The sequence below is a fragment of the Nerophis lumbriciformis genome, linkage group LG10 (assembly GCF_033978685.3).
Source record: "Nerophis lumbriciformis linkage group LG10, RoL_Nlum_v2.1, whole genome shotgun sequence".
Lineage (NCBI taxonomy): Eukaryota > Metazoa > Chordata > Actinopteri > Syngnathiformes > Syngnathidae > Nerophis > Nerophis lumbriciformis.
In genome coordinates this window covers 46,223,533-46,367,711 of record NC_084557.2, presented here as the reverse complement: position 1 = coordinate 46,367,711, position 144,179 = coordinate 46,223,533, and positions in this window count along the sequence as shown.

Genomic DNA, 144,179 nt, shown 5'->3' with positions numbered 1-144,179 from the left:
CAACAACACCCAGAAACGCCGTCGGCTTCGCTGGGCCTGAGCTCATCTAAGATGGACTGATACAAAGTGGAAAAGTGTTCTGTGGTCTGACGAGTCCACATTTCAAATTGTTTTTGGAAACTGTGGACGTCGTGTCCTCCGGACCAAAGAGGAAAAGAACCATCCGGATTGTTATAGGCGCAAAGTTGAAAAGCCTGCATGTGTGATGGTATGGGGGTGTATTAGTGTCCAAGACATGGGTAACTTACACATCTGTGAAGGCGCCATTAATGCTGAAAGATACATACAGGTTTTGGAGCAACATATGTTGCCATCCAAGCAACGTTACCATGGACGCCCCTGCTTATTTCAGCAAGACAATGCCAAGCCACATGTTACAACAGCGTGGCTTCATAGTGCTAGACTGGCCTGCCTGTAGTCCAGACCTGTCCCCCATTGAAAATGTGTGGCGCATTATGAAGCCTAAAATAGCACAACGGAGACCCCCGGACTGTTGAACAACTTAAGCTGTACATCAAGCAAGAATGGGAAAGAATTCCACCTGAGAAGCTTCAAAAATGTGTCTCCTCAGTTCCCAAACGTTTACTGAGTGTTGTTAAAAGGAAAGGCCATGTAACACAGTGGTGAACATGCCCTTTCCCAACTACTTTGGCACGTGTTGCAGCCATGAAATTCTAAGTTAATTATTATTTGCAAAAAAAAATAAAGTTTATAAGTTTATGAGTTTGAACATCAAATATGTTGTCTTTGTAGTGCATTCAATTGAATATGGGTTGAAAATGATTTGCAAATCATTGTATTCCGTTTATATTTACATCTAACACAATTTCCCAACTCATATGGAAACGGGGTTTGTAATTTATACCAGAATATTTTTTAGTTTTAGCTGGCAGCCAGTGTTACATCAACATAATTTGCCTTCCCTAAGCGCACTCAGTAGCTCACCAGTGCTGTCTGTCGCTCCACTGCCCATTGATGTGTTTGCTTGTAGAACTGTCAACAATTTACAGCGGCGTAACACCCAGCAGACTGAGACTTATTGACCACGACACGCAGCTGCTCACTCTCAGCAGGACGGAGACGGTGGGTCATGGGAAATATAGTTTGTTTTGTGGCTGTAATTTTTTCGTTGGGCATTTAAACTCAATTAAACAGCACCTGGAGACGTTTCCAGCCCGCCTTAATTCTTACTCACAAGTATATTACAGTTTTTTTCCCCCATATATGCAGTCCCCTCCAAGGTTTCTCATTGTCATCCCATTGGGTTGAGTTTTTCCTTGCCCTTATGTGGGATCTGAGCCGAAGATGTCGTTTTGGCTTGTGCAGCCCTTTGAGACACTTGTGATTTAGGGCTATATAAGTCAACTTTGATTGATTGATTGATTGATTGATTGATTGATTGATTGATTGATGTTATGACCGAAGTGTGTCATTTTGCAAATAATCTAGGAATCAAGAACATTGAATGTGGTGTTTGGAAAAGTGTGTAAATCCTTTTGAAAATAAGACACACTGTTAGTAAAATTGGAAAAAACTAGAGATGTCCGATAATATCGGACCGCCGATATTATCGGCCGATAAATGCTTTAAAATGTAATATCGGAAATTATCGGTATCGGTTTCAAAAAGTAAAATGTATGACTTTTTAAAACGCCGCTGTGTACACGGACGTAGGGAGAAGTACAGAGCGCCAATAAACCTTAAAGGCACTGACCAGTCACATAATATCTACGGCTTTTCACACACATGTGAATGCCACACATACTTGGTCAACAGCCATACAGGTCACACTGAGGGTGGCCGTATAAACAACTTTAACACTGTTACAAATATGCGCCACACTGTGAACCCACACCAAACAAGAATGACAAACACTTTTCGGCATACTTACTTGCCAACCCTCCCGAATTTTACGGGAGACTCCCGAAATTCAGCGCCTCTCCCGAAAACCTCCCGGGACAAATATTCTCCCGAAAATTTCCCGATTTTCAACCGGAGCTGGAGGCCACGCCTCCTCCAGCTCCATGCGGACCTGAGTGAGGACTGCCTTTTTTTCACAACGGGAGGACAACAGGGTGACAAGAAATAAATCATCCAGACTAGAGATACATTGTATTATTATGTTTATCTTACCTAAAAATAAATATATTTATTAATTTTTTTTAAAAACTAAATAAATTTTTACTATATTTTGCTAAAAACATCAACATTTATTGTATTTTTATTTTTATTTTTTCTGACTCCTTATTACATCCAGCCATAGAATTATACGTTAAAATAAACATATTTGAAATAATTCATTTTAAATGATCATAATAATTCATTTAAAATGACCATATTTAATTATTAAAATAATTGCTTGTTTATCAACAACTTTAGCATTTTATTCATTATATTTTGAAGCTCTCAGAAGCCAAGTTATGTTATATTCCTTAATATTTATTTATGCAAGTTTGAAGTATCAATTATCTAAACACAGTTTTGTTTGCATATTTTCAGGATATATATATATATATATATATATATATATATATATATATGAAATTCTTGACTTGGTGAATTCTAGTTGTCAATATACTCCTCCCCTCTTAACCACGCCCCCAACCACGCCCTGCCCCACCCCTGACCACGCCCCCACCCCACACCTCCCGAAATCGAAGGTCTCAAGGTTGGCAAGTATGCATTTCGGGAGGACATCCGCACCGTAACACAACATAAACACACGAGCCTCCACTAGGGGGCAGTGTAGCGTACCCAGATGTAAAACATCTTTTGCACAATCAGCCTTTTCATATAAAGCCATAAAGGAATGGAACAACCTCACAACAAACTTGAAAAGTCTAACAGATGACTCTTCATTCACAATTGAAGTTAAAAAGTGGCTTTGGAGCAATCAAAGCTGCTCACACGGTCAATAAGGTGGCCACTATGTTTGACACATCAACTTAATGTGTATTATATTTATCCATGAGGGCATTTTTGTTGTAAATTGTGTGGTGTGTCTGTTAAAATCATGTTTTTTTTTACAAATGATGACAGATGTGAACAAGAGCATGTATTGTCTTTGTGTGATGATGTAAATGAGGTGTGGTTGTATTGTATATTAAGTCCATGAAAGGGTATTTTATGACTTTTTTGTCATAATTTTAGCTATAATCTGCTACAGAACATATCTGTCTTTGATCTTAATGTTTCTGTGCATTGTCCCGTCAAGGCCTACTGAAAGCCACTACTACCGACCACGCAGTCTGATAGTTTATATATCAATGATGAAATCTTAATATTGCAACACATGCCAATACGGCCGGGTTAGCTTACTAAAGTGCAATTTTACATTTGTCGCGAAAAATCCTGCTGAAAACTTAGAGGACATTTTGGGACAGCATGGTGGCCAGCTATTAAGTCGTCTGTTTTCATCGCAAAACTCCACAGTATTCTGGACATCTGTGTTGGTGAATCTTTTGCAATTTGTTCAATGAACAATGGAGACAGCAAAGAAGAAAGCTGTAGGTGGGAAGCGGTGTATTGCGGCAGGTGTTGTGCCGGATAACGCACCCCCGCCGTAGAATGCACCCCCTGACTGTTGTGCCGGATAACACAGCCGGTGTTTCATTGTTTACATTCCCGAGACATGACAGTCAAGCTTTACCATTGGCCTGTGGAGAACTGGGACAACAGAGACTCTTACCAGGAGGACTTTGAGTTGGATACGCAGACGTGGTACCGTGAGTACGCTTCCAAACATTTGATCGCTTGCCCGTACGTGCGTGCCGCTATGTGCATGTCACGTACGTAACTTTGGGGACTTTGGGGAAATATATGTGCTGTATGAACTTTGGGGAGGTGAACGGTACTTTGGGCTGTGGGATTGAGTGTGTTGTGCAGGTGTTTGAGTTGTATTGGCGGGTAATATGGACGGGAGGGGGAAGGTGTTTGTTATGCGGGATTAATTTGTGGCATATTAAATATAAGCCTGGTTGTGTTGTGGCTAATAGAGTATATATATGTCTTGTGTTTATTTACTGTTTTAGTCATTCCCAGCTGAATATCAGGTCCCACCCGCCTCTCAGCATCTGAATCGCTCCCACTGTCCTCTAGTCCTTCACTCTCACTTTCCTCATCCACGAATCTTTCATCCTCGCTCAAATTAACGGGGAAATCGTCGCTTTCTCGGTCCGAATCGCTCTCGCTGCTGGTGGCCATGATTGTAAACAATGTGCGGATGTGAGGAGCTCCACAACCTGTGACGTCACGCTACTCGTCTGCTACTTCCGGTACATGTAAGGCTTTTTTTTTTATCAGCGACCAAAAGTTGCGAACTTTATCGTCGATGTTCTCTACTAAATCCTTTCAGCAAAAATATGGCAATATCGCTAAATGATCAAGTATGACACATAGAATGGACCTGCTATCCCCGTTTAAATAAGAAAATCGCATTTCAGTAGGCCTTTCAAATAAAGACTAAACTAAAAAACTAACTAAACACAACAGAACAAATACCCAGAAGCCCCTTGCAGCACTAACTCTTCCGGGACGTTACAATATACACCCCCGCTACCCCTTACCCCACCCCCCCACCTCAACCTCCTCATGCTCTCTCGGGGAGAGCATGTCCCAAATACCAAGCTGCTGTTTTGAGGCATGTTAAAAAAAATGATGCACTTTGTGACTTCAATAATAAATATGGCATACATTTTTTTCCATAACTTGAGTTGATTTATTTTGTAAAACCGTGTTACATTGTTTAATGCATCCAGCGGGGCATCACAACAAAGTTAGGCATAATAATGTGTTAATTCCACGACTGTATATATCGGTATCGGTTGATATCGGAATCGGTAATTAAGAGTTGGACAATATCGGCAAAGAAGCCATTATCGGACATCTCTAGAAAAAACTGTAATGGCAACTCGTTTAGAGCGATGAGCTCGACGCTGACTGTCACGCCGCGTACTCGCATTACCTGCATTACCGAGAGGGATGTCACCGTTTGTCATATCAACTAATAAAGCAAAACATTCTATCCGACAAGCGGCTAGACGTCAAGCAAATGACAGGTTTGGTGGCCGCCATTAGACACGCACACTTTGCTCTATCACCTACTTCAGATATTGTCGCGGCATAATCATGACAAGGATGTCATTTGGCTAACTAGCGCGGGTGTAGCTGAGGCGACGCTGACGAGGATTTAACAGAGAGAAAGATATTAGCACCACTGATATCTTTTTCATTGTATGTTAACAACAGGGTGAACATTAGGGATGGGCACTTTATTCTCTTGATTGATCATCGGAATAATGCTGCTAAAGGTATGACATACAGCGCACCAGATTATAAGGCACACTGCTAGTGAATGGTCTATTTTTTTATCTTTTTTCATATACAGTCGTGCTCATAAGTTTACATACCCTTGGAGAATGTATGATTTCTTGGCCATTCTTCAGAGAATATGAATGATACCACAAAAACCTTTCTTCCACTCATGCTTAATGGTTGCGTGAAGCTATTTATTGGCAAACAACTGTGTTTACTCTTTTTAAATCAAAATGACAAAAGAAAGTACCCAAATGACCCTGATCAAAAGTCTACCTACCCCAGTGACTTTGATCTGATAACATGCACAAAAGTTGACACAAACAGGTTTGAATGGCTAATCAAGGTTCCAATCCTCACCTGTGACTTGTTTGTTTGTAATTAATGTGTGTGTATAAAAGGTCAGTGAGTTTCTGGGCTTCTGACAGACCATTGCATCTTTTTACATGGATGTTTCTGGATTCTGAGTCATGGGGGAAGGCAAACGAATTGTCAAAGGATCTGCAAGAAAATGGTAATTGAACTGCATAAAACAGGATAGGGGTATAAAAAGATATCCAAGGAATTGAGAATGCCAATCAGCAGTGTTCAAACGCTGATTAAGAAGTGGAAAATGAGGGATTCAGGTAGACCAGCAAAGATTTCAGCCACAACTGCCAGGAAAATTGTTCGAGATGCAAAGAAAAATCCACAAATAACTTCAGCTGAAATACAGGACTCTCTGAAAAATTGTGGTGTGGCTGTTTCAAGATGCACAATAAGGAGGCACTTGAAGAAAAATGGGCTGCATGGTCGAGTGGCCAAAAAGTTAAATTTTGGTCTCATCACTCCAAATGACTTTGTTCCAGAAGTTTTGAGGCTTGTCTCTGTTTTGTTTGGCGTCATGTAAGCTTTGTGACATTTGCGCAGAAATGGCTTTCTTCTGGCGACTCGACCACGCAGCCCATTTTTCTTCAAGTGCCTCCTTTTTGTGCATCTTGAAACAGCCACACCACAATTTTTCGGAGAGTCCTGTATTTCAGCTGAAGTTATTTGTGGATTTTTCTTTGCATCTCGAACAATTTTCCTGGCTGTTGTGGCTGAAAGCTTTGCTGGTCTACCTGAATCCCTCATTTCCCACTTTTTCCATTTTCAATCTCTTTTTAAAAATGCTCCAGAGAGCCACTAGGGCGGACTAAAGAGCCTCATGCGGCTCGAGAGCCGCGGGTTGCTGACGCCCGGTCTAGTCCTACGCGTGACTTTAGGATTTCCGAGTACATTATCGAGGGGGGAAAAAAACACGTCAAGTCTTCAGACGAGTGCGAAATGAATCAGCAGTGTTCAAACGTTGATTAAGAAGTGGAAAATGAGGGATTCAGGTCGACCAGCAAAGATTTCAGCCACAACTGCCAGGAAAATTGTTCGAGATGCAAATAAAAATCCACAAATAACTTCAGCTGAAAAATTGTGGTGAGGCTGTTTCAAGACGCACAATAAGGAGGCACTTGAAGCAAAATGGGCTGCATGGTCGAGTGGCCAAAAAGTTCAATTTTGGTCTCATCACTCCAAATGACTTTGTTCCAGAAGTTTTGAGGCTTGTCTCTGTGCTGTTTGGCGTAATCTAAGCGGGATTCTTTGGGACATTTGCGCAGAAAAGGCTTTCTTCTGGCGACTCGACCATGCAGCCCATTTTTCTTCAAGTGCCTCCTTATTGTGCATCTTGTAACAGCCACACCACAATTTTTCAGAGAAATTAGTAGGACAAAACGGTGCTTGTCAAATACTCTCATCAGTGAAGCATGTATAACATAAACAGTGGGATTTCTAACAATTAGGAAGGTTCGTGTCATGTTTGTTCTCCTACAGAAAATAAATTCAAACAAAAAAAAAAAAAATGTCTTCATCTTTTTCCATTTTCACACATCTCTGAAAGAGGTCCAGGGAGCCACTAGGGCAGCGCTATGCGGCTCTAGAGCCGCGGGTTGCTGACCCCCGTCCTAAGGTATAACTGTTTAAAATGAGAAAATGTAATTGTTGCTGGGCATGTTCTTACCTCTTTTTTTATCTGAGAATAACAAGCACAGTTGTGATGTCATCTAAAGGCAGAGGTGGGTAGTAACGCGCTACATTTACTCCGTTACATCTACTTGAGTAACTTTTGGGATAAATTGTACTTCTAAGAGTAGTTTTAATGCAACATACTTTTACTTTTACTTGAGTATATTTATCGAGAAGAAACGCTACTTTTACTCCGCTCCATTCATCTACATTCAGCTCGCTACTCGCTACTGATTTTTATCCATCTGTTAATGCACGCTTTGTTTGTTTTGGTTTGTCAGACAGACCTTCAAAGTAGGATCTATCGCATGCCTGCGTTTCACCAATCAAATGCAGTCACTGGTGACGTTTGACTCTGTTTCACCAATCAAAACAACAACAAGCTCAAGCTTACATGAACTCAACGTCAAATTTGAGGAAGCACATGGCGGTAAGTAACGTTAGTAGATATTTTGGCTGTCACCGTAGGCTGATGTTAGCTTCCCTGCTATGAATCACTGTCAAATGTACATCGTGTGGGGACATTTATTGACGCACTGCAGCCTCATAGACACGCACAGTCGCACACACACACACACACACACACACACACACACTCACGCATGCATAGAAACACCAATCAGAAGTGCACAGTGTGTTCTCATGTGCAGCCCACACCTATCTGTTTATGGTTTGCGTAAAGGCTAACTTGTTATTTTCCTTTGTAATCTCTGCCTACTGAGCCTATGGTGCTGTTAAGTTATTGCGGCTCAATTTGCCTTAATTTTTTTTATGTTAATGTATTATTATTTAATATATATTATTGTTTTAGTTGCTCAACAAGCGACATTAGTGTGTAAAGGATATCACCACATGGGCTCAGGAACACTTCAGAAACCCACTGTCAGTAACTACAGTTGGTCGCTACATCTGTAAGTGCAAGTTAAAACTCTCCTATGCAAGGCAAAAACCGTTTATCAACAACACCCAGAAACGCCGTCGGCTTCGGTGGGCCTGATTAACTGCACATAAAGTTTCAGCGGCAAACAACAACAACAATGGCAGAGACAACAACGAACGCAAACACCCCTGGCCTCACATAAAATCGATGTTCACGCTTCAGACAAACAAAAAAACAGTTATGTTATGCGTTGTCATATGTGTCTCCCCAAACAAGTGGACATTTCAGCTTACATGAACTCAACGTCAAATTTGAGGAAGCACATGGCGGTAAGTAACGTTAGTAGATATTTTGGCTGTCACCGTAGGCTGATGTTAGCTTCCCTGCTATGAATCACTGTCAAATGTACATCGTGTGGGGACATTTATTAACGCACTGCAGCCTCACAGACAGACATAGACACACACACACACACACACACACACACACACACACACACACACACACACACACACACACACACGCACAGTCGCACACACACCACGCATGCATAGAAACACCAATCAGAAGTGCACAGTGTGTTCCCAGGTGCAGCCCACACCTATCAGAGTTTATAGTTAGCGTAAAGACTAACTTGTTATTTTCCTTTGTAATCTCTGCCTACTGAGCCTATGGTGCTGTTAAGTTATTGTGGCTCAATTTGCCTTAATTTTTTTTTATGTTAATGTCTTATCATTTAATATATATTATTGTTTCAGTTGCTTAAGAGATATTCCTGGATCTGAATTTGCTCATTGCTATTGTTATGTTTTTGTGCATTATTTGTTGCCGTCATCATTAAACGAATAGGTGACTCATCAGTTACTCAGTACTTGAGTAGTTTTTTCACAACATACTTTTTTTTAATTTTTTATTATTAAATCAACATAGAAAAAACACAAGATACACTTAAAACTAGTGCATCAACCCCCCCCCCCCCCCCCCCCCCAAAAAAACCTCCCCCATTCACACTCATTCACACCCACTCACACAAAAGGGGTTGCTTCTTTCTGCAACCAATTTTGTGATTCCCACAACATGGACAACACGTCTGCAATAGACAAAGTCCCTGAAGTACACATAATTGTATGTGCTGCTGGTCCACTAACATTTTAATTAATTACTATTTTTTATGTAATTATTTTTATATTGTTTTACTTTCTTTTTAATCCAAGAAAATGTTTATTTATTTATCTTTTTTTTTTTTTTTTTTTTTTAAGAATAAATAAAAGGACCTCATCTTCACCAGACCAGGTTGTAAATGAAATTAGATTTGTTTAAAGGGTTTTTAAAACCAGGTCCAGTCCAGATAATGTCTAAGTCGGGCTCAGCAACACACACCTTCATTCATGTACCGTATTTTTCTGACTATAAGTCGCAGTTTTTTTCATAGTTTGGCCGGGGGTGCGACTTATACTCAGGAGCGACTTATGTGTGAAATGATTAACACTTTGGCGTAAAATATCAAATAATATTATTTATCTCATTCACGTAAGAGACTAGACGTATAAGATTTCATGGGATTTAGCGATTAGGAGTGACAGATTGTTTGGTAAACGTATAGCATGTTCTATATGTTATAGTTATTTGAATGACTCTTACCATAATATGTTACGTTAACATACCGTATTTTTCGGAGTATAAGTCGCACCGGCCGAAAATGCACAATAAAGAAGGAAAAAAACATATATAAGTCGCACTGGAGTATAAGTCGCATTTTTTGGGGGAAATGTATTTGATAAAAGCCAACACCAAGAATAGACATTTGAAAGGCAATTTAAAATAAATAAAGAATAGTGAACAACAGGCTGAATAAGTGTACGTTATATGAGGCATAAATAACCAACTGGTATGTTAACGTAACATATTATGGTAAGAGTCATTCAAATAACTATAACATATACACTGCAAAAAGTCAGTGTTCAAAAACAAGAAAAAAAAATTACAAAAATGAGGGGTATTTTATTTGAACTAAGCAAAATTATCTGCCAATAGAACAAGAAAATTAGGCTTGTCAAGACTTTCCAAAACAAGTAAAATTAGCTAACCTCAATGAACCCAAAAATACCTTAAAATAAGTATATTCTCACTAATAACAAGTGCACTTTTCTTGGTAGAAAAAAAATATGAGACCTTTTTGTTCAATATGTTGAAAAATATTCTTAAAGGGGAACATTATCACAATTTCAGAATGGTTAAAACCATTAAAAATCAGTTCCCAGTGTTTGTTTGTGTTGGCTTCACTATGTGACGTCACAGGAAAATTGACGGGTGTATATAACGATGGTTAAAATCTGGCACTTTGAAGCTTTTTTTAGGGATGTTGCGTGATGGGTAAAATTTTGAAAAAAACTTTGAAAAATATAATAAGCCACTGGGAACTGATTTTTAAGGGTTTTAACCATTCTGAAATTGTGATAATGTTCCCCTTTAAGGGCGGCTATAGCTGCAGGGATCAGGCTTTTCCTGAGGCGGGTCCTCCGGAATTTGATGGTTCTGTACCTGCGCCCTGATGGTAGTGGGATTATGTATTGGTGTAGTGGGTGAGTGATATCCTGGACTATCGGTTTTGCCACCAGTCGAGTGATGGACCTGTGGTTTAAAGGGGAACATTATCACAATTTCAGAAGGGTTAAAACCATTAAAAATCAGTTCCCAGTGGCTTATTTTATTTTTCAAAGTTTTTTCAAAATTTTACCCATCACGCAATATCCCTAAAAAAAGCTTCAAAGTCCCTGATTTTAACCATCGTTATATACACCCGTCCATTTTCCTGTGACGTCACATAGTGATGCCAACACAAACAAACATGGCGGAAAGAACAGCAAGCTATAGCGACATTAGCTCGGATTCAGACTCGGATTTCAGCGGCTTAAGCGATTCAACAGATTACGCATGTATTGAAACGGATGGTTGTAGTGTGGAGGCAGGTAGCGAAAACGAAATTGAAGAAGAAACTGAAGCTATTGAGCCATATCGGTTTGAACCGTATGCAAGCGAAACCGACGAAAACGACACGACAGCCAGCGACACGGGAGAAAGCGAGGACGAATTTGGCGATCGCCTTCTAACCAACAATTGGTATGTGTTTGTTTGGCATTAAAGGAAACTAACAACTACGAACTAGGTTTACAGCATATGAAATACATTTGGCAACAACATGCACTTTGAGAGTGCAGACAGCCCATTTCAGGCGCGCTAAGAACATATATTTTTCCACGATTTCAGCACTCAGGTTAACCATACCTAAATAGACACAAAATACTGCATTACACAAGACTACCCGAATGCACTCGAATGATTGAAAAAAATAAATGTTTTTAAGCTAAATTATTGGTAAACACAGTTTATGTATAATAATTTACGTAAAACCGCGAGTAATGAATAAAGTTTTCATCAATTAATATATTCTGTAGACATACCCTCATCCGCTCTCTTTTCCTGAAAGCTGATCTGTCCAGTTTTGGAGTTGATGTCAGCATCTGCTTTGAGTGTCGCAGGATATCCACACATTCTTGCCATCTCTGTCAGAGCATAGCTTTCATTGGTAAAATGTGCGTAACAAACGACTGACCATTTCATCGGCTTTCCCCACAGCCTCGTATTTTGAACAAATCACGTTGTGACGTCATCACTCCGAGAGCGAATAATAGAAAGGCGTTTAATTCGCCAAAATTCACCCATTTAGAGTTCGGAAAACGGTTAAAAAAATATATGGTCTTTTTTCTGCAACATCAAGGTATATATTGACGCTTACATAGGTCTGGTGATAATGTTCCCCTTTAAATGAAGTAAATGCTAGTGCCATTATCTTGACATAATGATATGCGCTCGGCATTACATTTCTTGAAACCAGCAAACTTATACTAAAAACTAATTTATTGTTCTTAATGGAAAGGCAACAAGGCAAGCGCTTGTTACTCTCGGGGTCTCCTAGCCGCTCATACTAGTTGGTTATTTATGCCTCATATAACGTACACTTATTCAGCCTGTTGTTCACTATTCTTGATTTATTTTAAATTGCCTTTCAAATGTCTATTCTTGGTGTTGGCTTTTATCAAATACATTTCCCCAAAAAATGTGACTTATACTCCAGTGCGACTTATATATGTTTTTTTCCTTCTTTATTATGCATTTTCGTCAGGTGCGACTTATACTCCGAAAAATACGGTACACTGAAAAAAATAAAATAAAATTCATACTTTTTACTTTTACTCAAGTAAATATTTGGGTGACTACTCCTTACTTTTACTTGAGTAATAAATCTCTAAAGTAATAGTACTCTTACTTGAAGTACAATTTCTGGCTACTCTACCCACCTCTGTCTAAAGGTGACAAAGTGCAATTTTCCCCATCTTTACGCAAATTGGGTGTTTGAGTTGTGCAAAGTCTTCTTTGGAGTATTTATGCATCCAAAGTTCTGTTTTTTCCTCAATCAATCAATCAAATTCCTGGACAAAACGCCTAAACCAGTGGTTCTTAACCTTGTTGGAGGTACCGAACCCCACCAGTTTCATATGCGCATTCACCGAACCCTTCTTTTTTTTCAAATTCAAGACAAAGTTATATGTTTTTGGTAACACTTTTGTATGGGGAACATATTCTAAGTAACAAAGACTTAATTTAGAGTTATTTGGTTAGGGTTAGGGTTAGAGGGTTAGGGCCAGGGTTAGAGGGTTAGGGTTATAATAAGGTCATGCCGGCCGAATAAGGTATTAATAAGTACTTAATAATGACTAGTTAAGAGCCAATATGTTACTAATTTGCATGATAATAAGCAACTAATTAATGGTGAATATGTTCCCCATACTAAAGTGTTACCATGTTTTAATACTGGTGCACAAAATGAACCGTGCATGAACATCACCTTGTTCAAAGAACAAAACCAAAGTTGGGTGTGTTTTGACCTCCATCGAACCCCTAGAGTTCGATCGAACCCAGGTTAAGAACCACTGGCCTAAACTTAAGATGGAAAAACTTTGTTTTCTTTAAATGCACGGCCTTAATTCTTTGTATTCATTGTTCGCACCTTTGCAGAAAAACAAAAGGCTATAGTCGCCGACTGAATGTTGACTGATAGAATCGACCTGTGGTGCTGCTGATGATGATTGGCATGGCTGAGTAAATTGTCATTTTACCCTGCATTTAGGTGGGATCTTAAGAGAAACACATACCGCATCACAGTAGAGGAAAGCTAAAAAGAGGAAGTATCCAGGTACCGTATTTTTCGGACTATAAGTCGCAGTTTTTTTTCATAGTTTGGCCGGGGGTGCGACTTATACTCAGGAGCGACTTATGTGTGAAATGATTAACACATTACCGTAAAATATCAAATAATATTATGTAGCTCATTCACTTAAGAGACTAGACCAGGGGTCGGCAACCTTTACCAGTCAAAGAGCCATTTTGACCAGTTTCACAAATTATAGAAAACAATGGGAGCCACAAAATTATTTATGTACTGCATACACAGCTCTATACTCTCGGCAGGGTCCTTGAGGGTGCATGGGAGTTTGCCCAACCAGACTACATGTGCTTTGTGGACTTGGAGAAGGCATTCGACCGTGTCCCTCGGGAGGTCCCGTGGGGAGTGCTCAGAGAGTATGGGGTATCGGACTGTCTGATTTTGGCGGTCCGCTCCCTGTATGATCAGTGTCAGAGCTTGGTCCGCATTGCCGGCAGTAAGTCGGACCCGTTTCCAGTGAGGGTTGGACTCCGCCAAGGCTGCCCTTTGTCACCGATTCTGTTCATAACTTTTATGGACAGAATTTCTAGGCGCAGTCAAGGCGTTGAGGGGATCCGGATTGGTGGCTGCAGGATTAGGTCTCTGCTTTTTGCGGATAATGTGGTCCTGATGGCTTCATCTGGCCAGGATCTTCAGCTCTCACTGGATCGGTTCGCAGCCGAGTGTGGAGCGACTGGGATGAGAATCAGCACCTCCAAGTCCGAGTCCAAAAGGGTGGAGTGCCATTTCCGGGTTGGGGAGGAGACCCTGCCACAAGTGGAGGAGTTCAAGTACCTCGGAGTCTTGTTCACGAGTGAGGGAAGAGTGGATCGTGAGATCGACAGGCGGATCGGTGCGGCGTCTTCAGTAATACGGACGCTGTATCGATCCGTTGTGGTGAAGAAGGAGCTGAGCCGGAAGGCAAAGCTCTCAATTTACCGGTCGATCTACGTTCCCATCCTCACCTATAGTCATGAGCTTTGGGTTATGACCGAAAGGACAAGATCACGGGTACAAGCGGCCGAAATGAGTTTCCTCCGCCGGGTGGCAGGGCTCTCCCTTAGAGATAGGGTGAGAAGCTCTGTCATCCGGGGGAAGCTCAAGGTAAAACCGCTGCTCCTCCACATCGAGAGGAGCCAGATGAGGTGGTTCGGGCATCTGGTCAGGATGCCACCCGAACGCCTCCCTAGGGAGGTGTTTAGGGCACGTCCAACCGGTAGGAGGCCATGGGGAAGACCCAGGACACGTTGGGAAGACTATGTCTCCCGGCTGGCCTGGGAACGCCTCGGGATCCCCCGGGAAGAGCTGGACGAAGTGGCTGGGGAGAGGAAAGTCTGGGCTTCCCTGCTTAGACTGCTGCCCCCGCGACCCGACCTCGGATAAGCGGAAGAAGATGGATGGATGGATGGACGTAAGAGACTAGACCAGGGGTCTGCAACCTTTACCAGTCAAAGAGCCATTTTGACCAGTTTCACAAATTATAGATAACAATGGGAGCCACTAAAAAATTTTGAAATTTAGAATGAAATAACACTGCGTACAAAGTTTTTTTTTTGCTTTGTGCTATGTATTAACCAGGGGTCTCCAAGACGCTGACCACACCTTAATATGGAATATGAATGTTGGTGCGACAAGCGGGTTGTATTTAAGTGGCGCTTGTCAACGTCATGCGTGCCATGATGGTGCAGTATATAGCACCCAATACAACCAGCGTGCCTGATCAGCCACACGTTGTACGAAGCTTTCACTTGCTCACGTAGGAAACAGCAAGGCATACTTAGTCAACAACCACACAAGTTACACTGACGGTGGCGGTATAAAAAAAAAAAAAACTTTAACACTCTTACTAATTATGCGCCACACTGTGAACCCACACCAAACAAGAATGACAAACACATTTCGGGAGAACATCTGCATCGTAACACAACATAAACACAACAGGACAAATACCCAGAATCCCATGCAGCCCTAACTCTTCCGGGATACATTATACACCCCCGCTACCAAACCCCGCCCACCTCAACCGACATACGGGGGGGGGTTGATGTGTGAGGGAGCAGGGTTGGGGTAGGGGCGGGGTTTGGTGGTAGCAGGGGTGTATAATGTAGCCCGGAAGAGTTAGGGCTGCATGGGATTCTGGGTGTTTGTTCTGTTGTGTTTATGTTGTGTTAAGGTGCAGATGTTCTCCCGAAATGTGTTTGTCATTCTTGTTTGGTTTTGGTTCAAAGTGTGGCGCATTATTAGTAAGAGTGTTAAAGTTGTTTTATATGGTCACCGTCAGTGTAACCTGTGTGGCTGTTGACTAAGTATGCCTTGCTGTCACGTACGTGTGCAAGCAGAAAATGTATATTGTATAACAAGTGTTGGGCTGGCACGCTGTTAACACAGATTGTAGAGGGCGCCAAATGTTGTAACATCATGGCACGCCCTTATTATAGCTGGAAGGGTAAAAATCGGTGAATATTAATCCCGGGAGTTTTCTGCGAGAGGCACTGAAATCCGGAAGTCTCACGGGAAAATTGGGGGGTTCAGCAAGTAAGCTGCTGAGCCGCATCAGAGTGATCAAAGAGCCGCATGCGGCTCCGGAGCCGCGGGTTGCCGACCCCTGGACTAGACGTATAAGATTTCATGGGATTTAGCGACAGATTGTTTGGTAAACGTATAGCATGTTCTATATGTTATAGTTATTTGAATGTCTCTTACCATAATATGTTACGTTAACATACCAGTTGGTTATTTATGCCTCATATAACGTACACTTATTCAGCCTGTTGTTCACTATTCTTGATTTATTTTAAATTGCCTTTCAAATGTCTATCCTTGGTGTTGGCTTTTATCAAATACATGTCCCCAAAAAATGCGACTTATACTCCAGTGCGACTTATAAATGTTTTTTTCCTTCTTTATTATGCATTTTCGGCCGGAGCGACTTATACTCCGAAAAATACGGTAAAAGGCTCCATTTGGTTCTCCAAAAAAGATTGAGCACGCTCTTATCTCCAACAAATGTATAATAACATGGTGCAGAGTGATGTTTTTCCATTGTTTACACATTTTCCTCCCAGCTCTCCCGAGAGCCGGCAGCAGTGACCGCATGCTAAATTACCACAAACAATCTCGCTGGTATTACGCACGTTATTTATTGAGATTGGATTGGAAAAACAAAGAGGCAGAACTAACCTGATCAAGGTTGATTTATTAACTGGCTTCAAGAGAGCTATAACTCCCGCCACGTGTCACGGCACGGATGGAAGAGGCGAGAATACCGAATGCTAAGAGGCGGCCTCTCAGCCCCCCGGCTCTATGAGCTTTGTTAAATTACCTAAAAGACAAATGGGGCGGTTGTACTATTTGTATGAAACCTGACCTTTAAGCCGATTGAGAGCACAAACAGGAGACAGGAAAAGCCAACAAAAGAACAGTTTCATCGTCTTTCAGGGGCGTCACTAGCTTTTAAGAACAGGGGGGGCTTTGCCCCCAGGAGATGCACAGGATGCGAGCGAATGTTACGCACGAGCACAAAAGTTCACAAACGGCTAACAAAGACTTAAAAATTATTCATTGTTATCATTATTATTTTTTTTAAATGCACAGGACGAAATGAAATGCTCCCCGGGACGATGGCTTTTAACCATTTATTTTCTTTTTCTTTATATGTATCTATTCATTTTACATTTTATATTAAATGTCTTGGTTTTTCCTCCCTCTGAAAATCCTATGAAATGTTTAACAAGCTATCCTATAATAATAAAACTGTCATGTCTGTGTAATCATGTTTTGTTTTAAGTCATGTTTTGTTTAGTTATAGGACTCTTTAGTTTCTGTCTTTTCACTCCCTTGTCTTGTTTCCATGATTACCCCATTAGTTTCACCTGTTCCACGTTTGGACTCATTGTGCACTCTTGATTGTCACCATAGCAACCCATTAGTTTTCACCTGTCACGTCACGCACCTGTTTCACGTCTTGAGTCACGCACCTGTTTTCGTTAATCATGTCTGTAGTATTTAAGTTCAGTGTTTTTCAGTTTGTCTTTCTGACGACCTCACCACATTTATGCTCTGTCCATTCTTTCCATGTCCATTCTTCATGCAACTATTTTTGTCCAAGCCAAGTAAGTTTTTGTTCCATGTTTATAGTCTTTTTGGTTTCATAGTTTGTTCTCCGCCATTGTGCGTGTTTTTCGTTTGTACTTTTTTGCTATAGTCTTTTGGTTTCATAGTTTATTCTCCGCCACTGTGCGCGCTTTTCGTTTAAATCATGTACCTTCATTCCCGTCTCGCCCGTGCCAACTTTCCGTTGCATCCCGGAAAAGCAAACACCCAAGATCAAGTCATGACAAAAACAGCTATTAATGTAACAATACAATAAAACAAATATATTTAATGATGTTGTTTTCATTATTTTAACAATAGGCTAATGTATATTACTTTATATAGATTCTACAAGAAACACAAAATTTAAAAAATTAATTAATTACAATTGCACACACAAGGTTTTGTGCAGCTTCACTCATTGTAAAGGAAGATAATGTGCTTCGTACACCTGCAGGACCGCAAGCAAGGTCGCAGAGAAAATGCAGACTGGAATTTGAGTGATGTGGGCATTTTCTATATGAACAAGTGGAATGGATTGGATACCGACGCACTAAAGGGGCTCTCTACCTTACGCTACTAAGTGAGGGGAAACTGAGTGAATAATAACAGGTTATATGATTATTTATTTAAACTCATATTTGGGCCACTTTATAATGAATATGTCGGCATTTATTTGAAAAAAAAAACAAAAAAAACACCAAATTATTTAGGGGGGCTTAAGAATATTTTAGGGGGGCTTGAGCCCCCCCTAAAATAGGCCTAACAACGCCAATGTCGTCTTTCCTTTAAAAAGTGTTGCATTTGTTTGCGTAGGACTTCAGAATCCAAAGATACATCTTCATCATTAAAAATAGTCAATTATGCATAACAAGACATTGATTGCAACCTGCAACAAGGCAACAATGCATGTTCAAATGTTTGTCTCGCATTCTAATTATAGCCAACATGGCGTGTATAACAGGCTAAATTGGGGCTCTAATTTTATTTCCACTGTTAAAGGGGAACATTATCACAATTTCAGAAGGGTTAAAACCATTAAAAATCAGTTCCCAGTGGCTTATTATATTTTTCGAAGTTTTTTTCAAAATTTTACCCATCACGCAATATCCCTAAAAAAAGCTTCAAAGTGCCTGATTTTAACCACCCGTCCATTTTCCTGTGACGTCACATAGTGAAGCCAACACAAACAAACATGGTGGAAAGAACAGCAAGCTATAGCGACATTAGCTCGGATTCAGACTCGGATTTCAGCGGCTTAAGCGATTCAACAGATTACGCATGTATTGAAACGGATGGTTGTAGTGTGGAGGCAGGTAGCGAAAACGAAATTGAAGAAGAAACTGAAGCTATTTTCAGCAAGCTTCTCCATGATGTGATCCATCTTGCAATTCAGTTCAGAAATCCGTGTTGCCTTCATCATAACACTTATATAAGGCTTTTATTTCTTTGCGGCTACAGACAGATTTTTTTTTCTTGTATTTGTTGTCCAATGTGGCTCTTTCAAACATTCTGGGTTGCCGACCCCTGATCCAGGCTGTGATAATTCAACAATAAACAAGGAGTCATATCAATCACAGGATTGAAACAAAACAGGTCCAGTGGTCCATTGTGACAAAAACACACCACTCCACTTTGCACATCAGCTAATGGCACAGTTCCACGCAAATCCATGGCAGTCATCTAATGGATACGTGTTAAGTGGCTTCCACTCTATTATTTCAAAAGACTAATTGATGCGCAAATGAAAGTAAAACAGGGAGCGTTGTGTGAGTTCCACGGCAAGCGTGGACGCTGGCTGTGACACCTCTGGAGGATTCCTGACAGTCCTGGAGGTTTGGACCTGAGAGTATGATGCAATACACTGCAAAAAGGCAGTGTTCAAAAACAAGAAAAAAAAATACAAAAATGAGGGGTATTTTATTTGAACTTAGCAAAATTATCTGCCAATAGAACAAGAAAATTTGGCTTGTCAAGACTTTCCAAAACAAGTAAAATTAGCTAACCTCAATGAACCCAAAAATACCTTAAAATAAGTATATTCTCACTAATAACAAGTGCACTTTTCTTGGGAGAAAAAAAAAAGACCTTTTTGCTCAATATGTTGAAAAATATTCTTAAATGAAGTAAATGCTAGTGCCATTATCTTGACATAATGATATGCGCTCGGCATTACATTTCTTGAAACCAGCAAACTTATACTAAAAACTAATTTATTGTTCTTAATGGAAAGGCAACAAGGCAAGCGCTTGTTACTCTCGGGGTCTCCTAGCCGCTCAGGCAAATCATATTGTCTAAAAATTCATTTTTCCATGGATAACATGACATCATCGCGCCAAGTGCGTGCTCTTTCAGTCAATTAATGTGCATATATACAGCCTGGCCCAAAAAAAATGTATTGTAATTTTGAAGAATTTATCTGAATGTGCATGAACTATTTCTGTTCAATATTGTTAGAAATGTCACATGTTAAATGTTTAAATATTAACTGTACTGTGTCAACTGTACTACTATATGAGTACCTATTTTCTATTGTTTCAATGAAAATAATACAGCAAAGTCCATTTGGCTGTCATCTGTTTTAATTATGAGACACAATTGTGTCAAAGTCATGATTTTTTTTTTCATGCTTGAAATAAGAAATTATTACGTTAAAAAAGTAGTTTTATACTTGTGAATAGGGATGATGTTCGAAATCGGTTCTCCCGGTTGTTCGATAAGAAAAGAACCGATTCCATGGACTCAAATCCCTTTTTGAGAACCGGTTCCCGTTATCGAGGCCACTATAGTAAAGAAAAAGAGTTTGTTTCTTTATTCGAATCCCTGGGAACGAATCCCTTCCCACGTACAGGAAATGCCCTGTGGGACCTGCAATGTTATGCCCATTTGATCGTAGACTCTTACTGACACCTTGTGGCGATATGAAAGTACTACGCGTCATTAGTTTGGGCACTTCTGGATTGAGACAATTGAGAAGTAGACAAGTTGTGTTAGCTCTTACAAGCCTTGGAAAAGATAAGTCTGTAAGTAAACTGTTTAACTTGTTTATGTAACTCAATATTAAGGTGGAAAGTGTTTAAGTTTGATACTAAGATGTTTATTGAAAAACAATTTTTGTGCACTGTTTCAATGGATGTTTTGAGGACTTAAAATGGCTGCCAGTCGTGTATTTCCACCATCGAAAAAGTTTCAAGTATTTGTTTGATGATAGTACTGTATATTTGTGTGAAGCTAATATTTACATATTGTGTATTACATTTCCGTATGTTAATTGAATCACATAGCTTATACATTTGTCATTGTGTGTATTTCAGTTTAAAAAAAAAAAAATAACAGTCCAGTGCAAGACAAAAGTAAAGATAGGAAAAGACAAAGCAAGATCAACAACGATAAAGAGTCTAAATGGATTTATCTGCTTTTGATTGTTTGTTAGCTGTCTGCCAAGCTGTATAACCTCAACATGTATAGTGAGGGCAGAACAGGCAATATGCAATTATTGCCAGGCTTTGCTCTCATGTAAGAATTGTTGATTGATGACTGTGGTGTTCTTAGTGTCATAGTGTGTGTAGTTAGTATGTTCCAATAGCAGCAGAAGTGCACTTTTTGGAGAGCTGTATTATTTTCAGTTTTGTGCCCAAGGGACTGATTATATTTAACACTATATTATTATTTATACACCTATAATGATCACAGAGACAGGTTGTTTTTGTGTTACTGTATATATTTGTTTTTCTGAAAAATCCCACTTAATATACTTTGGGTAACAACAGTCAATATTTTTTTTTTTTTTTTTAGGGAGGTTACAGTCAATATGTATTTATTTATTTATAAAAGTGAGCTTTTGTTAAACCAAATATTGTGTTTTTTTCCATATACAACAACCTATCTGGATTCGATAAAGAGAATCGATAAGGAATCGGTTCGATAAGAGGATTCGATAATGGGCTCGAACTCGATAATTTCTTATCAAACATCATCCCTACTTGTGAGTGTTGATGACACAGCTTTGCAACAGTTGATATTCTAGTTTCAAGCATGTTTTACTCAATATAGGTCATCAAATCTCAGCAACAAGCTGTAATATCTTACTGAGATCATTTAGGACCAAAATGTTACGGCTCAGACTCCTGCCAACGCCGCTCATCAATCTGTGCACTCCAGTGAGTGCACCTCGGGACACGCCCACGGCCGCGCCCAGCCAGGGACGCGCCGCGCGCGTCTCCGCCCAGCAGAAGCCGCCAGCTGCAATCATTTGCCGGCAATCGGCACACCTGCCTGTGATGATCAAGCGGTCTTCTTAAGCCTGGACAACCTGCGGTCGCTCGCCGGAGTATAGTCTTCTTACCCTTGTAAGCATCCCGTGTCTGGCTTCCATCCCGCGAACTCGCGCCTCCCCTGTGACTTCCGTGTTTCCGTTGTGTTCTGATGTTCCTGTTGTCTTCCTGCAGCGCTTCCCGTGTTCTTCCGTGATCCCCTGTTGTTTCCCCTACCTCCCGGACTACCCTTTTGGATTCTCGACCTCCCGCTTGGAAACGGATCTTGCCTCTTCTCTCCTGCCCTGGATCATCTGCCTGCCCAATGGAATTGTCTTCCTGCCTTGTTCCTCCTCTCGCCCAACACAACACTTGGTAACTCACACTACAGCTAATCACACACATAGCCACACATCACATACACTTTTGGATCTAGTTCACACTCCATTTCCTTAGTTTATATTTGTATTGTTTGATTATTATATATATATATATATACATATATGGTTAATATATATAATAAATCCTTGTACATATGACCCTCTGGTGTCTGTCGCCGTCACCTCCCCTTAGTCCAACCATTACACAAAACCCTTAAAACAAGTAAAACACTCTAACATAAAATCTGCTTAGTGAGAAGAATGATCTTATCAGACAGAAAATAAGCAAATATCACCCTTATTTGAGATATTTCATCTTCCTTAGATTTCAGTTTTTGCAGTGTGGGGTTCACCACAAGGGACCGTGGTACACATGTGTTCATGGACTGGTGAAATGACGAGTGTCATTTCCACGGCGTTTCTGGTTGATGTACTGTACGGTTGAATGGTTGAGTGGTCACAAACAGATGATGTAATATTGTGGGGGGGGGTTATGACAACCTTTTCTTATAACACAGCATCCTAAATAGGTTTAGGCAGGCCTAAATTGAAAAAAAACAAACAAAAGTTGCGAGGACTACTTGCATGTCCTATGTTAGCTGCAGGCGGACAGGCTGGATGGCAGGGAGGGGGATGTGCACATGTGGGGGGGCTATGCGGGCGACTTGAAGAAGAGCGAGAGAGCGAGTGGCGGCAAACAGGCCAGCAGTTGCTCTCGGCTCTTCACTGTGCAGCCAGTAAAAAAAATGACAAGGCAGGACTTTCTCAGTTGCTCACATCACTAATTTCCCTCCTTTGAAGAACATCCCTGCATGTTGTCAGCGACGCCTGCCAACTGGGTTACGGCTTGATGAAAGGCTGTGTCTTCATCCAGCTGCGACGTCACATGCTTTGACGCCATCCTTTGATTATACATCGCATAATATAGAATGAGGAACCTATGAAAAAAACATTTCCGACTTTATATTGAAACCTTTTTTCTGGAAGCGCATGGAATGTTACCTCGTAAAGAAATCCAATGCACAAACTGTCTTTTCAATACCCTTTATCAACATAATTCCGTCCAATTAGTTGGGATTGATGAGAGTATTTGGCAAGCGCCGTTTTGTCCTACTAATTTCAGCGATCCTTGAACTCATCGTAGTGTGTTCACATGCACGACTTTATTTATCAACAACACCCAGAAAGACCGCCGGCTTCGCTGGGCCTGATGCAAAGTGGAAAAGTGTTCTGTGGTCTGACGAGTCCACATTTCAAATTGTTCTTGGAAACCGTGGACATCGTGACCTCCGGACCAAAAAAGAAAAGAACCATCTGAACTGTTATAGGGGCAAAATTGTAAAGCCAGCATCTGTGATGGTATGGGGGTGTATTAGTGCCCAAGACATGGGTAACTTACACATCTGTGAAGGCGCCATTAATGCTGAAAGGTACATACAGGTTTTGGAGCAACATATGTTGTCATCCAAGCAACGTCCTTTTCATGGACGCCCCTGCTTATTTCAGCAAGACAATGCCAAGCCACATTCAGCACGTGTTACAACAGCGTGGCTTCGTAAAAAAAAGAGTGCAAGTACTTTCCTGCCCCGCCTGCAGTCCAGACCTGTCTCCCATCGAAAATGTGTGGCGCATTATGAACCCTAAAATACCACAACGGAGACCCCCGGACTGTTGAACAACTTAAGCTGTACATCAAGCAAGAATGGGAAAGAATTCCACCTGAGAAGCTTAAAAAATGTGTCTCCTCAGTTCCCAAACGTTTACTGAGTGTTGTTAAAAGGAAAGGCCATGTAACACAGTGGTGAACATGCCCTTTCCCAACTACTTTGGCACGTGTTGCAGCCATGAAATTCTAAGTTGATTATTATTTGCAAAAAATAAGTTTATGAGTTTGAACATCAAATATGTTGTCTTTGTAGTGCATTCAATTGAATATGGGTTGAAAAGGATTTGCAAATCATTGAATTCCGTTTATATTTACATCTAACACAATTCCCCAACTCATATGGAAACGAGGTTTGTAGAACATGCTATACGTTTACCAAATAATCTGTCACTCCTAATCGCTAAATCCCATGAAATCTTATACGTCTAGTCTCTTACGTGAATGAGTAGCCTCTGATTGACTAATAGTTTCTAATGTTGTAAAAATGTGTGGAATAAATATAAAATGTCAACATTTCTGCCAACGAAGATTTGCTTCAGCCTGCGACACATAAACATTTTGATAGAAGGCTATTATAGATAATATAGACACTTACGTCATGTGTTGCCTTCATTATAAGACTTATATACGGCTTTTAATTTTTTGCTGCTCCAGACAGATTAGTTTTTTGTATTTTTGGTCCAATATGGCTCTTTCAACATTTTGGGTTGCCGACCCCATAATTCATTTTGTACCATTTTGCAATACATCTTAGTGAGTGACAGGTGACAACAAGCGGTGACAACAGATAAAACAATGTCAACTACTCAGTGGCCTAGGGGTTAGAACAGACTTGGGAAAATTAAGGCCCGGGGGCCACATGGGGCTCGTTAAGCTTTTCAATCTGGCCCGCCGGACATTCCCAAATAATTTTTTTAGATCTTTAAGATGTAAAGTGTAGCTGCCATTATGATGTGCAGTCAATCAATCAATCAATAAATGTTTATTTATATAGCCCTAAATCACAAGTGTCTCAAAGTGCTGCACAAGCCACAACGACATCCTCGGTACGGAGCCCACATAAGGGCAAGGAAAAACTCACCCCAGTGGGACGTCGATGTGAATGACTATGAGAAACCTTGGAGAGGACCGCATATGTGGGTAACCCTCCCCCTCTAGGGGAGACCGAATGCAATGGATGTCGAGTGGGTCTGACATAATATTGTGAGAGTCCAGTCCATAGTGGATCTAACATAAAAGTGACAATCCAGTTCATAGTGGATCCAACATAATAGTGAGAGTCCAGTCCATAGTGGATCTAACATAATAGTGTGAGAGTCCAGTCCATAGTGGATCTAACATAATAGTGTGAGAGTCCAGTCCATAGTGGATCTAACATAATAGTGTGAGTCCAGTCCATAGTGGATCTAACATAATAGTGAGAGTCCAGTCCATAGCTGATCTAACATAATAGTGAGAGTCCAGTCCATAGTGGATCTAACATAATAGTGTGAGAGTCCAGTCCATAGTGGATCTAACATAATAGTGAGAGTCCAGTCCATAGTGGATCTAACATAATAGTAAGAGTCCAGTCCATAGTGGATCTAACATAATAGTGAGAGTCCAGTCCATAGTGGATCTAACATAATAGTGAGAGTCTAGTCCATAGTGGATCTAACATAATAGTGAGAGTCTAGTCCATAGTGGATCTAACATAATAGTGTGAGAGTCCAGTCCATAGTGGATCTAACATAATAGTGAGAGTCCAGTCCATAGTGGATCTAACATAATAGTGTGAGAGTCCAGTCCATAGTGGATCTAACATAATAGTAACAGTCATGTTTTCTCAAGACCGTAAGTCTTCCACTATACTAAGTATTTCAATGCTTGGAATCTGCGCTTATGGGTGATATACTAGTTACTATGGTAATCTAATTAGTTACTATGGTCATCTAATTAGTTACTATGGTCATCTAATTAGTTGCTATGGTCATCTAATTAGTTACTATGGTAAGCTACGTCACAGCAGTTTAGACGAGGCACCAAGCAGTGTGGGCGGGAAGCGTTTCCACAGACGCGGAAGGAGTTCTAAAGCTTAGTGATATATCAGATATGTCAGATTGTAGGTTGGTTTATTTTGTACCTTTTGCGTTCATATTTCACTGTTTGTTGCATTTTTGTTGCATTTCACTTGATTGTAAAATATGTCGACCAAAAGGGGGAGTGACATTCATATTTTGTCAATATTCAGTGTTTTATCGTTCATAGAAAAATTTAAAATTCCATTACGTTTTTTAAGGCGGTCTGTCATAACGTTTTTAGCATTCAATCAGACATTATTGTGAGGTTTAAAATAGATATACCGGCCCCCAGACACATTTTTTCTCTAAATGTGGCCCCCGAGTCAAAATAATTGCCCAGGCCTGGGTTAGAGTGTCCGCCCTGAGATCGGTAGGTTGTGAGTTCAAACCCCGGCCGAGTCATACCAAAGACTATAAAAATGGGACCCATTACCTCCCTGCTTGGCACTCAGCATCAAGGGTTGGAATTGGGGGTTAAATCACCAAAAATGATTCTCGGGCGCGCACACCGCTGCTGCTCACTGCTCCCCTCACCTCCCAGGGGGTGAACAAGGGGATGGGTCAAATGCAGAAGACAAATTTCACCACACCTAGTGTGTGTGTGACAATCATTGGTACTTTAACTTTAACTTTGTCATGTCTGTGTAATCATGTTTTGTTTTAGTCATGTTTTGTTTAGTTATTGGACTCTTTAGTTTCTGGCTTTTCACTCCCTTGTCTTGTTTCCATGGTTACCCATTAGTTTCACCTGTTCCACGTTTGGACTCATTGTGCACTCTTGTTTGTCACCATAGCAACCCATTAGTTTTCACCTGCCCTCACGACTCACGCACCTGTCTTTAATCATGTCACTATTATTTAAACCCATTGTTGCCAGGAAGTCTCCCTGGCGACATCATACCCCTGTCACACTCTGTTTACCTCTGCGCACTTCATGCCCTGTCCAAGTAAGTTTTTTCGATTCATGCCACAGTTAGCGACTTTTGTTCATGTCCTTAGTTTTTTGCCCACGTGCAAGTATTGGTTTCATTTGTCAAGTTTGTACTTCCGCCTTGTGCGCGCATTTAGTTTGTTCTTTTTGTTATAGTAAAATTAAATATGTCTTCACCTGTCTGTTCCAAATGTTCATTTGCACCACGGGAGAACAAACCACGCCATAGTCCAAGTCTTGACAAACTTAACTTAACAAACATGTCCACCGGCGCCACTGGATACTCCAGATAATGATATGATGCTGATCAGAATCAGAATCAGAATAGTTTTTAATTTATTGAGAACCGGTTCACAAACTTAGGAATTTTTCTTGATGCAATCAGCAACATAAAACACACATATAACACAGAATAGGTACTAAAATGAGCTTTGACTGAGCTACCAGATCTTGTTGTCTTGTTATATAATCACACATGTTCACATACGCAGCCAATCAATGTCATCAACAAGCCTTTGATGCACAGTATGTACCTGCTGACCCGTTTCTTAGACTGACAAGCTAAAGGCACGGAGGTTAAATTCAACCCCTTATTATGGCAAAACGAACCGGCAGTGGTGCATCAATAGTACCGTATTTTTCAGACTATAAGTCGCATAAGGAGCGACTTATGTGTGAAATGACTAACACATTAGCGTAAAATATCAAATAATATTATTGATCTCATTCACGTAAGAGACTAGACGTATAAGATTTCATGGGATTTAGCGATTAGGAGTGACAGATTGTTTGGTAAACGTATAGCATGTTCTATATGTTATAGTTATTTGAATGACTCTTACCAGAATACAAACCCCGTTTCCATATGAGTTGGGAAATTGTGTTAGATGTAAATATAAACGGAATACAATGATTTGCAAATCATTTTCAACCCATATTCAATTGAATATGCTACAAAGACAACATATTTGATGTTCAAACTGATTAACTTTTTTTTTTTGCAAATAATCATTAACTTTAGAATTTGATGCCAGCAACACGTGACAAAGAAGTTGGGAAAGGTGGCAATAAATACTGATAAAGTTGAGGAATGCTCATCAAACACTTATTTGGAACATCCCACAGGTGAACAGGCTAATTGGGAACAGGTGGGCGCCATGATTGGGTATAAAAGTAGATTCCATGAAATGCTCAGTCATTCACAAACAAGGATGGGGTGAAGGTCACCACTTTGTCAACAAATGCGTGAGCAAATTGTTGAACAGTTTAAGAAAAACCTTTCTCAACCAGCTATTGCAAGGAATTTAGGGATTTCACCATCTACGGTCCGTAATATCATCAAAGGGTTCAGAGAATCTGGAGAAATCACTGCACGAAAGCAGCTAAGCCCTTGACCTTCGATCCCTCAGGCTGTACTGCATCAACAAGCGACATCAGTGTGTAAAGGATATCACCACATGGAACACTTCAAAAACCCACTGTCAGTAACTACAGTTGGTCGCTACATCTGTAAGTGCAAGTTAAAACTCTCCTATGCAAGGCGAAAACCGTTTATCAACAACACCCAGAAACGCCGTCGGCTTCGCTGGGCCTGAGCTCATCTAAGATGGACTGATACAAAGTGGAAAAGTGTTCTGTGGTCTGACGAGTCCACATTTCAAATTGTTTTTGGAAACCGTGGACGTCGTGTCCTCCGGACCAAACAGGAAAAGAACCATCCGGATTGTTATAGGCGCAAAGTGGAAAAGCCAGCATGTGTGATGGTATGGGGGTGTATTAGTGCCCAAGACATGGGTAACTTACACATCTGTGAAGGCGCCATTAATGCTGAAAGGTACATACAGGTTTTGGAGCAACATATGTTGCCATCCAAGCAACGTTACCATGGACGCCCCTGCTTATTTCAGCAAGACAATGCCAAGCCACATGTTACATCAATGTGGCTTCATAGTAAAAGGGTGCGGGTACTAGACTGGCCTGCCTGTAGTCTCCTATTGAAATGTGTGGCGCATTATGAAGCCTAAAATACCACAACTGAGACCCCCGGACTGTTGAACAACTTAAGCTGTACATCAAGCAAGAATGGGAAAGAATTCCACCTGAGAAGCTTCAAAAATGTGTCTCCTCAGTTCCCAAACGTTCACTGAGTGTTGTTAAAAGGAAAGGCCATGTAACACAGTGGTGAACATGCCAATTCCCAACTACTTTGGCACGTGTTGCAGCCATGAAATTCTAAGTTAATTATTATTTGCAAAAAAAAAAAAAAAAAGTTTATGTGTTTGAACATCAAATATGTTGTCTTTGTAGTGCATTCAACTGAATATGGGTTGAAAAGGATTTGCAAATCATTGTATTCCGTTTATATTTACATCTAACACAATTTCCCAACTCATACGGAAACGGGGTTTGTATGTTACGTTAACATACCAGTTGGTTATTTATGCCTCATATAACGTACACTTATTCAGCCTGTTGTTCACTATTCTTTATTTATTTTAAATCGCCTTTCAAATGTCTATTCTTGCTGTTAGCTTTTATCAAATACATTTCCCCCAAAAAATGCGACTTATACTCCAGTGCGACTTATATATGTTTTTTTTCCTTCTTTATTATGCATTTTCGGCCGGTGCGCCTTATACTCCGGCGCGACTTATACTCAGAAAAATGCGGTAGGTAGATGGTACACGGCACTTAAAGCTGTGGCATGGACATGAAGTCACAACGACACATGTCAAAACAGGAAGTGGAATAAGAAAAATAGGAGTGCTGGACTGGAAGAAACACAATTCCAAAACTGTCATGAGGGATCATGACACACTCATAACACCCTGAGTCAAGTCGGCACCTTCAGGTGTCTTTTGGACCAAGGGGCTTATTAGAAGTTGATGTTTGTCTTGGTTCCTTACAGACGCAAATCTTGCATTATTTTGTTTTTAAAACATCCTGTCCTTCTTTGTTCGTCTTTCAATGAAGAAATGTTGTTAAGTTGAATAATGTAGCATGCTCCTCTCCTCAAGGTTTCATTCACATTGTCAACAGCTTGAAGTCACTCTGTTTGCTTAATGTTGTTCCAATGCGACCAAGCCAACGTTATGAATTGTTCTGCCCTCACTGTATGCAGTGTTGGGTTAGTTCAGGGGTCGGCAACCCAAAATGTTGAAAGAGCCATATTGGACCAAAAATACAAAAACAAAACTGTCTGGAGCCGCAAAAAATTTAAAGACATACTACATACAGATAGTGTGTCATGGAATTAATATGACTTAAAGGAAACTAAATGAGCTCAAATATAGCTACAAATGAGGCATAATGATGCCATATGTACATATAGCTAGCCTAAATAGCCTGTTAGCATCGATTAGCTTGCAGTCATGCAGTGACTAAATATGTCTGATTAGCACTCCACACAAGTCAATAACATCAACAAAACTCACCTTTCATGCACAACGTTGAAAGTTTGGTGGACAAAATGAGACAGAAAAAGAAGTGGCATAAAACACGTCCTAGAAAGTCGGAGAAAGTTATACATGTAAACAAACTACGGTGAGTTCAAGGACCGCCAAAATTAGTAGGACAAAACGGCGCTCGCCAAATACTCGAATCAGTGAAGCATGTTTAATATAAACAGTGTGCTTTTTAACAATTAGGGAGGTTTGTGTCATGTTTGTCCTCCTACAGAAACCATATCAAAACAAAAATAGATTTTTTTCCCCCTCATCTTTTTCCATTTTTCATACATTTTTTGAAAAAGCTCCAGAGAGCCACTAGGGCGGCGCTAAAGAGCCGCATGCGGCTCGAGAGCCGCGGGTTGCCGACCCCTGGGTTAGTTACTGAAAACCAGTAACTAGTTACAGTTACTAGTTACTTTATTTCAAAAATAACTCAGTTACTTACACCAAAAAGTAATGCGTTACTGTGAAAAGTAACTACCGTATTTTCCGCACTATTAGCCGCACCTAAAAACAACAAATTTACTCAAAAGCTGACAGTGCGGCTTATAACCCGGTGCGCTTTATATATGGATTAATATTAAGATTCGTTTTCATAAAGTTTAGGTCTCGCAACTACGGTAAACAGCCGCCATCTTTTTTCTTCTTCTACGGCAAGCAACCGCCAAGGTAAGCACCCGCCCCCATAGAAGAGGAAGCGCTTCTTCTTCTACTGTAAGCAACCACCCGCCCCCGTAGAAGAAGAAGAAGCGCGCGGATATTACGTTTCATTTCCTTTGTGTGTTTACATCTGTAAAGACCACAAAATGGCTCCTACTAAGCGACAGGTTTCCGGTTCATGAAAAGACGCAATCTCTCCATCCGCACACGGACTACTATTTCACAGCAACTGCCTAAAGACTTTCAAGAAAAGCTGGCTACTTTCCGTGCATATTGTAAAAACAAGATAGCTGAAAAAAAGATCCGGCCAGAGAACATTATCAACATGGACGAGGTTCCACTGACTTTTGATATTCCTGTGAACCGCACTGTGGATACAACGGGAGCACGTACGGTGAATATTCGCACCACAGGGAATGAGAAGTCATCCTTCACTGTGGTTCTAGCTTGCCATGCTAATGGCCAGAAAATTCCACCCATGGTGATATTCAAAAGGAAGACCTTGCCAAAAGAGACCTTTCCAGCCGGCGTCATCATAAAAGCTAACTCGAAGGGATGGATGGATGAAGAAAAGATGAGCGAGTGGTTAAGGGAAGTTTACGCGAAGAGGCCGGGTGGCTTTTTTCACGCAGCTCCGTCCATGTTGATATACGACTCCATGCGCGCCCACATCACGCTGGTTTTTAATATATTATTAAAGTTTGACTGACCTATCTGACTGTTTTTTTGACATTCCCTTTAGCGCAGTTAGATGCGGCTTATAACACGGGGCGGCTTATAGGTGGACAAAGTTTTGAAATATGCCGTTCATTGAAGGCACGGCTTATAACCCAGGGCGGCTTATGGTGCGGAAAATACGGTATTTAGTTACTTTTTTTTTCTTCTTTTTTTTTTTTAAAGCTCCCATTAAAGGGGAACATTATCACCAGACCTATGTAAGCGTCAATATATACCTTGATGTTGCAGAAAAAAGACCATATATTTTTTTAACCGATTTCCGAACTCTAAATGGGTGAATTTTGGCGAATTAAACGCCTTTCTAATATTCGCTCTCGGAGTGATCGGGAAGCAATCCGCCATTTTCTCAAACAACGAGTCAAATCAGCTCTGTTATTTTCCGTTTTTTCGACTGTTTTCCGTACCTTGGAGACGTCATGCCTCGTCGGTGTGTTGTCGGAGGGTGTAACAACACAAACAGGGACGGATTCAAGTTGCACCAGTGGCCCAAAGATGCGAAAGTGGCAAGAAATTGGACGTTTGTTCCGCACACTTTACCGACGAAAGCTATGCTACGACAGAGATGGCAAGAATGTGTGGATATCCTGCGACACTCAAAGCAGATGCATTTCCAACGATAAAGTCAAAGAAATCTGCCGCCAGACCCCCATTGAATCTGCCGGAGTGTGTGAGCAATTCAGGGACAAAGGCCCTCGGTAGCACGGCAAGCAATGGCGGCAGTTTGTTCCCGCAGACGAGCGAGCTAAACCCCCTGGATGTCTTGGCTCACACCGTCCCTTATGCCACCGAAGATGATCAAGAGAAGAATATCGACCCTAGCTTCCCTGGCCTGCTGATGAGCGGATGAGGGTATGTCTACAGAATATACTAATTGATGAAAATTGGGCTGTCTGCACTCTCAAAGTGGCTCACACCGCCCCTTATGCCAGTGTTTTTCAACCTTTTTTGAGCCAAGGCACATTTTTTGCGTTGAAAAAATGCGGAGGCACACCACCAGCAGACATCATTAAAAAACGAAACTCGGTTGACAGTAAAAAGTCGTCGTCGCAATTGTTGGATATGACTTTAAAGCATAACAAAGCATGCATCAATATAGCTCTTGTCTCAAAGTAGATGTACCGTCACCACCTGTCACGTCACACCCTGACTTATTTGGACTTTTTTGCTGTTTTCCTGTGTGTAGTGTTTTACTTCTTGTTTTGCGCTCCCATTTTAATGGCTTTTTCTCTTTTTTGGTATTTTCCTATAGCAATTGTTTTAGCAATCAAGAATATTTCAGTTGTTTTTATCCTTCTTTGTGGGGACATTGTTGATTGTCATGTCATGTTCGTGGACGCCGTCTTTGCTCCACAGTAAGTCGTTGCTGTCGTCCAGCATTATGTTTAGTTTACTTTGTAGCCAGTTCAGTTTTAGTTTGGTTCTGCATAGCCTTCCCTAAGCTTCAATGCCTTTTCTTAGGGGCACTCACCTTTTGTTTATTTTTGGTTTAAGCATTAGACACCTTTTTACCTGCACCCTTCCTTCCGCTGGTTCCGACATCTACTAAGCAATTAGCTCCCTGCTGCCACCTACTGATATGGAAGAGTATTACACGGTTACTCTGCCGAGCTCTAGACAGCACCGACACTCAACAACAACACATCATTTGCAGACTATAATTACTGGTTTGCAAAAAATATTTTTAACCCAAATAGGTGAAATTAGATCATCTCCCACGGCACACCAGACTGTATTTCACGGCACACTAGTGTGCCGCGGCACAGTGGTTGAAAAACACTGCCTAATGCCACCGAAAATGATCAAGAGAAGAATATCGACCCTAGCTTCCCTGGCCTGCTGTTTCAAAGGGCCAGTTTGTTTCTGGCCAGAACAAATTGACAAAACTATTTAAATAGCTGCAACATAACATACATAAGTAACAAACAGCATAATAACAACATAGCTGTAAACCTGGCTTCACCTAAGGAAGGCACACGTGACATACACAAAGCCTAACCAGATTTGAATTGTTGTTTTGGGCAGGAGACGGGATCTTTGATCCAAGACACAACTTACATTGAACTAAAATGTTCTTTTCTTTGTGCTCGACAAAAGAAAAGAAGTGATAATATCTCATACTTGCCAACCCTCCCGAATTTCAGTGTCTCTCCCCGGGACAACCATTCTCCCGAATTTCTCCCGATTTCCAGCCGGACTTAAGGCACGCCCCTTCCAGGTCCGTACGGACCTGAGTGAGGACAGCCTGTCGTCACGTCCGCTTGGCCAACCAAAAAGTAACCACAGAACACTATACCGTATAGTAGAGATGCGCGGATAGGCAATTATTTCATCCGCAACCTCATCACAAAAGTCGTCAACCATCCGCATCCACCCGAACTAACATTTAATCAAAACCACACCCGCCCGCACCCGCCCGTTGTTATATATCTAATATAGACGATGCAAGGCATTAGTGAGGTTATAAAGCTTTTGCCTGTTAAAGAAAGGAGACTGATCCAATGGAGCAGAGACATTCAATGCGTGCCACGCTGTCACGGCCCAGACGCACACCAGTGCGCAATCATCTGGGAGCCGCGCTGAGCGCACCTCCAAGCGCGCTCGCGCCACTCAAACTGCTGCAGGCAGCTGCGTTCTATCTTGTTTTAACATCCTGTGGCACTCTTCTGGGATCACGGCGGACGAAACTGCTCATGCTCAGGGTGTTTGTGGAGGTTCGGGGTTTTGCACAAATGTGATGCACCATGTTAGATGTCCCGGTTTTGTGACTGTCGTAGACATAAACAGCGTCGCAGCTCTTGCAAATCACGTAGCCAGCATTACTATCATCCTGATTTACAACCTCATAAAAACGAGTCCACGCTGAACTTTTCTGGGCTTTTTTCCCCTGGTCTTTAGTATTCCCTTTTTTAGTTTGTCGCGTACCACATTTGCTGCCGACGTTGCCATCTCTTTTTTTTCTTCTTCTTCTGTTGTGGCATATGCTGCAGGTGCCTGCTCGTTTTTCGTATGTGGGTAACAACATTTAACTATGTATATATATTTCCGAATTGATTTAACTGCCACCCGCCTGAATCTATTTAAAATCTAATTTTTTTTAATTTCAACCGCCCGACCCGACCCGCGGACAAAATCTTTTTTCTTTTTATTTCAACCGCCCGACCCGCGGATAATCCGCGGACTCCGCGGTTGTGTCCGCAAACCGTGCATCTCTACCGTATAGTGTTCTGTGGTTACTTTTTGGTTGGCCAACGGTTTACGTTGTATTACGCACCCCTCCCCCCCCCATTTCCCCTCCCTCCTCACACCCACACCCACACCCAGACACACACAGAGCGCGCCTCCGGCTTGTGACACAAGAACATTCAGAAGGACGACACCGCAGCACTCCAATAAAACATACTCAGATCTTCAGTTTCTAGCCGATACTACATAAAAAATAACGTAAAATAACGCAGGAACGCATCATGTAGTAACGGTAACTGAGTTACTGAATATAAAAAAATAACGCGTTAGATTACGAGTTACCGCCGAAACTAACGGCACGCGTTAGTCCCAACACTGACTATATGTGTTGAGGTTATACAGCTTGGCAGACAGCTAACAAACTATCCAATACGTTCTAATAAAGTTCCAAAGCAGATGAATCCATTCTGGCTCTTTATTGTTGTTGATCTTGCTTTGTCTTTTTCCTATCTTTACTTTTGTCTTGCACTGGACTTTTGTTTTTGTAAAACTGAAATACACACAATGACAAATGTATAAGCTATGTGATTCATTTAACATACTGAAATGTAATACACAATATGTAAATATTAGCTTCACACAAATATACAGTACTATCATCAAACAAATACTTCTGAGTGTTGAAAATATTTCGATGGTGGAAATACACGACCGGCAGCCATTTTAAGTCCTCAAAACAGTGCACAAAAATAGTTTTTCAATAAACATCTTAGTATCAAATTGAACCACTTTCCACCTTAATATTGAGTTACATAAACAAGTTAAACAGTTTACTTACAGACTTATCTTTTCCAAGGCTTGTAAGAGCTAACACAACTTGTCTACTTCTCATTGTCTCATGAACTGAACTGACATTGTCAACCCGGAAGTGCCCAAACTAATCAAGCGTAGTATTTTCATATCGCCACAAGGTGTCAGTAAGAGTCTACAATCAAATGGGCATAACATGAATTATTAGGTATTGTTTGAATTCAGGTCTTATGATCTCCATTATTTAGTCACTATCCGACTGCCGAATGGTTAAAAAAAAAAAAAGAACCATAGTTGGGAATCAGCAGGCGTTGTTGGCTGGAGCAGTAAAAGCCCACGCATGTGGTTTGTGCTGCACTGTATATAAAGTGTGCATGATGACATCCTATTCAATTGCGTGACAGCAGGAAAGCAGATCGGGTGGCGAATCACACCTGGCATGAGAACGTGTCTAAATAACTACATGGCTTCATGCCTGGCTTGCATGAGATAAAGTGTGCAAGGAAACAGCAGCTGCTGCTTGTATGCGTGTCATGTTGACATTCCGCAAAAAAACTCCCCTAATGAATACCCTCAACTAGTTTTCGTTTGTATATATATATATATATATATATATATATATATATATATATATACAAACCCTGTTTCCATATGAGTTGGGAAATTGTGTTAGATGTAAATATAAACGGAATACAATAATTTGCAAATCATTTTCAACCCATATTCAGTTGAATATGCTACAAAGACAACATATTTGATGTTCAAACTGATAAACATTTTTTTTTTTTTTTGCAAATAATCATTAACTTTAGAATTTGATGCCAGCAACACGTGACAAAGAAGTTGGGAAAGGTGGCAATAAATACTGATAAAGTTGAGGAATGCTCATCAAACACTTATTTGGAACATCCCACAGGTGAACAGGTAAATTGAGAACAGGTGGGTGCCATGATTGGGTATAAAAGTAGATTCCATGAAATGCTCAGTCATTCACAAACAAGGATGGGGCGAGGGTCACCACTTTGTCAACAAATGCGTGAGCAAATTGTTGAACAGTTTAAGAAAAACCTTTCTCAACCAGCTATTGCAAGGAATTTAGGGATTTCACCATCTACGGTCCATAATATCATCAAAGGGTTCAGAGAATCTGGAGAAATCACTGCACGTAAGCAGCTAAGCCCGTGACCTTCGATCCCTCAGGCTGTACTGCATCAACAAGCGACATCAGTGTGTAAAGGATATCACCACATGGGCCCAGGAACACTTCAGAAACCCACTGTCAGTAACTACAGTTGGTCGCTACATCTGTAAGTGCAAGTTAAAACTCTCCTATGCAAGGCGAAAACCGTTTATCAACAACACCCAGAAACGCTGTCGGCTTCGCTGGGCCTGAGCTCATCTAAGATGGACTGATACAAAGTGGAAAAGTGTTCTGTGGTCTGACGAGTCCACATTTCAAATTGTTTTTGGAAACTGTGGACGTCGTGTCCTCCGGACCAAAAAGGAAAAGAACCATCCGGATTGTTATAGGCGCAAAGTTGAAAAGCCAGCATCTGTGATGGTATGGGGGTGTATTAGTGCCCAAGGCATGGGTAACTTACACATCTGTGAAGGCGCCATTAATGCTGAAAGGTACATACAGGTTTTGGAGCAACATTTGTTGCCATCCAAGCAATGTTACCATGGACGCCCCTGCTTATTTCAGCAAGACAATGCCAAGCCACATTCAGCACGTGTTACAACAGCGTGGCTTCGTAAAAAAAAGAGTGCGGGTACTTTCTTGGCCCGCCTGCAGTCCAGACCTGTCTCCTATTGAAAATTTTATGGCGCATTATGAAGCGTAAAATACGACAGTGGAGTGTTGAACGACTCAAGCTCTACATAAAACAAGAATGGGAAAGAATTCCACTTTCAAAGCTTCAACAATTAGTTTCGTCAGTTCCCAATCGTTTACTGAGTGTTGTTAAAAGGAAAGGCCATGTAACACAGTGGTGAACATGCCCTTTCCCAACTACTTTGGCACGTGTTGCAGCCATGAAATTCTAAGTTAATTATTATTTGCAAAAAAAAAATAAAGTTTATGAGTTTGAACATCAAATATGGGTTGAAAAGGATTTACAAATCATTGTACTCCGTTTATATTTACATCTAACACAATTTCCCAACTCATATGGAAACGGGGTTTGTAAACGGCCTTGTCCTTGCTGGTGATTATAGTATCACCTGCTTTGGGTTGTACTTGTATAGCGCTTTTCTACCTTCAAGGTACTCAAAGCGCTTTGACACTACTTCCACATTTACCCATTCACACACACATTCACACACTGATGGAGGGAGCTGCCATGCAAGGCGCTAACCAGCACCCATCAGGAGCAAGGGTTAATGGTAAAGCCCGGGGATTTACCTATGTTGTGCTTGGACCCAAATAGGATGTCATCACAGAGGTTGCTGTTACAATAACTACATGAGCCGACACAAAACTCTGGTAAATTTATCTTTTTTTCACGACTCTGACCATACTATAGTAACTGTATACTTTTTATGACCCAATGCATTGTTCAGAGTGGATTGTTTGCAGCCGATTTAACAACTGTCTGTTTCTTAAAAGCAGTGCCGATCATCTCTCAGAGCGGCTCATTGAGAGAAAAATAGTGCGGCCCTTTCACACAAAGCGACATCTCAGAGCTATCATCAGACAACAATGGCCGCATACACTTAGAGACGGTTCCATCCTACAGATGCTGCACGCGTACAGTAAATACCGGGTGCTCGTATGACTCACATACAGCCAAGAACCACCACCGTTCCATTACCACGACTATTCACATTTTTATTCGACGTGTTATCTCTAATTAAGTGCTATTTCCCGATTATCTCCTGCTCTGTATTTAAAATCAAACCACATTCATGGCGAGTTCTTTCCTGAAGAAAATGGGATAAATCCCCCAGAGGCAATCATTTTAAAATCAGAGGGAAACCTTCAAACCCTCATTTGCATCTCTGCAGTTTCACCTGGCCCTCGTGTCCTCCGGCTATCTTTCCATTCCATCCTTATTTTCTAAAAATCTTTCTTACTCACATTAAACTCTGGACCTCTGAGTACGTGCATCTTTCATAGTGCTCGAGCAATAGGCATTTTATAGTCCGTGTCCAGGCAGTCGAATGTGTGTAGAGTACATCAGACAAAGTGCTGCCGCTAACAGTGGCTGGTAAACAGAGGAAGACATATGGGAGGCTTTTATTGGGTTTTACAGGTGGGGTGGGGGAGCAGACATAAGCACGCAAAAAGCTTTTTCTATGAACTGCCTCAAGGGATTCTAAACCCAGGCTCCCTTCCCGTGCTATTTTACGGTATTGTTAGCACATCTGCCTCACAGCCAGGATGTTTCGTGTTCCAATGTCTGCACATGCAGAGTTTGCATGTTTTCCCTTTTGCTTTTGCAAGCTTTGTTTGGTCAATTGAGGGACTTCAAACTGTCCAGGTGTGAATGAGTGAGAGCAGGGCCACTCTACCTGCCCGACACTGCAAAAAATACAAAAATGAGGGGTATTTTATTTCCATCCATCCATTTTCTACCGCTTATTCCCTTTTTGGGGTCGCGGGGGGCGCTGGAGCCTATCTCAGCTACAATCGGGCGAAAGGTGGGGTACACCCTGGACAAGTCGCCACCTCATCGCAGGGCCAACACAGATAGACAGACAACATTCACACTCACATTCACACACTGGGGCCAATTTAGTGTTGCCAATCAACCTATCCCCAGGTGCATGTCTTTGGAGGTGGGAGGAAGCCGGAGTACCCGGAGGGAACCCACGCAGTCACGGGGAGAACATGCAAACTCCACACAGAAAGATCCCGAGCCCGGGATTGAACCCAAGACTACTCAGGACCTTCGTATTGTGAGGCAGATGCACTAACCCCTCTTCCACCGTGACGCCGGGTATTTTTTTTGAACTAAGCAAAATTATCTGCCAATAGAACGAGAAAATTTGGCTTGTCAATACTTTCCAAAACAAGTAAAATTAACTAACCTCAATGAACCCAAAAATACCTTAAAGGGGAACATTATCACCAGACCTATGTAAGCGTCAATATATACCTTGATGTTGCAGAAAAAAGACCATATATTTTTTTAACCGATTTCCGAACTCTAAATGGGTGAATTTTGGCGAATTAAACGTCTTTCTATTATTCGCTTTCGGGAAGCAATCCGCCATTTTCTCAAACACTGAGTCAAATCAGCTCTGTTATTTTCCGTTTTTTCGACTGTTTTCCGTACCTTGGAGACATCATGCCTCGTCGGTGTGTTGTCGGAGGGTGTAACAACACAAACAGGGACGGATTCAAGTTGCACCAGTGGCCCAAAGATGCGAAAGTGGCAAGAAATTGGACGTTTGTTCCGCACACTTTACCGACGAAAGCTATGCTACGACAGAGATGGCAAGAATGTGTGGATATCCTGCGACACTCAAAGCAGATGCATTTCCAATGATAAAGTCAAAGAAATCTGCCGCCAGACCCCCATTGAATCTGCCGGAGTGTGTGAGCAATTCAGGGACAAAGGACCTCGGTAGCACGGCAAGCAATGGCGGCAGTTTGTTCCCGCAGACGAGCGAGCTAAACCCCCTGGATGTCTTGGCTCACACCGTCCCTTATGCCACCAAAGATGATCAAGAGAAGAATATCGACCCTAGCTTCCCTGGCCTGCTGACATCAACTCCAAAACTGGACAGATCAGCTTTCAGGAAAAGAGAGCGGATGAGGGTATGTCTACAGAATATATTAATAGATGAAAACTGGGCTGTCTGCACTCTCAAAGTGCATATTGTTGCCAAATGTATTTCATATGCTGTAAACCTAGTTCATAGTTGTTAGTTTCCTTTAATGCCAAACAAACACATACCAATCGTTGGTTGGAAGGCGATCGCCGAATTCGTCCTCGCTTTCTCCCGTGTCGCTGGCTGTCGTGTCGTTTTCGTCGGTTTCGCTTGCATACGGTTCAAACCGATATGGCTCAATAGCTTCAGTTTCTTCTTCAATTTCGTTTTCGCTACCTGCCTCCACACTACAACCATCCGTTTCAATACATGCGTAATCTGTTGAATCGCTTAAGCCGCTGAAATCCGAGTCTGAATCCGAGCTAATGTCGCTATAGCTTGCTGTTCTATACGCCATGTTTGTTTGTGTTGGCATCACTATGTGACGTCACAGGAAAATGGACGGGTGTATATAACGATGGTTAAAATCAGGCACTTTGAAGCTTTTTTTAGGGATATTGCGTGATGGGTAAAATTTTGAAAAAAAAATCGAAAAATAAAATAAGCCACTGGGAACTGATTTTTAATGGTTTTAACCCTTCTGAAATTGTGATAATGCTCCCCTTTAATTATGAGACACAACTGTGTCAAAGTCATGATTTTCTATTTTTTTTTGTCATGCTTGAAATAAGAAATGATGACTTTAAAAAAGTAGTTTTATACTTGTGAGTGTTGATGACACAGCTTTGCAACAGTTGATATTCTAGTTTCAAGCATGTTTTACTCAATATAGGTCATCAAATCTCAGCAACAAGCTGTAATATCTTACTAAGATCATTTAGGACCAAAACCCTTAAAACAAGTAAGAGACTAACATAAAATCTGCTTAGTGAGAAGAATTATCTTATTAGACAGAAAATAAGCAAATATCACCCTTATTTGAGATTTTTCATCTTACTTAGATTTCAGTTTTTGCAGTGCAAACTGCAGAACATGCGCTCTGCGTAGGGCCCGTTTTCCATATAAAATAAGAATTTCCCGCAAATGTATTCCTAGCTTCTTCCTGCTCTGTCACTGGTAAGAATATAATAGTAAATGTGGCATAATTTGCCGCTGCCTGTCTGCTTTGTGTTGCAGTGCCTAGTTTTGGGCGGAGACAGCTGATACCCTTTTCCTACCTGACAAAATGTCCCCTCACAGTCCCAGTGGCGTAAAGCAATAGTGCTTGTCTTAAAAAAATTGCAAATGGCGGATTGCTTCCCGATGTGACGTCACAATAATAACAGAAAGGCGTTTAATTCGCCAAAATTCACCCATTTAGAGTTCGGAAATCGGTTAAAAAAATATATGGTCTTTTATCTGCAACATCAAGGTATATATTGACGCTTACATAGGTCTGGTGATAATGTTCCCCTTTAAAACCTTTAGTGTATCAGTATGTGGAATTAAATTATGGAATGGATTAAGCAAATAAATGAAACAAAGCACAAATATGTTTAAGTTTAAGAGACTTTTCAAACTGTTTACAAAGTACACAGAACAAGAATTATGATGAACATCTTGAACCCCTTTCTTTTCCTTTTTTTTATTGAGACAAAGATTATTAATGTATTTATATAATATTTCTTTGCTCACTATGGTATATTATTTATGTATTATTTATTTGTTCACTGTTCTGTTACAGAGAACAAGGAAATTGGATCAAATTGCTACGGTATGAAAAGGGGTCGGATTAAATAAGCTCTGCTTCTTCCTACTCCTTTTCGGAGGTGCTGTAATGAAACCACTGATGCATCACATTGTATCGCATGCGTGTTCCAAATAAACTGGAACTGAACTGAGTGGGTGTGAATGTTTGCCCTGTGATTGACTGGGATGGACTCCAGCTCATCTGTGACCCTGCAGCTAAGTAAATGAATAATAAATAAATAAATATTACTGTCAATTGATGTCTGGAGAGCGCAGCATCCTTTTTCATGCCTACGGTTGATAGTAAGCAGTCTATGCACCACATAGTTACTCACTAATTACTAAGAACAAGAAAGTTTGATCACATTACGCCTATACTGGCTCACCCGCACTGTGCACTTAAGATGTGACTTTAAGGTTTTACCACCGCATTTTCCGCACTATAAGGCGCACCGGATTATAAGGCGCACCTTTAATGAATGGCCTATTTTGAAACTTTGTTCATATATAAGGCGCACCGCATTATAAGGCGCATAGAATAGACGCTACGATAGAGACCGGGGTTACGTTATGCATCCCGTAGTTGCTCAATATTGGTCCATATATAAGGCGCACCGGATTATAAGGCGCACTGTCCGCTTTTGAGAAAATTGGAGGTTTTTAGGTGCGCCTTATAGTGCGGAAAATACGGTACTTAGGTATAAAATACTACACGGTCGAGCTCCATCCTGTCTTGCTGATTGTATTGTACCATATGTCCCCGGCAAGAAATCTGCCTTCAAAGAACTCCGGCTTATTAGTGATTCCCAGAGCCCAAAAAAAGTCTGCGGGCTATAGAGCGTTTTCTATTGGGGCTCCAATACTATGGAATGTTCTAGCAGTAACAGTTAGAGATGCTACCTCAGTAGAAGCATTTAAGTCCCATCTTAAAACTCATTTGTATACTCTAGCCTTTAAATAGACCCCCTTTTTTAGACCAGTTGATCTGCCGTTTCTTTTCTTTTCTCCTCTGCCCCCCTCTCCCTTGTGGATGAAGTGCTGGCTGTCCAGAGTCGGGACCCGGGGTGGACCGCTCGCCTGTGCATCGGTTGGGGACATATCTGCACTGCTGACCCGTCTCCGCTCGAGATGGTCTCCTGCTGGCCCCACTATGGACTGGACTCTCACTATTATGTTAGATCCACTATGGACTGGACTCTCACTATTATGTTAGATCCACTATGGACTGGACTCTCACACTTTTATGTTAGATCCACTATGGACTGGACTTTCACTATTATGTTAGATCTACTATGGACTGGACTCTCACTACTATGTTAGATCCACTATGGACTGGACTCTCACTATTATGTTAGATCCACTATGGACTGGACTCTCACAATATAATGCTAGATCCACTATGGATTGGACTCTCACTATTATGTTAGATCCACTATGGACTGGACTCTCACACTTTTATGTTAGATCCACTATGGACTGGACTTTCACACTTTTATGTTAGATCCACTATGGACTGGACTCTCACTATTATGTTAGATCCACTATGGACTGGACTCTCACTATTATGTTAGATCCACTATGGACTGGACTCTCACTATTATGTTAGATCCACTATGGACTGGACTCTCACTATTATGTTGGATCCACTATGGACTGGACTCTCACTATTATGTTAGATCCACTATGGACTGGACTCTCACTATTATGTTAGATCCACTATGGACTGGACTCTCACACTATTATGTTAGATCCACTATGGACTGGACTCTCACTATTATGTTAGTTCCACTATGGACTGGACTCTCACTATTATGTTAGATCCACTATGGACTGGACTCTTACTATTATGTTGGATCCACTATGGACTGGGCTCTCACACTATTATGTTAGATCCACTATGGACTGGACTCTCTCACTATTATGTTAAATCCACTATGGACTGGACTGTCACTATTATGTTAGATCCACTATGGACTGGACTCTCACACGTTCATGTTAGATCCACTATGGACTGGACTTTCACTATTATGTTAGATCTACTATGGACTGGACTCTCACTACTATGTTAGATCCACTATGGACTGGACTCTCACTATTATGTTAGATCCACTATGGACTGGACTCTCACTATTATGTTAGATCCACTATGGACTGGACTCTCACACTATTATGTTAGATCCACTATGGACTGGACTCTCACACTATTATGTTAAATCCACTATGGACTGGACTCTCACTATTATGTTAGATCCACTATGGACTGGACTCTCACTATTATGTTGGATCCACTATGGACTGGACTCTCACTATTATGTTAGATCCACTATGGACTGGACTCTCACACTTTTATGTTAGATCCACTATGGACTGGACTCTCACACTATTATGTTACATCCACTATGGACTGGACTCTCACTATTATGTTAGATCCACTATGGACTGGATTCTCACACTATTATGTTAGATCCACTATGGACTGGACTCTCACTATAATGTTAGATCCACTATGGACTGGACTCTCACAATATTATGTTAGATCCACTATGGACTGGACCCTCACTATTATGTTAGATCCACTATGGACTGGACTCTCACACTATTATGTTAGATCCACTATGGACTGGACTCTCACTATTATGTTAGATCCACTATGGACTGGACTCTCACACTATTATGTTAGATCCACTATGGACTGGACTCTCACTATTATGTTAGATCCACTATGGACTGGACTCTCACACTATTATGTTAGATCCACTATGGACTGGACTCTCACTATTATGTTAGATCCACTATGGACTGGATTCTCACACTATTATGTTAGATCCACTATGGACTGGACTCTCACTATTATGTTAGATCCACTATGGACTGGACTCTCACACTATTATGTTAGATCCACTATGGACTGGACTCTCACTATTATGTTAGATCCACTATGGACTGGACTCTCACTATTATGTTAGATCCACTATGGACTGGACTCTCACTATTATGTTAGATCCACTATGGACTGGACTCTCACACTATTATGTTAGATCCACTATGGACTGGACTCTCACTATTATGTTAAATCCACTATGGACTGGACTCTCACTATTATGTTAGATCCACTATGGACTGGACTCTCAATATTATGTTAGATCCACTATGGACTGGACTCTCACTATTATGTTAGATCCACTATGGACTGGACTCTCACTAGTATGTTGGATCCAATATGGACTGGACTCTCACTATTATGTTAGATCCACTATGGACTGGACTCTCACTATTATGTTAGATCCACTATGGACTGGACTCTCACACTTTTATGTTAGATCCACTATGGACTGGACTTTCACTATTATGTTAGATCTACTATGGACTGGACTCTCACTACTATGTTAGATCCACTATGGACTGGACTCTCACTATTATGTTAGATCCACTATGGACTGGACTCTCACAATATAATGTTAGATCCACTATGGATTGGACTCTCACTATTATGTTAGATCCACTATGGACTGGACTCTCACACTATTATGTTAGATCCACTATGGACTGGACTCTCACTATTATGTTAGATCCACTATGGACTGGACTCTCACACTATTATGTTCGATCCACTATGGACTGGACTCTCACTATCATGTTAGATCCACTATGGACTGGACTCTCATTATTATGTTAGATCCACTATGGACTGGACTCTCACTATTATGTTAGATCCACTATGGACTGGACTCTCACTATTATGTTAGATCCACTATGGACTGGACTCTCACACTATTGTGTTAAATCCACTATGTACTGGACTCACACTATTATGTTCGATCCACTATGGACTGGACTTTCGCTATTATGTTCGATCCACTATGGACTGGACTCTCACTATTATGTTAGATCCACTATGGACTGGACTCTCACTATTATGTTAGATCCACTATGGACTGGACTCTCACTATTATGTTAGATCCACTATGGACTGGACTCTCACTATTATGTTGGATCCAATATGGACTGGACTCTCACTATTATGTTAGATCCACTATGGACTGAACTCTCACACTATTATGTTAGATCCACTATGGACTGGACTCTCACTATTATGTTAGATCCACTATGGACTGGACTCTCACTATTATGTTTGATCCACTATGGACTGGACTTTCACAATATTATGTCAGACCCACTCGACGTCCATTGCATCCGGTCTCCCCTAGAGGGGGGTGGGGTCACCCACATATGCGGTCGTCTCAAAGGTTTCTCATAGTCATTCACATCGACGTCCCATTGGGGTTGTGAGTTTTTCCTTGCTCTTATGTGGTGCTCTGTACCGCTGATGTCGTTGTGGCTTGTGCAGCCCTTTGAGACACTTGTGATTTAGGACTATATAAATAAACATGGATTGATTGATTGATAATTGGCATGCTGGCTTAAACCCCTCGGGTTCGATGGAACCCAGGTTAAGAACCACTGCCTTGGGGTGATTCAGTCATGTTTAATATATAACCCTTCCTCGCGTCCATAGGGCCTTTCAACTGGCTTTAATAAGCTATGCCAGGCGACGCGAGAGGGACCCAAGATTGTGGGGGAAAGCCGGCAGCCACATGGCTGTCAACGCTCCGTCCCGTCCAATGTGCACTGGGTCTGCCTGGCAGTCAGAGCTTGGTACTCGTGTGGCTCGTCCCCCTATAGCTCGTGCTTGATTCTCACGGCCGCTGCCACGCGTCCATTTTGCCGTGTCTGCTGCTCTGTAATCAAGCAAGTGTGTTTGGAGAGGGGAGAAGCCGCAAGACGGATACACCCCAGGGATGAACGGTATGAAAATACAATCTGGGCTCGCACTAGGATGGCTCAATTAACGAGTTAAAAGGCCCGTCCCCTCCTCAAGACCGCGCCGAGCTCCACTGATGGACAAACACTTTCCCGATAACCACGGAGCAGATATGATTTATCAGCGTGAGTCTTATTTACTTTAGAAATATCCCCGCAGGCAGGACGGTGGCGTGACAATTCTCATATACTGCAGTTCTTGTTTTTATTATGTAATCAACATGCTTTTTTGTTTTGTGTGTGTGTGTGATGGTGACTGAGCCGAGCTGAATCACGGATGCATTCTGGGAGCTCTCTGTTTGACCTGCGTGTTTGTTTTTTGCAGACTGTGCAGCAGGATTGTGCCAGCGACCACACATCCAAGCGCATGGAAGTCACGGCGGGACGGCTCAGTCCAGATCTGACTTGTTTGCCTATGCAAATGCCATCCGAGGGCTGTTTAACTGCCTGCCAACTCTGGGGGAAAATACTTACTTGAGGGTTCCAGGTTCGATCCCTGCTTCCGCCATCCTAGTCACTGCCGTTGTGCCTTTGGGCAAGATACACTATGTTGCCAAAAATATTTGGCCATCTATCTTGACTCGCATATGAACTTGAAGCATACTTGCCAACCCTCCCGAAGACTCACGAAATTCAGTGCCTCTCCCGAAAATCTCCCGGGACAACCATTCTCCCGAATTTCTACCGATTTCCAGCCAGACTTAAGGCACAGCCCCCGCGCGGACCTGAGTGAGGACAGCCTGTCGTCACGTCCACTTGGCCAACCAAAAGTAACCACAGAACACTATACCGTATAGTAGAGATGCGCGGATAGGCAATTATTTCATCCGCAACCGCATCACAAAAGTCGTCAACCATCCGCATCCACCCGAACTAACATTTAATCAAAACCGCACCCGCCCGCACCCGCCCGTTGTTATATATCTAATATAGACGATGCAAGGCATTAGTGAGGTATTTAAGCTTTTGCCTGTTAAAGAAAGGAGAGTGATCCAATGCAGCAGAGACATTCAATGCGTGCCACGCTGTCACGGCCCAGACTCACACCAGTGCGCAATCATCAGCGATGTCCCTCGCACCCGCGGCGGCTCCAACCGGGCTCGCGCCCGAGGCTTCAGCACGCACCGCGGCGGCCATCCTACTCGTCGCGGCCTAGCCCTCGCGGCTCTCGCTGCCGGCGACGACCGGGTATGGGCCCGACGCTCCAGCGCCATCCATTTTCAGGGCTAGTTGATTCGGCAGGTGGGTTGTTACACACTCCTTAGCGGGTTCCGACTTCCATGGCCACCGTCCTGCTGTCTATATCAACCAACACCTTTTCTGGGGTCTGATGAGCGTCGGCATCGGGCGCCTTAACCCGGCGTTCGGTTCATCCCGCAGCGCCAGTTCTGCTTACCAAAAGTGGCCCACTCGGCTCACCAGGGTGAGCCCCACCCCTTTCGTGAGCGCACTGCGCGCGGAGTGACCCCTGTTACGAGCCCCCGGCCACGGGGGTGGCGGGCAGGTAAGCTGCTTACCTGCTGCGCGTGACGCCGGCCGCGGCGAAGGCGGACGAGGCGGGGTGTCGGTGCGGTGGGCGCGGTGGTGACCCTGGACGTGCGTCGGACCCTTCTCGCGGATCACCTCAGCTACGGCTCCCGGTGGGGCCCTCTCGGACCCCGGCGAGGCGTCCCTTCTCCGCTCCGTAAAAGTGTCCATCTCTTTTTTTTTTCTTCTTCTGTTGTGGCATATGCAGCAGGTGCCTGCTCGTTTTTCGTATGTGGGTAACAAGATTTAACTATGTATATATATTTCCGAATTGGTTTAACTGCCACCCGCCTGAATCTATTTAAAATCTAATTTTTTTTAATTCCAACCGCCCGACCCGACCCGCGGATAAAATCTAATTTTTTTTTATTTCAACCGCCCGACCCGCGGATAATCCGCGGACTCCGCGGTTGTGTCCGCAAACCGCGCATCTCTACCGTATAGTGTTCTGTGGTTACTTTTTAGTTGGCCAACGGTTTACGTTGTATTGCGCACCCTGACGGCAAGTGTGGGAGTCGGTTCTGAAGTATGAAGTAAAGAGACGTAACTTCGTCACCTCGCCTGGTTATTGACTCCAACCCAGAATAATAAAGTTTGATCATATTACGCCTATACTGGCTCACCTGCACTGGCTTCCTGTGCACTTAAGATGCGACTTTAAGGTTTTACTACTTACGTATAAAATACTACACGGTCTAGCTCCATCCTATCTTGCTGATTGTATTGTACCATATGACCAGGCAAGAAATCTGCGTTCAAAGAACTCCGGCTTATTAGTGATTCCCAGAGCCCAAAAAAAGCTATAGAGCGTTTTCTATTCGGGCTCCAGTACTATGGAATGCCCTCCCGGTAACAGTTAGAGATGCTACCTCAGTAGAAGCATTTAAGTCCCATCTTAAAACTCATTTTTATACTCTAGCCTTTAAATAGCCCCCCTTTTTTAGACCAGTTGATCTGCCGTTTCTTTTCCTTTCTCCTCTGCTCCCCCCTATCCCTTGTGGAGGGGGAGACACACAGGTCCGGTGGCCATGGATGAAGTGCTGGCTGTCCAGAGTCGGGACCCAGGGTGGACCGCTCGCCTGTGCATCGGTTGGGAACATCTCTGCGCTGCTGACCCGTCTCCGCTCGGGATGGTTTCCTGCTGACCCCACTGTGGACTGGACTCTTACTGTTATGTTGGATCCACTATGGACTGAACTCTCACAATATTACGTTAGACCCACTCGACATCCATTGCATTCGGTCTCCCTAGAGGGGGGGGGGGGGTTACCCACATATGCGGTCCTCTCCGAGGTTTCTCATTGTCATTCACATCGACGTCCCACAGAGGTGAGTTTTTCCTTGCCCTTATGTGGGCTTTGTACCGAGGATGTCGTTGTGGCTTGTGCAGCCCTTTGAGACACTTGGGATTTAGGGCTATATAAATAAACATTGATTGATTGATTGATATTACACTGCCCATACCTATGCTCCTTCAAAGGCTGTGCTACTGGCTGCAAAGCATTGCACTTTCAAATACAACAATGAGTAGAGAGGATTGTTATGTGTGTATATGTGTAAATAAATGAACACTGAAATTCAAGTATTTATTTAATTTATATGTGTATATATATATATATATATATATATATATATATATATATATATATATATATATATATATATATAATAAAATACATATATATATATAGCTAGAATTCACTGAAAGCCAAGTATTTATTTTATATATATATATATATATATACATATATATATATATATATATATATATATATATATATATATATATATATATATATATATATATATAAGAAATACTTGAATTTCAGTGAATTCTAGTTATAGATATACTCCTTCCCCCTTCATCCCGCCCCCCGGCACTGCCCCCCCCCCAACCCCGCCCACCTCAACCCAACCCCCCCCCCCAAATCTCCCGAATTTGGAGGTCTCAAGGTTGGCAAGTATGACTTGAAGTGCCATCCCATTCCTAACCCATAGGGTTCAATACGATGTCGGTCCACCTTTTGCAGCTATTACAGCTTCTAGTCTTCTGGGAAGGCTGTCCACAAGGTTGCGGAGTGTGTCTATAGGAATGTTCGACCATTCTTCCAAGAGCGTATTGTGAGGTCACAGTCTTCGTTCTAATTCATCCCAAATGTGCTCTATCGTGCAGGCCAGTCCAGTTCATCCACACCGGACTCTGTCATCCGTGTCTTTATGGACCTTGCTTTGTGGTGCACAGTCATGTTGGAAGAGGAAGGGGCCCGCTCTAAACTGTTCCCACAAGGTTGGGAGCATGGAATTGTCCCAAAATGTTTTGGTATCCTGGAGCATTCAAAGTTCCTTTCACTGGAACTAAGGGGCCAAGCCCAACTCCTGAAAACCAACCCCACACCATAAATCCTCTTCCACCAAATGTCACACTCTGCACAATGCAGTCCAAAATGTAGCGTTCTCTTGGCAACCTCCAAACCCAGACTGGTCCATCAGATTGCCAGATGGAAAAGCGGGATTCATCACTCCAGAGAAGGCGTCTCCACTGCTCTAGAGTCCAGTGGCGACATGCTTTACACCACTGCATCCCACGCTTTGCATTGGACTTGGTGATGTATGGTTTAGATGCAGCTGCTCGGCCATGGAAACCCCTTCCATGAATCTATCTGCGTACTGTACGTGGGCTAAATTGAAGGTCACACGAAGTTTGGAGCTCTGTAGCAACTGACTGTGCAGAAAGTCGGCAACCTCTTTGCACTATGCGCACTATCTCCGTAAACCACGCCTTACTGTTGGATAAGCTCAGAGCAAACGGATTTGACAAAACCTCATCGAGCTGGATGCAATCTTACTTGGAGGGGAGTAAACAGGTGGTAGAGGTGAACGGCACCGTGGCTCCCCCCCCCCCTCCTCTCAGTAAGCTGTGGAGTCCCCCAGGGCAGTATATTAGGGCCTTTACTGTTCCTAATATACATAAACGACATGTCATCAGCATGCGGCTGTGAATTGTTCCTGTTTGCGGATGACTCGGCCCTGCTGGTATCCGGCAAGGACAAATGACAGGTGGAAAAAAATCCTCAGTGCTGAACTCTGTAGAACTTGCACCTGGCTCGCTGACAACAAGCTATCCATACACTTGGGTAAAACGGAATCCATCCTATTTGGGTCCCAAATCAATCTCAAGAAAGTCAATGACTTCACTATAAAAGTGGGTGACATTGTTATCACCAGGAAAGATGAGGTCACCTACCTAGGTTCCATTCTAGAGGCTAATCTTTCCTGTGATAAAATGGCAACCAAGGTAATCAAAAAGGTCAACCAACGAACGAGATTTCTCTATAGAATCTCCTCTCTGGTCAACAAAAGCACCTTGAAGATTCTAGCGGGAACTCTCGTTCAACCCTTTTTCTATTACGCTTACACCTCCTGGTACCCTAGCACCTCCAAAACCCTCAAATCTAGACTCCAAACATCCCAGAACAAGCTAGTCAGATTACTTCTAGACCTCCACCCCAAATCACACCTCACTCCTACCCACTTCTCCAAAGTGGGCTGGCTGAGGGTGGAGGACAGAGTAAAACAACTTGCACTGAGCCTGGTCTATAAAATCCGCTACACCTCCCTGATACCGAAGTACATGTCAAACTACTTCCTTAATGTAAATGACCGCCATAACCACAACACCAGGGGGAGCTCCACTAACCACGTTAAACCCAGATTCCGATCTAACAAAGGTCTTAACTCATTCTCCTTCTATGCCACATCAATATGGAATGCACTCCCAACAGGTGTAAAATAAAGGGCATCTCTATCCTCCTTCAAAACCGCACTAAAACAACACCTCCAGGCAACTTCAACCCTAAACTAACACCCTACCCTTTCCACATGCCACCTCCCCGGATTGTAAATAACCCATCCATCCATCCATCCATCTTCTTCCGCTTATCCGAGGTCGGGTCGCGGGGGCAGCAGCCTAAGCAGGGAAGCCCAGACTTCCCTCTCCCCAGCCACTTCGTCCAGCTCTTCCTGTGGGACCCCGAGGCGTTCCCAGGCCAGCCGGGAGACATAGTCTTCCCAACGTGTCCTGGGTCTTCCCCGCGGCCTCCTACCGGTCGGACGTGCCCTAAACACCTCCCTAGGGAGGCGTTCGGGTGGCATCCTGACCAGATGCCCGAACCACCTCATCTGGCTCCTCTCGATGTGGAGGAGCAGCGGCTTTACTTTGAGCTCCCCCCGGATGGCAGAGCTTCTCACCCTATCTCTAAGGGAGAGCCCCTCCACCCGGCAGAGGAAACTCATTTGGGCCGCTTGTACCCGTGATCTTGTCCTCTCGGTCATAACCCAAAGCTCATGACCATAGGTGAGGATGGGAACGTAGATGGACCGGTAAATTGAGAGCTTTGCCTTCCAGCTCAGCTCCTTCTTCACCACAACGGATCGATACAGCGTCCGCATTACTGAAGACGCTGCACCGATCCGCCTGTCGATCTCACGATCCACTCTTCCCTCACTCGTGAACAAGACTCCGAGGTACTTGAACTCCTCCACTTGGGGCAAGATCTCCTCCCCAACCCGGAGATGGCACTCCACCCTTTTCCGGGCGAGAACCATGGACTCGGACTTGGAGGTGCTGATTCTCATCCCAGTCGCTTCACACTCGGCTGCGAACCGATCCAGTGAGAGCTGAAGATCCTGGCCAGATGAAGCCATCAGGACCACATCATCTGCAAAAAGCAGAGACCTAATCCTGCAGCCACCAAACTGGATCCCCTCAACGCCTTGACTGCGCCTAGAAATTATGTCCATAAAAGTTATGAACAGAATCGGTGACAAAGGGCCGCCTTGGCGGAGTCCAAACCTCACTGGAAACGTGTCCGACTTACTGCCGGCAATGCGGACCAAGCTCTGGCACTGAGCATACAGGGAGCGGACTGCCACAATCAGACAGTCCAATACCCCATACTCTCTGAGCACTCCCCACAGGACCTCCCGAGGGACACGGTCGAATGCCTTCTCCAAGTCCACAAAACACATGTAGACTGGTTGGGCAAACTCCCATGCACCCTCAAGGACCCTGCCGAGAGTATAGAGCTGGTCCAAAGTTCCACAACCAGGACGAAAACCACACTGTTCCTCCTGAATCCGAGGTTCGACTATCCGGCGTAGCCTCCTCTCCAGTACACCTGAATAGACCTTACCGGGAAGGCTGAGGAGTGTGATCCCACGATAGTTAGAACACACCCTCCGGTTCCCCTTCTTAAAGAGAGGAACCACCACCCCGGTCTGCCAATCCAGAGGTACCGTAAATATAAATGTAAATGTAAATAATCAAATGTATATACTTGTTCTTATGCTATCTGAACTCACTATGTTCTCTGCTCGCTGTACATATCCTACCAAGTCAGACCTACACTGTTTCAATGTCCATTTCTCTGATGATGCAATTGTTGATGACTGAAGTGCTGATATCAACCAAACCCTCCTCATCCCACCCCCCGGATTGTAAATAATGTAAATAATTCAATGTATATACTCTGATGATTAACTTGTGTGATGACTGTATTATGACGATAGTATATATTTGTACCATGAATTGAGTTACGTGGACCCCGACTTAAACAAGTTGAAAAATGTATTGGGGTGTTACCATTTAGTGGTCAATTGTACGGAATATGTACTGTACTGTGCAATCTACTAATAAAAGTTTCAATCAATCAATCAAAAGCGTCCGCTGAACCCTCTTTGTCAGTTTACGTTGCTGTTGTTCCCAAACTCTTCCATTTTCTTATAATAAAGCAGACAATTGAGTTTGGAATATTTAGGAGAAAATTTGTTGCACAGGTGGCATCCTATGACAGTTCCACGCTGGACATCACTGATCTCCTGAGAGCGGCCCATTCTTTCACAAATGTTTCTAGAAACAGTCTCCATGCCTAAGTGCTTGATGTTATACACCTGTGGCCGGGCCAAGTGATTAGGACACCTGATTCTCATCATTTGGATGGGTGGCCAAATACTTTTGGCAATATACTGTACTTTACCCACCTGCTCCCAGTGCCGCCCACACTGGTTTAAACGTAGCTTAGATAATGGGTTTCACTATGTAAAGTGCTATATAAATATAATTCACTTCCCTCGACACTTCACTTCAACAGCAAGTGACCAAATATTGGAATATCAACAAGTGTCGAGACAATTGGAATATGTCTAATTCGGTTCCTTTTATGAGTCATTCACAGAAGCAGCAGCCCCTCCCAAGCCAGAGAGCCATAATCACCAAGAGGGGTCTCAGGGCACTTGGCATTAATCAATGACTGTAGCATATGTGAAATATGATCTTTAGACCAGGAAAATCACCGCTGCTCATTAGTGGAAGAGTGAATAGAATGAACATTTCGGGCCACATAGCTGAACTAGGTTTTTTTTTCTGTCACGGTGAGAAAAAATATATATAATAACAACACAAAAACAAAAAATTATAAATAAAAAATAAATATATATACAGTACAGTTTGGACTAGAGATGCGCGGTTTGCGGACACAACCGCGGAGTCCGCGGATTATCCGCGGGTCGGGCGGTTGGAATAAAAAAAAAATTAGATTTTATCCGCGGGTCGGGTCGGGCGGTTGAAATAAAAAAAAATTAGATTTTAAATAGATTCAGGCGGGTGGCAGTTAAACCAATTCGGAAATATATATACATAGTTAAATGTTGTTACCCACATACGAAAAACGAGCAGGCACCTGCAGCATATGCCACAACAGAAGAAGAAAAAAAAAAGAGTTGGACACTTTTACGGAGCGGAGAAGGGACGCCTCGCCGGGGTCCGGGACCGAGGCCCCTTCCCCCGAGAGGGCCCCACCGGGAGCCGTAGCTGAGGTGATCCGCGAGAAGGGCCCGACGCACGTCCAGGGTCACCACCGCGCCATCCGCACCGACACCCCGCCTCGTCCGCCTTCGCCGCGGCCGGCGTCACGCGCAGCAGGTAAGCAGCTTACCTGCCCGCCACCCCCGTGGCCGGGGGCTCGTAACAGGGGTCACTCCGCGCGCAGTGCGCTCACGAAAGGGGTGGGGCTCACCCTGGTGAGCCGAGTGGGCCACTTTTGGTAAGCAGAACTGGCGCTGCGGGATGAACCGAACGCTGGGTTAAGGCGCCCAATGCCGACGCTCATCAGACCCCAGAAAAGGTGTTGGTTGATATAGACAGCAGGACGGTGGCCATGGAAGTCGGAACCCGCTAAGGAGTGTGTAACAACCCACCTGCCGAATCAACTAGCCCTGAAAATGGATGGCGCTGGAGCGTCGGGCCCATACCCGGCCGTCGCCGGCAGCGAGAGCCGCGAGGGCTAGGCCGCGACGAGTAGGATGGCCGCCGCGGTGCGCGCTGAAGCCTCGGGCGCGAGCCCGGGTGGAGCCGCCGCGGGTGCGAGGGACATCGCACCTCCACGTGCTTGGAGGTGCGCTCAGCGCGGCTCCCAGATGATTGCGCACTGGTGTGCGTCTGGGCCGTGACAGCGTGGCACGCATTGAATGTCTCTGCCCCATTGGATCAGTCTCCTTTCTTTAACAGGCAAAAGCTTTATAACCTCACTAATGCCTTGCATCGTTTATATTAGATATATAACAACGGGCGGGTGCGGTTTTAATTAAATGTTAGTTCGGGTGGATGCGGATGGTTGACGACTTTTGTGATGCGGTTGCGGATGAAATAATTGCCTATCCGCGCATCTCTAGTTTGGACACACCTTCTCATTTCAATGCGTTTTCTTTATTTTCATGACTATTTACCTTTTAGATTGCCACTGAAGGCATCAAAACTATGAAAACCATTTCAGGTGACTACCTCTTGAAGCTCATCGAGAGAGACGCCAAGAGTGTGCAAGGTAGTGATCAGAGCAAAGGGTGGCTACTTTGAAGAAACTAGAATATAAAACATGTTTTCAGTTATTTCACCTTTTTTTTGTTAAAGGGGAACATTATCACAATTTCAGAAGGGTTAAAACCATTAAAAATCAGTTCCCAGTGGCTTATTTTATTTTTCGAAGTTTTTTTCAAAATTTTACCCATCACGCAATATCCCTAAAAAAAGCTTCAAAGTGCCTGATTTTAACCACCCGTCCATTTTCCTGTGACGTCACATAGTGATGCCAACACAAACAAACATGGCACATAGAACAGCAAGCTATAGCGACATTAGCTCGGATTCAGACTCGGATTTCAGCGGCTTAAGCGATTCAACAGATTACGCATGTATTGAAACGGATGGTTTGTGTGGAGGCAGGTAGCGAAAACGAAATTGAAGAAGAAACTGAAGCTATTGAGCCATATCGGTTTGAACCGTATGCAAGCGAAACCGACGAATTACACGACAGCCAGCGACACGGGAGAAAGCGAGGACGAATTCGGCGATCGCCTTCTAACCAACGATTGGTATGTGTTTGTTTGGCATTAAAGGAAACTAACAACTATGAACTAGGTTTACAGCATATGAAATACATTTGGCAACAACATCCACTTTGAGAGTGCAGACAGCCCAGTTTTCATCAATTAATATATTCTGTAGACATACCCTCATCCGCTCTCTTTTTCCTGAAAGCTGATCTGTCCAGTTTTGGAGTTGATGTCAGCAGGCCAGGGAAGCTAGGGTCGATATTCTTCTCTTGATCATCTCTGTCGTAGCATAGCTTTCGTCGGTAAAGTGTGCGGAACAAACGTCCAATTTCTTGCCACTTTCGCATCTTTGGGCCACTGGTGCAACTTGAATCCGTCCCTGTTCGTGTTGTTACACCCTCCGACAACACACCGACGATGATGTCTCCAAGGTACGGAAAACAGTCGAAAAAACGGAAAATAACAGAGCTGATTTGACTCGGTGTTTGTAATGTGTTTGAGAAAATGGCGGATTGCTTCCGAGAGCGAATAATAGAAAGGCGTTTAATTTGCCAAAAATCACCCATTTAGAGTTCGGAAATCGGTTAAAAAAATATATAGTCTTTTTTCTGCAACATCAAGGTATATATTGACGCTTACATAGGTCTGGTGATAATGTTCTCGTTTAAGTACATAACTCCACATAGGTTTGATGTCTTCAGTGACAATCTACAATGTAAATAGCCATAAAAATAAAACTTTTGGCCTATGTTACGGTCGTGCTCATAAATTTACATATCCTGGGAGAATTTATGATTTCTTGGCCATTCTTCAGAGAATATGAATGATAACATAAAAACCTTTCTTCCACTCATGCTTAATGGTTGTGTGAAGCTATTTATTGGCAAACAACTGTGTTTACTCTTTTTAAATCAAAATGACAAAAGAAAGTACCCAAATGACCCTGATCAAAAGTTTACATACCCCAGTGACTTTGATCTGATAACATGCACAAAAGTTGACACAAACAGGTTTGAATGGCTAATCAAGGTTCCAATCCTCACCTGTGACATGTTTGTTTGTAATGAATGTGTGTGTACAAAAGGTCAGTGAGTTTCTGGGCTTCTGACAGACCATTGCATCTTTTATCCAGTGCTGCACACATGTTTCTGGATTCTGAGTCTTGGGGAAGGTAAAAGAATTGTCAAAGGATCTGCGAGAAAAGGTAATTGAACTGCATAAAACAGGATAGGGGTATAAAAAGATATCCAAGGAGTTGAGAATGCCAATCAGCAGTGTTCAAACGCTGATTAAGAAGTGGAAAATGAGGGATTCAGGTAGACCAGCAAAGATTTCAGCCACAACTGCCAGGAAAATTGTTCGAGATGCAAAGAAAAATCCACAAATAACTTCAGCTGAAATACAGGACTCTCTGAAAAATTGTGGTGTGGCTGTTTCAAAATGCACAAAAAGGAGGCACTTGAAGAAAAATGGGCTGCATGGTCGAGTGGCCAAAAAGTTAAATTTTGGTCTCATCACTCCAAATGACTTTGTTCCAGAAGTTTTGAACCTTGTCTCTGTGCTGTTTGGCGTAATGTAAGCGGGATACTTTGTGACTTTTGCGCAGAAATGGCTTTCTTCTGGCGACTCGACCATGCAGCCCATTTTTCTTCAAGTGCCTCCTTATTGTGCAACAGCCACACCACAAGTCCTGTATTTCAGCTGAAGTTATTTGTGGATTTTTCTTTGCATCTCGAACAATTTTCCTGGCAGTTGTGTAAACCCGGAAGTCTGCGCCTAGTGTTACACGATGCAAAGATGAGTGATGAGAGGCAGCAAATTTCACTTCAGAACCCACTCACATGGAACTTTAGATAAAAGTGAGGTAATTTGTTGTGATTGCAGCGACAAACTTTCTCATCATTGGCGCACAACTAGTTTAAAATAGGATCTTTAAGCAAAGCACATACAGGGTTTCCACGGGGGATTTATAAGCAATACATAAATCATGCGAAAATTAAGGCCTTAAATGTAATTGAATTTCATGTCCAGCTGAAAAACAGGACTCTCTGAAAAATTGTGGTGTGGCTGTTTCAAGATGCACAATAAGGAGGCACTTGAAGAAAAATGGGCTGCATGGTCGAGTGGCCAAAAAGTTCAATTTTGGTCTCATCACTCCAAATGACTTTGTTCCAGAAGTTTTGAACCTTGTCTCTGTGCTGTTTGGCGTAATGTAAGCGGGATACTTTGTGACTTTTGCGCAGAAATGGCTTTCTTCTGGCGACTCGACCATGCAGCCCATTTTTCTTCAAGTGCCTCCTTATTGTGCAACAGCCACACCACAAGTCCTGTATTTCAGCTGAAGTTATTTGTGGATTTTTCTTTGCATTTCGAACATTAAGAGACATTAAACATTTTTATACAATTGTAGGACTGCACTAATAGTAGTAAGTCGATCAATCAACCGGTAATTGAAAATAAACACAATCAACTTTGCCGTCATCGATAAATTGCTTCAACTGCCTGACACCTTAATCATAGCGTGCTATCTACTGTAACCATTTTAATTAACTGAGAGGGTGTAAAATATAATCTATTCAAGATGTTTAATTGACTCGATTTATTTTTAATGCATCGAAAGGATGCAAATATCATTCTATGATGTGTCATGGAGTAAATGCAGATGTAAATACTGCATTAATAAATAATAATAATTAATAATTAATCATAATTTAATTTAATTTATAATAATTAATTAATGAATAAATGAATACTGCCTTTCTATTATGTAAAGTTATTTATGGGTGTGTTTACTATCTGTACCTTGTTTGCTATATTGGTGCAAATACTTTAAAGATGTGCTCTTAATTCTTACTGTACTTAATGTCACCAGGTTTTAAGCAAATGAATGCCTTGCGGTTAAGTAAAACATTTAAACAACGTGCTTTGATTACATTCCGACAACAAATTAGCATTTGTGTCCAAATAATGGGGTCTTTTCTTTGGCAAATTTTAAATATGCAAGCGAGTAATAACCTGTGATTAATCACAACTCAAGAGTGCATACTTGCCAACCTTGAGACCTCTAAATTCGGGAGATTTGGGGGAGGAGGGGTTGAGGTGGGTGGGGTCGGGGGCGGGGTTAAGGGGGAGGAGTATATTTATAGCTAGAATTCACTGAAATTCAACTATTTCTTATATATATAAATAAATAAAATAAATACTTGACTTTCAGTGAATTCTATATATATATATATATATATATATATATATATATATATATATATATATATATATATATATATACATACTTTTTCCCACTTACAAAGCATGTAGGAGTCTGTAATCTTTATCAAAGGTACTCTTCAAAATTGCATTTTATTGCATGACATAAATATTTGATACGTCAGGAAAACAGAACTTAATATTTGGTACAGAAACTTTTGTTTGCGATTATACAGATAATATGTTTCCAGTAGTTATTGGACATTTTTGCACACATTGCATACATATATATACTGTATATATATATATATATATAGTGGCAATCAGGTCAGGTCTTATCCCTGCTACTGGTAAAATGTAACCCAGTACAACCTGCCGCATGGGTAGATGGAACCCGTCAGCCAAGTAAGGCGACCCATCTAGGAGAAGGTAAACTCCGATCCAAAACCGCCCCTGCCTTGTGGCATACCTTTCTAGGGGAAGGCTTCGGGAGTAAACCCTGAGGAAAAATCCGGAGACGGAGTCCCTAAGGTGGTCCACTGCTGGCTACAGCGGTGCACTGGCAACTCCTGCGACACTGTTGGTGCCAAATTGTACCAGCTCTTGCCGCTCCTTTGGATCCATCATCAGAGTGAAGAGTGGGGTCCTGCTGCATGGGCAACAGCTTGACCTCCATACTACTCTGCCCTGGCTTGCGCCCTGGAGAGGTCACTCCAGCCTCGTGTCATAGCGTGGAAACAACAACGGGAAGACTCATCAGCCACAGCAGGCGTTGTCGCTGAGTTTAAACTTGACCTCTGGACTGGCGCAGTTTCCATAGTCGTTACGACTGACTGAGGCCTATGTGTGTGTGTATGTGGCAATCCCAGCTGACGTCGACGGAAAAAGAAAAACGAGAAACTGGACAGGTACCAAGGGTGGAAAGAGTAGCTGGAACGGATGTGGAAGGTCAAGGCTAGCGCGGTCCCCGTGGTAGTGGGGGCGCTCGGAGCAGTAACCTTCAAACTGGGAGAGTGGCTCCAACAGATCCCAAGAACAACATCTGAAGCCTCAGTCCAAAAAGAGCGCAGTCCTAGGAACAGCCAAGACACTGCGCAGAACCCTCAAACTCCCAGGACCCAAGCTTGAGGGTGACACAGATACCAAACCTCCGGGGTAAAAGGAGATTTATTTATTCCATCCATCCATCCATCTTCTTCCGCTTATCCGAGGTCGGGTCGCGGGGGCAGCAGCCTAAGCAGGGAAGCCCAGACTTCCCTCTCCCCAGCCACTTCGTCCAGCTCTTCCTGTGGGACCCCGAGGCGTTCCCAGGCCAGCCGGTGTCCTGGGTTTTCCCCGTGGCCTCCTACCGGTCGGGCATGCCCTAAACACCTCCCTAAGGAGGCGTTCGGGTGGCATCCTGACCAGATGCCCGAACCACCTCATCTGGCTCCTCTCGATGTGGAGGAGCAGCGGCTTTACTTTGAGCTCCCCCCGGATGGCAGAGCTTCTCACCCTATCTCTAAGGGAGAGCCCCGCCACCCGGCGGAGGAAACTCATTTCGGCCGCTTGTACCCGTGATCTTGTCCTTTCGGTCATAACCCAAAGCTCATGACCATAGGTGAGGATGGGAACGTAGATCGACCGGTAAATTGAGAGCTTTGCCTTCCGGCTCAGCTCCTTCTTCACCACAACGGATCGATACAGCGTCCGCATTACTGAAGACGCCGCACCGATCCGCCTGTCGATCTCACGATCCACTCTTCCCTCACTCGTGAACAAGACTCCGAGGTACTTGAACTCCTCCACTTGGGGCAAGATCTCCTCCTCAACCCGGAGATGGCACTCCACCCTTTTCCGGGCGAGAACCATGGACTCGGACTTGGAGGTGCTGATTCTCATCCCAGTCGCTTCACACTCGGCTGTGAACCGATCCAGTGAGAGCTGAAGATCCTGGCCAGATGAAGCCATCAGGACCACATCATCTGCAAAAAGCAGAGACCTAATCCTGCAGCCACCAAACCAGATCCCCTCAACGCCTTGACTGCGCCTAGAAATTCTGTCCATAAAAGTTATGAACAGAATGGGTGACAAAGGGCAGCCTTGGCGGAGTCCAACCCTCACTGGAAACGTGTCCGACTTACTACCGGCATGCGGACCAAGCTCTGACACTGATCATACAGGGAGCGGACCGCCACAATCAGACAGTCCGATACCCCATACGCTCTGAGCACTCCCCACAGGACTTCCCGAGGGACACGGTCGAATGCCTTCTCCAAGTCCACAAAACACATGTAGACTGGTTGGGCAAACTCCCATGCACCCTCAAGGACCCTGCCGAGAGTATAGAGCTGGTCCACAGTTCCACGACCAGGACGAAAACCACACTGTTCCTCCTGAATTTATTTATAATGTATATATATATACAGGTAAAAGCCAGTAAATTAGAATATTTTGAAAAACTTGATTTATTTCAGTAATTGCATTCAAAAGGTGTAACTTGTACATTATATTTATTCATTGCACACAGACTGATGCATTCAAATGTTTATTTCATTTAATTTTGATGATTTGAAGTGGCAACAAATGAAAATCCAAAATTCCGTGTTTCACAAAATTAGAATATTACTTAAGGCTAATACAAAAAAGGGATTTTTAGAAATGTTGGCCAACTGAAAAGTATGAAAATGAAAAATATGAGCATGTACAATACTCAATACTTGGTTGGAGCTCCTTTTGCCTCAATTACTGCGTTAATGCGGCGTGGTATGGAGTCGATGAGTTTCTGGCACTGCTCAGGTGTTATGAGAGCCCAGGTTGCTCTGATAGTGGCCTTCAACTCTTCTGCGTTTTTGGGTCTGGCATTCTGCATCTTCCTTTTCACAATACCCCACAGATTTTCCATGGGGCTAAGGTCAGGGGAGTTGGCGGGCCAATTTAGAACAGAAATACCATGGTCCGTAAACCAGGCACGGGTAGATTTTGCGCTGTGTGCAGGCGCCAAGTCCTGTTGGAACTTGAAATCTCCATCTCCATATAGCAGGTCAGCAGCAAGCATGAAGTGCTCTAAAACTTGCTGGTAGACGGCTGCGTTGACCCTGGATCTCAGGAAACAGAGTGGACCGACACCAGCAGATGACATGGCACCCCAAACCATCACTGATGGTGGAAACTTTACACTAGACTTCAGGCAACGTGGATCCTGTGCCTCTCCTGTCTTCCTCCAGACTCTGGGACCTCGATTTCCAAAGGAAATGCAAAATTTGCATGGTTGGGTGGAATTTTGGATTTTCATTTGTTGCCACTTCAAATCATTAAAATTAAATGAAATAAACATTTGAATGCATCAGTCTGTGTGCAATGAATAAATATAATGTACAAGTTACACCTTTTGAATGCAATTACTGAAATAAATCAAGTTTTTCAAAATATTCTAATTTACTGGCTTTTACCTGTATAACTATATACAGTACAGGTCAGAGGTTTGGTTACACCTTCTCATTCAATGTGAGCTTCAAGAGGTAGTCACCTGAAATGGTTTTCACTCCACAGGTGTCATAGTTTTGATGCCTTCAGTGACAATCTACAAGGTCAGTAGCCTTGAAAATAAAGAAAACGCATTGAAATGAGAAGGTGTGTCCAAACTTTTGGCCTGTACTGTATATATATAAATAAATGTTTTTGTTTTTTTCTAAAAAATACCCCTTTCAGCTGTGGCCCAAACCAGAGCGCGATGCATTGCTTTGCCAATCTGTTGGGTCTCAGCTCCAGTAGGTCCATGCCTGAGCTCACTCCCTCACTCCCATGCATGCACAATTGCTTGCCCACAACTCATTGTGCTCCTCCAGATGTACAAATTGCCTGCGCTGCCAACACAAACACATGGATGATATGCTTACAAAAGTTAGATGACTGATGGGCAATCAAAATCAATAAAAGTGACCATTGTTTTGAAGTGGGGGGAAAGAGCCAGAACAATAACAGTGTCTTCCAACCGTTGAGGATATGATTTGTTGTTTGTTAGTTTTTTTTTGGCTCAGTCAGAGCAAGCGCAATCACCCTCGTTCCCATGTGTCTGTCCCCCCCCCCCCCCCCTCCGCCCCACCACCACCACCGCCAACACGCACACACCAGATTTAAAATGTCCCAATCAGCCCAGTAAATGCACATTTCAGTTCCGAGACGTGAGTGTGTATTTGTGCTCTCGGTGTCCCACTTCATGTGTCCCTCCAGGCTTGGCTCATTACTCCCCTCTCTCCCTGCTCCACCTCCTGATCCTCCTCCTCTCCACCTCGCTCGCTCCATCTCCACATGGCGCTCTCTGCAGTAGCAAAAGTCCGAAAGGACAATGACTTAGATTACCAGAGGCATGGAAATAGCAGTGGTGTGTCGTCAGGGCCAGCAAGGCCTTCTCTGCTGGCCGAACATAACCAGAAATCATGATCATAATTAAAGATAAAATTATTTTTCATTTACTTTCCCTAAATATCTAAAAGTATTCATATTCTCTCCATGTCATATTATGCTGTTATGCTCCTTCCAGTGCTGTTGTTTTTATCTAATCAGAATTCAGCTAGCTTATGTTGCCATGCTGTACCAAATCTGCCCGAGGCCTTCAGAATCAACAATGCGGGCGTTTGCGCACTGTAAGTCAACGGGCACATACAGTTGATAGACAGTTATGATAGTGTCAGGTTCAAACACTGATGACATCTATCAATCAGACAAGAAGCAAGGAACCATGCAGAGACAGAGTTCAATTTAGCTCATGAGGAGAACGCATGGAACTGCACACTTAGTCAAAGTCTCGCCCTACGCTCTAAGGTTCAGCTTCCGCGTCCCTCTATTTATTCAAGAGTTCCACAGTCAACATCACTAAGGCCGCCTCTAAAAGGAGTGGTCACATATATTATGCAAAGCAGGTCCAGTACGCACAATACGTGACGGAATGTGCTGGGGGCCTTGTGATTTCGCCTTGTCCCCGCTTTGTCCGCGTGTTGTCATCTTATCTTCGTTGAGGTCCTTGAAGTCTCTGTGTGCTGTCGTCTTATCTTCGTTGAGGTCCTTGAAGTCCTTGGCTGTTAGCGGGCTAAAACAAAGATAACATCCGCGGCTGAGGCCACCCCTCAGACAAGGAGTTTCGTCCTTGTACAGATACAAAAGTCTAACTTGAGCACAATAGCTAATAACTAAAGCAACAGACTTTAAGCATACTAAAGTTGTGTGATAATATATATACATGATTATTCTAACAGATAGCCAATCAGATCACGAGTTGTTGTCAGTAAGGCCTTCTATCTGGCCTCTATCTCGCATCTATGTATGCGTCCTGTGATTGGATATTCATCGGGACCAGTAGCGGATGAATTTGAGAACACATACAGTTGATAGACAGTTGCGATAGCCAATCAGATCACAAGTTGTTGACAGTAGCCTCGCTAGGTAGCCTGATGTTAACGAGACTGTGATTGGATACTCACTTGTCATTCCAAAGTGAGTATCCAATCCATACTTGCCAACCCTCCCAATTTTTCCGGGAGACTCCCGGATTTCAGTGCCCCTCCCGAAAATCTCCCGGGGCAACCATTCTCCCGAATATCTCCCGATTTTCACCCAGACAAAAATATTAAGGGCGTGCCGTGATGGCACTGCCTTTAATGTCCTTTACAACCTGTCGACGCGTCCGCTTTTTCACCACACAAACAGCGTGCTGACCCAGTCACTTGTTGTATGCAGCTTCTGCATACACACGAAAGTGACTGCAAGACATACTTGGTCAACAGCCATACAGGTCACGCTGAGGGTGGCCGTATAAACAACTTTAACACTGTCAAGAATATGCGCCACACTGTGAAACCACACCAAACAAGAATGACAAACACATTTCGGGAGACCATCCGCACCGTAACACAACATAAACACAACAGAACAAATACCCAGAATCCCTAGCATCCCTAACTCTTCCAGGCTACAATATACACCTTTGCTACCACCAAACCCCGCCCCCCCAACCCCGCACACCTCAACCCCCCCAATCTCCCGAATTCGAAGGTCTCAAGGTTGGCAAGTATGATCCAATCACAAGTTGCAACTTAGCAGGAAGCAGGAAGTTTTGACCCACAAAGAAGGAGAACAAAACGTTGATTAGATGGCAGATATATGTAGTGATGTTATGAGCTAGGTGACATAAGAACTCCATTACCCAGCATGCCACAGTAGTGAAGTGAAGTGAAGTGAATTATGTTTATATAGCGCTTTTTCTCTAGTGACTCAAAGCGCTTTACATAGTGAAACCCAATATCTAAGTTACATTTAAACCAGTGTGGGTGGCACTGGGAGCAGGTGAGTAAAGTGTCTTGCCCAAGGACACAACGGCAGTGACTAGGATGGCGGAAGCGGGTATCGAACCTGCAACCCTCAAGTTGCTGGCACGGCCACTCTACCAACCAAGCTATACCGCCCCACAGTAGTGAAGAGCTTGCGCAGTAGACCCGTTTAGGTTGTTGACCGGCTACATTGGTTTATAACTTGGTGCGCCTAATGTAAGGAATACGTTTGGTTGAGCTTACCCACCTCGAAGCTATTTCATTTGGTACATGGTGTAATGATAAGTGTGACCAGTAGATGGCAGTCAAACATAAGAGATAAGTGCAGGCTGCATTTTGATGGCAATATGACTCAAGTAAACAACACCAACGTTTTATGTTTCATTGAAAATATAGAACATTACACACGGCGCTCAAAAATATATGAAAATATTTTAGTACGACTTTGGTAAGCTATGAAGCCACACCGCTTAATGTGCTTCAACATAGGAGTATTATTATGGTGTGTGTATAAGGTAAGACATATTATGTGGCGTTTTGTTTCGCTATATTATGCAAAAGCAACTTTTCTTACTTTCTGGTACCTGCTGATCAGTATTTGGGATCTGCATAAATCCTGAAAAATTGCGCGCGTCCGCCTTTGTAGTCCGTGCCGACACCGTAGTCGATAAGCTTCTTCTTTTTCTCTATCTTCTTGTTATAGGACATTCATCCTCCTCTGTTGCCATTTCTAATATAAAGTAGTGTAAAGTTCTTACTTATATCTGCCATGAAAGCGCTAAAACATACCGGTGTAGTGAGTTTACATTATTCACCAAAGGAACGTTAGTTATTAGAGAGTTCCGGTCGGACGGTTTTTCATGGGACACATTTCCGGCGGATGAGGAGATGCTGCTCCGTTATTGATTGAAGTAAAGTCTGAATGTCATTAAAACAGTTAGCTCCATCTTTTGACAATTCTTCCACTCCCGTCCTTGCACGCTACACCGCTACAACAAAGATGCTGTCGAAGATGAGCCACGTAAATAAGACCGCCCACAAGACGGCGCATCCGGAAGCGACTGTCAGAAAGCGGCTTGAAGATGATCCGTAAAGCATCATCTATGCAACACTTTGACCAAAGAACCACCATTACATGTTATGTAGACCACGAGGAAGTGTTTTACATTTAGAAAAAAATAAAATAATATGACTCCTTTAATGTGCTCTATAATCCGGTGCGCCTTTGTGGAGGGAGAGTGTGAGTGCGCCTGCAGGAGCAAAGGTCACCGCCTCTGTCCATGGTGCTGAAGACAGAGCACCATCAGACGGGGGCGTGGCAGTGCTGACGGCGAGACACAGCTGGCAGGTGATTAGATGTCCCAGGTGGTACGAGTTGTCTAACCATCTGTTGTCTTTAACAGTAAGCGGCCGGGAGCAGAGGGAGAAAGAGGATACGGACGTGACTGAAACAATTTGAGTATAAAAAACCTTTGTTAAAAACTGCACGCTTGGCTCTTGTGCCGTGTCTTCAGTGGAACTGCTGGGAAGCGACTTCCACAGCCTTATATATGAAAAAAGATCAAAAATAGACCATTCATCGGCAGTGCCCCTTATATCCGGTGCGCCCTATGGTCCGGAAAATACGGTATAATCAAATTGGCTAACAGAAAAGGGAGAAATAACATAATTTGTTGACATCAATCAATCAATCAATCAATCAATGTTTATTTATATAGCCCTAAATCACAAGTGTCTCAAAGGGCTGCACAAGCCACAACGACATCCTCGGTACAAAGCCCACATAAGGGCAAGGAAAAACTCACCCCAGTGGGACGTCGATGTGAATGACTATGAGAAACCTTGGAGAGGACCGCATATGTGGGTAACCCCCCCCCCCCTCTAGAGGAGACCGAATGCAATGGATGTCGAGTGGGTCTAACATAATATTGTGAGAGTCCAGTCCGTAGTGGATCCAACATAATAGTAAGAGTCCAGTCCATAGTGGGGCCAGCAGGACATGCAAGGTTTTTTTTCCTTTTGAAGAAGTTCCTCTATGATCCGTTCAGTTTTTTCCCCTTCAAGGCAAAGATCCTTTCATAGTTCATGGATGTGGAAAAAGGAGGAGGAAGCTGGAAAAAAAATTGTCCTACCAGCTCTCCCCTTTTTACGAAGAAATCTGATGGTGTCAAAAAGAAACTCGTACAAAGAACCTAAACGTTACATTATTTTATCCATTGAGTGGACAATTAAGATGAAAGGAGGTTTTGTGCATCAATACCGAATCAGTCTGCCGCCGTCTGCTGCAAGCCACATCAGGAGCAGCTGATTACTCGCACCGCTGATTTCTTCTTTGCCACGGAGTAGCAGCAGTCAATCAGGAGTGTGCTTGCAGTCAGTTGACATGTCATGTTTCAACATTGTCTTGTTTGACGTGGGTTACGAATGGGTGATAACTAACTGTACTTGGAACGCCCCCTTTCCATCGCCAGACTCGACGTGCCACCCCTTCTGGGTGTGACGTCATCTACAGAACTGGAGCCTATTTCCCCGCATAGACAGTTTGAATAAGGGCATGTAAAACTAATATTTTGATTACTTAAGATGTATGATTACTTAAAAACTGATGTGGTTAACATCACAACTTTCCTTTGATGTGTGCAGCAAGCTGTTGGAGATCTTTTATCAATCTGTTGTGGCCAGTGCCCTGTACTTTGCAGTGGTTTGTTGGGGGAGCAGTACCAGCAAAAGAGACTCAAACCGGATTGACAAAGTGATCCGGAAAGCCGGCCAAACTATTGGCAAACAGTTGGAGGCGTTTGTGTCAGTGAGGGACAGGAGGACACTGGACAAACTGCTGGCCATCATGGACAACCCTGCCCACCCACTCCACCTGACAATTGAGGGACAGTGGAGTTCATACTCCAACCGGCTCCTTCAGCTTCCTTCCCGCAGTGTTGGATTCAAGAACTCCTTCATTCCGCACTCCATCCAGCTGTATAATCACTCCACATACAGCAATAGATGATATCTGTCTATTACCTGACACCTGACATGTTAGCTACTTCTCTTTGTTTTTAATGTCTATTTTCTATTTTCTGCTCGATTTACTCTCTATTTTATGCTGTAATATTGTACATTGTCATTGTTATATATTGGATATAGACATAATATCCATCCATCTTCTTCCGCTTATCCGAGGTCGGGTCGTGGGGGCAGCAGACTAAGCAGGGAAGCCAAGACTTCCCTCTCCCCAGCCACTTGGTCCAGCTCCTCCCGGGGGATCCCGAGGCGTTCCCAGGCCATCCGGGAGAGATAGTCTTCCCAACGTGTCCTGGGTCTTCCCCGTGGCCTCCTACCGGTCGGACGTGCCCTAAACACCTCACTAGGGAGGCGTTCGGGTGGCATCCTGACCAGATGCCCGAACCACTTCATCTGGCTCCTCTCGATGTGGAGGAGCAGTGGTTTTACTTTGAGCTCCTCCCGGATGGCAGAGCTTCTCACCCTATGTCTAAGGGAGAGCCCCGCCACCCAGAAACTCAGGAAACTCATTTCGGCCGCTTGTACCCGTGATCCTGTCCTTTCAGTCATGACCCAAAGCTCATGACCATAGGTGAGGATGGGAACGTAGATCGACCGGTAAATCGAGAGCTTTGCCTTCCGACTCAGCTCCTTCTTCACCACAACGGATCGATACAGCGTCCGCATTACTGAAGACGCCGCACCGATCCGCCTGTTGATCTCACCATCCACTCTTCCCGCACTCGTGAACAAGACTCCGAGGTACTTGAACTCCTCCACTTGGGGCAAAATCTCCTCCCCAACCCGGAGATGGCACTCCAACCTTTTCCGGGCGAGAACCATGGACTCGGACTTGGAGGTGCTGATTCTCATCCCAGTCGCTTCACACTCGGCTGCGAACCGATCCAGTGAGAGCTGCAGATCTTGGCCAGATGAAGCCATCAGGACCACATCATCTGCAAATAGCAGAGACCTTATCCTGCAGCCACCAAACCAGATACCCTCAACGCCTTGACTGCACCTAGAAATTTTGTCCATAAAGGTTATGAACAGAATCTGTGACAAAGGGCAGCCTTGGCGGAGTCCAACCCTCACTGGAAACGGGTCCGACTTACTGCCGGCAATGCGGACCAAGCTCTGACACTGATTATACAGGGAGCGGACCACCACAATAAGACAGTCTGATACCCCATACTCTCTGAGCACTCCCCACAGGACTTCCCGAGGGACACGGTCGAATGCCTTCTCCAAGTCCACAAAGCACATGTAGACTGGTTGGGCAAACTATAGATAGAGCTGGTCCACAGTTCCACGACCAGAACGAAAACCACACTGTTCCTCCTGAATCCGAGGTTCGACTATCCGGCGTAGCCTCCTCTCCAGTACACCTGAATAGACCTTACCGGTTAGACATAATATAATATATATAATTTACTGTACATTTATTATGTAAATATTACGTATATATGTTATATTTTATATCGCTATATTTAGTCTATTTATACATGCATTGTCCTTTCCATCCTTACACTTTCCATCCTTTGTAACTGACCTACTGTGTGGAACAATTTCACTTGTGGATCATTAAAGTTTGTCCAAAACAGAAAGTGCAAGATTGTCAGAGACATTTTAAAACAAAATATTAGTGCACTTTTGTGCATGATGTCACACAAGATATTTCAAAAACTGTCAAATAAAAATGAGCTGCATAATAGGAAATCAAATAGTGTATGTCCTTCGCTATGTGGTAGGTTCCTGCGGACGTTATCTCCTTCTGTTGTTGATTATTGTTTGTTGATGTGGAAATGGAAGACGCCAGGCTGAATTGGGTCAGTGCTGGTTGTTTCGTCATTTTGTTGGTGTGGCACTGACCGGAGATGTTGACATGCAGAGCGGGTGACTTTTCAAATGATGCTACAAATGAGTAGTGCCGCTACTTTTTGTAGCAACGCTTTTGCCGCATACTTGACATATTACGGTTGTCTGTTCAACATCTTCCCGCTTGAAGCCAAACCACCGCCAGACGATGGACCCCCTGCTGTTTTTCTTGGGAATTCATTATTCCTCCATTTGTTACCAGATTACCATCTTTCTCTCTCTCGTATTACCGCTTGCACCACCTGCCACAGCTAACTTTACCCATGCCGCTACCTCTCTGCTCCGCGAGGGCGTATGACGTTGCACGCGCGACCGTATGTGACGTATGTAAGAAGGTGCACTTGTTTTATGTCTCTGTGAAAAGGAGAGACAAGAAAGAGTGAGAAAAGCCTGTAGTGTAATGCCCGCAGTTAAAAGCAACTGCGTGAGAACGTATACTCCAATATCACGAAATAGTAATTTTCTATATCGCACAGAGACAAACCAGCGATATATCGAGTACCGTATTTTTTGGACTATAAGTCGCAGTTTTTTTCATAGTTTGGCCGCACTCTTTTACTATGAAGCCACGTTGACTTATACAAACCCCGTTTCCTTATGAGTTGGGAAATTGTGTTAGATGTAAATATAAACAGAATACAATGATTTGCAAATCCTTTTCAACCCATATTCAGTTGAATGCACTACAAAGACAACATATTTGATGTTCAAACTCATAAACTTTATATAATTAACTTAGAATTTCATGGCTGCAACACGTGCCAAAGTAGTTGGGAAAGGGCATGTTCACCACTGTGTTACATGGCCTTTCCTTTTAACAACACTCAGTAAACGATTGGGAACTGAGGAGACACATTTTTTAAGCTTCTCAGGTGGAATTCTTTCCCATTCTTGCTTGATGTACAGCTTAAGTTGTTCAACAGTCCGGGGGTCTCCGTTGTGGTATTTTAGGCTTCATAATGCAGGTCAGGACTACAGGCAGGCCAGTCTAGTACCCGCATTCTTTTACTATGAAGCCACGTTGATGTAACAGGTGGCTTGGCATTGTCTTGCTGAAATAAGCAGGGGCGTCCATGGTAACGTTGCTTGGATGGCAACATATGTTGCTCCAAAACCTGTATGTACCTTTCAGCATTAATGGCGCCTTCACAGATGTGTAAGTTACCCATGTCTTGGGCACTAATACACCCCCATACCATCACACATGCTGGCTTTTCAACTTTGCAACAATCTGGATGGTTCTTTTCCTCTTTGGTCCGGAGGACACGACGTCCACAGTTTCCAAAAACAATTTGAAACGTGGACTCGTCAGACCACAGAACACTTTTCCACTTTGTATCAGTCCATCTTAGATGAGCTCAGGCCCAGCGAAGCCGACAGCGTTTCTGGGTGTTGTTGATAAACGGTTTTCGCCTTGCATAGGAGAGTTTTAACTTGCACTTACAGATGTAGCGACCAACTGTAGTTACTGACAGTGGGTTTCCGAAGTGTTCCTGAGCCCATGTGGTGATATCCTTTACACACTGATGTCGCTTGTTGATGCAGTACAGCCTGAGGGATCGAAGGTCACGGGCTGAGCTGCTTACGTGTAGTGATTTCTCCAGATTCTCTGAACCCTTTGATGATATTACGGACCGTAGATGGTGAAATCCCTAAATTCCTTGCAATAGCTGGTTGAGAAAGGTTTTTCTTGAACTGTTCAACAATTTGCTCACGCATTTGTTGACAAAGTGGTGACCCTCGCCCCATCCTTGTTTGTGAATGACTGAGCATTTCATGGAATCTACTTTTATACCCAATCATGGCACCCACCTGTTCCCAATTAGTGCGACTTATATATGTTTTTTTCCTTCTTTATTATGCATTTTCGGCCAGTGCGACTTATACTCAGGTGCGACTTATAGTCCGAAAAATACTGAGTGAGTGGACTTAATCCTGGTAGAGGGGTCTCGCTTGCTAATTTGAGCAAAATGTACACCCCGCCCCCCAACCCCCCTTGCTGGCTAGCACTGAAGCAGACTAATAGCGAGATGAGATGGAGCAAGTAGAGAAGAACGAGGAAGAAACGCTCAGGCAGCCAAGCTGAGGAGATGGCACTCACGCAGCCCAATCTGTCAGTCGCACTACCTTGCCAGATACTGGAGGGTGTGTGTGTGTGTGGGGGAGGGGGGGCCTTATACAAAACCACACACTCTTCACTAAACATCAAGTGACAGTGCTGTTACACACACACACACACATACACACACAAAACCACAAATTAGAGTCGAAGCATGCAGACTAAATTTGGGAACATTCTGTACTGAAACGCCACCAGACATGATGTCGTGCTTAATAGGAATTGCTAAGTTCAATGACATCCGTTTGACTGCGATTCACAGAAGAACAATCGTCTGTCTCTTTGTTTCTCTTCATTTGTTCTTTTCTATCAAACCGCAAGACTGTCCTTTAAAGACTTCCCAGTCAATTAAAGTTAAAGGGGAACATTATCACAATTTCAGAAGGGTTAAAACCATTAAAAATCAGTTCCCAGTGGCTTATTTTATTTTTCGAAGTTTTCTTCAAAATTTTACCCATCACGCAATATCCCCAAAAAAATCTTCAAAGTGCCTGATTTTAACCATCGTTATAAACACCCGTCCATTTTCCTGTGGCGTCACATAGTGAAGCCGACACAAACAAACATGGCGCATAGAACAGCAAGCTATAGCGACATTAGCTCGGATTCAGACTCGGATTTCAGCGGCTTAAGCGATTCAACAGATTACGCATGTATTGAAACGGATGGTTGTAGTGTGGAGGCAGGTAGCGAAAACGAAATTGAAGAAGAAACTGAAGCTATTGAGCCATATCGGTTTGAACCGTATGCAAGCGAAACCGACGAAAGCGACACGGAAGAAAGCGAGGACGAATTCGGCGATCGCCTTCTAACCAACGATTGGTATGTGTTTGTTTGGCATTAAAGGAAACTAACAACTATGAACTAGGTTTACAGCATATGAAATACATTTGGCAACAACATGCACTTTGAGAGTGCAGACAGCCCAATTTTCATCAATTAATATATTCTGTAGACATACCTTCATGTCAGCAGGCCAGGGAAGCTAGGGTCGATATTCTTCTCTTGATCATCTTCGGGATGGTGTGAGCCAAGACATCCAGGGGGTTTAGCTCGCTCGTCTGCGGGAACAAACTGCCGCCATTGCTTGCCGTGCTAGCGAGGTCCTTTGTCCCTGAATTGCTCACACACTCCGGCAGATTCAATGGGGGTCTGGCGGCAGATTTCTTTGACTTTATCGTTGGAAATGCATCTGCTTTGAGTGTCGCAGGATATCCACACATTCTTCATGCCTCGTCGGTGTGTTGTCGGAGGGTGTAACAACACGAACAGGGACGGATTCAAGTTGCACCAGTGGCCCAAAGATACGAAAGTGGCAAGAAATTGGACGTTTGTTCCGCACACTTTACCGACGAAAGCTATGCTACGACAGAGATGGCAAGAATGTGTGGATATCCTGCGACACTCAAAGCAGATGCATTTCCAACGATAAAGTCAAAGAAATCTGCCGCCAGACCCCCATTGAATCTGCCGGAGTGTGTGAGCAATTCAGGGTCAAAGGACCTCGCTAGCACGGCAAGCAATGGCGGCAGTTTGTTCCCGCAGACGAGCGAGCTAAACCCCCTGGATGTCTTGGATCACACCGTCCCTTATGCCACCGAAGATGATCAAGAGAAGAATATTGACCCTAGCTTCCCTGTTGCCACTTTCGCATCTTTGGGCCACTGGTGCAACTTGAATCCGTCCCTGTTCGTGTTGTTACACCCTCCGACAACACACCGACGAGGCATGATGTCTCCAAGGTACGGAAAACAGTCGAAAAAACGGAAAATAACAGAGCTGATTTGACTCGGTGTTTGAGAAAATGGTGGATTGCTTCCCGATGTGACGCCACATTGTGACGTCATCGCTCCGAGAGCGAATATTAGAAAGGCGTTTAATTCGCCAAAATTCACCCATTTAGAGTTCGGAAATCGGTTAAAAAAAAAAAAAGGTCTTTTTTCTGCAACATCAAGGTATATATTGACGCTTACATAGGTCTGGTGATAATGTTCCCCTTTAAGACAAGCTTTTTTGATGGACGAACGCAACCATTCACTTCCTCGTCTTATATGTCACATCACTGTCTCTCACGCTTCTGGTCCACGGGCTCCAACCATCACGGCCCTTTAAGAACAGTCCAAATATGCATACTGTACATATACATTCACTGTACAAACATACATATATACATGCTTTCTGAGCTCACTATGTTCTCTGCTCGCTGTACATGTCCTACCAAGTCAGACCTACACTGTTTCAATGTCCATTTCTCTGATGATATACCGTATTTTTCGGAGTATAAGTCGCTGCGGAGTATAAGTCGCACCGGCCGAAAATGCATAACAAAGAAGGAAAAAAACATATATAAGTCGCACTGGAGTATAAGACGCATTTTTTGGGGGAATGTATTTGATAAAAGCCAACACCAAGAATAGACATTTGAAAGGCAATTTAAAGTAAATAAAGAATAGTGAACAACAGGCTGAATAAGTGTACGTTATATGAGGCATAAATAACCAACTGGTATGTTAACGTAACATATTATGGTAAGAGTCATTCAAATAACTATAACATATAGAACATGCTATACGTTTACCAAACAATCTGTCACTCCTAATCGCTAAATCCCATGAAATCTTAGACGTCTAGTCCAGGGGTCGGCAACCCGCGGCTCATGCGGCTCTTTAGCGCCCCATTAGTGGCTCTCTGGAGCTTTTTCAAAAATGTATGAAAAATGGAAAAAGATGAGGGGAAAAAAATATATTTTTTTGTTTTAATATGGTTTCTGTAGGAGGAAAAACATGACACAAACCTCCCTAATTGTTATAAAGCACACTGTTTATATTAAACATGCTTCACTGATTCCAGTATTTGGCGAGCGCCGTTTTGTCCTACTAATTTTGGCGGTACTTGAACTCACCGTAGTTTGTTTACATGTATAACTTTCTCCGACTTTCTAGGACGTGTTTTATGCCACTTCTTTTTCTGTCTCATTTTGTCCACCAAACTTTTAACGTTGTGCATGAACCCACAAAGGTGAGTTTTGTTGATGTTATTGACTTGTGTGGAGTGCTAATCAGACATATTTGGTCACTGCATGACTGCAAGCTAATCGATGCTAACATGCTATTTAGGCTAGCTATATGTACATATTGCATCATTATGCCTCATTTGTAGCTATATTTGAGCTCATTTAGTTTCCTTTAAGTCTTCTTAATTCAATTTATATCTCATGACACACTATCTGTATGCAATATGGCTTTTAATTTGTTGCGGCTCCAGACAGATTTGTTTTTGTATTTTTGGTCCAATATGGCTCTTTCAACATTTTGGGTTGCCGACCCCTGGTCTAGTCTCTTATGTGAATGAGGTAAATAATATTATTTGATATTTTACGCTAATGTGTTAATAATTTCACACATAAGTCGCTCCTGAGTATAAGTCGCACCAAACTAGGAAAAAAACTGTGATTTATAGTCCGAAAAATACGGTAATTGTTGATGACTGAAGTGCTGATATCAACCAAACCCTCCTCATCCCACCCCCCGGATTGTAAATAATGTAAATAATTCAATGTATATACTCTGATGATTAACTTGTGTGATGACTGTATTATGATGATAGTATATATTTGTACCAGGAATTGATTTACGTGGACCCCGACTTAAACAAGTTGAAAAACTTATTGGGGTGTTACCATTTAGTGGTCAATTGTACGGAATATGTACTGTACTGTGCAATCTACTAATAAAAGTCTCAATCAATCAATCAATCAAAAACATACATGTACATATACATTCACTGTACAAACATTAAGGGTGTAACGGTACGTACCTCGGTTTAGAGGTCACGGTTCGGTACATTTTCGGTACAGTAAGAAAACAACAAAATATAAATTTTTGGGTTATTTATTTACCAAATTTGCAAATTTTCCACCAAAAATATTTTTCTTAGTGGAATATTTGATGTGTAGTAATGGGAACCTTGGATAGGTCAATAATTCATAATAAAATTGATTTTGATTCAATATTATGTTTTGAGCAATGACAGTTTGAAAGAAAAAAAACAGCGTTTGTTTTATTAGTCAACATTGCAACTTTTTCTTAATTACATTTCACCTTTAAGCTTTTTTATTTCACTTTTGTTATGTTTTTGGTTATTTATTTATTTTGTTTACCGTATTTTTCGGAGTATAAGTCGCACCGGAGTATAAGTCGCACCTGCCGAAAATGCATAATAAAGAAGGAAAAAATATATATAAATCGCACTGGAGCCCGGCCAAACCATGAAAAAAACTGCGACTTATAGTCCGAAAAATACGGTAGTCCAATTTACAGCTTTGAACATGCAGCTGTATGAAATCATAGCATGGGAAATCACTAATTACTCCTCGGAATGGTAATGATGTCTGTCAACAGGATAATTTGCTGCCAGTCTTAAACTGAGAGTGATTGTGTGACCACAAGAGGTTTCACGTGGATTAGTGATGGTGATTGCCTTTTATAGGATAACAGAGCGCCAAAAGGAACAATTCTCTGACATAGAGCAGACATAAGCAACAAAGGAAGGAGCTGCTAGTGCCCCGTAGGGTGGGGCGAGGAACCCGGAAAGTTGACCTCTTGACCTCCGGCAAATGAAGTCGCCATACGATATCACACCACGGCTCTGCAGAGATAGCATGGCATCAGCGACTGCTGAGCCGCATCCCATCTTTCACATCAGCACCCCTTTGGTGTCACAAAGCACTCACGCCGTCTCTCCGGGTGTGACATGCAAACAAGCCTAATGTGTCGGTGGAGGCAGTATTAGTGAGTCCCTGAATCAAAAAAACGTCTACAAAATGCAATCGCTTATCCCGTCGGCGTAACGGAGAAGCCGGAGCCTATCCCAGCTGATTGACAAAGATCAACGAGCTACTTGTTGGGCCTTGAAACAACACTATTTACAAACCCCGTTTCCATATGAGTTGGGAAATTGTGTTAGATGTAAATATAAACGGAATACAATGATTTGCAAATCATTTTCAACCCATATTCAGTTGAATATGCTACAAAGACAACATATTTGATGGGTTTTTTTTGGGCAAATAATCATTAACTTTAGAATTTGATGCCAGCAACACGTGACAAAGAAGTTGGGAAAGGTGGCAAAAAATACTGATAAAGTAGAGGAATGCTCATCAAACACTTATTTGGAACATCCCACAGGTGAGCAGGCAAATTGGGAACAGGTGGGTGCCATGATTGGGTATAAAAGTAGATTCCATGAAATGCTCAGTCATTCACAAACAAGGATGGGGCGAGGGTCACCACTTTGTCAACAAATGCGTGAGCAAATTGTTGAACAGTTTAAGAAAAACCTTTCTCAACCAGCTATTGCAAGGAATTTAGGGATTTCACCATCTACGCTCCGTAATATCATCAAAGGGTTCAGAGAATGTGGAGAAATCACTGCACGTAAGCAGCTAAGCCCGTGACCTTCGATCCCTCAGGCTGTACTGCATCAACAAGCGACATCAGTGTGTAAAGGATATCACCACATGGGCTCAGGAACACTTCAGAAACCCACTGTCAGTAACTACAGCTGTTCGCTACATCTGTAAGTGCAAGTTAAAACTCCCCTATGCAAGGCGAAAACCGTTTATCAACAACACCCAGTAACGCCGTCGGCTTCGCTGGGCCTGAGCTCATCTAAGATGGACTGATACAAAGTGGAAAAGTGTTCTGTGGTCTGACGAGTCCACATTTCAAATTGTTTTTGGAAACTGTGGACGTCGTGTCCTCTGGACCAAAGAGGAAAAGAACCATTCGGATTGTTATAGGCGCAAAGTTGAAAAGCCAGCATGTGTGATGGTATGGGGGTGTATTAGTGCCCAAGACATGGGTAACTTACACATCTGTGAAGGCGCCATTAATGCTGAAAGGTACATACAGGTTTTGGAGCAACATATGTTGCCATCCAAGCAACGCTACCATGGACGCCCCTGCTTATTTCAGCAAGACAATGCCAAGCCACGTGTTACTTCAACGTGGCTTCATAGTAAAAGAGTGCGAGTACTAGACTGGCCTGCCTGTAGTCCAGACCTGTCTCCCATTGAAAATGTGTGGCGCATTATGAAGCCTAAAATACCACAACGGAGACCCCCGGACTGTTGAACAACTTAAGCTGTACATCAAGCAAGAATGGGAAAGAATTCCACCTGAGAAGCTTAAAAAAATGTGTCTCCTCAGTTCCCAAACGTTTACTGAGTGTTGTTAAAAGGAAAGGCCATGTAACACAGTGGTGAACATGCCCTTTCCCAACTACTTTGGCACATGTTGTAGCAATGAAATTTTAAGTTACCGTATTTTCCGCACTATTAGCCGCACCTAAAAACCACAAATTTACTCAAAAGCTGACAGTGCGGCTTATAACCCGGTGCGCTTTATATATGGATTAATATTAAGATTCATTTTCATAAAGTTTCGGTCTCGCAACTACGGTAAACAGCCGCCATCTTTTTTCCCCGTAGAAGAGGAAGTGCTTCTTCTTCTACGCAAGCAACCGCCAAGGTAAGCACCCGCCCCCATAGAACAGGAAGCGCTTCTTCTTCTACTGTAAGCAACCACCCGCCCCCATAGAAGAAGAAGAAGGGCGCGGATATTACGTTTCATTTCCTTTGTGTGTTTACATCTGTAAAGACCACAAAATGGCTCCTACTAAGCGACAGGTTTCCGGTTCATGAAAAGACGCAATCTCTCCATCCGCACACGGACTACTATTTCACAGCAACTGCCTAAAGACTTTCAAGAAAAGCTGGCTACTTTCCGTGCATATTGTAAAAACAAGATAGCTGAAAAAAAGATCCGGCCAGAGAACATTATCAACATGGACGAGGTTCCACTGACTTTTGATATTCCTGTGAACCGCACTGTGGATACAACGGGAGCACGTACGGTGAATATTCGCACCACAGGGAATGAGAAGTCATCCTTCACTGTGGTTCTAGCTTGCCATGCTAATGGCCAGAAACTTCCACCTATGGTGATATTCAAAAGGAAGACCTTGCCAAAAGAGACCTTTCCAGCCGGCGTCATCATAAAAGCTAACTCGAAGGGATGGATGGATGAAGAAAAGATGAGCGAGTGGTTAAGGGAAGTTTACGCGAAGAAGCCGGGTGGCTTTTTTCACGCAGCTCCGTCCATGTTGATATACGACTCCATGCGCGCCCACATCCCGCTGGTTTTTAATATATTATTAAAGTTTGACTGACCTATCTGACTGTTTTTTTGACATTCCCTTTAGCGCAGTTAGATGCGGCTTATAACACGGGGCGGCTTATAGGTGGACAAAGTTTTGAAATATGCCGTTCATTGAAGGCGCGGCTTATAACCCAGGGCGGCTTATGGTGCGGAAAATACGGTATTTATTATTTGCAAAAAAATAAAGTTGTTATGTTGTCTTTGTAGTGCATTCAACTGAATATGGGTTGAAACGGATTTGCAAATCATTGTATTCCGTTTATATTTACATCTAACACAATTTCCCAACTCATATGGAAACGGGGTTTGTAGTTGCAGCCCTGATGTATGTTATGCCATTGTGTACAAATTTGGTAAATAAATAACCCAAAAATGTATATTTTGTTGCTTTCTTACTGTACCGAAAATGAACTGAACCGGAAATGTTTGTGTACCATTACACCCCTACAATTAATGCATGCAAAGCAGAGCTAGTGATAAATGGCGATATCAACACAATCTAGAGTTGAAATTGATGATGAAGAATCTGATATGTGATGGCAGAGGTCAGCCATGGGGGACAGAATGCAGCACGATGAAGGGGACTACTTGAGTCCCGGTGCAGGACGCTCACTACATACATTCGCTCTCCTGGCGCTGGTCATGGCCACAAAGCCATCCCTATAAATAACAGGGTTGTGAAATATGACTGCAGTGTTATGGATCCACATTAAACGCTCTTTTCATCCTTTCTACTCTTGCTTTCTTCCTCCATCCAAGACTGAATCCACCCCCTTCATGACTATATAGGTCTCCTATTTTACACACACATAGACACCAACACACCCGGCCTCTTCCCTCCTTCTCTCCTCTGTGTGACCTTGACTGGCTAGCACTCCAGGGCTGGTTCTTTGCGTCTCTCCCTTTCTCCCTCTCCCTCGCTCGCCCTCCATCTTTCCACGCTCGCTCCCACTCCATCGTCTGCGCCTCTCGTCCGCTCGCTTCCTGTCACTCTCTACGCCGGTCAGCTGATGTCAGGCAGCACACTTATTACACCGCCCTTCGCCTCTTTTCCCATTCCCCCCCCAGGCACGCGGGAGAAAAAGGGACAGAAGATGGCAGAAAAGGGAGAGAGAAGGAGAGAGAGAGAGACCTCCTCCTCCCTTACTTCTTCTCTGCAATCAAGTCAGCAGAGAGTCAGCTGTAAAAATAACTCCCGCGCTGCGAAACCCTTTATCAACAAGTCTTTTCTGAAACCCACTTCCTGCACGAATTAATACGAGGGCAAATAAGTAATGATTTTCATTATCTATTAAAAAAAATGGGCTGCTTCTGCATGGATTTCCTATACGATCTCATTTTTATGAATACATTTTTTACCTCTACCTATACCTACTCAGTGGCCTAGTGGTTAGATTGTCCGCCCTGAGATCGGTATAGGTTGTTGAGTCATACCAAACATTATACAAACCCCGTTTCCATATGAGTTGGTAAATAGGGTTAGATGTAAATATAAACAGAACACAATGATTTGCAAATCCTTTTCAACCCATATATATTAAATCCCCAATTTTTTTAAATTTTTTTAAATGTTTTTAAATGTTTTTAAAAAAAATTTAAATTTTTTGACTTTTTTAACTTTTTTTTTACTTTTTTTAACTTTTTTAAAGAAAAATGTACCCTAACCCTAAAAAAATTTGTTTTAAAAAATTAAAGATATTTTAAAAAAGTAAAAAAAAAATTAATATATAAATATGCTACAAAGACAACATATTTGATGTTCAAACTCCATCCATCCGCTTATCCGAGGTCGGGTCGCGGGGGCAGCAGCCTAAGCAGGGAAGCCCAGACTTCCCCCTCCCCAGCCACTTCGTCCAGCTCCTCCCGGGGGATCCCGAAGGCGTTCCCAGGCCAGCCGGGAGAGATAGTCTTCCCAACGTGTCCTGGGTCTTCCCCCGTGGCCTACTACCGGTCGGACGTGCCCTAAACACCTCCCGAGGGAGGCGATCGGGTGGCATCCTGACCAGATGCCCGAACCACCTCATCTGGCTCCTCTCCATGTGGAGGAGCAGCGGCTTTACTTTGAGCTCCCCCCGGATGACAGAGCTTCTCACCCTATCTCTAAGGGAGAGCCCCGCCACCCGGCGGAGGAAACTCATTTCGGCCGCTTGTACCCGTGATCTTGTCCTTTCGGTCATAACCCAAAGCTCATGACCATAGGTGAGGATGGGAACATAGATCGACCGGTAAATTGAGAGCTTTGCCTTCCGGCTCAGCTCCTTCTTCACCACAACGGATCGATACTGTCAGGTTTGTCACTGACAGTTTAGTTATGTTTTGAGATTTTCCTCTGTTTGTCTTTATTTCCTGTCGGCGCTCTTATTTTGGTTATTTCCTACTTGTCTCCCTGAGTGCTGTGTCCCCTCAGCTGTGGCTGATTGGCACCTGGCCACACCTGGTGTCAATCAGCCAGCTATTTAAACCTGCCTTCTCCTCCAGTCATGGCTGGATTATTGTCTTTCCTACTTGTCGATGCCAGTGTAGCTGTAAGCGGTAGCGGTAAGCTATTTATTGTAGATGTTTGTAGCTTGCTGTCTTTTTGTTCCTCGTCTTCCAGTTCCTGTTTTCCTGGCATCCTGTTTCCTGTTCCTAGTTCCTGGTTTGTGTTTTTTCCTTTATTTTATGAACATTAAATCTTGTTTTCCCGCACAATGCCTTCCACCTTCTCTGCATCATGGGGTTCGTCACCTACAACTCCTGACAGATACAGCATCCGCATTACTGAAGACGCCGCACCGATCCGCCTGTCGATCTCACGATCCACTCTTCCCTCACTCGTGAACAAGACTCCGAGGTACTTGAACTCCTCCACTTGGGGCAAGATCTCCTCCCCAACCCGGAGATGGCACTCCACCCTTTTCCGGGCGAGAACCATGGACTCGGACTTGGAGGTGCTGATTCTCATCCCTGTCGCTTCACACTCAGCTGCGAACCGATCCAGTGAGAGCTGAAGATCCTGGCCAGATGAAGCCATCAGGACCACATCATCTGCAAAAAGCAGAGACCTAATCCTGCAGCCACCAAACCAGATCCCCTCAACGCCTTGACTGCGCCTAGAAATTCTGTCCTTAAAAGTTATGAACAGAATGGGTGACAAAGGGCAGCCTTGGCAGAGTCCAACCCTCACTGGAAACGTGTGCAATGCGGACCAAGCTCTGGCACTGATCATACAGGGAGCGGACCGCCAAAATCAGACAGTCCGATACCCCATACTCTCTGAGCACTCCCCACAGGACTTCCCGAGGGACACGGTCGAATGCCTTCTCCAAGTCCACAAAGCACATGTAGACTGGTTGGGCAAACTCCCATGCACCCTCAAGGACCCTGCCGAGAGTATAGAGCTGGTCCACAGTTCCACGACCAGGACGAAAACCACACTGTTCCTCCTGAATCCGAGGTTCGACTATCCGGTTCAAACTCATAAACTTTATTTTTATTTTTGCAAATAATAATTAACTCAGAATTTCATGGCTGCAAAACGTGCCAAAGTAGTTGGGAAAGGGCATGTTCACCACTGTGTTACATCACCTTTTCTTTTAACAACACTCAATAAACGATTGGGAACTGAGGAAACTAATTGTTGAAGCTTTGAAAGTGGAATTATTTCCCATTCTTGTTTTATGTAGAGCTTCAGTCATTCAACTTGGGGCGGTATAGCTTGGTTGATAGAGTGGCCGTGCCAGCAACTTGAGGGTTCCAGGCTCGATCCCCTAATCACTGCCGTTGTGTCCTTGGGCAAGACACTTTACCCAACTGCTCCGAGTGCCACCCACACTTGTTTAAATGTAACATAGATATTGGGTTTCACTATGTAAAGCGCTTTGAGTCACTATTATATAAATATAATTCACTTCACTTCACTTCAACAGTCCGGGGTCTCCGCTGTCGTATTTTACGCTTCATAATGCGCCACACATTTTCGATGGGAGACAGGTCTGGACTGCAGGCGGGCCAGGAAAGTACCCGCACTCTTTTTTTACGAAGCCACGCTGTTGTAACACGTGCTGAATGTGGCTTGGCATTGTCTTGCTGAAATAAGCAGGGGCGTCCATGAAAAAGACGGCGCTTAGATGGCAGCATATGTTGTTCCAAAACCTGTATGTACCTTTCAGCATTAATGGTGCCTTCACAGATGTGTAAGTTACCCATGCCTTGGGCACTAATGCACCCCCATACCATCACAGATGCTGGCTTTTGAACTTTGCGTCGATAACAGTCTGGATGGTTCGCTTCCCCTTTGGTCCGGATGCCACAATGTCGAATATTTCCAAAAACAATTTGAAATGTGGACTCGTCAGACCACAGAACACTTTTCCACTTTGCATGAGTCCATCTTAGATGATCTCGGGCCCAGAGAAGCCGGCGGAGTTTCTGGGTGTTGTTGATAAATGGCTTTCGCTTTGCATAGTAGAGCTTTAACTTGCACTTACAGATGTAGCGACCAACTGTATTTAGTGACAGTGGTTTTCTGAAGTGTTCCTGAGCCCATGTGGTGATATCCTTTAGAGATTGATGTCGGTTTTTTATACAGTGCCGTCTGAGGGATCGAAGGTCACGGTCATTCAATGTTGGTTTCCGGCCATGCCGCTTACGTGGAGTGATTTCTCCAGATTCTCTGAACCTTTTGATGATATTATGGACCGTAGATGTTGAAATCCCTAAATTTCTTGCACTTTGAGAAACGTTGTTCTTAAACTGTTTGACTATTTGCTCACGCAGTTGTGGACAAAGGGGTGTACCTCGCCCCATCCTTTCTTGTGAAAGACTGAGCATTTCATGGAATCTACTTTTATACCCAATCATGGCACCCACCTGTTCCCAATTAGCCTGCACACCTGTGGGATGTTCCAAATAAGTGTTTGATGAGCATTCCTCAACTTTATCAGTATTTATTGCCACCTTTCCCAACTTCTTTGTCACGTGTTGCTGGCATCAAATTCTAAAGTTAATGATTATTTGCAAAAAAAAAAAAAATGTTTATCAGTTTGAACATCAAATATGTTGTCTTTGTAGCATATTCAACTGAATATGGGTTGAAAATGATTTGCAAATCATTGTATTCCGTTTATATTTACATCTAACACAATTTCCCAACTCATATGGAAACGGGGTTTGTATTGTACGGGAAGCTATATTTAACCTTGTTCAAAATAAATAAGCTTTTAGATACCTTATTTCTCACATGCAATACATGAGCTTTCCATGTCAACTTTTCATCTAAGATGACCCCAAGAAATCTGATTTCAGACACTTCAATGTTCACATTATTTATGGATAAACTAACTTCTATCTTTCTTTTATTACTGAATACCATAAATTTGTCAAAAGTCTAAAAGTAAAAAAAAATGGGCTGCTTCTGCATGGATTTCCTATGCGATCCCATTTTTATGAATAATTTTTTTTTACCTCTTTTCAAGCACCTTTTACACCAAATCAATGCAACTTCCTGTTCCAACGGAGGATCCACTATGGACTGGACTCTTACTATTATGTTGGATCCACTATGGACTGGACTCTTACTATTATGTTAGATCCACTATGGACTGGACTCTTACTATTATGTTAGATCCACTATGGACTGGACTCTTACTATTATGTTAGATCCACTATGGACTGGACTCTCACTTTTATGTTAGATCCACTATGGACTGGACTCTCTCACTATTATGTTAGATCCACTATGGACTGGACTCTCACTATTATGTTAGATCCACTATGGACTGGACTCTCACTATTATGCTAGATCCACTATGGACTGGACTCTTACTATTGTGTTAGATCCACTATGGACTGGACTCTCACTATTATGTTAGATCCACTATGGACTGGACTCTCTCACTATTATGTTAGATCCACTATGGACTGGACTCTCACTATTATGTTAGATCCACTATGGACTGGCCTCTCACTATTATGTTGGATCTACTATGGACTGGACTCTCACTATTATGTTAGATCCACTATGGACTGGACTCTTACTATTATGTTAGATCCACTATGGACTGGACTCTTACTATTATGATAGATCCACTATGGACTGGACTCTCACACTATTATGTTAGATCCACTATGGACTGGACTCTCACTATTATGTTAGATCCACTATGGACTGAACTCTCACTATTATGTTGGATCTACTATGGACTGGACTCTCACTATTATGTTAGATCCACTATTGACTGGACTCTTACTATTATGTTAGATCCACTATGGACTGGACTCTTACTATTATGTTGGATCCACTATGGACTGGACTCTCACACTATTATGTTAGATCCACTATGGACTGGACTCTCACTATTATGTTAGATCCACTATGGACTGGACTCTTACTATTATGTTAGATCCACTATGGACTGGACTCTCACTATTATGTTAGATCCACTATGGACTGGACTCTTACTATTATGTTAGATCCACTATGGACTGGACTCTCACTATTATGTTAGATCCACTATGGACTGGACTCTGACTATTATGTTAGATCCATTATGGACTGGACTCTCACAATATTATGTCAGACCCTCTCGACATCCATTGCATTCGGTCTCCCCTAGAGGGGGAGGGTCACCCACATATGCGGTCCTCTCCAAGGTTTCTCATAGTCATTCACATCGGGGTCCCACTGGGTTGTGAGTTTTTCCTTGCCCTTATGTGGGCTCTGTACCGAGGATGTCGTTGTGGCTTGTGCAGCCCTTTGAGACACTTGTGATTTAGGGCTATATAAATAAACATTGATTGATTGATTGATTGATTGATGTTCAAAAACGAAATAATAAAAAGGCATTGAAGCTTAGGGAACGCTATGCAGAACGAAACTACAACTGAACTGAAGTGAAAAAAAACAGAATGCTGGACGACAGCAAAGACTTACAGCATGTGGAGCAGACAGCGTCCACAAAGTGCATCCGTACATGACATGACGATCAACAACGTCCCCACAAAGAAGGGTAAAAACAACTAAAATATTCTTGTTTGCTAAAACAAAGTACCGTATTTTTCGGACTATAAGTCGCAGTATTTTTCATAGTTTGGCCGGGGGTGCGACTTATACTCAGGAGCGACTTATGTGTGAAATGATTAACACATTAGCGTAAAATATCAAATAATATTATTGATCTCATTCACGTAAGAGACTAGACGTATAAGATTTCATGGGATTTAGCGATTAGGAGTGACAGATTGTTTGGTAAACGTATAGCATGTTCTATATGTTATAGTTATTTGAATGACTCTTACCATAATATGTTACGTTAACATACCAGTTGGTTATTTATGCGTCATGTAACTCAATACCATAAATTTGTCAAAAGTCTAAAAGTAAAAAAAAAATGGGCTGCTTCTGCATGGATTTCCTATGCGATCCCATTTTTATGAATACATTTTTTTACCTCTTTTCAAGCACCTTTTACACCAAATCAATGCAACTTCCTGTTCCAACGGAGGATCCACTATGGACTGGACTCTTACTATTATGTTAGATCCACTATGGACTGGACTCTCACACTATTATGTTAGATCCACTATGGACTGGACTCTTACTATTATGTTAGATCCACTATGGACAGGACTCTCACACTATTATGTTAGATCTACTATGGACTGGACTCTCACTATTATGTTAGATCCACTAGGGACTGGACTCTCACTATTATGTTAGATCCACTATGGACTGGACTCGCACACTATTATGTTAGATCCACTATGGACTGGACTCTCACTATTATGTTGGATCTACTATGGACTGGACTCTCACTATTATGTTAGATCCACTATGGACTGGACTCTCACTATTATGTTGGATCCACTATGGACTGGACTCTCACTATTATGTTGGATCTACTATGGACTGGACTCTCACTATTATGTTAGATCCACTATGGACTGGACTCTCACTATTATGTTAGATCCACTATGGACTGGACTCTTACTATTATGTTAGATCCACTATGGACTGGACTCTCACTATTATGTTAGATCCACTATGGACTGGACTCTCACTATTATGTTGGATCTACTATGGACTGGACTCTCACACTATTATGTTAGATCCACTATGGACTGGACTCTTACTATTATGTTAGATCCACTATGGACTGGACTCTCACACTATTATGTTAGATCCACTATGGACTGGACTCTTACTATTATGTTAGATCCACTATGGACTGGACTCTCACACTATTATGTTAGATCCACTATGGACTGGACTCTCTCACTATTATGTTAGATCCACTATGGACTGGACTCTCACTATTATGTTAGATCCACTATGGACTGGACTCTTACTATTATGTTAGATCCACTATGGACTGGACTCTCACTATTATGTTAGATCCACTATGGACTGGACTCTCTCACTATTATGTTAGATCCACTATGGACTGGACTCTCACTATTATGTTAGATCCACTATGGACTGGACTCTCACTATTATGTTAGATCCACTATGGACTGGACTCTCACTATTATGTTGGATCTACTATGGACTGGACTCTCACTATTATGTTAGATCCACTATGGACTGGACTCTTACTATTATGTTAGATCCACTATGGACTGGACTCTCACTATTATGTTAGATCCACTATGGACTGGACTCTCACACTATTATGTTAGATCCACTATGGACTGGACTCTTACTATTATGTTAGATCCACTATGGACTGGACTCTTACTATTATGTTAGATCCACTATGGACTGGACTCTCACACTATTATGTTTGATCCACTATGGACTGGACTCTTACTATTATGTTAGATCCACTATGGACTGGACTCTCACTATTATGTTAGATCCACTATGGACTGGACTCTCACTATTATGTTAGATCCACTATGGACTGGACTCTTACTATTATGTTAGATCCACTATGGACTGGACTCTCACAATATTATGTCAGACCCTCTCGACATCCATTGCATTCGGTCTCCCCTAGAGGGGTGTGGGGTCACCCACATATGCGGTCCTCTCCAAGGTTTCTCATAGTCATTCACATCGGGGTCCCACTGGGTTGTGAGTTTTTCCTTGCCCTTATGTTGGCTCTGTACCGAGGATGTCGTTGTGGCTTGTGCAGCCCTTTGAGACACTTGTGATTTAGGGCTATATAAATAAACATTGATTGATTGATTGATGTTCAAAAACGAAATAATAAAAAGGCATTGAAGCTTAGGGAACGCTATGCAGAACGAAACTACAACTGAACTGAAGTGAAAAAACCCAGAATGCTGGATGACAGCAAAGACTTACAGCATGTGCAGCAGACAGCGTCCACAAAGTGCATCTGTACATGACATGACGAGCAACAACGTCCCCACAAAGAAGGGTAAAAACAACTAAAATATTCTTGTTTGCTAAAACAAAGTACCGTATTTTTCGGACTATAAGTCGCAGTATTTTTCATAGTTTGGCCGGGGGTGCGACTTATACTCAGGAGCGACTTATGTGCGAAATGATTAACACATTAGCGTAAAATATCAAATAATATTATTGATCTCATTCACGTAAGAGACTAGACGTATAAGATTTCATGGGATTTAGCGATTAGGAGTGACAGATTGTTTGGTAAACGTATAGCATGTTCTATATGTTATAGTTATTTGAATGACTCTTACCATAATATGTTACGTTAACATACCAGTTGGTTATTTATGCCTCATGTAACTGAATACCATAAATTTGTCAAAAGTCTAAAAAAAATGGGCTGCTTCTGCATAGATTTCCTATGCGATCCCATTTTTGTGAATACATTTTTTTACCTCTTTTCAAGCACCTTTTACACCAAATCAATGCAACTTCCTGTTCCAACGGAGGATGACGAGCCCGAGCGACAGCAGGTTTCCGAAACAGCCTTTTTTTTCCGCAGGTGCTCTAACAAAGGCGTCTAATTGGCTCGGCGCTGCAATTGTAGCCTCTCGAGGTTCACCCGACGGCGCGCACATCCATCTGCGTAATAAATTGGAGCCGTTTAACCGTTTTGACGACGCGTTCAAAGCCAAATAAACTTAAGCGCTGAAGTGACAGAGGGGATCTATTAAATGTCAAGCTGATTGGCTGATAACGCACGCCCCGCAATTACGCTGTTCGGGTGCCAAATTCCTCGCGCGTGTGACGGCCTCTGTCGCAATCTTGTTTGCAAAATGTGAGGCACCAACAAAATCTAATAAAATTTCCCTCAGCCAGCTGTTGTGCGAGATGACATTTTCCCGTGCGCAGCTGATGTCAATACGTGGAATTGGACACAAACAGGAGAGGCGGCGAAAACAAAAAAATTTTTGCAGTAATGTTGATACTTTCTCTGATTGCAGATTCAATGAATCCAGGAGGAATAGATTTGAATCATGTTTCTTCAGATATTAGTTAATGCAGTGTGCTGTGAGTCAGTGACGTGCTGTCAGGGGAGGCAAGTAAAGGCAGTGCCTCACCTTGCCACCGGGGGGGGTGGGGGGGGGCTCGCCTGTGCATCGGCTGGGAACATCTCTGCGCTGCTGACCCGTCTCCGCTCGGGATGGTTTCCTGCTGGCCCCACTATGGACTGGACTCTCACTATTATGTTGGATCCACTATGGACTGGACTCTCACTATTATGTTAGATCCACTATGGACTGGACTCTTACTATTATGTTGGATCCACTATGGACTGGACTCTCACTATTATGTTGGATCCACTATGGACTGGACTCTCACTATTATGTTGGATCCACTATGGACTGGACTCTCACTATTATGTTAGATCCACTATGGACTGGACTCTTACTATTATGTTGGATCCACTATGGACTGGACTCTCACTATTATGTTGGATCCACTATGGACTGGACTCTCACTATTATGTTGGATCCACTATGGACTGGACTCTCACTATTATGTTGGATCCACTATGGACTGGACTCTCACTATTATGTTACAGAAAAATCTACCTCTCACACATGATGACAAGGAGAAAAAGAACTAGCCCACTCTTTGAGCTTCATCTGTTGCACAAATAGACTAATAGTCTGGACTGAGTGCAGCTGTTTTATTTATGTTCTGTGCCTTTTTTCCCCATGCACTTTAAAGGGTGGCTGTGTTTTCTACTAGTCTAGACTAAAGCAGTTTTATTAATGTTCATGCACTTTAAAGGATGGCTGTGTTTTCTACTAGTCTAGACTGAAGCAGTTGTATTAATGTTCATGCACTTTAAAGGGTGGCTGTGTTTTCTACTAGTCTAGACTGAAGCAGTTTTATTAATGTTCATGCACTTTAAAAGGTGACTGTGTTTTCTACTAGTCTAGACTGAAGCAGTTTTATTAATGTTCATGCACTTCAAATGAAGGCTGTGTTTTCTACTAGTCTAGACTGAAGCAGTTTTATTAATGTCCATGCACTTCAAGTGAAGGCTGTGTTTTCTACTAGTCTAGACTGAAGCAGTTTTATTAATGTTCATGGACTTTAAAGGATGGCTGTGTTTTCTACTAGTCTAGACTGAAGCAGTTTTATTAATGTTCATGCACTTTAAAGGATGGCTGTGTTTTCTACTAGTCTAGACTGAAGCAGTTTTATTAATGTTCATGCACTTTAAAGGATGGCTGTGTTTTCTACTAGTCTACACTGAAGCAGTTTTATTAATGTTCATGCACTTTAAAGGATGGCTGTGTTTTCTACTAGTCTAGACTGAAGCAGTTTTATTAATGTTCATGCACTTTAAAGGATGGCTGTGTTTTCTACTAGTCTAGACTGAAGCAGTTTTATTAATGTTCATGCACTTTAAAGGATGGCTGTGTTTTCTACTAGTCTAGACTGAAGCAGTTTTATTAATGTTCATGCACTTTAAAGGATGGCTGTGTTTTCTACTAGTCTAGACTGAAGCAGTTTTATTAATGTTCATGCACTTTAAAGGATGGCTGTGTTTTCTACTAGTCTAGAATGAAGCAGTTGTATTAATGTTCATGCACTTTAAAGGATGCTGTGTTTTCTACTAGTCTAGACTGAAGCAGTTTTTTATTTTTGTGCCTTTCTTGTTTTTATTTGCACATTTTTGTTACTCATACGAATACGTTAAGAACAGGGCAGATTGAGCCCAGTTTATAGTATACTCTGGACTGAAGCTGTGTGCCTTCATTGTTTTCGTAGCTGTTGTTTTGAGGCATGTTTAAAAAAAAAAATGCACTTTGTGAAAGTCAAAGGATAGTATTTCCCATAGTTGTGGTGGGTATCAGGGTTATCTCAGGGAGAGCATGTCTCACATTTCAAGCTGCTGTTTTGAGGCATGTAGAAAAAATAATGCACTTTGTGACTTCAATAATGTTGGCACTTTTTTCCATAACTTTTTATTTTGGAAAACCTTGTTACATTGTTTAATGCATCCAGCAGGGCATCACAACAAAATTAGGCATAATAATGTGTTAATTCCACGACTGTATATATCGGTATCGGTTGATATCGGTATCGGTAATTAATGTTGTGGCCCTGCAGTCATTCACAACTCCTCCAAAACGAACATTATTGTTTTTGCACTTTTTGGCTTCTTATAAAATAACTTTTTTAAATAGATTCAATCTTGCACGTGTAAAGTTTAAGTGTGGGCTTTAGTTGATATAACACTCCCCTCAGGGGTTGCATTCTACGGCGGGGGTGCAGGAGGCGAGCCTCAGCCAGTGCGTCTTTTGCAGCCGTTTTATGATCGCTCAGCACAAGAAATACGTTACACACATACAGTTGTTGACAAAATACACTGTACATTATATACCTCAGCTAACTAAACTATGGAAATGTATAATATAATTCATATAGCAATACAGTCTCACTGCACAGCAGGCCAGCAGTTAGCCGAGTCCGTCCATGTTGAGGCACTGAGTGACGTGCCTCAACTGGCTGCTGTTCACCGCACCGTCTCTTCTCAGTATTTGAACGGCAAATGTGAAAATTCAGCGATTTTGAATAAAAACAATCTAAAACTGGTGAAGTTAAATGGAAAATAACTTTATAGTATAATCACTGGATACATTTAATAATTTAATATATATTTTTTTGTTTTTACATTTTTTTTCTTTCCATGATGGCAGGTGAGGCCCCGCCTCACCTGCCTCTAGTGACTGCACGTCACTGGTGCTGCTGAATAAATCAAACTTCTAAATATAGTTCTAAACATACTCCAACCCATAAACTAACAATAAAACATGCTTTTATTTTGTCAAAGTATAATTTTGCGACCGTATTTGATGCACTCCGCTGTATTTATTCATGCAGTGTTTAGTCTAAAACGCTCCAAACGATGCAATAAACATAACAAAAATTACACAGAACCACCAAAAAAAAACATATTTTTGCCGAAACCCTTTTTAGCTTCAGACCAACAATCACAGAGAAATTATGACTTTTATGTGAAGCTTTTCCTTTGGCCAGGTTATTTCTATGTTGACACGGTGTTTTCTGTTCAAACAGTAATGTATCCTGTGCTGATAAGTCTCCATTGGAGTTTATATTATGGTGTTTATTTATTTTTCATTACAATTTTTTTCACTGCTTTTTATTTAATTTCTTTCCTGAATTTTTTCCCCTCATTTTGTACATGGTACGCAATTTAAAAGAGGGCATGTTTCTAGTTTGTGTTTAATATAATAAACATTCAAACTGAGCATTATTTCTCTTGTTCGGTGGACATGTGTACATTAAGATATATGACTTGAGCAGGGTTTTCCAAACTAGGGCCCGCGGCGTGATTTTGCCTACATTTATTGCACTGTGTATACTGGAAGTGAAACAGCCGTCCTTGCGGGCGGAGATAGGATCGGTGGTCAATGACCTTGACTCTCATTTGAAAGTGGCTTGAGCACAGTCGTAATGTATGTGACCCATTTTAAACAACTTTTCCCACTCATGGTATACATTTGCGGGGGTGATATATTGTAGCGTTCTGGAAGAGTTAGTGCTGCAAGGGTTTCTGGATATTTGTTCTGTTGTGTTACGGTGCGGATGTTCTCCCGAAATGTGTTTGTCATTCTTGTTTGGTGTGGATTCAGTGTGGCGCATATTTGTAACAGTGTTAAAGTTGTTTATTCGACCACCCTAAGTGTGTCCTTTATGGCTGTTACCAAGTATGCGTTACATTCACTTATGTGACTGGGCCGGCACGCTGTTTGTATGGAGGAAAAGCGGACGTGACGACAGGTTGTAGAGTACGCTAAAGGCAGTGCCTTTAAGGCACGCCCCCAATATTGTCCGGGTGGAACTCGGGAGAAATTCGGGAGAATGGTTGCCCCGGGAGATTTTTGGGAGTGGCACTGAAATTCGGGAGTCTCCCGGGAAAATCGGAAGGGTTGGCAAGTATGCCCTATGTCCGTGTTTTACTGGATATGTACCACTCCGTACAGCGGCGTTTTAAAAAGTCATTAATTTTACTTTTTGAAACCAATATTTAAAGGGGAACATTATCACCAGACCTATGTAAGCGTCAATATATACCTTGATGTTGCAGAAGAAAGACCATATATTTTTTTAACCGATTTCCGAACTCTAAATGGGTGAATTTTGGCGAATTAAACGCCTTTCTAGTATTCGCTCTCGGAGCGATGACGTCACATCGGGAAGCAAACCGCCATTTTCTCAAACACCGAGTCAAATCAGCTGTTATTTTCCGTTTTTTCGACTGTTTTCCGTACCTTGGAGACATCATGCCTCGTCGGTGTGTTGTCGGAGGGTGTAACAACACAAACAGGGACGGATTCAAGTTGCACCAGTGGCCCAAAGATGCGAAAGTGGCAAGAAATTGGACGTTTGTTCCGCACACTTTACCGACGAAAGCTATGCTACGACAGAGATGGCAAGAATGTGTGGATATCCTGCGACACTCAAAGCAGATGCATTTCCAACGATAAAGTCAAAGAAATCTGCCGCCAGACCCCCGTTGAACCTGCCGGAGTGTGTGAGCAATTCAGGGACAAAGGACCTTGCTAGCACGGCAAGCAATGGCGGCAGTTTGTTCCCGCAGACAAGCGAGCTAAACCCCCTGGATGTCTTGGCTCACACCGTCCCTTAAACTGGACGGATCAGCTTTCAGGAAAAGAGCGCGGATGAGGGTATGTCTACAGAATATATTAATTGATGAAAATTGGGCTGTCTGCACTCTCAAAGTGCATGTTGTTGCCAAATGTATTTCATATGCTGTAAACCTAGTTCATAGTTGTTAGTTTCCTTTAATGCCAAACAAACACATACCAATCGTTGGTTAGAAGGCGATCGCCGAATTCGTCCTCGCTTTCTCCCGTGTCGCTGGCTGTCGTGTCGTTTTCGTCGGTTTCGCTTGCATACGGTTCAAACCGATATGGCTCAATAGCTTCAGTTTCTTCTTCAATTTCGTTTTCGCTACCTGCCTCCACACTACAACCATCCGTTTCAATACATGCGTAATCTGTTGAATCGCTTAAGCCGCTGACATCCGAGTCTGAATCCGAGCTAATGTCGCTATAGCTTGCTGTTCTTTCCGCCATGTTTGTTTGTGTTGGCTTCACTATGTGACGTCACAGGAAAATGGACGGGTGTATATAACGATGGTTAAAATCAGGCACTTTGAAGCTTTTTTTAGGGATATTGCGTGATGGCTAAAATTTTAAAAAAAAACTTTGAAAAATATAATAAGCCACTGGGAACTGATTTTTAATGATTTTAACCCTTCTGAAATTGTGATAATGTTCCCCTTTAACCAATTTCGGATATTACATTTTAAAGCATTTTATTTCATTAAGATGTTGATAAACGGACATCTCTAATATAAAGTCAACACACCTCCTGCTCATTGAACTTTGTGGACATTATAAAACATGTGTATATAAATTTCACATGTATAAATCCAATAAAGTGCATGATCATATGCAAAACACTCTCTCCACACTTATCCATGTTTGGCACATTTTAGCTGTTTGATATTTCTGATTGATTACAAAAGTTAAAGGAAGTCGTCAAGGAAGTGGGAATGAAGAAAACTAATGTTACCAACACTATCAACTAGCTATGGACCTGGAGTGCTAACCGTACTAAGTTTAATTAACACAAAATGCTTTCCAAACAATTTGTGCAACTAGTTCCTTACTAAAATAACAAATAACATGCACCGAACAAATGAAAGCTAATTTTCCCCAGATATCAAGTCTTTTATTAGTGCACTTGTTAAATCATCAGACCTGGATATAATCACATTATTTTCTATTCCCTGGGTGTTAAACTCTCTTGGGAGATTAGGAATAATTAATAGAAGATTTTAATCAGGTAACAATGCTTATTATTTGTGGTCGGCAGACTCAAGGCTTTATTGCTTGCATTGTGTTAGACTGGAATAAAGCTCACAGAAAAGAAAGTGAGACGTCATGAACACGCAGATGCAGGAGACAGGTGGCGGCGTGCAGGTGAGAGTCTTTAATTATAGCACAAGGAAGTGTAGCAGAGCAAGCTGTGCATGCTCGGCAAACCGAGCAGCAGTAACCAATGTAGTATTTGCAGTAGCAAACATAAACAAGCAGCAGTTAGTGCCCAACTTACACATCTGTGAAGGCACCATTAATGCTGAAAGGTACATACAGGTTTTGGAGCAACATATGCTGCCATCTAAGCGCCGTCTTTTTCCTGGACGCCCCTGCTTATTTCAGCAAGACAATGCCAAGCCACATTCAGCACGTGTTACAACAGCTTGGCTTCGTAAAAAAAAAAGAGTGCGTGTACTTTCCTGGCCCTGCCTGCAGTCCAGACCTGTCTCCCATCGAAAATGTGTGGCGCATTATGAAGCGTAAAATACGACAGCGGAAACCCCGGAGTGTTGAACGACTGAAGCTCTACATAAAACAAGAATGGGAAAGAATTCCACTTTCAAAGCTTCAACAATTAGTTTCCTCAGTTCCCAATCGTTTATTGAGTGTTGTTAAAAGAAAAGGCGATGTAACACAGTGGTGAACATGCTCTTTCCCAACTACTTTGGCACGTGTTGCAGCCATGAAATTCTAAGTTAATTATTATTTGCAAAAAAAAAATTAAGTTTATAAGTTTGAACATCAAATATCTTGTCTTTGTAGTGCATTCAATTGAATATGGGTTGAAAAGGATTTGCAAATCATTGTATTCCGTTTATATTTACATCTAACAAAATTTCCAAATTCATATGGAAACGGGGTTTGTAGTACTTGCAGTAGCAAACATAAACAAGCACCAGCAACCAATGAAGTACTTGCAGTAGCAAACATAAACAAGCAGCAGTAACCAATGTAGTACTTGCAGTAGCAAACATAAACAAGCACCAGCAACCAATGAAGTACTTGCAGTAGCAAACATAAACAAGCAGCAGTAACCAATGTAGTACTTGCAGTAGCAAACATAAACAAGCAGCAGTAACCAATGTAGTACTTGCAGTAGCAAACATAAACAAGCAGCAGTAACCAATGTAGTACTTGTAGTAGCAAACATAAACAAGCAGCAGTAACCAAAGTAGTACTTGCAGTAGCAAACATAAACAAGCATCAGTAACCAATGTAGTACTTGCAGTAGCAAACATAAACAAGCAGCAGTAACTAATGTAGTACTTGCGGTAGCAAACATAAACAAGCAGCAGTAACCAATGTAGTACTTGCAGTAGCAAACATAAACAAGCAGCAGTAACCAATGTAGTCCTTGCAGTAGCAAACATAAACAAGCAGCAGTAACCAATGTAGTACTTGCAGTAGCAAACATAAACAAGCAGCAGTAACCAATGAAGTACTTGCAGTAGCAAACATAAACAAGCAGCAGTAACCAATGTAGTACTTGCGGTAGCAAACATAAACAAGCAGCAGTAACCAATGTAGTACTTGCGGTAGCAAACATAAACAAGCAGCAGTAACCAATGTAGTACTTGCAGTAGCAAACATAAACAAGCAGCAGTAACCAATGTAGTCCTTGCAGTAGCAAACATAAACAAGCAGCAGTAACCAATGTAGTACTTGCAGTAGCAAACATAAACAAGCAGCAGTAACTAATGTAGTACTTGCGGTAGCAAACATAAACAAGCAGCAGTAACCAATGTAGTACTTGCAGTAGCAAACATAAACAAGCAGCAGTAACCAATGTAGTACTTGCAGTAGCAAACATAAACAAGCAGCAGCAACCAATGTAGTACTTGCGGTAGCAAACATAAACAAGCAGCAGTAACCAATGTAGTACTTGCAGTAGCAAACATAAACAAGCAGCAGCAACCAATGTAGTACTTGCGGTAGCAAACATAAACAAGCAGCAGTAACCAATGTAGGACTTGCAGTAGCAAACATAAACAAGCAGCAGTAACCAATGTAGTACTTGCAGTAGCAAACATAAACAGGCAGCAGTAACCAATGTAGTACTTGCAGTAGCAAACATAAACAAGCAGCAGTAACCAATATAGTACTTGCAGTAGCAAACATAAACAAGCAGCAGTAACCAATGTAGTACTTGCAGTAGCAAACATAAACAAGCAGCAGTAACCAATGTAGTACTTGTAGTAGCAAACATAAACAAGCAGCAGTAACCAAAGTAGTACTTGCAGTAGCAAACATAAACAAGCATCAGTAACCAATGTAGTACTTGCAGTAGCAAACATAAACAAGCAGCAGTAACCAATGTAGTACTTGCAGTAGCAAACATAAACAAGCAGCGGTAACCAAATGTAGTGCTTGCAGTAGCAAACATAAACAAGCAGCAGTAACCAATGTCGTACTTGCAGTAGCAAACATAAACGGGGGGGGTTAAGGTGGGCAGGGGTGTATATTGTAACCCGGAAGAGTTAGGGCTGCAAAGGATTCTGGGTATTTGTTCTGTTGTGTTTATGTTGTGTTACGGTGCGGATGTTCTCCCGCAATGTGTTTGTCATTCTTGTTTGGTGTGGGTTCACAGTGTGGCGCATATTTGTAACAGTGTTAAAGTTGTTTATACGGCCACCCTCAGTGTGACCTGTATGGCTGTCGATCAACTATGCCTTGCAGTCACTTGCGTGTGGCTGGGTCGGCACGCTGTTTGTATGGTGAAAAAGAGGACGCGACGACAGGTTGTAGAGGACGTTAAAGGCAGTGCCTTTAAGGCACCCCCCCGATAATGTTGTCCGGGTGAAAATCGGGAGAAATTCGATAGAATGGTTGCCCCGGGAGGGGCACTGAAATTCGGGAGGGTTGGCAAGTATGGTACCGTAACTGTAAACTCCACGACGAAATGAGAGAGTGAACCGGGTTGCAAATTTTAAGACCAGTCTACTGAGGCCACAAGATTTCTTCAAGAAAGCAACCGAAAAGAGCAATGCAGCTACATGGTGAGTGAGATGGTTGCTAGGGCGGGAAAGCCATTCAAAGAAGGTGAATTCATTAAAAAGTGCATGTTAGATTTTTTTTTAAAGGGGAACATTATCACCAGACCTATGTAAGCGTCAATATGTACCTTGATGTTGCAGAAAAAAGACCATATATTTTTTTAACCGATTTCCGAACTCTAAATGGGTGAATTTTGGCGAATTAAACGCCTTTCTATTATTCGCTCTTGGAGCGAATAATCGGGAAGCAATCCGCTATTTTCTCACTTCCGTCGGTGTGTTGTCGGAGGGTGTAACAACACGAACAGGGACGGATTCAAGTTGCACCAGTGGCCCAAAGATGCGAAAGTGGCAAGAAATTGGACGAAATTTGTTCAAAATACGAGGGTGTGGGGAAAGCCGACGAAAATGGTCAGTCGTTTGTTCCGCACACTTTACCGACGAAAGCTATGCTACGACAGAGATGGCAACCGTCCCTTATGCCACCGAAGATGATCAAGAGAAGAATATCGACCCTAGCTTCCCTGGCCTGCTGACATCAACTCCAAAACTGGACGGATCAGCTTTCAGGAAAAGAGAGCGGATGAGGGTATGTCTACAGAATATATTAATTGATGAAAACTTTATTCATTACTCGCGGTTTTACGTAAATTATTATACATAAACTGTGTTTACCAATAATTTAGCTTAAAAACATTTATTTTTTTCAATCATTCGAGTAGTCTTGTGTAATGCAGTATTTTGTGTCTATTTAGGTATGGTTAACCTGAGTGCTGAAATCGTGGAAAAATATATGTTCTTAGCGCGCCTGAAATGGGCTGTCTGCACTCTCAAAGTGCATGTTGTTGCCAAATGTATTTCATATGCTGTAAACCTAGTTCATAGTTGTTAGTTTCCTTTAATGCCAAACAAACACATACCAATCGTTGGTTAGAAGGCGATCGCCGAATTCGTCCTCGCTTCCTCCCGTGTCGCTGGCTGTCGTGTCGTTTTCTTCGGTTTCGCTTGCATACGGTTCAAACCGATATGGCTCAATAGCTTCAGTTTCTTCTTCAATTTCGTTTTCGCTACCTGCCTCCACACTACAACCATCCGTTTCAATACATGCGTAATCTGTTGAATCGCTTAAGCCGCTGAAATCCGAGTCTGAATCCGAGCTAATGTCGCTATAGCTTGCTGTTGTATGCGCCATGTTTGTTTGTGTTGGCTTCACTGTGTGACGTCACAGGAAAATGGACGGGTGTATATAACGATGGTTAAAATCAGGCACTTTGAAGCTTTTTTTAGGGATATTGCATGATGGGTAAAATTTTGAAAAAAACTTCGAAAAATATAATAAGCCACTGGGAGCTGATTTTTAATGGTTTTAACCCTTCTGAAATTGTGATAATGTTCCCCTTTAAGAAATCTTTTCTTGCGGCCCAGCCTCACCCAGTTTCTGCATCCAGTGGGCCCCCAGGTAAATTGAGTTTGAGACCCCTGGTCTAGAACATGTTTTGCTTTGTTCATTATTGACGTGTTTCTTGCTACTTTATGTTGTATATTTGTTCCGCACACTTTACCGACGAAAGCTATGCTACGACAGAGATGGCAAGAATGTGTGGATATCCTGCGACACTCAAAGCAGATGCATTTCCAACGATAAAGTCAAAGAAATCTGCCGCCAGACCCCCATTGAATCTGCCGGAGTGTGTGAGCAATTCAGGGACAAAGGACCTCGGTAGCACGGCAAGCAATGGCGGCAGTTTGTTCCCGCACACGAGCGAGCTAAACCCCCCTGGATGTCTTGGCTCACACCGTCCCTTAAACTGGACGGATCAGCTTTCAGGAAAAGAGCGCGAATGAGGGTATGTCTACAGAATATATTAATTGATGAAAATTGGGCACAGGAAAATGGACGTGTGTATATAACGATGGTTAAAATTAGGCACTTTGAAGCTTTTTTTAGGGATATTGCGTGATGGGTAAAATTTTGAAAAAAACTTCGAAAAATATAATAAGCCACTGGGAACTGATTTTTAATGGTTTTAACCCTTCTGAAATTGTGATAATGTTCCCCTTTAACCAATTTCGGATATTACATTTTAAAGCATTTTATTTCATTAAGATGGTGATAAACGGACATCTCTAATATAAAGTCAACACACCTCCTGCTCATTGAACTTTGTGGACATTATAAAACATGTGTTTCTTGCTACTTTATGTTGTATATTTTTTTACGTGAGATTTCCAGTTCAATTGTACTTGGTTTTACTCTAAAACTTGAAAATTGATTTCACGAAGTAAGGAAGTGGATTTGCCAAAAGCCCAGAATAATAAACTCCACCTTGCGGCGCTGTCTTAGTGCAGGTACCGCGTGCCAAAAATAAGACATTTGGATCAGTACCCCTCGCTGGAAGCTTGGACCTCAGCCCATATCTGTGGCTCGCGTCAATTTGAATCAACAGGAACCAGGACAGAACTAAATATAAATCATATTCAAGAGGTAGATAGTGCAGGGTGCCGTAGCACTCATCTAATAAATCTGAGGCAATTTGTTCCCAATGTGCCAACCCTGTCTGAGATAACACAATGAAAGCAACGGAACACAGTGGTGGTCCGGCTTGAGCTGGGGAAAAAAACAAGTGGGAATGAGACTCCTGCAGACTTTTCACGAGTGGGGAGGATTTTATGATTGTGCTCGTGCTGGTGATGAGTTCTCACACTTGCTGCTTTGTGAAGAAATGGAGACTGTATAAAAATGACAAATAAAACCAGCAATATCCTAATTCCTAGGCTGTATCTAACTAGGACTGCAGCTATCGAATATTTTAGTAATCAAATACCGTATTTTTCGGAGTATAAGTCTCTCTGGAGTATAAGTCGCACCGGCAGAAAATGCATAATAAAGAAGGAAAAAAACATATTTTTATTGACCTGAGCAAGGCCTTTGACACCATCGATCACACATTACTTTTAAACAAAATGCAGAGGTATGGTTTTAGAGGTCTTGCTCATGATTGGTTGAAAAGTTATCTTGGTGGTAGAGAACAGTATGTGCATATGAACAATGTAGATTCAGATAAAAAGATTATAACACATGGAGTGCCCCAAGGTTCTGTACTGGGACCAAAATTGTTTTTATTGTATATTAATGATATCTGCAAAATCTTTAAAAAATTCAATTGTATTCTCTTTGCTGACGATACAAGTCTGTACTGTTCTGGGCAAGACCTTGGCCAACTCTTAGAGACTGTAGAGAGCGAACTCCATATACTAAAGCAATGGTTTGATGCCAATTAACTGTCAATCAACCTAAATAAAACAAAATATATAATTTTTGGAAATAGGAAAAATAACATACAGTGTCATATAAGAATTGATGATATGGAGATAGAAAGGGTGTATTCAACAAAATGTTTGGGAATCTATATAGATGATAAATTAAATTGGAAACTGTACATAAATATACTTAAGACAAAGATGGCAAAAAATATTGCTATGTTACATAAAATCAAAAATTCCGTAAATCAAAAGGCTCTTAATATGCTTGGCACTCAGTATCAAGGGTTGGAATTGGGGGTTAAATCACCAAAAATGATTCCCGGGCGCGGCCACCGCTGCTGCCCACTGCTCCCCTCACCTCCCAGGGGGTGATCAAGGGTGATGGGTTAAATGCAGAGAATAATTTCGCCACACCTACTGTGTGTGTGACAATCATTGGTACTTTAACTTTTTTAACTTTAATTCTTTCGTACTCCCTTATCTTAATTATTGTGTTGAAATCTGGGGTAACAATTACAAAATAAACATCAACTCTATATTCTTACTTCAAAAGAAAGCGATTAGAATTGTAAATTATGCAGATTATCATGACCATACCAATGCTCTGTTTATTAAATTAAAAACCTTAAAACTGCATGATCTTGTTGACCTCAACACTGCTATTGTGACGTACAAAGCTCATAACCACATGCTGCCTCGGTGTCTACAGGAGAGGTTCAAACCCAGAGAGAATCCCTATGACCTCAGAGGTTCAGCTGTCTTCCAGAAAGCTAAGATAAGAACAAGCTTAAAAAGTAGATGTGTTTCTGTCAGGGGGGTTCAACTGTGGAACAGCTTGGATGATTCCTTAAAATGTTCCAGGTCCATTCACACATTTAAAAAACACTTTAAGACCAATGTCTTAAAAAAATATATCACTCTTGAATCAACACAGTAGTTAATACTATGATCAATGTTAATTAAAATACTAAATATGGGATATAAATAATAATGGAAGTATAATTGTTTTGTATATAGTATATACATTGGTACAAGGATATTTCACATGCCTTTACTGTGTATATAATTGAACAGTGTTCATATTGTGTATAATGTGTATTTATAATATGTTGTACAAAAGACATTTCATAATTTTCAGAAGTTCATCTTGTACTTGACATTGTTTATAGGGTTAGGCGCTATAAGTGTTCAACTTCAGCCTAAACCCTTTCGGTCTGCAACATTTTCATTTTCATTTTCAATCTATGAATGTGCAACTGTTTGTTTATTTTGTTGACCATTGACCGAAGAATAATAATAATAATATATAAGTCGCACTGGAGTATAAGTCGCATTTTTGGGGGAAATGTATTTGATAAAAGCCAACACCAAGAATAGACATTTGAAAGGCAATTTAAAATAAATAAAGAATAGTGAACAACAGGCTGAATAAGTGTACGTTATATGAGGCATAAATAACCAACTGGTATGTTAACGTAACATATTATGGTAAGAGTCATTCAAATAACTATAACATATAGAACATGCTATACGTTTACCAAACAATCTGTCACTCCTAATCGCTAAATCCCATGAAATCTTATACGTCTAGTCCAGTGACGTGCAGTCACTAGAGGCAGGTGAGGCAGGGCCTCACCTGCCATCATGGAAAGAAAAAAAATGTAAAAAGAAAAAAAATTAATTAAATTGTTATATGTATGCAGTGATTATACTATAAAGTTATTTTCCATTTAACTTAACCAGTTTTAGATTATTTTTATTCAAAATCGCTGAATTTTCACATTTGCCGTTCAAATACTGAGAGAAGACGGTGCGGTGAACAGCAGCCAGTTGAGGCACGTCACTTAGTGCCTCAACATGGACGGACTCGGCTAACTGCTGGCCTGCTTTGCAGTGAGACTGTATTGCTATATGAATTATATTATACATTTCCATAGTTTAGTTAGCTGAGGTATATAATGTACAGTGTATTTTGTCAACAACTGTATGTGTGTAACATATTTCTTGTGCTGAGTGATCATAAAACGGCTGCAAAAGACACACTGGCTGAGGCTCCAGTAGCCCCGCTTCCTGCACCCCCCCCCCCCCCCCCCGTAGAATTGTTATATCAACTAAAGCCCACACTTAAACTTTCCACGTGCAAGATTGAATCTATTTAAAAAAGTTATTTCATAAGAAGCCAAAAAGTGCAAAAACAGTAATGTTGGTGTTGGAGGAGTTGTGAATGACTGCAGGGCCACAACATTAGGTACACCTGCAGACTGCAAATAACTCTAAATTAAGTCTTTATTACTTAGAATATGTTCCCCTAGTGTCCAAAAAACTCTAAATTAAGTCTTTGTTACTTAGAATATGTTCCCCATACTAATGTGTTACCAAAAACATCTACATTTGTCTTGAATTTGAAAAAAAAACATTTTATTTTTCACTAAAGAAGGGTTTGGTGAATGCGCATATGAAACTGGTGGGGTTCGGTACCTCCAACAAGGTTAAGAACCACTGGTATACAGTATGTCAAAAAAGTAGATAAAGTGCACAACAGTGCTCTTGGGTACCAGAGACTAACAATGCTCATTACCATTAAAGCTACAGACACACAAAACTGCATGTTTTATTATAGCTTACTAAGCGCGCACAATTCTATCCTCAAGGCTAGATATTAGCCAACACTTATTTAAAGTTGTTGGCGCCTTCGAGACAAATGCATCCCTAAATAAAGAAGTCTCTATTGTCCCAGAAGGGAAGAGAATGAGAGGCAACATTAATCTTTGTACACAATAACAATATGAGTTCACTCTGTTGCTAACCAAAGCAGCATACTACAGCATGTAAACAGTCTCTCAGATGGATTCAAGCTACCTTATTTTTCGGACTATAAGTCATACTTGCCAACCCTCCCGGATTTTCCGGGAGACTCCCGAAATTCAGCGCCTCTCCCGAAAACCTCCCGGAAGAAATTTTGTCCCGAAAATCTCCCGGAATTCAGCCGGAGCTGGAGGCCACGCCCCCTCCAGCTCCATGCGGACCTGAGTCCAGTGTGCGCACACAAAGAGACGAAGCAGAAGAAGAGACCGTAGTCGAAGAGCGCAGGGGAGACACTTCTCCAGGGCCGATGAATGCTCGGGGCAACACCCTTCACCTTACCCGGCAGTGGGTCTCCACAGCGGACGACTTTAGGGTGAATGATTAGTTGCAAATCTTGCTTTATTGATTGCTTGCACACAGCCAATCCAACACAAAACCAACTAGTCCCTCCCCGCACTCACGCTACCGCTCCCTCTCTTCTCCCGCCCGCACACTCACTGACGTCACTCACCTCACATGCTGTCACCTGTTAAAGGGCCACACACACACATACTCTACTCTCATAACACACAGTACAGTTAGTAGAACAACTGTGTTTTCATTACTGTGTATTTGATAGGTGCCATTGCCCCGGAATTGTATTGCATTGTACTTTCAAGTACAACAATGAGTAGATGAGTGTTATGTGTGTCTATATGTGTAAATAAATGAACACTGAAATTCAAGTATTTCTTTTATTTATATATATAATAAAATAAATAAATATATATATAGCTAGAATTCACTGAAAGTCAAGTATTTCATACATATATATATATATATATATATATATATATATATATATATATATATATATATATGTATGAAATACTCGAGTTGGTGAATTCTAGCTGTAAATATACTCCTCCCCTCTTAACCACGCCCCCCGCCCCAACCACGCCCCGCCCCAGCCCCGACCACGCCCCCCACCCCCCACCTCCCGAAATCGGAGGTCTCAAGGTTGGCAAGTATGCTATAAGTCGCAGTTTTTTCCATAGTTTGGCCGGGGGTGCGACTTATACTCAGGAGAGACTTATGTGTGAAATTATTAACACATTAGCGTAAAATATCAAATAATAATATTTATCTCATTCACGTAAGAGACTAGACGTATAAGATTTCATGGGATTTAGCGATTAGGATTGACAGATTGTTTGGTAAACGTATAGCATGTTCTATATGTTATAGTTATTTGAATGACTCTTACCATAATATGTTACGTTAACATACCAGTTGGTTATTTATGCCTCATATAACGTACACTTATTCAGCCTGTTGCTCACTATTCTTTATTTATTTCAAATTGCCTTTCAAATGTCTATTCTTGCTGTTGGCTTTTATCAAATACATTTCCCTAAAAAATGCGACTTATACTCCAGTGCGACTTATATATGTATTTTTCCTTCTTTATTATGCATTTACGGCCGGTGCGACTTATACTCAGGTGCGACTTATACTCCGAAAAATGCGGTATTGTAATATTGTACATTGTAAATGTTATATATTGTATATATGATACAAACATATAATATAATGTATCAGTATATTTCATATACTGTACATATATTATGTAAATATTACATATACACTATATTGCCAAAAGTACTGGCTTTACTCACATATGAACTTGAAGTGCCATGTTTTGGTATCCTGGAGCATTCAAAGTTCATTTCACTGGAACTAAGGGGCCAATCCCAACTCCTGGAAAAACAACCCCACACCATAATTCCTCCTCCACCAAATTTCACACTCAGCACAATGCAGTCCGAAATTTACAGTTCTCCGGGCAACCTCCAAACTCAGACTCGTCCATCAGATTGCCAGATGGAAAAGCGTGATTCATCACTCCAAAGAAGGCGTCTCCACTGCTCTAGAGCAGTCTTTTTCAACCACTGTGAGATACAGTCTGGTGTGCCGTGGGAGATTATCTAATTTCACCTATTTGGGTTAAAAATATTTTTAATTATAATCCGCAAATGATGTGTTGTTGTTGAGTGTCGGTGCTGTCTAGAGCTCGGCAGAGTAACCGTGTAATACTCTTCCATATCAGTAGGTGGCAGCCGGTAGCTAATTGCTTTGTAGATGTCGGAAACAGCGGGAGGCAGAGTGCAGGTAAAAAGGTATCTAATGCTTAAACCAAAAATAAACAAGAGGTGAGTGCACCTAAGAAAAGGCATTGAAGCTTAGGGAAGGCTATGCAGAACGAGACTACAACTGAAACAAAAACAGAATGCTGGACGACAGCAAAGACTTACTGTGGAGCAAAGACAGCATCCACGATGTGCATTCGAACATGACGTGACAATCAACAATGTCCCCACAAAGACGGATAAAAACAACTGAAATAGTCTTGTTTGCTAAAACAAAGTATATGCGGGAAATATCGCTCAAAGGGAGACATGAAACTGCTACAGGAAAATACCAAAAAAAGAGAAAAAAAACACCAAAATAGGAGCACAAGACAAGAAGTAAAACACTACACACAGGAAAACAGCAAAAAACTCCAAATAAGTCAAATAAGATGTGACAGGTCGTGACAGTACACCTACTTTGAGACAAGAATCTACATTGATGCATGCTTGGTTGTGGTTTAAAGCCATATCCAACAATTGCGACGACTTTTTACTGTCAACTGAGTTCGTTTTTTAATGATTTCTGATTTAATGATGTGCCTTGGCTCAAAAAAGGTTGAAAAACACTGCTCTAGAGTCCAGTGGTGACGTGCTTTACACCACTGCATCCCACGCTTTGCATTGGACTCGGTGATGTATGGCTTAGATGAAGCTGCTCGGCCATGGAAACCCATTCCATGAAGCTCTCTGCGTACTGTACGTGGGCTAATTGGACGGTCACATGAAGTTTGGAGCTCTGTAGCAACTAACTGTGCAGAAAGTCTTTGCACTATGCAGTTCAGCATCCGCTGACCCCTCTCAGTTTACGTGGCCTACCACTTTGGTGGCTGAGTTGCTGTTGTTCCCAAACTCTTCACTTTTCTTATACTAAAGTTGACTTTGGAATGTTTAGGAGCGAGGACATTTCACGACTGGATTTGTCGCACAGGTGGCATCCTATGACAGTTCCACGCTGGAAATCACTGAGAGCGGCCAATTCTTTCACAAATGTTTGTAGAAACAGTCTCCGTGCCTAAGTGCTTGATTTGATACACCGGGCCAAGTGATTAGGACACCTGATTCTCATCATTTGGATGGGTGGCCAAATACTTAGTATGTTATATTTTATATGGCTACTACGGTACATTTGTAGTCTATTTTATACCTGCATTGTCCTTTTCTACCCTTGCACTTTGCATCATTTGTAACTGAGCTACTGTGTGGAACAATTTCCCTTGTGGATCATTAAAGTGTGTCTAAGTCTAAGTCTGAGGAGTCTTCCTGCATTTCATAAATGAGATTCCTGCATAGTATTAAAGATTAGACGGCGTCTTTCGAAGTAATTTGCGCTCCATTCGACTGACAGGGGGTTGCGCCACATTTTTATGTGCACATACAGGTAAAAGCCAGTAAATTAGAATATTTTGAAAAACTTGATTTATTTCAGTAATTGCATTCAAAAGGTGTAACTTGTACATTATATTTATTCATTGCACACAGAACTTGAAATCTCCATCTCCATAGAGCAGGTCAGCAGCAGGAAGCATGAAGTGCTCTAAAACTTGCTGGTAGACGGCTGCGTTGACCCTGGATCTCAGGAAACAGAGTGGACCGACACCAGCAGATGACATGGCACCCCAAACCATCACCCAACCATGCAAATTTTGCATTTCCTTTGGAAATCGAGGTCCCAGAGTCTGGAGGAAGACAGGAGAGGCACAGGATCCACGTTGCCTGAAGTCTAGTGTAAAGTTTCCACCATCAGTGATGGTTTGGGGTGCCATGTCATCTGCTGGTGTCGGTCCACTCTGTTTCCTGAGATCCAGGGTCAACGCAGCCGTCTACCAGCAAGTTTTAGAGCACTTCATGCTTCCTGCTGCTGACCTGCTCTATGGAGATGGAGATTTCAAGTTCCAACAGGACTTGGCGCCTGCACACAGCGCAAAATCTACCCGTGCCTGGTTTACGGACCATTGTATTTCTGTTCTAAATTGGCCCGCCAACTCCCCTGACCTTAGCCCCATAGAAAATCTGTGGGGTATTGTGAAAAGGAAGATGCAGAATGCCAGACCCAAAAACGCAGAAGAGTTGAAGGCCACTATCAGAGCAACCTGGGCTCTCATAACACCTGAGCAGTGCCAGAAACTCATCGACTCCATGCCACGCCGCATTAACGCAGTAATTGAGGCAAAAGGAGCTCCAACCAAGTATTGAGTATTGTACATGCTCATATTTTTCATTTTCATACTTTTCAGTTGGCCAACATTTCTAAAAATCCCTTTTTTGTATTAGCCTTAAGTAATATTCTAATTTTGTGACACACGGAATTTTGGATTTTCATTTGTTGCCACTTCAAATCATCAAAATTAAATGAAATAAACATTTGAATGCATCAGTCTGTGTGCAATGAATAAATATAATGTACAAGTTACACCTTTTGAATGCAATTACTGAAATAAATCAAGTTTTTCAAAATATTCTAATTTACTGGCTTTTACCTGTATACATACTATACCAGGGGTCGGCAACCTTTACCACTCAAAGAGCCATTTTGACCAGTTTCACAAATTAAAGAAAACAATGGGAGCCACAAAGATCTTTTGAAATTTAAAATGAAATAACACTGCGTACAAAGTTTGTTTTTTTTGCTTTGTGCTATGTATAAACCAAGGGTCTCAGACACGCGGCCCACACCTTAATATGAAAATTGAATGTTAGTGCGGCCCGCGAGTTTTATATGTATGGCGCTTGACAGCGTCATGTTAGGCAGACTACGAATTTCAGGGCAATTATTCTCTCGTACGTGCCGTGATGGTACAGCGTTTAACGCCCACTACAACCGGTGTGCCGGCCCAGCCACACGTTGTATGGTGCTTCTGCTTGCTCACATAAGTGACAGCAAGCCATACTTGGTCAACAACCACACACGTTACACTGACGGCGGCGGTATAAAAAACTTTAACACTCTTTGTCACGTTCAAACACTGAGGACATCTATTAAACAAGACAAAAGGCAAGGAATCAAACAGAGACAGAATTCAATTTGGACTCAATATTGAGGAGAGACATGGCCACTGCACTCTCTGTACAGTCCTGCACCACGCTCTGACGAAGAAGGTTTTCGTCTCCTCATTTATTCAGATGTTCAATGTTCACGCACCAACACATGTCACAGCAGGAATGGGAAGTATGTAAAACAGTCATTGTTTTCAGTCTCATTGAAGTCCAAGAAGAGGATTTCTCGGGCTTGGGCTCTTCCTGGATCCAGCTGGGGCAGGTGTTGGAGGACAATGGATAACCCCTCCCGTCTCCTGACCACAGGGACTTCAAGAGGGCAGCGGGTCGTAAATAGCGTTGACCTCGGTTACCAAATAGTTGGAAGAGAGTTTGTGAAATATTTCAAAGAGAGTTCGTTTAACACTTCAAAGAGAGTTCCTCTGGAAGTTGAGCAGATCTTGCCATCTGTCCGTGTTGAAATCACAGTGGCGTTTCACGAGCATTCTTCCTCTTGTTAGGCCTCGAAAGACAGCATTCATAATACAACGTTTCTTTTGTGATAATTTACAAACAATTATTCCAACACTCTTACTAATAATGCGCCACACTGTGAACCCACACCAAACAAGAATGACAAACACATTTCGGGAGAACATCTGCACCGTAACACAACATAAACACAACAGAACAAATACCCAGAATCCCAAGCAGCCCTGACTCTTCCGGGCTACATTATACACCCCCGCTACCACACCCCGCCCACCTCAACCGACGCACAGAGGGGGGGGTGTTGATGTGTGGGGGAGCAGGGTTGGGGTGGGGGCGGGGTTTGGTGGTAGCAGGGGTGTATAATGTAGCCCGGAAGAATCAGGGCTGCATGGGATTCTGGGTATTTGTTCTGTGGTGTTTATGTTGTGTTAAGGTGCAGATGTTCTCCCGAAATGTGTTTGTCATTCTTGTTTGGTTTTGGTTCAAAGTGTGGCGCATTATTAGTAAGAGTGTTAAAGTTGTTTTATATGGCCGCCGTCAGTGTAACCTGTGTGGCTGTTGACCAAGTATCCCTTGCTGTCAATTGCGTGTGCAGGCAGAAGATGCATACAACAAGAGGCTGAGCTGGCACGCTGTTTGTACAGATTGTAGAGGGCGCTAAATGCTGTACCATCATGGCATGCCCTTATTATTATTCTTAGGGTGAAATTCAGAGAATATTAATCCCGGGAGTTTTCTGCGAGAGGCACTGAAATCCGGAAGTCTCCTGGGAAAATCGGGAGGGTCGGCAAGTATGCAGCTGAGCCGCATCAGAGTGATCAAAGAGCCGCATGCGGCTCCGGAGCCGCGGGTTGCCGACCCCTGTACTATACTGTACTTATTATGATGTTTATAATAACCCTGCCGTCTCTAATAACAATCCAAATGCTATATTATTAATGTATCCTTTGTCCCACAGCGTTTACATATTTCATATACCAACATTTAAGACCGGCTACTAATAGCCCCTTCTTAAAAGCTGTAGTAAGATTTGTTGTCAGGCGCCAATCTGTAGCAAGTATTCTCAGAACATGATTACAAATGGTTGCTTTAAAGCAAAGGTGTCAAACGTACGGCCCAAGGGCCGGATCAGGCCCGCTAACAGGTTTTATCCGGCCCCCGGTATGAGTTTGCTGAGTATAAAAATTTACCTGAAATTTTGGAATGAAATAAACAATAGCAATTATAATTTTTTTATATTGATAGATTGAAAATTAACACCAATGAGTTGACTGATGAACATTATCAAATAATTTATTCAGAAAATATAAATAACGACAAATAAAGATAGAATACTATTAACCGCAACATGTACAGTAAGTAGGGATGACGTTCGAAACCGGTTGTTTGATAAGAAAAGAACCGATTCCATGGACTCGAATCCCTTTTTGAGAACCGGTTCCCGTTATCGAGTCCACTATAGTAAAGAAAAAGAGTTGGTTCTTTATTCGAATCCCGTCCCACAGGAAATGCCCTGTGGGACATCACAGGAAATGACGTAGCTCAGTCATTAGGCGGCAGATACAAAAAGCAGCAACTATAATGGACCGGAAAAAACGCCTCAAGGCATGGCTTCATTTTACAAACAAAGACGACGAGGAATATGCAATTATTGCCAGGCTTCGCTCTCATGTAAGGGGGGGGAAGTACAACAAACATGTTGAAACATGTTCAGGCCGCACATAACCTGAACACGTGGAGAAGCAACGACAGAGATGGCGAAGCACGCCCCTCTTCCTGTGCTTCAACCTGCAGCCCCAGTTTCAGTGATAGTGGTGGTGAGTAACTAACGTTAACTGTTTCCGGTTGATTTCCATATCTGCTTACTTGTAGCCTTTAGGCTAAAATAATGTTCCCTCTTATGTCAACCAGGACTGAAGAATTGTTGATTGATACTGTGGCGTTCTTAGTGTCATAGTGTGTGTACTTAGTATGTCATAATTGCCAACCTTGAGACCTCTGATTTCGGGGGGGGGGGGGGCGTGGTTGGGGGCGTGGTTAAGAGTGGAGGAGTATATTTACAGCTAGAATTCACCAAGTCAAGTATTTCATATACTGTATATATATATATGTATAAGAAATACTTGACGAAATACTACGTCAAGTATTTCATATATATATATATATATATATATATATATATATATATATATATATATATATATATATATATATATATATATATATAAGAAATACTTGACTTTCAGTGAATTCTAGCTATAAACATATATTTATTTTATTATATATATATATATATATATATATATATATATATATATATGTATATATATAAGAAATACTTGACGAAATACTAAGTCAAATATTTCATATATATATATATATATATATATATATATATATATATATATATATATATATAAGAAATACTTGACTTTCAGTGAATTCTAGCTATACATATATATTTATTTTATTATATATATATATATATATATATATATATATATATATATATATATATATATATATATATATATAAAATAAATACTTGAATTTCAGTGTTCATTTATTTACACATATACACACACATAACACTCATCTACTCATTGTTGAGTAAAAGGTTGAATTGTCCATCCTTGTTCTATTCTCTGTCACTATATTTCGAACCATGCTGAACACCCTCTCTGATGAGGCATTGCTGTGTGGCACGCACAAAAGTGCTTTCATCAAATGCACTAGATGGCAGTATTGTCCTGTTTAAGAGTGTCACAACATTGCTGTTTACGGCAGACGAACTGCTTTACGGTAGAAAAAAACATGACTGCTGTTGTTGTGTGTTGTTACCGCGCTGGGAGGACGTTAATGAAACTGCCTAACAATAAACCCACATAAGAAACCAAGAACTCGCCCTCCATCCTTCTACAGTTATAACATGATTGGGCAGGTACGCTATTTATGTTGTGGGTTAGAAAGGAGAGTTTTCGGGAGAGGCGCTGAATTTCGGGAGTCTCCCGGAAAATCCGGGAGGGTTGGCAAGTATGAGTATGTTCCAATAGCAGCAGAAGTGCACTTTTTGGAGAGCTGTATTATTTTCAGTTTTTTGCCCAAAGGACTGATTTTATTTAACACTATATTATTATTTATACACCTAAAGTGATCACAGAGACAGGTTGTTTTTGTGTTACTGTATATATTTGTTTTTCTGAAAAATCCCACTTAATATACTTTGGGTAACAACAGTCAATATTTATATTTTTCTTATCAAATAAAAGTGAGCTTTTGTTAAACCAAATATTGTGTTTTTTTCCACATACAACAACCTATCTGGATTCGATATGAGAATCGATAAGGAATCGGTTCGATAAGAGGATTCGATAATGGCCTCGAACTCGATAATTTCTTATCAAACATCATCCCTAACAGTAAGTGTAAAAAAAACAAAACAACAACATTATGATTTGTACATTTTCAGAATGTGCTTGTTCTATTTTTAAACAAAGAAAACAATCTGAAGTTATCTTTATTTTTAAGTTATTGTGCCGTGATTTTCCCCGATCTAAAATGAGTTTGACACCCCTGCTTTAAAGCAAACTGAAGCGAATAGGTGAATGGTTATATTCATCTTGGAGAAAGCGAACCATCAGTTTAAGTAAATAGTAATATTTCAGTTTGAGCACATAATTAAATAGGGTCCCTTAGTTGGACATTAACATGTGGACTGGATTAGTTCTCATAGGAGAAGAGGCAATACAATTGGACCTCTGTATGCAAAGATGATAGCCCTAGCCATGAGAAGAGACTACATATTTAGCTTAATACCAACATTTAAAAGTTACTACCTACAGTACATCTGTTTTTTTTCCAGACACTTGCACACAAGCATCTCCTTTAATGGTCATGGTGTGCTTTCCTGACTTAGCACACACCATACTTGCCAACCTTGAGACCTCCGATTTCGGGAGGTGGGGTGTGGGGGGTGGGGGCGTGGTTAAGATATATATATATATATATAAGAAATACTTGACTTTCAGTGAATTCTAGCTATATATATATATATATATATATATATATATATATATATATATATATATATATATATATATATATATATATATATAAAATAAATACTTGAACTTCAGTGTTCATTTATTTACACATATACACACACATAACACTCATCTACTCATTGTTGAGTTAAGGGTTGAATTGTCCATCCTTGTTCTATTCTCTGTCACTATTTCAGAACACACACATTATACAAATATACATTATAAAATCAATAAGAAAACGGGAGCTGTAATTTGGGAGTCTGAATTAGGATCAGAAGTTCCTATATAAACATTGCGCACTCACGTCGCCTTTTTGTATTGATTACTGCAGCTGTGCACTGGATTCATTCACAAATACAAACTACAACTCACAAACACTTTAGAGTTAGGCTCCACCATCAGAATGTGTACTTAAACTTATAATGATCACATGGATATTATTCAGTGAGTTGATTCACCAAAACTAACCTGTTATACAGGAGGAAAAAGCACACAGGACGTTTCAATTGTTCACAGACTGGTCGCGCTCATCAAAATGACAAGACACTTCCGGTCTGCAGGTGATAGCATTCAATTGGGAAGAAACGCCCTACTGCCCCCTACTGACCAATGTGAATACTGATAAATGTGTAATGACAGCTCCAAAAACGAATTCAAACCACAAAATAAAATAAATAAATCGACACAAAAATGTGACACATTATGGGTGGGTCACATATGCATGTACAGTAGATGGCAGTATTGTCCTGTTTAAGAGTGTCACAACATTGCTGTTTACGGCAGACGAACTGCTTTACAGTAGACGAAAACTTGACTGCTGTTGTTGTGTGTTGTTACCGCGCTGGGAGGACGTTAATGAAACTGCCTAACAATAAACCCACATAAGAAACCAAGAACTCGCCCTCGATCATTAGCTGTTTATATTGTGGGAAAGCGGACGTGTGAACAGGCTGTCAACACGTCACTCAGGTCCGCATGGAGCTGGAGGGGGCGTGGCCTCCAGCTCCGCCTGAATTTCGGGAGATTTTTGGGAGAAAATTTGTCCCGGGAGGTTTTCAGGAGAGGCGCTGAATTTCGGGAGTCTCCCGGAAAATCCGGGAGGGTTGGCAAGTATGGCACACACCCAGAGACAGGAAGGAAGAATATAAAACTGACGGTGTGTCTTCTCCAAGTTCGCAGTGCCTCATTTTTTTTGACTCGACCTCCTCCAGGAACTGCAGTCCTGTATAATGACACTCGCTTATAATAAAGCAACTTTTAGCTCAGTAAAGAGTCTCCGACGTCTCTTCTGATCCAGTCGAACTGCCGTGTCACCCTTCTGTCTGGACGAGGATGACAAGACCAAAAATACACATCACAAACTAACCCTGAATTTTGAAAATCAGTCTGTAATCTTAATGTTGAATGTTTCCCAGTGGGTGTAAATAAGAAACCATTAAGCTGTGACACTGTAGAGACGATAAAAAAGTACCACATTATCTTCAGAATACCCCTTTGCTACTGCCTACAAACCCCGTTTCCATATGAGTTGGGAAATTGTGTTAGATGTAAATATAAACGAAATACAATGATTTGCAAATCATTTTCAACCCATATTCAGTTGAATATGCTACAAAGACAACATATTTGATGTTCAAACTGATAAACATTTTTTTTACACGTGACAAAGAAGTTGGGAAAGGTGGCAATAAATACTGATAAAGTTGAGGAATGCTCATCAAACACTTATTTGGAACATCCCACAGGTGAACAGGCTAATTGGGAACAGGTGGGTGCCATGATTGGGTATAAAAACAGCTTCCCAATAAAATGCTCAGTCTTTCACAAGAAAGGATGGGGCGAGGTACACCCCTTTGTCCACAACTGCGTGAGCAAATAGTCAAACAGTTTAAGAACAACGTTTCTCAAAGTGCAATTGCAAGAAATTTAGGGATTTCAACATCTACGGTCCATAATATCATCAAAAGGTTCAGAGAATCTGGAGAAATCACTCCACGTAAGCGGCATGGCCGGAAACCAACATTGAATGACCGTGACCTTCTATCCCTCAGACGGCACTGTATCAAAAACCGACATCAATCTCTAAAGGATATCACCACATGGGCTCAGGAACACTTCAGAAAACCACTGTCACTAAATACAGTTTGTCGCTACATCTGTAAGTGCAAGTTAAAGCTCTACTATGCAAAGCGAAAGCCATTTATCAACAACATCCAGAAACGCCGCCGGCTTCTCTGGGCCCGAGATCATCTCAGATGGACTCATGCAAAGTGGAAAAATGTTCTGTGGTCTGACGAGTCCACATTTCAAATTGTTTTTGGAAATATTCGACATCGTGTCATCCGGACCAAAGGGGAAGCAAACCATCCAGACTGTTATCGACGCAAAGTTCAAAAGTCAGCATCTGTGATGGTATGGGGGTGCATTAGTGCCTAAGGCATGGGTAACTTACACATCTGTGAAGGCACCATTAATGCTGAAAGGTACATACAGGTTTTGGAACAACATATGCTGCCATTTAAGCGCCGTCTTTTTCATGGACGCCCCTGCTTATTTCAGCAAGACAATGCCAAGCCACATTCAGCACGTGTTACAACAGCGTAGCTTCGTAAAAAAAGAGTGCGGGTACTTTCCTGGCCCACCTGCAGTCCAGACCTGTCTCCCATCGAAAATGTGTGGCGCATTATGAAGCGTAAAATACGACAGCGGAGACCCCGGACTGTTGAACGACTGAAGCTCTACATAAAACAAGAACGGGAAAGAATTCCACTTTCAAAGCTTCAACAATTAGTTTCCTCTGTTCCTAATCGTTTATTGAGTGAAAAGGTGATGTAACACAGTGGTGAACATGCCCTTTCCCAACTTCTTTGTCACGTGTTGCAGCCATGAAATTCTAAGTTAATTATTATTTGCAAAAAAAAAATTAAGTTTATGAGTTTGAACATCAAATATCTTGTCTTTGTAGCATATTCAATTGAATATGGGTTGAAAAGGATTTGCAAATCATTGTATTCCATTTATATTTACATCTAACGCAATTTCCCAACTCATATGGAAACGGGGTTTGTAATATTTCACTTTTTATTTGACCCTGTGCGGTTGTGAGGCTCACATATGATCGACGTCGTTGTCCTCAGTGCCCCTTTGATCCTCTGAAGGCCATAATCAATACGACTCTAGCGGAGCGTTCTCCGTCTCCATGCCACTCCACCTTGAGATGCAGGGGGATTTCAAAAGAGCCGAAGGAAGGGAAACACCCCCTACATAAGAAAGCCCTCTTAACTCCGTCAATTAGCCAAATGTCAATCATGCATTGAAAGAGGAGCCCCAACCTTGTCATAACCTTATTTCTTTAATTGCCAGCTATTTGGTTTGTAGTCTCCTGGAAAAGAAAACAATCGCCGATGTCAGGTGAACAAAATCACCTATGAACTAGCCATGCAACAGGAAGTGGGGCTTTACCTTAGGTTTGCACTTAAGCATGCAAGCTAAACTGGAATAATCACAAAATTGTCCCGCTTATTCTATCCTCTGTCCTATTTGCACTGGGACCGGCTGAAGGTGTACCAGGAACATTGGCGTTCATTGTTTAAACTAAACCAAATTTCACACCAATTGGTTTCACATTTGTGTGGGGATGTCCGCAAAGGACCGGCCACCTGACTTAAAGCCACAAAAAGCGCGGTTATTGCATCCAGCAAAAGGGAATACATTTGGGTAGTGGTCACTTCCCAAGTGAAAATATGAAGCTCATCCTTTCCAGTAAGAAGAAAGAAAATCTCAAAAAGAGTGAATAAATGTACAAACCCCAAAACCAGTGAAGTTGGCACGTTGTGTAAATCGTAAATAAAAACAGAATACATCCATCCATCCATCCATCTTCTTCCGCTTATCCGAGGTCGGGTCGCGGGGGCAGCAGCCTAAGCAGGGAAGCCCAGACTTCCCTCTCCCCAGCCACTTCGTCCAGCTCTTCCTGTGGGACCCCGAGGCGTTCCCAGGCCAGCCGGGAGACATAGTCTTCCCAACGTGTCCTGGGTCTTCCCCGCGGCCTCCTACCGGTCGGACGTGCCCTAAACACCTCCCTAGGGAGGCGTTCGGGTTGCACCCTGACCAGATGCCCGAACCACCTCATCTGGTTCCTCTCGATGTGGAGGAGCAGCGGCTTTACTTTGAGCTCCTCCCGGATGGCAGAGCTTCTCACCCTATCTCTAAGGGAGAGCCCCGCCACCCGGCGGAGGAAACTCATTTCGGCCGCTTGTACCCGTGATCTTGTCCTTTCGGTCATAACCCAGAGCTCATGACCATAGGTGAGGATGGGAACGTAGATCGACCGGTAAATTGAGAGCTTTGCCTTCCGGCTCAGCTCCTTCTTCACCACAACGGATCGATACAGCGTCCGCATTACTGAAGACGCCGCACCGATCCGCCTGTCGATCTCACGATCCATTCTTCCCTCACTCGTGAACAAGACTCTGAGGTACTTGAACTCCTCCACTTGGGGCAAGATCTCCTCCCCAACCCGGAGATGGCACTCCACCCTTTTCCGGGCGAGAACCATGGACTCGGACTTGGAGGTGCTGATTCTCATCCCAGTCGCTTCACACTCGGCTGCTAACCGATCCAGCGAGAGCTGAAGATCCTGGCCAGATGAAGCCATCAGGACCACATCATCTGCAAAAAGCAGAGACCTAATCCTGCAGCCACCAAACCAGAATACAATAACTTGCAAATCCTTTTCAACCTATATTCAATCGAATGGACTGCAAAGACAAGATACGTAACGTAAACTTTGTTATTTCTATCAAATATTAGCTCATTTGGAATTTGATGCCTGCAACATGTTTCAAAAAAGCTGGCACAAGTGGCAGAAAAGACTGAGAAAGTCGAGGAATGCTCATCAAACACTTATTTGGAACATCTCACAGGTGAACAGGCTAATTGGGAACAGGTGGGTGCCATGATTGGGTATAAAAGCAGCTCCCATGAAATGCTCAGTCATTCACAAGGATGGGGCGAGGGTTACCACTTTGTCAACAAATGCGTGAGCAAATTGTTTAAGAACAACATTTCTCAACCAGCTATTGCAAGAAATTTAGGGATTTCACCATCTACGGTCCGTAATATCATCAAAAGGTACAGAGAATTTGGAGAAATCACTGCACATAAGTGATGATATTACAGACCTTGGATCCCTCAGGTGGTACTGCATCAAAAAAAACGACATCAGTGTGTAAAGGATATCACCACATGGGCTCAGGAACACTTCAGAAAACCACTGTCAGTAACTACAGTTCGCCGTGACATCTGTAAGTGCAAGTTAAAGGGGAACATTATCACAATTCCAGAAGGGTTAAAACCATTAAAAATCAGTTCCCAGTGGCTTATTTTATTTTTTGAAGTATTTTTCAAAATATAACCCATCACGCAATATCCCTAAAAAAAAGCTTCAAAGTGCCTGATTTTAACCATCGTTATATACACCCGTCCATTTTCCTGTGACGTCACATAGTGATGCCGATACAAACAAACATGGCGGATAGAACAGCAAGTTTATAGCGACATTAGCTCGGATTCAGACTCGGATTTCAGCGGTTTAAGCGATTCAACAGATTGCGCATGTATTGAAACGGATGGTTGTAGTGTGGAGGCAGGTAGCGAAAACGAAATTGAAGAAGAAACTGAAGCTATTGAGCCATATCGGTTTGAACCGTATGCAAGCGAAACCGACGAAAACGACACGACAGCCAGCGACACGGGAGAAAGCGAGGACGAATTCGGCGATCGCCTTCTAGCCAACGATTGGTATGTGTTTGTTTGGCATTAAAGGAAACTAACAACTATGAACTAGGTTTACAGCATATGAAATACATTTGGCAACAACATGCACTTTGAGAGTGCAGACAGCCCAGTTTTCATCAATTAATATATTCTGTAGACATACCCTCATCCGCTCTCTTTTCCTGGGGGTCTGGCCGCAGATTTCTTTGACTTTATCGTTGGAAATGCATCTGCTTTGAGTGTCGCAGGATATCCACACATTCTTGCCATCTCTGTCGTAGCATAGCTTTCGTCGGTAAAGTGTGCGGAACAAACGTCCAAGTTCTTGCCACTTTCGCATCTTTGGGCCACTGGTGCAACTTGAATCCGTCCCTGTTCGTGTTGTTACACCCTCCGACAACACACCGACGAGGCATGATGTCTCCAAGGTACGGAAAACAGTCGGAAAAACGGAAAATAGCAGTTGATTTGACTCAGTGTTTGTGAAAATGGCGGATTGCTTCCCGATGTGACGTCACGTTGTGACGAATAATAGAAAGGCGTTTAATTCGCCAAAATTCACCCATTTAGAGTTCGGAAATCGATTAAAAAAATATATGGTCTTTTTTCTGCAACATCAAGGTATATATTGACGCTTACATAGGTCTGGTGATAATGCTCCCCTTTAAAACTCTACTATGCAAAGCGAAAGCCGTTTATCAACAACACCCAGAAACGCCGCCGGCTTCTCTGGGCCCGAGCTCATCTAAGATGGACTGATGCAAAGTGGAAAAGTGTTCTGTGGTCTGACGAGTCCACAATTCAAATTGTTTTTGGAAACTGTGGACATGGCGTCCTCCGGACCAAAGAGGAAAAAAAGTTCTTCTTCTACGGTAAGCAGCCGCCGACTTCATTTCCCCCCGTAGAAGAAGAAGCACTTCTTCTTCTACGGTAAGCAGCCATAGAAGGGGGAAAATGAAGTTGGCGTAGTTACATGTAGTTGCGAGACCTGTTGTGGCTCAATATTGGTCCATATATAAGGCGCACCGGAGTATAAGGCGCACCGTCAGCTTTTGAGGAAATTGGAGGTTTTTAGGTGCGCCTTATAGTGCGGAAAATACGGTGCTCGACATATTGAGGCACACTTCTTACTAATTTATTCCCCAACCAGGTTTTGAGCTAGAATGCCTAGTTCTTAACTCACCATTTTACTAAGACATTCTGGACCAATGCCAAAACCAGGTCCCTAAGGACATGCTTGAGCGTGTGGTGGAATTTCTGACCTTTGTACCATATTTTGTGTCTGTCAAAGTCCGGAGGTCGAAAAGCATTAAGGAGGACACGACAGTAGTGGAATGTCTGCTCGTTTCTCTTTTTTCTATTCTGTACCATTGGAAGAGCATATGTGGGTTAGAGTTGAACGTATGGTCAGACTGACCATTGTACAAAATGTTTTGATTGTTTGTTGTGGCTAAGGGATTCATGGATGTTGCAGAACAAACAGGTCCAAAACAACTGGACCTTGACACACGAGGGAAACACATAAATAACCAAGTAGACCAAGTCTATGCATGAGTCGCATGATTCTCGATTCATCCAACGTCTTCGGAGACGTTGTCTGTTTGTATGGTAATTCAATCCAACCTTGTACCATTTGATTATGGGTAAATAAAACTTTTGATTGTTTGTTGTGGCTAAGGGATTCAAGGATGTTGCAGAACAAACAGGTCCAAAACAACTGGACCTTGACACACGAGGGAAACGCATAAATAACCAAGTAGACTGAGTCCATGCATGAGTCGCATGATTCTCGATTCATCCAACGTCTCCGGAGACGTTGTCTGTTCGTATGGTAATTCAATCCAACCTTGTACCATTTGATTATGGGTAAATAAAACTTTTGATTGTTTGTTGTGGCTAAGGGATTCATGGATGTTGCAGAACAAACAGGTCCAAAACAACTGGACCTTGACACACGAGGGAAACGCATAAATAACCAAGTAGACTGAGTCCATGCATGAGTCGCATGATTCTCGATTCATCCAACGTCTCCGGAGACGTTGTCTGTTCGTATGGTAATTCAATCCAACCTTGTACCATTTGATTATGGGTAAATAAAACTTTTGATTGTTTGTTGTGGCTAAGGGATTCATGGATGTTGCAGAACAAACAGGTCCAAAACAACTGGACCTTGACACAAGAGAGAAACACATAAATAACCAAGTAGACCAAGTCTATGCATGAGTCGCATGATTCTCGATTCATCCAACGTCTTCGGAGACGTTGTCTGTTTGTATGGTAATTCAATCCAACCTTGTACCATTTGATTATGGGTAAATAAAACTTTTGTTTGTTGTGGCTAAGGGATTCATGGATGTTGCAGAACAAACAGGTCCAAAACAACTGGACCTTGACACACGAGGGAAACACATAAATAACCAAGTAGACCAAGTCTAGGCATGATTCGCATGATTCTCGATTCATCCAACGTCTTCGGAGACGTTGTCTGTTTGCATGGTAATTCAATCCAACCTGTACCATTTGATTATGGGTAAATAAAACTTTTGATTGTTTGTTGTGGCTAAGGGATTCATGGATGTTGCAGAACAAACAGGTCCAAAACAACTGGACCTTGACACATGACGGAAACACATAAATAACCAAGTGGACCAAGTCTATGCATGAGTCACATGATTCTCGATTCATCCAACGTCTTCGGAGACGTTGTCTGTTTGCATGGTAATTCAATCCAACCTTGTACCATTTGATTATGGGTAAATAAAACTTTTGTATTAAATTCACTTTTGTTGCTGTTTAAGATTCGGACCTTCCACCACAAGTGGAAGAACCACATGGAACACAAGGTCCTTTCACAGGTGCAGCATCAGTGACCTCCCACCCTTACAAATTCGCCCTCCAACATTTTCATACCTGCCAACTTTTGAAATCAGAAAAACCTAGTAGCCAGGGTCCAGGGGCCGCAGGCCCCGGTAGGTCCAGGACAAAGTCCTGGTGGGGGGTTCCTTCGCCCCCCGACGCAAAATGATTATTAGCATTCAGACAGGTTAAAATGTTGCTAAAACCATCACTTTTCTATCAGTCACAGTGACTTTTCAAAACTAAAATATTACAGCAAAAATCATATGGGTTGATTGACATGTTTATTCTGTAAGCTAACTTCAATAGTTTGAAATTATTTTGACAGTTAATGCCAGTTATCCTGTCAACCTTTCACAAGACTTCAATTTGTTAATTGAAAGTATAAACAGTACAAACACTTTTTACAGTAAACAAATGGTAAAACAGTACTAAACAATTCCATTTAAAAAAAAATTGGTGTCATTATCAACTTTCTGTCCAAGCGTGTATAATCTACTGCCTTGTTCAATTGTAAAAAATATTCTGTGCCTAAAATTCACATTTCTATCACAATTATCATACTGTAAACATGGTAAGCTAACTTCATTAAAATTAATAGTCCTGTCAATAGCATGGAATTACAATTCAAATGTAGTTTTTTTGTAAGCCTTTCAAAAGAATTCAAAATATGACAAATTAATGAAAATTAATTTAAGCCATCAGACACTTGAAAAGTGGCACATCACATCTCTAATGTAATCATTTTAACTTTTCAACAGAAATAGCACTGCAAAAATATTAAGGACATACTTCTGTATTTTGGTAGTTATGCTGTCAACATTTAACAAGATTTCTTCAACTTGGACTTGAAAGCATAAATAGTATAAACACTTTTAACAGTATAACAGTACTAAACCATTCCAATAGATAACATTGGTGTCATTACCTTTTTGTGGCTAAAATCCAAATTTATTCTATCAGATTGATCATACTGCAAAAATGATATGGTAACTTTATGATAAGTTTTGGTTCGACCACATCCATATTTTTTGGCGATTTTCGAGTCGGGAAACATTTTCCGAAATAACTGTCCCATGTGATCAGCCAGTGCGATTGGAAGTCCATGCTCAATTATTGCCTCCGTAAATAAAACGTCGGCATTTATCACATCCAAAGAATCTGTTTGGGCGACGAAAAACGTTGAAAGTTTTCCACTTGTATCGCTAGCAACGGCATTAGACTTGTGTTTTTTTGTCCCGACGTCGTCTTTTACATCGCTAATTCCTCCGTGTCCGATCGAAAAATCTTGTCTGCACAAGGTGCAATTCGCGTAGTTTTCACCCTTTTTGGAACGGATCATTATTCCCGGATAGGCTTTTGAATATTCTTCACGGAATGACTGCAGTTTTCTTTTCGGTTTAAGACTCGTTTGCGATTTTTCTCCGGCTGATTCCATGATCGTTCGCACGTTTGGAAACAATGGCAACTGGTGCCTCGTGCTTGGCAGCGGTGCTATAAACAGAGGTGGGTAGTAACGCGCTACATTTACTCCGTTACATCTACTTGAGTAACTTTTGGGATAAATTGTACTTCTAAGAGTAGTTTTAATGCAACATACTTTTACTTTTACTTAAGTATATTTATAGAGAAGGAACGCTACTTTTACTCCGCTACTTTTATCTACATTCAGCTCGCTACTCGCTACTAATTTTTATCGATCTGTTAATGCACGCTTTGTTTGTTTTGGTCTGTCAGACAGACCTTCAAAGTGCCTGCCTTACTGGTGACGTTTCACTTCGTTCCACCAATCAGATGCAGTCACTGGAGACGTTGGACCAATCAAACAGAGCCAGGTGGTCACATGACCTGACTTAAACAAGTTGAAAAACTTATTGGGGTGTTACCATTTAGTGGTCAATTGTACGGAATATGTACTGTACTGTGCAATCTAATAATAAAAGTTAAAATCAATCAATCAAAAGTGTGAAGGAAAAAAGATACTTGTTTTATTTCAACCGTACCGTCAAAAGCCTCAAGACTGACCGCACATGAGGACGTTCCTGTCTTCACAATAAAAGTGCCGTGCCATCGCGCCTGCGCTTTCAAAACAAGAGTCTCCGAAAGCCAGCGTAAACAAGCTAGCAAGCTACGGAGTTTGACACCAATATATTTCTTGTAAAGTGTATAAAAACGAATATGGAAGCTGGACAAATAGGATGCCAAAAACCAACCACTTTCATGTGGTATTAGACAGAAAGGAGGAACTTTTCTTCTCCTCCATTTGAAAACGTGGACGTTATCATCACGACTGTCTGATTACAATCAACGCAAGTCATCAGAATCAGGTAATACACCAACTTATATTCTAGTCTTCATTAAAGAAAGGAATCTATATGTGTTAAACATGCATGTATATTCATTAAAACACCTTTAACATGTAAACAAAAACAGCAAAATAAATACTTATAAATTATATACTGTATATATCAATGTATATGTATGTATGTATGTATACATATATATATATATATATATATATATATATATATATATATATATATATATATATATATATATATATGATATGAGTGTGTATGTTACTCATCAGTTACTCAGTACTTGAGTAGTTTTTTCACAACATACTTTTTACTTTTACTCAAGTAAATATTTGGGTGACTACTCCTTACTTTTACTTGAGTAATAAATCTCTAAAGTAACAGTACTCTTACTTGAGTACAATTTCTGGCTACTCTACCCACCTCTGGCTATAAATAGCCTCGCGCATGGCATTCGGAATGGCTCGATAGGAAGTTACGAGAAGCAGTGTCGATTGTCATTGTTGTTACGCGATTTCGTGAATAAAACTTAAAAAAAAAAAAAAAAAATTAATGAATGAAAAACCGTATTTTTTTATCACTGCAACCGTAACCCGGAATAGGTTGATGAAAACCGTACTAATTACGGGAAAACCAGTAGTTGGCAGGTATGCATTTTCCAGAAAGCAATCCCAGCGCAAGCTGTTGCAACTGCCAAAAGGAAGGAAATACTCAAAATGTCAGATGTGACCGTGACCTTTTCCGTGGTTTCTTATGTAAAAATGCAACATTCGCGCACAGGGCCGGCCCGTGGCATAGGCCGTATAGGCAAATGCTAAGGGCGCCGTCCATCAGGGGGCGCCATGCCAGTGCCACAAATGTTGGAGAAAAAAAAAAAGTTGGTACTATTATTTCTAAATACAAAAAAATAATCCCTCGTTAATTAAAATGCAAAGTAAAGCCTATATAATAGAAACATTATTTGTTACAACATTACGCCCCCCCCCCACGGTGCCACCCCCTCCCTTCCCGTATCATGACTCTTTTTGGACGTCACCACATCAAAAAATCAACACAAGATGTCAAAACGGCCAAAACTGTCAGGTGCCCAGGGAAGAAAAAAGAGAAAAGAAGAGGAGGAGAAACGAGAAAAAGACAGAGTTAGCAGGTAGGTAACGTTAGCCTACATGAAATTATTTGTCTGTTACAGAATGTGATAGTAACCTGGCTTTTTAGCATTAAGCTAATGTTACATGATTCGGCAATTGCTAATCAATAAATAGCTAGTTCTGTTTTAACGTCGGGTTAATTGTGGAGGGGGCTAAATTGTTATGGAAAATAATAATGTAACGTTAGGTAATTACAGTACTCCCACCTTACATTCCTCAGGGACATTTGTATTAGATCTTTTAAGCAGGTGTTTTTTGTTTACATTGCTTTTGCCTTCTGGTTAGCTAATGTTTGCCCTGCAGGTAATAGTCACTTTTCCACCCCTTTATATATTAGGTATAGTTGTAAGCCTAGTTGTTACAAGTGCACATCATTAATGTTAATTAAGCAATATGTATGTAAAAAATATTGTATTTCATATATTCATTTTTTATTTTTTGCATTCATTTATTTATTCATATTTGTTTTTATCTTGTTAACTATTCTGATTGTTAATTTGCTTTCTTTAAGTAAAAAAAAGGTCAAAGACAAAGCTATTCGGTTTCTTGTGAGTATATACACTTCACTGCCGATGTGGGGGGGGGGGGGGGGGGGGGGGGCGCCACCTAAAATCTTGCCTAGGGCGCCAGATTGGTTAGGGCCGGGCCTGTTCGCGCATCTCCAGTACACTAAAATAGACCTCATGTTGCATCACCCCCATAACTCCTGCTCATGATGCATGCATGTACAGTAGGCTGCTGTGGTCCAGTGGAATGGACAAAAACATCTCCTCCCACTCTGCCTTTTTGCTCTTTTTGCAGCCTCCTCCTCCTCATCTCCCTCTCGCCTCTCGGCAGCAGAGCAGCAGGTGTTATTGTTACCTGAGGATTTTTTGGGGGGCTGCAATTAGCACGATGCGCAGTATTCTAGCAGCTGGGGGCCACGAGTGGTGTGTGTGTGTGTGATGAAGTGGAGAAATCACGCCTCAAAAACACGTGGGAGAGGTTACTCAAATATGCCCCCGCCCCTTCTTACAACACACACACACACACACACACACACACACATTTTACCCCCAGGTCTGCTGCACTCATCTCTCCCAGAAAGGACAAGATGCATTTGCAGGAATTCACAACCTGCAAAAATTAACGTGGATGTGTGTGTGTGTGTGTAGGAGTGGGAGTGGGAGTGGGAGTGGGAGGGGGTGACCTTGTGCAGTGTAGTGGCCAACACACACACACACACACACACACAACAGGTTCACACACGCATGCTGTAACGACAGGTGCGGAGCACTGCCGTGTTGCATAATAAGAGCCCACAGTTTGGCGGCAGCGTGATGTGAAAAGGAGATTCCAGGCGTGATGTTTGCACTCTGCTGGTCACCTCCAGCAGGCGTGCAAAACACCTTGAAAGTGTCCGCTGACGACAGCCGAGTGCCGGGCTTACCTTTGCTGTTGTTCTCCTCCCGGTTGAGATACATGGCTCGCAGAGTTTGGCGGCGGTGAGGAGGAGGAAGAAGGTGGTGGTGGTGTGATGTGATGCTGCTAGTGATGATGTCAAGCTGGCAGTGGTGTCAGTGTACTCCACAACTCCTCCTCCCATGGACTTCAAGCTCTTTTATTGTTGTCTTGCTACTGCACTGCCTCTCTCTCTCTCTCTCTCTCTCTCTCTCTCTCTCTCTCTCTCTCTCTCTCTCTCTCTCTCTCTCTCTCTCTCTCTCTCTCTCTCTCCTCAGTCAGTAGGTAGAAGATGGAGAAGCTCCTTATATCTCTCATTCACTCTCTCCTCCCTACTTTCCTTACCACTAATATGCAGTATCTCTCGCTCTCTCTACCTCTCTCTCTCTCTTTCTGCCTTTCTGTCTCTCTCTCTCACTCTCTCTCTCTCTCTCTCTCTCTCTCTCTCCTCAGTAGGTAGAAGATGGAGAAGCTCCTTATATCTCTCATTCACTCTCTCCCTCTCTCCACCCTACATTCCTAACCACTAATAAGCAGTATCTCTCTCTCTCTCTCTCTCTCTCTCTCTCTCTCTCTCTCTCTCTCTCTCTCTCTCTCTCTCTCTCTCTCTCTCTCTCTCTCTCTCTCTCTCTCTCAGTCAGTAGGTAGAAGATGGAGAAGCTCCTTATATCTCTCATTCACTCTCTCCCTCTCTCCACCCTACATTCCTAACCACTAATAAGCAGTATCTCTCTCTCTCTCTCTCTCTCTCTCTCTCTCTCTCTCTCTCTCTCTCTCTCTCTCTCTCTCAGTAGCTATAAGATGGAGAAGCTCCTTATATCGCTCATTCACTCTCTCCTCCCTACTTTCCTTACCGCTAATAAGCAGTATCTCTCTCTCTCTCTCTCTCTCTCTCTCTCTCTCTCTCTCTCTCTCTCTCTCTCTCTCTCTCTCTCTCTCTCTCTCTTCAGTCAGTAGGTAGAAGATGGAGAAGCTCCTTATATCTCTCATTAACTCTCTCCCTCTCTCCACCCTACATTCCTAACCACTAATAAGCAGTATCTCTCTCTCTCTCTCTCTCCTCAGTCAGTAGGTAGAAGATGGAGAATCTCCTTATATCTCTCATTCACTCTCTCCCTCTCCACCCTACATTCCTGACCACTAATAAGCAGTATCTCTCTCTCTCTCAGTAGGTAGAAGATGGAGAATCTCCTTATATCTCTCATTCACTCTCTCACTCTCTCCACTGATAAGCAGTCTCTCTCTCTCTCTCTGATTTTTTTTTAAAAGATGCTGTATATTTAGTGACATTCACAGTTGGCTGGCTTGCACTTTTAGGTAGTGAATGTAAGAACTTCATAAGAAAATGGTGAAAATGTGTTTGTTTGTATTTTATTGTCAAATATATTCCAATGACATATGTTTTTTTCTGGGGGGTTTTTGTACAAAACCCCAAAAACCAGTGAAGTTGGCCCGTTGTGTAAATGGTAAATAAAAACAGAATACAATGATTTGCAAATCCTTTTCAACTTATATATAATTGAATAAACTGCAAAGACAATATACTTAACGTTCGAACTGGAAAACGTTGTTATTTTTTGCAACTATTAGCTAATTTGGAATTTGATGCCTGCAACATGTTTCAAAAAACCTGGCACAAGTGGCAATAAATACTGATAAAGTTAAGGAATGCTCATCAAACACTTATTTGGAACATCCCACAGGTGTGCAGGCAAATTGGGAACAGGTGGGTGCCATGATTGGGTATAAAAGTAGATTTCATGAAATGCTCAGTCATTCACAAACAAGGATGGGGCGAGGGTCACCACTTTGTCAACAAATGTGTGAGCAAATTGTTGAAAAGTTTAAGAAGAACATTTCTCAACGAGCTATTGCAAGAAATTTAGGGATTTCACCATCTACGGTCCGTAATATCATCAAAGGGTTCAGAGAATCTGGAGAAATCACTGCACGTAAGCGATGATATTATGGACCTTGGATCCCTCAGGCGGTACTGCATCAAAAAGCGACATCTGTTTGTAAAGGATATCACCACAAGGGCTCAGGAACACTTCAGAAAACCACTGTCAGTTACTACAGTTTGTCGCTACATCTGTAAGTGCAAGTTAAAGCTCCAATATACAAAGCGAAAGCCATTTATCAACAACACCCAGAAACGTTGTTCATCTAAGATTAGTTAGAATTCACTGAAAGTCAAGTATTTATATATATATATATATATATATATATATATATATATATATATATATATATATATATATATATATATCTTAACCACGCCCCCAACCACGCCCCCCGCCCCACCCCCGACCACCCAACATTGAATGACCGTGACCTTCGATCCCTCAGACGGCACTGTATCAAAAACCGACATCAATCTCTAAAGGATATCACCACATGGGCTCAGGAACACTTCAGAAAACCACTGTCACTAAATACAGTTGGTCGCTACATCTGTAAGTGACAAGTTAAAGCTCTACTATGCAAAGCGAAAGCCATTTATCAACAACATCCAGAAACGCCGCCGGCTTCTCTGGGCCCGAGATCATCTAAGATGGACTCATGCAAAGTGGAAAAGTGTTCTGTGGTCTGACGAGTCCACATTTCTAATTGTTTTTGGAAATATTCGACATTGTGTCATCTGGACCAAAGGGGAAGCGAACCATTCAGACTGTTATCGACGCAAAGTTCAAAAGCCAGCATCTGTGATGGTATGGGGGTGTATTAGTGCCCAAGGCATGGGTAACTTACACATCTGTGAATTGTCGGAGGCAGATATTTACATATATCCGAATTTAAGTTGTACTTCTTTTATTTCATAGTCATATTTGAAAACAGCTCGTGTTTTCCATTTCTTCTCTTGCTGCTCTGTCTGCAAGTAAACTGTGTGTGTTAACCTTGAGGCTTTGGAATGTGTTTTGACTAGCATGTATTTTGGCTAAGAGAGACATGACTGCCAGGGGGGGAGGGAGAGGAGAGGGGTTTTGGGATCGGGACGGCAGACCATTTTGGCGGCGCGATAGAATGTTCTATGCTGGACTGGTCTCAATCAATATATCAGCAAAGCTTTGCCAATATATTACAAAATACCTATTCTGTCTCTGGTGGTCAGCTTTAAGTGTCGTAAAGAGCTTGGGGACGACTTGTGACTTGAATTCCCTGGGAGGAACAACTGGTCCAAAACGCAACAGAAGGCACTATTAATGCTGAAAGGTACATACAGGTTTTGGAACAACATATGCTGCCATCTAAGCGCCGTCTTTATCATGGACGCCCCTGCTTATTTCAGCAAGACAATGCCAAGCCACATTCAGCACGTGTTACAACAGCGTGGCTTCGTAAAACAGAGTGCGGGTACTTTCCTGGCCCACCTGCAGTCCAGACCTGTCTCCCATCGAAAATGTGTGGCGCATTATGAAGCGTAAAATGCGACAGCGGAGACCCCGGACTGTTGAACGACTGAAGCTCTACATAAAACAAGCATGGGAAAGAATTCCACTTTCAAAGCTTCAACAATTAGTTTCCTCAGTTCCCAATCGTTTATTGAGTGTTGTTTAAAGAAAAGGTGATGTAACACAGTGGTGAACATGCCCTTTCCCAACTACTTTGTCACGTGTTGCAGCCATGAAATTATAAGTTAATTATTATTTGCAAAAAAACATCAAATATGTTGTCTTTGTAGTGTATTCAACTGAATATGGGTTGAAAAGGATTTGCAAATCATTGTATTCCGTTTATATTTACATCTAACACAATTTCCCAACTCATATGGAAACGGGGTTTGTAGATAGTATGACATTAATATTCTGTATCAGTTGTGCAGAGCGCTACATTTCCATTCATCAATTTAGCAGCAATGACGGTTTCATTTGGTCATGTTATGAAAAGCCGGCCGTACAGGACAATGACACTAATGGGGAAAAGAAAGGTTGAACCCATCTGCCCCACCTGCTGCATATCAATATCTTATCGTTACACAGATGGCGCTCAGATGGCCTCACGTTCTAAGACGGGCCGCTGTCGACCACTTTATAAGCTGGACCACAGATGAAAAAATCTCCAGGTGTAATCGGCTGTGTAATCTGCTACTTCTTTGCTGCGGTGTGACATGACTGTTAATAATTTAGCACCAAGTGAGGGGCATTGATTTGTATCACTGCAAAATACCCATCCAGCCATCCATCCATCCAACCAATATCTTCTGGAAAATTACAGATGGAATATAAGCCAATCCTCACATAGCAGAATCTCCATATTGACATTTAGCCTTGTTTAAAAATAGTAATACATTTTTGTTAAATCCATGATGGTAAATTAAAAACAGAATACAATGATTTGCAAATCCTTTTCCACCTATATTAAATTGAATAGACTGCAAAGACAAGATACTTAACTTTCAAAAAATGTTATTTTTTGCAAATATTAGCTCATTTGGATTTTGATGCCTGCAACATGTTTCAAAAAAAGCTGGCACAAGTGGCAAAGAAGACTGAGAATGTTGAGGAATGCTCATCAAACACTTATTTGGAACATCCCACAGGTGAGCAGGCTAATTGGGAACAGGTGGGTGCCATGATTGGGTATAAAAGTAGATTCCATGAAATGCTCAGTCATTCACAAACAAGGATGGGGCGAAGGTCACTACTTTGTCAACAAATGCGTGAGTAAACTGTCGAACAGTTTAAGAACAACATTTCTCAACCAGCTATTGCAAGGAATTTAGGGATTTCAACATCTACGGTCCGTAATATCATCAAAGTGTTCAGAGAATCTGGAGAAATCACTGCACGTAAGCGACAAGGCCCAAAACCCACATTTAATACCCGTGACCTTCGATCCCTCGGGTGGTACTGCATCAAAAAGCGACATCGGTGTGTAAAGGATATCACCACATGGGCTCAGGAACACTTCAGAAAACCACTGTCAGTAACTACAGTTGGTCGCTACATCTGTAAATGCAAGTTAAAACTCTACTATGCAAAGCGAAAGCCATTTATCAACAACACCCAGAAACCAGCTCATCTAAGATGGACTGGTGCAAAGTGTAAAAGTGTTCTGTGGTCTGACAAGTCCACGTTTAAAATTGTTTTTGGAAACTGTGGATGTTTTAGGCGCAACGTTCAAAAGCCAGCATGTGTGATGGTATGGGGGTGTATTAGTGCCCAAGACATGGGTAACTTACACATCTGTGAAGGCGCCATTAATGCTGAAAGGTACATACAGGTTTTGGAGCAACATATGTTGCCATCCAAGCAACGTCTTTTTCATGGACGCCCCTGCTTATTTCAGTAAGACAATGCCAAGCCACGTGTTACATCAACGTGGCTTCATAGTAAATGAGTGCGGGTACTAGACTGGCCTGCTTGTAGTCCAGACCTGTCTCCCATTGAAAATGTGTGGTCCAAATTGAAGCGTAAAATACGACAATGGAAACGCCGGACTGTTGAACAACTTAAGCTGTACATCAAGCAAGAATGGGAAATAATTCCACCTGAAAAGCTTCAATAATTGGTCTCCTCAGTTCCCAAACGTTTACTGCAGGGGTGTCAAACTCAAATACAGAGTGGGCCAAAATTTAAAACTGAACAAATGAACCTTTTAATAGGGACCCAAACAAGTTTTGCATTGAATATTGAACAAGCAAGGCTTATATAACTTTATAGTGACAAGCAAAATCCAGTTTCAAATAATATTAATAATAATAATAATTAAAAAATATCAATGGCATATCAATTACAATTTAAATAAAAATGTAATGTCTCTTTTCTATTTGCAGCCTTCTGAGGTAAATATCAACATTAACTTTTTACACAGGCTAATAAATTTGAAAATAAAATAACAATGAATAAACCAACCATTCAGGACTCTAAACTGCTCAGTTTGCAACACACTGATCTAATCTGATGTGCCCAAGCCAGATACCTGCCATCTTTTCTTGGATGCTAGTTCATTAATGTCGGGGCTCAGGCTTTGCGCTGAGGCAACCTTCATTATCGAACAAAGGAGTTCATCAGTCATTATATCTTGTAGTCCACCCGGACCACAGTCTTGGGGGCGTGCCTTAAAGGCACTGCCTTTAACGTCCTCTACGAGCTGTCGTCACGTCCGCTTTTCATCCATTCCAACAACGTGCCGGCCCAGTCACAAGATATGTGCGGCTTCTGTACGCACACACGCGTGAATGCAACGCATACTTGATCAACAGCGATACAGGTTACACTGAGGGTGGCCGTATAAACAACTTTAACACTGTTACTTATATGCGCCACACTGTGAACCCACACTAATCAAGGATGACAAACACATTTCGGGAGAACAGCCGCACCGTAACACAACATAAACACAACAGAACAAATACCCAGAACCCCTTGCAGCACTAACTCTTCCGGGACGCTACAATATACACCCCTGCTACCACCAAACCCCGCCCCAACACCTCAACCTTGCCCCCCCCCCCATCTCTCGAATTCAGACGTTTCAAGGTTGGCAAGTATGATATAAACACCCCATCAGTTGGCATCCCAGTGAGAGCAGACATTGTACAGAAAGTGATTATTTTATTTTGTTCAGTGGTTCTTAACCTTGTTGGAGGTACTGAACCCCACCAGTTTCATATGCGCATTCACCGAACCCTTCTTTAGTGAAAAATAAAATGTTGTTGTTTTTTTCAAATTCAAGACAAAGTTATATGTTTTTGGTAACACTTTAGTATGGGGAACATATTCTAAGTAAGAAAGACTTAATTTAGAATTACTTGGACACTAGGGGAACATATTCTAAGTAACAAAGTGTCATGTCTGTGTAATCATGTTTTGTGTTAAGTCATGTTTTTGTTTAGTTATAGGACTCTTTAGTTTCTGTCTTTTCACTCCCTTGTCTTGTTTCCATGATTACCCCATTAGTTTCACCTGTTCCACGTTTGGACTCATTGTGCACTCTTGTTTGTCACCATAGCAACCATTAGTTTTCACCTGTCACGTCACGCACCTGTTTCACGTTTTGAGTCACGCACCTGCTTTCACTAATCATGTCCATAGTATTTAAGTTCATTCATTTTCTGTTGTTCGTCCTGACGACCTCACCCCACATTTATGCTCGACACATTTCTAACTCCTTTTCATGTCCATCGTTCACGCGGCTCCTTTTTTGTCCATGCCAAGGAAGTTTTCTTTATTCAAGCCATAGTTTGCAAGTTTTGTTTAATTGTTCATAGTTTCTGCCCTTGTGCAAGTTTTGTGTTTATAGTCAAGTTTTGTACTTCCGCCCTTGTGCGCGCTTTTCGTTTATTCCTTTTTTTTGATAGTATTAATAAATCATGTACCTTCATTCCCGTCTCGCCCGAGCCAACTTTCCGTTGCATCCCGGAAAAGCACACACCCAAGACCAAGTCATGACACAAAGACTTAATTTAGAGTTTTTTGGTAACACTTTAGTATGGGGAACATATTCTAAGTAACAAAGACTTAATTTAGAGTTTTTTGGACACTAGGGGAACATATTCTAAGTAACAAAGACTTAATTTAGAGTTATTTGGTTCGGGTTAGGGTTAGGGTTAGGGTTAGGGCCAGGGTTAGAGGGTTAGAGTTATAATAAGGCCATGCCGAATAAGGCATTAATAAGTACATAATAATGACTTGATCATCAGCGATACAGGTTACACTGAGGGTGGCTGTATAAACAACTTTAACACTGTTAGAAATGTACGGCACACTGTGAATCCGCACCAAACAAGAATGACAAACACATTTCGGGAGAACATCCGCACCGTAACACAACAGAACAAATACCCAGAACCCTTTGCAGCACTAACTCTTCCGGGACGCTACAAAATACACCCCCCCCACTGTTGATCAAGTATGCGTTTGCATTCACTTGTGTGTGCGTGCAGAAGCCGCACATATTATGTGACTGGGCCAGCATTCGTTGGACTGGATGAAAAACAGACGTGACGATTTTCGGGAGGGGCACTGAAATTTGGGAGTCTCCCGGGAGGGTTGGCAAGAATGAGAATTAGCGGTGATTGCGGTGTTACCGCGGCACCGCCGCTGAATATAATCGGCGGGCCAGCTCTAGTGTTAATTTGATATCACTTCAAGGGGCCAATTTTGGCCTGCGGGCCAGAGTTTGACACCCATGGTTTGCTGAGTGTTGTTAAAGGGGAACATTATCACCAGACCTATGTAAGCGTCAATATATACCTTGATGTTGCAGAAAAAAGACCATATATTTTTTTTAACCGATTTCCGAACTCTAAATGGGTGAATTTTGGCGAATTAAACGCCTTTCTATTATTCGCTCTCGGAGCGATGACGTCACACATCGGGAAGCAATCCGCCATTTTCTCACTTTCGTCGGTGTGTTGTCGGAGGGTGTAACAACACGAACAGGGATTCAAGTTGCACCAGTGGCCCAAAGATGCGAAAGTGGCAAGAAATTGGACGGAATTTGTTCAAAATACGAGGCTGTGGGGAAAGCCGACGAAATGGTCGGTCGTTTGTTCCGCACACTTTACCGACGAAAGCTATGCTACGACAGAGATGGCAAGAATGTGTGGATATCCTGCGACACTCAAAGCAGATGCTGACATCAACTCCAAAACTGGACAGATCAGCTTTCAGGAAAAGAGAGCGGATGAGTGTATGTCTACAGAATATATTAGTTGATGAAAACTTTATTCATTACTCGCGGTTTTACGTAAATTATTATACATAAACTGTGTTTACCAATAATTTAGCTTAAAAACATTTATTTTTTTCAATCATTCGAGTAGTCTTGTGTAATGCAGTATTTTGTGTCTATTTAGGTATGGTTAACCTGAGTGCTGAAATCGTGGAAAAATATATGTTCTTAGCACGCCTGAAATGGGCTGTCTGCACTCTCAAAGTGCATGTTGTTGCCAAATGTATTTCATATGCTGTAAACCTAGTTCATAGTTGTTAGTTTCCTTTAATGCCAAACAAACACATACCAATCGTTGGTTAGAAGGCGATCGCCGAATTCGTCCTCGGTTTCGCTTGCATACGGTTCAAACCGATATGGCTCAATAGCTTCAGTTTCTTCTTCAATTTCGTTTTCGCTACCTGCCTCCACACTACAACCATCCGTTTCAATACATGCGTAATCTGTTGAATCGCTTAAGCCGCTGAAATCCGAATCTGAATCCGAGCTAATGTCGCTATAGCTTGCTGTTCTATGCGCCATGTTTGTTTGTGTTGACATCACTATGTGACGTCACAGGAAAATGGACGGGTGTATATAACGATGGTTAAAATCAGGCACTTTGAAGCTTTTTTTTAGGGATATTGCGTGATGGGTAAAATTTTGAAAAAAACTTCGATAAATATAATAAGCCACTGGGAACTGATTTTTAATGGTTTTAACCCTTCTGAAATTGTGATAATGTTCCCCTTTAAGAAATCTTTTCTTGCGGCCCAGCCTCACCCAGTTTCTGCATCCAGTGGGCCCCCAGGTAAATTGAGTTTGAGACCCCTGGTCTCGAACATGTTTTGCTTTGTTCATTATTGACGTGTTTCTTGCTACTTTATGTTGTATATTTGTTCCGCACACTTTACCGACGAAAGCTATGCTACGACAGAGATGGCAAAAATGTGTGGATATCCTGCGACACTCAAAGCAGATGCATTTCCAACGATAAAGTCAAAGAAATCTGCCGCCAGACCCCCATTGAATCTGCCGGAGTGTGTGAGCAATTCAGGGACAAAGGTCCTCGGTAGCACGGCAAGCAATGGCGGCAGTTTGTTCCCGCAGACGAGCGAGCTAAACCCCCCTGGATGTCTTGGCTCACACCGTCCCTTAAACTGGACAGATCAGCTTTCAGGAAAAGAGCGCGGATGAGGGTATGTCTACAGAATATATTAATTGATGAAAATTGGGCTGTCTGCACTCTCAAAGTGCATATTGTTGCCAAATGTATTTCATATGCTGTAAACCTAGTTCATAGTTGTTAGTTTCCTTTAATGCCAAACAAACACATACCAATCGTTGGTTAGAAGGCGATCGCCGAATTCGTCCTCGCTTTCTCCCGTGTCGCTGGCTGTCGTGTCGTTTTCGTCGGTTTCGCTTGCATACGGTTCAAACCGATATGGCTCAATAGCTTCAGTTTCTTCTTCAATTTCGTTTGCGCTACCTGCCTCCACACTACAACCATCCGTTTCAATACATGCGTAATCTGTTGAATCGCTTAAGCCGCTGAAATCCGAGTCTGAATCCGAGCTAATGTCGCTATAGCTTGCTGTTCTATGCGCCATGTTTGTTTGTGTTGGCATCACTATGTGACGTCACAGGAAAATGGACGGGTGTATATAACGATGGTTAAAATCAGGCACTTTGAAGCTTTTTTTTTAGGGATATTGCGTGATGGGTAAAATTTTGAAAAAAACTTCGATAAATATAATAAGCCACTGGGAACTGATTTTTCATGGTTTTAACCCTTCTGAAATTGTGATAATGTTCCCCTTTAAGAAATCTTTTCTTGCGGCCCAGCCTCACCCAGTTTCTGCATCCAGTGGCCCCCAGGTAAATTGAGTTTGAGACCCCTGGTCTCGAACATGTTTTGCTTTGTTCATTATTGACGTGTTTCTTGCTACTTTATGTTGTATATTTGTTCCGCACACTTTACCGACGAAAGCTATGCTACGACAGAGATGGCAAGAATGTGTGGATATCCTGCGACACTCAAAGCAGATGCATTTCCAACGATAAAGTCAAAGAAATCTGCCGCCAGACCCCCGTTGAATCTGCCGGAGTGTGTGAGCAATTCAGGGACAAAGGACCTCGGTAGCACGGCAAGCAATGGCGGCAGTTTGTTCCCGCGGACGAGCGAGCTAAACCCCCTGGATGTCTTGGCTCACACCGTCCCTTAAACTGGACGGATCAGCTTTCAGGAAAAGAGCGCGGATGAGGGTATGTCTACAGAATATATTAATTGATGAAAATTGGGCTGTCTGCACTCTCAAAGTGCATATTGTTGCCAAATGTATTTCATATGCTGTAAACCTAGTTCATAGTTGTTAGTTTCCTTTAATGCCAAACAAACACATACCAATCGTTGGTTAGAAGGCGATCGCCGAATTCGTCCTCGCTTTCTCCCGTGTCGCTGGCTGTCATGTCGGTTTCGTCGGTTTCGCTTGCATACGGTTCAAACCGATATGGCTCAATAGCTTCAGTTTCTTCTTCAATTTCGTTTTCGCTACCTGCCTCCACACTACAACCATCCGTTTCAATACATGCGTAATCTGTTGAATCGCTTAAGCCGCTGAAATCCGAGTCTGAATCCGAGCTAATGTCGCTATAGCTTGCTGTTCTTTCCGCCATGTTTGTTTGTGTTGGCATCACTATGTGACGTCACAGGAAAATGGACGGGTGTATATAACGATGGTTAAAATCAGGCACTTTGAAGCTTTTTTTTAGGGATATTGCGTGATGGGTAAAATTTTGAAAAAAACTTCGATAAATATAATAAGCCACTGGGAACTGATTTTTAATGGTTTTAACCCTTCTGAAATTGTGATAATGTTCCCCTTTAATAAATCTTTTCTTGCGGCCCAGCCTCACCCAGTTTCTGCATCCAGTGGCCCCCAGGTAAATTGAGTTTGAGACCCCTGGTCTCGAACATGTTTTGCTTTGTTCATTATTGACGTGTTTCTTGCTACTTTATGTTGTATATTTGTTCCACACACTTTACCGACGAAAGCTATGCTACGACAGAGATGGCAAGAATGTGTGGATATCCTGCGACACTCAAAGCAGATGCATTTCCAACGATAAAGTCAAAGAAATCTGCCGCCAGACCCCCATTGAATCTGCCGGAGTGTGTGAGCAATTCAGGGACAAAGGACCCCGGTAGCACGGCAAGCAATGGCGGCAGTTTGTTCCCGCAGACGAGCGAGCTAAACCCCCTGGATGTCTTGGCTCACACCGTCCCTTAAACTGGACGGATCAGCTTTCAGGAAAAGAGCGCGGATGAGGGTATGTCTACAGAATATATTAATTGATGAAAATTGGGCTGTCCATCAACCATCCGTTTCAATACATGCGTAATCTGTTGAATCGCTTAAGCCGCTGAAATCCGAGTCTGAATCCGAGCTAATGTCGCTATAGCTTGCTGTTCTTTCCGCCATGTTTGTTTGTATTGGCTTCACTGTGTGACGTCACAGGAAAATGACTTATGATTATATTATAATGATTATCTGCAAAAAAAAAAAAAAAAATAGTTTTTGCAGTCTATTCAATTGAATATAAATTGAAAAGGATTTGCAAATCATTGTATTCTATTTTTATTTACGAATTACACAACGTGCCAACTTCACTGCTTTTGGGTTCTGTACAATGTGCATCTATTTTGTGCAAATATCGCAGCGTCTTCCTTGCAAAGCTAATGTTGCATTCATTCGCCCTGGCCACTTTCCCTCTGATATCACAGATTATGATTCAATAGGATGCGAACAGAGCCGCACTGTATGGATGCAAATGCGTTTGATGATTCAAAAATAGCACGGCTAACAGTGAGCTGGCGCTCTGTCAATAGAGACGAGAAGGCCGTTTGCGGCGAGCGCCCCGCAGTGATTTCCATTTGATAATACTCGGTTTTGCGGGCGCTTGCTGTGCCATTAGAGGGAGAATCCTCGGCCATTTGTTATGCGAATTCTCTGCAGACTAATTTGAGCACGTGCACATCCCACATTTCCCCCCAGCATGATGGTGCCTGTCACTAGTGCAGTCTTTTCCACTGCCTTCTATAAATACCCACTTCTCCTTCCTCCCTAAAAACTTGATTCTCATTGATTTAGTGACCTATATAGCCATCAACACCCGCTCCTCTTGTTGTCCTTTTTCTGTCTGCACCTCTTGATTTTCCTTCATTTTCTCCTTTAAAGCTCACTGATTATACCGCAACCCCTCAAACCAGACCTGGGCAAACTAAGGCTGGTGAGCTTTTCAATCTGGCCCGCCAGACATTCCCAAATCATTTTTTTAGATCTTTAAGATGGAAAGTGTAGCTGCCATTTAGGGATGTCCCGATTCGATATTTGGATCGGATCGGCCGCCGATATTTGCCAAAAAATGCGTATCGGCAAGGCATGGGAAAATGCCGATCCAGATCCAGTTAAAAAAAAAAACTCCGGTCCGTGTTTTCCAACGCACCGATTTAAATAATACATTCCACTTTTCTGCTGCTCCCTAATTTCCGTTCCGCATTTTCCAGCACACCTTCAACACATCCACAGGTCTGTGGATTCTCACGCAGTTGCTTTTAGCTGCTGGCATTACACGACAGGCTCTTCTCACTCTTTCCTGTGTCTCCCTCTCACAGACAGCGAGCGCACCTTCTTACACACGTCACATACTGTCACGACATACGTCACATACTGTCACGTCATACGTCACATACGTATACGTCCTCCCCGAGCAGAGAGGTAGCAGCATGGCTAACGTTAGCTGTGATGCTAGCGCAGCCGTGCGACCAACGTTCCCTCTAAGGTGCGCGCCTGTGCAATTGCGCGCCTGCTCAAGCGTCCTCTGCGCATAGCAATTATATGCCACGCACAAAATCAAATAAAAAAATAAGCGCATAACAATTTTCGACACACGGATAGTTTTCGTCATCATTGTTCAAATATTGTAACGTCTGTCGAGACGCTTATCTCCATTCGGTGCCACACGTCCACACCATCAAAATGCCGAGGCAAAAATTTCCACATCAACACCGTATGAAAAAAGTAGTGATTTTTTTTAGTTGTGATTTCCTTCTCTGCATGAAAGTTTAAAAGTAGCATATATTAATGCAGGATGAAGAAGAATGTTTTAATGTAGACATGCAAGCCTTGAAAGAAACTTTTGAAAATCAAGACTACTTTTCCTGCAAATGGGTGCATTTCTACCCTATATTTTAACTTTAGATTTATTCTCATATCAAACTCTTTTGGCTGTCTTTTTGACACTTACATCCGGCGCCCCCCTCCACACCCTGGATTATAAATAATGTAAATAATTCAATGTGATTATCTTGTGTGATGACTGTATTATGATGATAGTATATATCTGATAGTATATATCTGTATCATGAATCAATTTAAGTGGACCCCGACTTAAACAAGTTGAAAAACTTATTGGGGTGTTACCATTTAGTGGTCAATTGTACGGAATATGTACTTCACTGTGCAACATACTAATAAAAGTCTCAATCAATCAATCAAAACACATAGAATCATCATACTGCTGTGATTATATGCATCAAGTGTTCATTCAAGGCTAAGGCAAAATATCGAGATATATATGGTGTATCGCAATATGGCCTTAAAATATCACAATATTAAAAAAAGGCCATATCGCCCAGCCCTAGTTCAATGATGCCATTTCTGTTTGTCATGTATAATTTTGTCTATTTTGTGTTTATCCTTGAATAAACAGGTCAGTTTCTTGTTACCAACCATTGTGTATTATTCAAACTCCCCTAATTCAGCTGGCTAGTTGTTATCAAGAGTACTAAAACCCTTTTCAACATGATTCTGACAACTAAGTAGGCTAAATAACTTTAAACTTTAATACATGCTCGGATAGGCCAGTATCAGTCAGTATCGGTATCGGATCGGAAGTGCAAAAACCTGGATCGGGACATCCCTACTGCCATTATGATATGCAGTCATGTTTTCTAATGACCGTAAGTCTTCAACTATACTAAGTCTTTCAATGCTTGGAATCTGCACTTTTGCATGATATACTAGTTACTATGGTCATCTTCTTAGTTACTTTGGTAATTAATTAGTTACTATGGTCATCCACGTCACAGCAGCTCAGACGAGGCACCAAGCAGTGTGGGCGGGAAGCGTTTGTATTCGTGTTCATGTCCTTGTCGTTTCATCCTGTTCTCTCAAAGTTTCCACTTCATCTATTAGAATTCTAAATCTCTTCAAAATGATTCTTAGTTTACTATT